Genomic DNA, 112378 nt, shown 5'->3' on the forward strand with positions numbered 1-112378 from the left:
GGATGTGAATGTCACTACATTTGCTTTTATATTAAAAGAGATTATAGCTTCATTGTGTGTGCACCTTTGCCTTACCTTGCCAATGCACTAAAAAAGAAGAAGAAATACTTTCCCTCTATCAAGAAGAAGAAAAAAGTGGGCATTGCAACAAATAGCATTTGAGTGAGAAGCTGAAGGAAAGGTGCAAATGAAAAAAAGTGAGAATGAAGATTTCCCAGCAGCTTCCAGAAAATGGTTGAATTCTACTGCATAAAATCTTTGTTTAAAAAGTCTATTTTTTAAAATGATTGGATTTCCTGCCTGAGCAAGAGGGTTGGACTAGAAGACCTTCAAGGTCCCTTCCAACTCAGTTATTCTGTTTTTCTGTCAAGCTAAAACAGAGGATTTCTGATTTAGAAATATCAGATCAGTTTATTGAACCAATCATTTTTTTTCTGGCATTCTGAATTCAGGCGGTGGTTATTTAAATTTCCCTATGACCTGAGAAGGCAGTCAAAATAGTGTTAACTCAAATAAAGAATGTTTTTATTACTTCCTAATATTGTATCAATATACTTTTTGCAAACTCATAAGCTGTTCTTCAACCAATGCCCACAGAGCCATTTATAAATCTAATAAATCACATCCCAGCAGCATCATTAATTGAAAAATAAATACCTAACACACAGTGGGAAGAAAGAAGATCAAATTATGAAACAACCTTAAATGCAATTTAAACTTGAGTTTCCCCTTTCCTCAAAATATAGCAAGGAAATCCTTAGGCAAAGGCATCTAGAGATAGTGGGGTGAAGTTACATGAATTTAAATCATGTGACTTAAAACAGCACACCGCAAAGTTGAAGTTCAGTTCAGTTCAGTTCACTTTATTTGTATGCCGCCCTTTTCCCTGGGGGGACTCAGGGCGGCTCACAGTTCAAAAGGGGTGGGGGAAGGACAAACAATTTACAACATAAAAACATTACATCATTTAAGAACTCAACAGTCATACAATTCGAGTAGGGGTTAGAATCTTTAACCCCAGGCCAGCCGGGATAGCCAGATTTTAAGTGCGGCGCGGAAGATCTGGAGGGTGGTGAGGGTCCGGATCTCCACGGGGAGTTCGTTCCAGAGGGTCGGAGCAGCCACCGAGAAGGCTCTCCTCCGAGTAGTTGCCAGTCTACACTGGCTGGCTGATGGAATTCAGAGGAGGCCTAATCTATGCGATCTTATCGGTCTAGTGGAGGTGATTGGCAGTAGGCGGTCTCTCAAGTTCCATCTGCTCTTACTTGGGGATAGGAAGTTAGCTGCTAGTAAAACCTGGTTTATTACAAAAGGGTTAATGAGGGTTAATGATCTCTCCCTCCCCTGGAAAAGATAGGAAAGATTTCAGCTGGAGAGCCATTGCTAGTCAGTGAGAAACAATACTAAACTAGCTAGATTTGATTTAAACCAATTTCCGATATTTTTAAGCCTTATTGCACATGGTGGAATTTATTTAAACATGCATATATTAATGTCATTTCCTATATTTGTCTTTTTCAGTGAACTGTCACTAGGGAAGCACAAATCTGTCAAGACTGACTTATTTCAGTTTTCCATGTTTTCAGTCAGTAAATTCTGTTCACCTGTTTCTGTGATGGTTTGAGAAACTGAAAAACTGTTGTAAAATTCTATGTGACCAATCCATATACACTTTCACTTACAGTTGCCTTTTGTATCAAATGCTACTTATACATTTTATTCAGAATGTTCTCTAATTGACTTTTCCCATCATTTCAATTAATTTACAAATTTGGTGATATAGGTATACGTTCTTCGAATAAATCTATTTTCAGATTTTTCTTTAATTAAGCAGTTACACTGCAAACTTCAAAATAATGTAATTTTATAAGTTCATTTTATTTCATCTCATATAATTTGTTTCAAAATATGAAATTAAGTGAGTTCATATTCAAGGGCAAATCAAACAAATTTCTCTTTAATGCGTTCTGCTATTGCAGAGTACTTTATCAGTCACTGGAGACTAAGATTACATGTCACTGTTTTCTGTTCCCTCCACTCCAAAACAGTTTTAGTTGGTATACAAATACTGCCTTAGCTGCATAAGCTGTGGCTGGATTTTTTCTGACAGCATTGTGATTTTGGTGGCAATGCACTACATAACCCATGCAAGAAAAAAGATTAATGAAAATAGTATAATAATTGGCTTGAGCCCTTCATTTTATTGTCAGCTCCATCTTTTGCATTCTCTAATTTGCATCCTAGCTTAATTCCCTAGGCAAACAATTGTGGCATGGAAGAAATGATTCAATAATAAAGCCCCTGTGAATCAGACACTTAAAATACATCATTGTCTCCAGTTAGAATTTACATTTAAATAAGTGCTTGGCTTTCTTAAAGTATATTCAAGTTGATAATAATAATAAAATCATACCGGCTTCTCTGTGTTTTTAATTAAAATCCTGTTTGTTCCAAAATAGATTGTTCTAACTATTAACAAAATGTGATATTATGACAGGCATGGGCTGATGAGTATTGAATAAAACATAATGTGAAAATCGCAATGAACATGCTTCATATTGCTGCTGTGTTTAGGTGGTAGGAATGATTTCTGGTTGTTGTTGTTTTTTTAAGTAGGGGAATGTCAATATACACGTTTCCAAGCCATCCTTCCAAAGCCAACAAAAGCCTTAAGTGCTGTCAGCTCTCAAAGAGATGCAATATGCTGCAGAGACCCATATAACCTTGTTTTTCAAAATGCCAAACTATCCAGATAACAAGGGTGAATCATACATCTTGAAATTCTCTAGGGATTGAAATAGGTAGCATGTGGTTATGTGGGATATTTTCTGAATATGCTGTTAGGTTGCAAAGCATCCTCCTTATTGCTTAATATGAATATCACCATTGGGCATCATGGCTATGCAATGAAAACACGTCAATCTTATGACACTTATAATGCTATAGGAAAAAATTGAAAACATTCAGAAATCTGAAAAGATTACCCGAAAGAGGAGGAGATGTGGGAAGAGGGGGAGATGTTTTTCAATTGCAGTCAAATAAATAAAGAGTAAGGGGATTATAGGGGGACGCGGTGGCTCAGGGGCTAAGACGCTGAGCTCGTCGATCAGAAAGATCAGCAGTTCGTCCGTTCGAATCCCTATCACCACGTAACAGAGTGAGCTCCCGTTATTTGTCCCAGCTTCTGCCAACCTAGCAGTTCAAACACATGTAAAAATGCAAATAGAAAAATAGGAACCACCTTTGGTGGGAAGGTAACAGCATTCCGTGCACCTTCAGTGTTTAGTCATGCTGGCCACATGACCACAAAGAACGTCTTCAGACAGCGCTGGCTCTTCGGCTTTGAAACGGAGATGAGCACCACTCCCTAGAGTTGGAAACGACTAGCACATATGTTGGAGGGGAACCTTTACCTTTAAGGGGATTATTTCTGTTCTATATATATATAGGACAATGCTTTAAGATGAACGGACTTCAGCTCCCAGCTTTCCCCAGCCAGCATGTCCCAGATGATGTTATTTATTTGGGTAATCAAATATCTGCAAGCAAAAACCAACCTCAGAGAACACCAAGGGCCCACAGACCAAACCATGTACAGGTGAAACTCGAGAACACCAAGGGCCCACAGACCAAACCATGTACAGGTGAAACTCGAAAAATTAGAATATTGTGCAAAAGTTCATTTATTTCAGTAATGCAACTTAAAAGGTGAAACTAATTGATGAGATAAGACTCATTACATGCAAAGCAAGATAGTTCAAGCCGTGATTTGTCATAATTGTGATGATTATGGCGTACAGCTCATGAAAACCCCAAATCCACCATCTCAGAAAATTAGAATATTACATGCAATCAATAAAAAAAGGATTGTATCTAGAACAATATTGGACCACTGAAAAGTATAAGCATGCATATGTACTCAGTACTTGGTTTGGGCCCCTTTTGCAGCAATTACTGCCTCAATGCGGCGTGGCATGGAAGCTATCAGCCTGTGGCACTGCTGAGGTGTTATGGAAGACCAGGATGCTTCAATAGCGGCCTTCAGCTCTTCTGCATTGTTCGGTCTCATGTCTCATCTTTTTCTTGGCAATGCCCCATAGATTCTCTATGGGGTTCAGGTCAGGCGAGTTTGCTGGCCAATCAAGCACAGTAATCCCACGGTCATTGAATCAGGTTTTGGTGCTTTTGGCAGGAAGGAAGCATGAAGTGCTCCAAAACCTCCTGGTAGATGGCTGCATTGACCCTGGTCTTAATGAAGCACAGTGGTCCAAAGTCCTGTTGCTCAGTGGTCCAAAGTCCTCTTTTCTGATGAAAGGGACTTTTGCATCTCATTTGGAAACCAAGGACCCAGAGTATGGAGGAAGAATGGAGAGGCCAATCAAGCACAGTAATCCCACAGTCATTGAACCAGTTTTTGATGCTTTTGGCAAAAGTTGCTCTCATCAGAAAAGAGGACTTTAGACCACTGTGCTCATTAAGACCAGGGTCAACGCAGCTGTCTACCAGGAGATTTTGGAGCACTTTATGCTTCCTTCCGCAGATGAGCTTTATGGAGATGCTGACTTCATTTTCCAGCTGCCCACACTGCCAAAAGCACTAAAACCTGGTTCAATGACTATGGGATTACTGTGCTTGATTGGCCAGCAAACTCGCCTGACCTGAACCCCATAGAGAATCTATGGGGCATTGCCAAGAAAAAGATGAGACATGAGACCGAACAATGCAGAAGAGCTGAAGGCCGCTATTGAAGCATCCTGGTGTTCCATAACACCTCAGCAGTGCCACAGACTGATAGCTTCCATGCCACGCCACATAGAGGCAGTAATTGCTGCAAAAGGGGCTCAAACCAAGTACTGAGTACATATACATGCTTATACTTTTCAGAGGTCCGATATTGTTCTATGTACAATCCTTTTTTATTGATTGCATGTAATATTATAATTTTCTGAGATGGTGGATTTGGGGTTTTCATGAGCTGTACGCTATAATCATCACAATTATGACAAATCATGGCTTGCTTTGCATGTACTGAATCTTATCTCATCTATTAGTTTCACCTTTTAAGTTGTATTACAGAAATAAATGAACTTTTGCATGATATTCTAATTTTTCGTGTTTCACCTGTAGTTATATTTAGTTGTTTGCAAGTTTGCAAAGATCAACAACATCCATCAGCAATATGGGTGGTTTCTAAATGTGATAAATAAACAACAAAATATCTGCAATGCTGGGTAGGGTGGAGAAACTGTATTCTTGTTTCCCTTTTTAGTAATCTTGCATAATAATTACAGAATAAAAGTCCTTTTAGGATTACTATGAATAGGAGAAGCAATGTCTGTCAATCTTTTCCCCCTCGGTTTGATTTTCCTTTTTTATTTTTACAACAAACCACGTTGAAGGAGATTTTACTCTTAATGTTTGCTTATAAATGCTTCAATAAATATTTTCTGGAACTGATCCCTATTATCAGAAAGAAGTGTTAAATCACATTCAACTCAGCAGCTGTTTAGTGGCCAATGTAACTCCCCTTTGACTTCAGAGATATGAAACTGGGTAGAGATATAGATTGTAGATTATAGAGTACCTTTGAGTTTGTGTCTGTAAGTTTCATGCATATATATAATTACCATCATCCTTTTGCGCTAGCAGATTAGTGCGGAATTTTTCAGCAAGCCAAAAATATAATTAATACTGGTGCCATTTTGGAGGCGGAATTTAACATAAAAGAAAATAAATAAAGCTCTGAGGAGAATGAAGTTTAATCACATATTTTCAAACAAACAAAAACCGTGGGCTGCATTTGAGGTAAATCCCTTCTTAATTTAGCAAGAAGTTTATTTTGTAATTCTGAGTCAGGGAGGGAAATTCTTCCAGTACTGTAGTTTCTGTGAACTTTGCTGTGGATGTTATACACAGAGTTGGGTGTTGTTTGTTCGTTTGTTTGTTTGAACATGGGTAGTATTATTCAGCTTCAAGAGACAGGCACACAAAACACAGACACACAGTTCTCAAATGGGCTTAAGAAAAGAATGGCAGGCAGTGAGATGCCCATAGAAAAGTCAAGGAAAGCATTTAAATAAGAAGAACATTTCATCCATTCATGAGGACTAAGGCCTCCATGCCAACTCTCCACTGCTCCAAACCCATCCCTGAGAATTGATGTGTAGGAAATTGATCACTTGCAACAATATTAGAAGAATTGCAAGAAAGAGAGAACCATTGGCATGACCAAGCATATTGATGTAAGTGAGCACTGAGCAGCCCTCTAAAAGAGCATTTCCCTCAGACGTTCATATGGTTCCCGCCCTAAAGATTGTAGGAAGTTATCACCCAGCCCTCTCCCATAAAAATGAAATATCCTAGGAAATATTGAAAAGGCAGAGTATTTCTCTGGCTGTGAAAAGAAACATGTTTTAAAAGACAGAATAGCTGCCTGTAGCTTCCTGCCCATCCCCACTCTGTCAATGGGCCATTAAGAAGGCCAAGCTAGTCCCTTTACATAATAAAGACTTCTCCACTTCAGCTCCAGGGGGATGGGATTAAGGCATGAGAATATTGGCCCTTTACCCAACTCACCACATGGCATCTGAGAACTCAACCAAATCTGGATTCAAAACGCAGCCTAGAGAGTTGCCCCTGCATGGCCCCATAGGAGTCTGACAACCAATCAGAATACAAGCTCAAGATCAAAGGCCAGAGAGGCATAAAACCAGGGACTCAGCATCTCAGTCCTCCCTTCTCTTTTTTCCACCAACATTGAAGCATGTTATCACCTTTTCTGTTCGGGGCTCAAGCCATGCGGTCCTGTCCACCAATAAACCATCTTTCCAAGCAACCTCCATGTCTCCAGTGTCTTTTTCCCCACTTGGAGCCAAACCCAGAAGGACATTTCTTTCATCAAGCTCTTGCAGACATTCTTAGGAATGTGGCTGAGCTTCCAGGCCTAGGATTAGGATGGGTGCAGAGCAGGAATGATATTGACTTACCTTCACTACTGGTTCGCAAATGTGAGCGCGTGTTCTGCGCATGTACTTTTGGCAAAAAAGGGCCTAAATGGGATGCCATAGAGCTGGGGTGAGTGGGTGATGCCACCCGCAATTTCCGCTACCAGTCTGGGCAAACCGGTCCAAACCAGTAGAATATCACCTCTGATGCAGAGGCTATGTTAGATTTTGGTTTCTCATAAATGTGGCTGTTTTCTGGATCCATGTGTTTTTATTGTTAGCTTTCTCGCTATGTATTTTAAGACACTAGAGTCTTTTGGGAGTGAGGCAGTATCCATATCTATTACTAACTAACCAATAAAACCAAAGGGTTGAAAATAGCCACCAGTCTCTTTTTTTGCACATTTTGTAACATTTGCTACCACAATTGCCAAAAGTTTTAGATATTACAGTTTTCTAATGTTCTGAGGCAGGAAATAATGCAGAGACTATATTGTAAATCAGAAATATCCAGGGAAGGATATAAAGAAAATCAAGATTGTGCAAACCACACCATCAAGGCCCTACTCCCTTTTAATGTGCATTTGGAATCATCTTCTCCAGATTTTTAAGTAGCCTTGCCTTCCTGTCCTTTACATGGGCCTTGAAAACATGTTTTCTCCCTCTCAGGCTGTGACTTACCTGGAGTTCGTGTTCTGCAAAGCAGTTGTGCAATTTATGTTGGTAGCTGTGCAGGTTATGTTGGTTCTCTGGTTACTGGCATCTTTCATCTTTTGTAGTAGGCTTTTTTTTTTTAAGTATCCTGCCTGGAGTTGTTGCACATTAGGCAGCTCTAAAAATATTATAAACAAATAAAGGCACCTCTCTATGTAATCATCTAATGAGAAAGAAGGACTCATTGGAGAAGAGCCTAATGCTGGGAAAAATTGAGGGCAAAAGAAGAATGGGACGACAGAGAATGAGGTCGCTGGATGGAGTCACTGAAGCAGTAGGTGTGAGCTTAAAGGGACTCCAGAGGATGGTAGAGGACAGGAAGGCCTGGAGAAACCTTGTCCATGGGGTCGCGATGGGTCAGACACGACTTTGCAACTAACAACAATGTAATCATCAAGAGTTGTGCTTGATTCAAATGGGACGCTTTTATTTTATGATAAATCTGTGTATTCAAACTCCTTTGGGTTGTATATCATCCAGTTTCTATATTACCCTTGCTTTTTTTCTTTAGAATTTTGATGATATAATATTGGCTTTAATTATTGTTAATTCCAGAAATGGTGCAAATTGGTCTTTGTAAAATAGTATTCAACAAAGTACTGATGCCTCCTGTTGCTCTTTTTTCTTGTGCTTTCTAACCAGCTTTTTGTAGAGGTATTGGATTCTCTGGTTTTCTTGGTTCTGAAAAAAGGAGGCTGAGATTTTTCGGCACAGACGGTGTGAGTATGCTTCCAAAAATACTGTAGCATAAATGGTGCAAAATAGAAGCACAACGCCCAGAACCAAAGCTGTGTTGGGAGGATTTGGCGTTTGCATGAAGCAGTTAGAAGAAACAAAGGTCAGGTTTTGATGGTAATTTCTCTCAAATGGAACCATTAGGGAAGGTTGGAAACCAACAAAACTTAGTTTGATCTGAAACAATAAAATGAATTATTCATTAGAAATGTAGAGGCTACCTCAAAGGGCAAAAAAATCAGACATCTTAAGATCTGCCCAGAACATCATGCTGTCTTTTGCATTTTCTTTTTTAAGCAAATGGCATTTACCACTTTTAAAAATGAATATTTATACTGTACACATTTAACATTTTCACCATTTATCTTTTTCTAATCAAATTTGATTTTGTTTATCTCTTATGAGATTGGTTTATCTTTGAAGGGGAAACTAGGAGGTTAAAAGTATTACTTGGTTTGTTGATTGGTTTGTTGAATATAATGTTGTTTTTGTTTTTACGTTACAATTGCCAGAAATACAGTACAGGTTGTGAAAACGTTGCCTGTATCATACACAGGGATTAGGAAAAGGAAGCCAAGTGAAATTCTCCCTGAAAATAGGCAGTGTTTGGTGTTTCAGATCTTAAGCCTTATTTATTAATTTATTATTATTTATTAATTAGACTTATATACCGCTTCATAGGGCTTTCACCCTCTCTAAGCGGTTTACAATTTTTTTAGCAAATTGAGTCAGCAACTTGCCCCCACAGTCCGGGTCCTCATTTCACCCACCTCGGAAGGATGGAAGGCTGAGTCGATCTTGAGCCGGTGAGATTTGAACCGCTGAACTGCAGATCACAGTCAGCTAAAGTGGCCTGCACTACTGCACCCTAACCACTGCGCCACCTTGGCTCCTAAGCCCATTATGGTGAACCTACGGCATGCATGCTACCACTGGCACGCAGAGCCCTCTCTGCTGTTGCCCAGCTCAGCTCCATTGTGTATGCATGCACCTGATTTTTGGGTCTCTGCGTGCGCATACACAGTGGTTGCGTGTGCATGCGTGGGGGCAGGGTGGGTCACATGCACATGCAGGTGGTGGGAGAGTGCAGGGGGGGTCATGCACGCATGCACAGGAGGCAAGGGGCATTGCATTGTGGGTGTGGGCATGCATTTGCACACTGTCATGAGTGCATGATTTCGGCACACAAGGACAAAAAGGTTAGCCATCATTGAGCTAAGCTGATTTGTTGTCTACAATATTAAAATTCCATAGTGAATCCAGATACATTCATTTGACATGCATTGGCAAATGCCATTTCATGCCTCTATTTGAAATCCTGGAGGTTGCAGCCCCAACACATCTGAAAAGTTCCAGGCTGAAAGAGACCAACTTAAGCCCAAACTAGAGACTTCAGTACTCACTTCATATTTTACCCAGAATGTAACTGGGACAACAGGGATCTGAGTGACTTCAATTACAGCTGTTTGTGCCAAATGAAAGGCAATGTAGTCAGTTGCTATGACAAGCAGCATCACCACTAGAACTAATGTGAGAAGAAAAACATGTCTGAGAGAAGCCTTGAGTTCTTTTTGGGACAATTTGAAGCTGCTTGGTTTGATTAACTTCCTGGATGTGCCAATCAGCAAATCAGCTGTTTTGTTTTCCCGAGCCAAATCTTCCAGCTTTGGGGTAATGTAAATATTATCAAAACAAACATCTGTAAGATAGTTCTTCAGGTACCATGTCGCTTGAAAAAGGAGAAAGAAGAGAAAGAAGCCAGCCGTCACCCGGTTGGTTAAAAGTATGACCTTCTGGACCAGCTTATCAGCATATAAAAAGTCTTCCTTGATACTTTGGCTAGCGTTAACCATTTTCTCATTTAGTTGGAAGATATTACTGTGATTTCTAAATTGAACATGGCTATCTCTTGATCTCAGCAAATTAACTGGCACGTGGTCATTTATGATTTTGAGAGAGTGGCTGAAGTCCCATGAAGCATTACCCAACAGGAGCATTGAGGCCACAAGGCTTTCCATGGAATTCTTGCAGGTGCATTTAATGATTTTCAAGATTGCTTGGATATTGTTCATAATATTTGGGATAATGTTGACAGCTACAATCATAAAGCAGGCAGACATTAGCAGCCTTCTTCCTTGTCTGGTCCCTAAGGTAGGCACAATTATAGTAAACAGGCACCGGACTGGATGCACCAAAAAGAGGATTAAGAACATGAGGAAACCAAGGACAGAGGATGCCAAGACAGAAAACTGGAAGGGATATTGCAGAGAGGAAAACATCCAGCAGTAGATGAGGCCCCCAACAGATGCTGCAATGCAGGAGCAGATCGCACATAAGGATAAGAGTTGGCTGTGGCTGGATGGTAATGGTATGGAATAAGCAAGCCAGATATCCAGCATGAATTCTTGTATCTTTAGGAACTTAACATCCCAAATGTACGTCCAGATTCCCAACCTGTGTCAGTAATGGATAAAGAAGTTTCAATTGCTATTTTACACACATATTACACATATTTCATTTACACACACACACATATCTCTCTATATGTAGAAACATACACACATTCAAGTTTGAAGAAAAATTCTATGTTTCCCACCTTTAATTCTGGAGCTCTAGGCAATGGGAGTGTTTCTGTTACAATAACTCGTAGGTCAGGCAAAAAAATAAATGAGGATCCCAAAGTCACCCAGTGAGCTTCCATAGCTGAATTGGATTAGAACTTGGGTCTCCTTGCTTCTAGCCCAATATTTTACCCAGTTAAAAATAATACTATTGCATGCATTGGCCACCATAAGCTCTTAGCAAACACCAAAACAAAATTGTTTGTAATCAGCTGGTGAAACAGAAATACAACTGCAAGGCAACCATTCAGTTACAATCATATACTATTAAATCTATGCTTATTTTTGGACTGGTTTGAAAAGAAATCTTTGTGCAGTTACTCTGCACTCCTCCATACAAAATATACAACTGCAAAGTAATTGTTTCAAACAATAAACTGAAACTCATTTGCATTGACTTCAGAATAATATAGGTTATGTTAATACAATCTTTCAATTCTCTGCTATATTACCCAAATCTTTTTAATGAAAGCATTCTCAAAATAAGGTATCAGATCTATATTTTCTTCAATGAAACAGTTCTTATTACAATGTAGTTGTTGGGTTTTTTTTTTTGTTTCCTTTGCTAATACAAGCGACAATATTTTACTATATCAATTAAAATATTTTTTTTAAAAAACTACACATACCCAGTTTTATGAAGAAGTTCCCAGATCCTTTGGAAACAGTCAGCAATCCTGAAAATACTCATCTTATTTTAAAATTAAAAAATAAAATAAATTAATTGAAACCCAACAACAAAATGGGATAGAACCACCCAGAAAATCTGGAATTAGATAATAAGAGATATTAAATTAAATTTCAACTCAAAAATGTTAATTTAAAAAAAAAAAGCTTAACTGTTCATTTAAATTGTTAATCCAATCTGCAGTGTACCCTAAAGAAGAATACATAACATTTCTTCCATTTGTGCCTGTCGCTGATTGAATATCGTACCAATAATATTAAACTTAAGATTAATAATTGTAGTTCTAAATGATCTCTGCCAGTCTGTTTCCTTGCACTAGTAGTATATTGTTAAAACTACACTTAATATTGCAAAAGTAGATTCAGAAAAAGCAGAAGCTGTGGAACATTTATTTTTATACTACACTGAGATTGGTCACTCAGAATTCCCACTGAATCATGGTGGCTAACTTAACCAGCTGATTGCTATCTACTTTAAAATATTTCTCTCATGTGTTATTTTACTATTGAAATTGTTTTCATTGTTGATTGGGAGCTGCTCAGAATTTGATATAATATAAATGCTTTCATAAATAAATAATTTAATATTAGTGAGCATATTTTGATGGCACTGTGCTCACTTAGAAATTGTGTTCCCAAACTTAAAATATCTATTCATGCAGTGCATTATAGCAATGCAAAAATTCAATCAGGATTTTTTGGACATTAGCAAGAGAGCAATAATAAACACGACAAGTACCACAATTATTATGTAATTCCCTGGCTGCTTTCCAGTTGCCCACATTTCAAGAGAGGTTTTATAGCAAAGGGAGATAAACAATAAGGTGAGCCTGATTTCTTGTGACTAGCCATGCCTACCAAGACAACCATTTTGTTAGAATGCCATGACATATTCTCACATTCCAAAACTGCTTATAGTCCCCAAATATTTCCCCCCAGTATCATCCGAAGAACCAGCCATTTCTTAACTTTGAGTCAAACTAGGCTTGATAGTGTTCTAATTGAAATCAGTGTGTTCTGTAAAATCAACGGCAGTTGAATTAAAACTGGAGAGTAAATATTCAACTCTTTCTGCTTGGTTTATAATAGACTTTCCTTCTTGAAAAGCAAGCAATATAAATACCAGCTTGAAGAGATGTCTTTAGACTGAACCCATGACATGAGATAAAGGCAATCTTCCATCTTTATGAATGGCAGTTCTTCTTAACCACCATTCATAGTATTAGTCCTACACAAAGAGAGTAAGAAAGGAAAAACACATATTTTACAAGACAATGATGCAGCTTGGCTGTTCTGTGCTCCTTCCAGCTCAGATTTAACTGCAATTTTCCCCTAAGTCTTTTCTCCACATTTAGGTGAAATGTTTATTCCATGATAAGCAAGCTAGGAGCACGCTTTTCAGATGAATGATTCAAAGAAACATGGGAAGACATAAATACACAGTGACGTGCAGGCAGGGGAGGCAGAGCCTCACCACTGTCATCATGAAAAGAAAAAAAAATGTAAAAGGAAAAAGGCTGAGATAGTTGCTGCCAGAGTCACAGTGGATGACTCTGCTTAGTGCTTAACTGTTTACAAAAGCCTCTAAAAAAGTGCCCTCTACGGGAGGAGGCAGGAGAACCACGTGCCTCATTTAGTCTGACTTTATGATCACACGAGCAGAGTTAACCAAGGGTTAAGAGCCGAAAAATTCCTTATGTAGATGAGGCACGTGATTCTCTTGCCTCCTCCTGTAGAGGGTGTTTTTAGAGGCTTTTTTAAACAGTTAAGCAGAGTCATCCATTGGGGACTCCGGCAGCAGCTAACTCAGCCTGACCTCATCAGCTCTTGCCTTTTTCCATTTACATTTTTACATTTTCATGATAGCAGGCAAGAGCAGAGTTGAAATCCTCTGTGAAACAACTGGAAAAGATACGTGGGTTGGAGGGAGGGGGAGGAATTCAAAATTAATCCTCCTGGTGCAACTTTGTGTGTGTGTGCATGCGTGCATGCGTGCATGCGTTTGTTTCTTCACTCAAACAAACTCAATTTGAGAGAGAGTTTGTTTGAGAGGGAAGAGAGGGAAGGGGATGGGAGAGGCAAGGAGGGCAGCAGCCTCTTTTGCCTGCCTCTGCTAGTGGGCTGGTGCTTTCTTTTGCCCAGAGACAGGAAGCTCAGGCAGGCTGGCGGGCTGCCATTTTCTTTTGCCCAGAGATAGGCAGCTCAGGTGGGCTGCCGCCTCTGGGCAAAAGAAAGAAAGCAGCAGCCTGCCAGCCTGTCTGAGCTGCCCGCCTCTGGGCAAAAGAAAGTGCCAGTCCGGCAGCCCGGCAGCCTGCCTGAGCTGCCCGCGTCTGGGCAAAAGAAAGCGCCAGCCTGCCAGCCTGCCTGAGCTGCCTGCCTCTGGGCAAAATAAAGCGCTAGTCCGCCAGCTCGCTTTCTTTTGCTGGCCTCCATGTCCGCGGCTGCCGCAAAAGAAAGAAAGCACCAGTCCGCCAGCCCGCATGAGCCTCTGGGCAAAAGAAAGCACCAGCCCGCCAGCCCACCAGCCCGCCAGCCCGCCTGAGCTGCCCACCTCTGGGCAAAAGAAAGTGGCAGTCCGCCAGCTCACTTTCTTTTGCCCGCCTCTGTGTCCACGGCAGCCGTGGACACAGAGGCGGGCAAAAGAAAGAGAGCTGGCGGGCCGCCGCTTTCTTTCGCCCACCTGTCAGAGCTCAGGCGGGCAAAAGAAAGAAAGCGCTTTGACAGTGGGGTGTTGAGGAAGAGGAGAGAATGCATCACCAGCCATAAACCTCACCGCATGTCACTGTAAATACATATATGGTGCTTGAGTGGGCAACATTTGTTATTAATATTATAATTGTGCAGCTTAATAGAATAATAGCATCCTGTGAAGCCTATTTCCTTATGAAACTGCTGAAATCATTTACCTCATAAACCAAATGATGAACAAATGTAATATTGCTCATTTCCCCTTCCTCTTTCACAGAAAAGAAATGTTTTCTTTATTGGGTATTAATGGAATTTTCTTCTGTGTTTGTTTTAAAATCTTATTACAGCGAGAATACACACAACTTTAGGACCAAAGCAGATATTTGCAGACACTCAGAGATAAAAAGACATAAAATGGATGCTTTAAGCTAAGGCAATTATTTTGCCCTCAAAAGTTGCTTTTAAAAAGCTAAATTGATTGGCCTCATTCACTCTTTGTAAATCACATTATCTGCATTCCTTCCTTCAATGGTTACGTTGAAAGGAAGTTATACCCACTTAGGTTTTGGTAGAAGAAAGTGGGAATGGGAATATTTTTCATTAGACAGACCATTCTTTTTAAAAGTCTCCAGTTTTCCCATTGATTCGGCTATGAGTCCCTTCATAGCTGATCTCATCAAAAAGCCATTTCCGTTTATGGAATAAATGTGTCTGTGATGTGATGAGTTCTAAAAGTCTGCAAAGAGCAAAAAAAAATTTTTTTGCTTTTTTACAGATGGATGGAATTATATTTCAGTTTATTTTGGTAATAGTTCAAAAATTCATCTTGCTGAATACAGGGCTTGGGTGATTTAAGGACTTCTTTCAGCAATCCAAGAGCTAGGGGGCTTAGCCAGGGGTGGGCTGCTACAGGTTCACCCGTGTTCAGAAGTACCCATAGCTAACGTTATAGCCGGTTCCAAGAGCCTCCAAATCCCATCCTTGACTGCCCCCCGTCCCCCCCACTCCACCCCACCCATCCCAGGAGTCTCTACATGGCCCATTTTGGATGTGAGGTAAGTACAGGGCCAGTGCAGAGATTTGGGGAGGGGGGAAAACGGGCTTCCTGGAAGTTCCGGAAGTTTTGGAAGGGGCCTGTTTCCGGCCTCTGGAGGGCCTCCGGAGCCCAGGGAAAAGTCTCCAGAGCCTGGGGAAGGTGAAAATGTCATGGTGCAGGAAGCTGACTAGGCCATGCCCACTGTGGCCACGCCCACCCAGCAACCGGGCAGAAATTTTGGGCCGAAAAATTTGCTGAAATTTTTGAAGCCCATCCCTCGGCTTAGCACTTAGAAGCACTCCCCTTTTACATGTTCCCACAAGCATCCCATTCATGTTGTATCCTCATGTATCGCTTCTGTCCACTGTTCTCCCTCTACACACCTAGAGAAGTCATTCCAACCTATTTACGGTCTTCTTCCAACAGGAAAGTATTTCTGCTCCTCTTTTTTTTGGTTCCACCACAAAACCGCGTTTGACTAAACCGCGCTCGACGAAACCGCGTAGCTGATGTCATCAACAGGGCGACAACAGCGCGGAGACCGAAGCACGCTGTAAACGCTAAACCTAAAATTAATCCCTAAACCTAAACCTAACCCCCCTAAACCTAATCCTAATCCTAAACCTAACCCTAAACCTAACCCTTAACCTAACCCTAAACCTAACCCTTAACCTAACCCTAAACCTAATCCTAACCCTTAACCTAACCCTAACCCTTAACCAAACCCTAACCCTAACCCTAACCCTAACCCTTACCCTAACCCTAAAACTAACCCTAAACCCAACCCTAAACCTAACCCTTACCTTAAGTTGAATCGGCTTGCTTTCAAAGCGCTATTTAAAGCACCCTTCTTTCTCCGCACTGGCTCTTGTCGCCCTGTTGATGACATCAGCAACGCGGTTTAATCGGCCGTGGCTTAGTTGAGCGCGGTTTTGATGGGTCACACTTTTTTTTCTTCCCCGAGGTATTTTTAATCTCATTTTCTTCTCTTCCAGAGCCCTTCATGATGCACAGGTTAATATGTTATCCTCATCCACAAGACATTGGTGAAAATAATAGGAACCCTTTGCAGATGAAACCAGAACTGTACTTATTAGCGTTTATGGAAGAAGAACTGAATAAAAACCACAGCATCTTACTGTTCTATATAATCGCTATAGCAAGATTGTACGTGCAGAAATGCAAAAGTAAAGTAGCTCCACATGTTGAAAATTGGATATTTAACCATTTTAAGAGAGATGACAAAAGTGACATGCATGCCTAGTCAGAGACATTTTCAAAGATTTTTAATAAAGATTGGAGTCTATGTATTATATTACAAAAATAGAGAAATTAGCTTGATCATAAAGGGCTTTATAAATTGAATAAGGAGAGATAATAACAAGTTTAAATAGTAACTACAATGGTTAATGGATCCCTGAAGAAAGTGGCTATAAGTATTTTTAATTTAGATGTTTAGTTTTGTATTTGCAGGTTTATGTTTCTTTTTATAATTATATAATATAAAAAACAGTTATTGTCCTAATCTTGAGTTTTCAGAAAACATATGCTGGCATCCATTTGTGCTGCCCCAGTGGCCAGACTCTCTCATTAATGAAACCAATCACTGTTACAGATCTTTCCATTTTAATGTGGGACAACTTAGAGACTGCACTTGAGAATTTTCTCTCCCACCAAGCATTACCCGCTGGTATGAGAGACAACCACTGGCTGGTGAAGCAAGACAAGTTGACTAGTCAGCTCAGTTATTTTTCAATATGGAATTAGAGACTAGATCTGTGCTCAGAAATATTCCGAGTAAAGATCACAAGTACAGAAGTGGGGCTGTAAGGAGCATGGACTGTTTCTTCCCTCTTCGCCCTTGGTCCTCCTCTGCACCTGTAACAAGGAAGGCCCATCCTTAACCTGTGCTGCAAGAGAACGGTAGTGATAACAATATTGTGAAATAGGCCATGGATGAGGCAAAATAGCACTTCCCCAAATAATGAAAAAGAGTTTTAAAAAGAGTCACAGGGAACCCCTGATCAGCAAACACAGTAAAAAAAACTGTACTCGTTAGTCAAAGAATCATCAACTTAGAACTGACAGAAACAAGAACTCTCTTCCCTAGTTTAAAAATGAGACCTAAATCTCTGCATATTAGAAGTATTTTGGGAAGCACTGGTAAGGCAGCATAGAGGCAAATTCCCTTGCAGGAAGTTAGCCATGATCTTAGAACAGTGGAGACAAACTCAAGGCCCAGGAGTCGGATCCGGCCCATGGGGTACTTAGATCTGACACAGTGCTGCTCTGGAAACCGCAAATGACTGGTCCGCAGTACAGTGGTGGGTTATTTTACTACCAGCTCACTTATACACGCATGCACACTCATGCGACGCTTCTGCGGATGCAGGCAGGTTGGCGGAGCCTCCCGCCGCTGCCATTACCAGTTCTCTCGATCCGGGGTGAACTGGCAGAAACCCCCTCTGCTGCGGTACCTCTAACAGTGAAAACAGAGCTGGTGGGGGGGCTACGTGCAACCCTTCTGAGCTCCATTTTCGCTAGAAGAGTATTGCAGGAGGCCATTGAAGCTGAAAACGGAGCTCGCAAGGACCATTCGCGAAAACTCTGTTTTCACTGACACAGGGTTGCAGGAGGCTGTCACAGCTGAAAACAGAGCTCAAGAGCCCATTTTTGCTGGCAAAGCGCTCGAGCCACCAGAGGTGCCCACCCTGTCTTAGAAGATCTGAGGCTCTGGATTGAGAAAGACCAAACTGGGAGTGGTTTGTGTTGTGGCCCAGCAGGATCTGGTTGAGCTACTGATGGACTCGGATAGCGAGGAACCATATGAGTCTGCCAGGGAAGATGTGGAGGACTCTGGGCAGGGTTCAGACTCAGAGCAGTGGGGAGGACTCAAGGCAGTTTGTTCCTGATGCCAGGCACAGAAGGGCAGAGAAACGGAAGCAGCAGTGTGGAGGCAGACTCAGAGACAATAATTAAGCCCAGGTAGTTGTGGCTTGGCCCCTCCCAAGAGAGTATATAAGTAAAGAAGTGGGGAGGAGTCATTTCCAAGACACAACCGTTTGAAACTGTATTGGAATACGCTGTCTGTCATGTATCTGTGCCTGTTGGATTTTCAACTAGTCTTGCATGTGAGTCGTTTCTGGGCCTTCAGCCAAAGGAATTGATAAAGCCGTGATTAAAGAGTGGCAAACAGCCAAGCCTGTGTCTGGGTGATTTGCAGGTCGGAGGGGAGTTCAGAACAGGTTTTGATGAGGGTGGATCCTTGGCTAACTTAAAGAATACCTGTTATTAGGATAGAACAATAGGATAGAAAACCAGTGGCTGGTAAACCAGCCTGCAACAGGAGCCATCCAGGCAGTCTTGTTCTCTATGCAGGGATGTGAACGGCAAGAAGCAGGAAATGAACAATCAGATATTGTAGTTGTTGAAGTCCAGATTAAGAACCAGTCCAGCTGTGTTGCCAACCCAGTGCAATCCAGACTGGAATTTCCAAGAGGTGGTTTAAGAAACTGCTAGGAGAAGTATGGGAGACAAGCAGTATGGAACTGATTCAAGATTAGTTTGAGGAAAAAGAACATTAAGAAGAGAGAAAGAGTGATGGGGGGAGTTTACTTTGCCCCCACAGCCACATTTCGAAGACTGAATAGGCACACCAGTCGTAGTCATCTTCTTAAATTGAGGTACATTTTAATCCTAATTCAATCATAACCAAGATCCATATTTATTCTACATTTTTAAGATGATGCATTTTTTTCTCTTTCTGTCTCTTAGTAATGCATTAGAGACAATTAATGCTGTTTACAGATAAGAGAAGGAAAGAGGGAAAGAGATATAAATTCTTCAGCTCTGTTTCCATCCTTGCCGGCACTATGACTCAAAACTGCTCTCTTCATAATGAAGATTATTTCATCAAAATTTCAGTAATGTTCCTTGACATTGGAACAGGATTCTATTTTATTTATTTTATTTTCACTTTGTTTCCTGCCTCAGAGCTAAAGCCATGGTTTTGTCACACATTTCACATAGATGTATAGCAAGACATGGTCTCTATGCAGCTGCCATTAAGTATCTAATGTGTGGCTTTGAATTCAAGCACAGCTGGTTTCATTAGAAGTTAATCAGAGATCACACACAACCTTATCAAGCTTTATTAGACCTTTTTTTGTTAATGCTTTGCTATCTCATCTGTCACACAATCTGCCCTGCTCTGACATGGAAATTCTTTTGCAGTACCTTGGGCCACAAATCTTTTTCTCCTTTTCCCCCTCTTCTTTTTATTTATTGCAGATAAATAAAATTATAGAGGATTGGCAGAGACAATCTGAATAGATATGACTGCCCTTCCAAGATTTAAAATTACAAAATGTTATATGTATCAAATAACTTAGCTTTTATAGACTAATACAAGTTATGATCAACTTGCTTCTTACATTTAATCCCAGAATGGTCCAGTTCTAGAAGAATGAGGCCTTGCCAGGCATTTGATATCATAGAAACATATACTAAGCTCTTCTTATTAAATTGTTCCAACATTAATCTATATTGATATTCTTATATTTTAAAAAATTAAAGCTAACATTTAAAGTATTTGCATATAGGGTAAAGCCTACTAAGAGCCGTATCTACTGCATGATTGTACCTCCTTGCAATAATTCTCCTATCCAACTTTTAGTGCTTTCACAACTTCACAACATTTTAGGCTAGACCTAAATCACAGTCATGACAACTTACAATGATTTCTTAGTGTAACCTTAATGCCATCTTAAGAATCAGCTCTTCATAAGTATTATTCCAGCTACTGATACACCAATTCCTCTCTTATCCAAAGGACAAGTAGCTGAGGAAAGGAAACATAATGGATTTGATAAATGATTTATCTGGAAATGAGCAGATTCATTCAGTTTGTGAAAACATAAGGAACTTGGAGCTAGTGATTTCCCCTGCTTGTTATTTCTCCAAACCTGCCTTTTCCCATCTTTTTTCCCTGGCTCCTCCAGGCTAAATAAATAATTGAAATAATTTTCTGGTATCAAGGAACACCTCCACAAAAATGGCCATAATACAAAAACTTCATAATAGAATTCACATCTAACAAATATAACCCATAAATGGCAGGCCAGCAGCTGAGTCATGGCGCATAAAAATTCCAACCACTGCAAGCACTAGCACTGCATAGTACAAAATGGTTTTTCCCCCCTTTTTAAAAAATCAGGAACTCTCACAGAACCTCTAGCGATATCTTGCGGTTCTGCAGAACCCCAGTTGAGAAAAGCTGCTCCAAAGGATCTCCCCTTGCAGAGAAGAGAGCTTGCATAGAGTTCTTCTCTCTGCACCCCTAATCCTGTGGTAAATGCAAACCCATTGTTGGAAGAAATATTAATCTGGTTCCATTCCAAGATGGGAGAAAGGCACTGGAGGCTGGAGGCTGATTGGAAAGATGATTTAATGATGAAGCAGAACCACATGGATGGTCCTGAACAGGTGACCACATGGAGTTGAGAGTGAGGGGTTTTTATACTTCTCTTGGGTTTTGCACTTGAGCTTCCTGATCCTGTGCAAGATCATGTATTTTATTGGCTGTTGTCAGACTCCCTTGGTGCCATGTAGGGGTTATGTAGGGGTCATAGCTGGCTCTAAAGGCAAAGTACAAATCCTAGGTGTTTGTCTGAGCTAAGTTTGTTTGAAGTTTGGAGGGTGGTGCAATAATTCCTATTATGGCTTAATGGCTTTGTCCTGTGTTGGCTCTTGTGTGAAGACTAATCTGCCTTTGTTCAGACTTTGCTGCAAGGTGTAATGAATTACCAAATCTGCATTTCCCAAAGCTACCCTAGCTCAGTATCTGTTTGGGGGCAGGGAGCTGGGGCTCTGAGTTTCTGTCTTCCTTAATATTTTTTATTGCTCTTTTAGGGGAAATATTTTATCTTGCCTTTTTAAATATTTCATTCTTCTAGGAGAAAGGTGGGTGCTAGCTTTCTACACCAACATTTGCAAGCTTGTAGATTTCTCCAAACTTGATTTCTCCAAATAGATTTCTCCAAAGTTGAATTCTACTAATACTTGCAAAATATTTTGTTTCTCACCATCCTTGATCTAGTATTAACATTCTCATATCCTTGCATCAGAGACACATTTTAATAATCTCTGCAGTAAATACTATTCAATGCACATATCTCCATGGTCATTTATTTTCTCTCTGATTGATGACGAGTGCAAATATTTGTACAGAAACCTTTTTAGAAAATGTTAATCAAAGCATCTCGTGGTGGTTCTTTTTCGGGGGAAAAAGAGACAAAAGGAGCACAAGCTTTTAAGCAACAGGTCTCCTTTCAGTAATTGGTCAGAGATTTTGGTGGTGTGGAGTGTTGGTTTAAAGCAGTGATGGCTAGCCTTTTTGTTGTTGGGTGCCAAAAATGCAAGCGCGCACGTGCGATAGCATGCGTGCATGCCGGCATCCATAATGCAACACGCGCCCCCACATGTGCATGCACGCAGAACCCCACCCCAAGCTCCCCCACAAGTGCTGCACTGCTCGCTTCCAAGCTGAGCTTGGTATTTCCTCTGGGGGGGGAGGCCGTTTTCACCCTCCCCGGGCTCCAGAGGCTTTCCTGGAGCCTGAGGAGGGTGAAAACGGCCTCCCCCAGCCTTCCGGAGGCCCTCTGGAAGCCAGAAATGGAGGCTTTCCTGAAGCCTGGGAAGGCAAAACCGGCCTCCCCTGGCCCTCCAAGTCAAAAATCAGTTGACCGGCACACATGTGTGCTACAGCTGACAGCTCGTGTGATGGCAGATATGGCTTCACATGCCACCTATGGCACCCATGCCATAGATTTGTCATCACGGGGCCAAAGCATGTGAAAAAATGTATACTATGGTAGTAGTATCAAAAGTGTATTTCCTCCTATGTAACACAATACTGGCCGCTTGTGGCCAAATGGTATAATTTTATTATAATGCTGCCTGAAAATGCATAATCCAAACAGCAGAGACATACTGTAAGTTCTGCATTGCAACCAGAGGTCATTGTATTGTGTGAATAAATGCAAAGCAATAGTGTGTATCACAAAACCAAATAGCAATTATTTCCATTGTTTAAATAGGAACATTTCAGATTATCAGCTAAAAGTCGCATCTCTAATGTGGGTGGTTGTGTCATAACAATAGGATGAACTAGTGCTAAGTCACATCAGTCAATTGTTTTAAAGCTAATGGTTGAATAGGTATGCTAAAAAGATAGTATTTTAGGAGATAAAAGACCCAATCACCTAGAAATGTATTTACCCAGTCATGTAAAACAACCAGGGATCTTGAGATTTACAGGCTTATTATATGATCTGATATGTGATAGTTTTAATTCTGTAGGGTTTTTTTTTAAAGGAATTATGGGGTCATAAAAAGAGAGTGAATATTTTTATAGTGTCTAATTGCTTTTAGCTGTAGAGGAATATATTTTGTAAGATGAGTGACAATATAAATCATTTCAGTAAAGAAATATTCACTAACATGACAGCAGCCAGGAATTCAAAGAAATTTAAGGAGGGTTCAACCAAGTTAGCACTGAGATAGAAGACCACCAGGAATCTTACAATGATATGCAAAACGGGGACACCAGAAAGACATCCCAAAAAAGCAGCCATGGCAAACCTTTGCCAAGATAATTTCACAGTACGTGTACAGGCAATCATCAACTTAAGACCACAATTGAGCCTAAAAATTTCTATTGCTAAGTGAAACATTTGTTAAGCGAGTTTTGCCCCATTTTATGATTTTTTTTCTTGCCACAGTTAAGTGAATCACTGCAGTTGGTAAATTAGTAACACGGTCGTTAAGTGAAACTGGTTTCCCCGTTTGCTTCTCAGGAGGTTGCAAAAGGTGATCACATGACCCCTGGACACAACCACCACCATAAAGATGAACCATTTGGCAAACATCTGGATTTTGATCATGGGACTATGGGGATGCTGCAATGGTAACTGTGGAAAACAATAGCAATAGCAATAGGAGTTAGACTTATATACCGCTTCATAGGGCTTTCAGCCCTCTCTAAGCGGTTTACAGAGTCAGCATATTGCCCCCAACAACAATCCGGGTCCTCATTTTACCCACCTTGGAAGGATGGAAGGCTGAGTCAACCCTGTGCTGGTGAGGTTTGAACAGCCGAACTGCAGAACTGCTGTGACGTAACTTTGAACGGTCACTAAGTGAACTGTCAAGGACTACTTGTTGATCTCAGAAGTTTAATCCAGCTTCAAAAAACAATCGTTATCCCAGAGGTTAAAATTGATGAAAGAAGATGTCCTCAATCAGGAGTTGAAGCTTATAACAGTAGAACAATTGGTTATCTTTCAATGTCTATGTGTTGCTTTGATAATATTTGTTTGGAATACAGCCCATTCCTGAACGCCTGCTACTATAGTACAGTATGTGTCTCCAAAAGTTACTATACCCTGCATTACAGAGCACTCAATAGTCATCATAAATCATGTGGTGGAGAAACTTCGGCAGCACTTAATGAATCTAGGCTGAAATAGAAAATGTAAGCAAAGTTGGACTTGATTAGGGGATCTTAATGGGACTGAATGGGAGACCACCAAGATAGCACAGGATTGTTGGCTAGGCAAGGAAATGTTATATTAAACGTTATAATATGAATGACCAATAGGAGGCACTACACAACCAGTTACAACCCTATTGACTTTTTGTGTAGGCTAATGACTACCAGGCCAAAATAGGCCTAAAGCTAAATGCACCATGTAGTTAAGTTTTGGGTTCAAGGGTTAAACATAGAACATCTAGCATGAAGAATATCTATGTCTAAGAGCCACATACTGACTCCTTCTGTGCAATAGGTAATATAACATTTAAAGCACGATGCTCCCACCCTCTGTTTTAAGGGGAAACAATCTTGATGCCTCTATATGAGACTCAAACCAATACTTATCTCAAAATTCTCCAGCAGCAAAACAAACTTAAAAAGAGAAAGGCGTGCCTGCATAGCTTCTTTAAGGCAAGGAAAATAAAACACATCTTAGAAAAAAGGAATGTCAAATATATTTTATTACCAAATAAATTAAACTTCCAAGAATCAAGCTTGATCACAGAAGCCTTTATTTTTTTAGGGTCTGGGAAAGCACACACACCAAACACAACATGCCATTTAATAGCTGCACCCATAACTAAAAATAGGTGGACCCACTCTCTTCAAAGTAAAAGCTATGCAATATTTCTGGGGGGAAAAACCAGATACCAAGTTTATAGAGACCAAATTAAAGGTTGTTTTTTTTCATGGCTGCATTTGTAATGATGCCCAATATTCAAACATTAAATAGCTAGTTTATTTTACATACATGCTTTTATAGAAGTAAAAATTGCAATGCTTAAATTTCCGAGTGAGGGGTGCATGGCAGCCATAATATAAGCTAACCAGTGTTGGATTTCAAAAATTTGTAGAACCTCTTCTGTAGGTGTGGCCTGCTTTGTGGGAGTGGCTTGCTGGCCATATGACCGGGTTGGAGGGGCTTGCCAGTCATGTGATTGGGTGGGCGTGGCCAACTTGCTTAGGAACCAAAATGTTGGCTCAGAAACTCTGGCATTTGAAGGACACAAGTCTTAAAGCTGTCAAGTTACAAGACCCTTGCACCCCTAACCCTTTAGAAAAAAAACCCAGGGGTGTTCAAACTTGACAGCTTTAAGACTTTTTATTCAAAATGCTGACATTACTGATGCCTTAGTATTTTTTAAAGCAGTTATTTTATTGTTTTTATTAGTAATTTATAAGCATGGTGATTTATAGTGATATTTCTCCTATGTAATTTTTTAGAAACTTCATAATACTTGTGTCAAAAAATCAATACAGTATTGCAGTTTTAGCAAAAATATTCCATTCCCCTAAGCCTGCAGGGGTATCAAACTGGTGGCCCACGGGCTGGATGCATCATGCGCAGGCGACACCCACCCCACCTCCGCGAATGGAACATGAAACATCATGTGATGCAGCGAATTTGACATCCATGCCTTAAGACTTGAGATCCAACCTGCAAAAATTCAGACAACCACTGCTATCTAGTGGTTTCCTGGATTTTTTTCTGCCCAGAACTTTTACAATTATATAACCAGCCTAGTCAACATAATTATCTTGTTTTATAGTGTGGAAATTAATAGAAACGTTCATTTGGACATCATGTTCTTGAAAAAAAAAGGCTAGACATCATCCCTTCCTTGTGAGTCGCAAACGTAGAACATAACAATGCCATAGACTAATTAATGCATTTTATTCTCAGTCATCACAATTATGCACCTTACGTATCTGGAGTTGTGTCATCTAATACTTGAGTGGTTCTGTGTCAACGATTTTAGTTTGACCTTTTCCTACTTTCACAACGGTGATGTTGATTTAATAGTAACATGAACCTTAACAAGAGAGAAAGAAAGGCAACCCAGGATTCCATTTGCCACATATGCTCCAGAAACAAATATTGAATTAAGTTAGGCAAGGAATAACAAAATTAATCATAGTAAAATTCATGGCTGAACTTCCATACATCCTCAGCACATTTCCTTATATTAAATCTTCCAAAGCATGCATTCAACAGTGATCTTATACTTGTGTGAAGTCCATTTCTTGCACACACACACACATAATAATATAACACAGAATCAGGTTTACAGTGTGGATTGGAATCAATGTTCATACACAAACACTTTCACTGAAAGTACACAGATCATCAATCAATAAAAAAAACTGATCAGATTTTAACATCCATCTCTCAAATCCAAGCAACAAATAATTCCCCACAAAAGACTAATGGACATGGGAAGAGCAACAATCAAAACTTTAGGCATTTTCATGATTTGGACACATAGAAGGAGAGATCTAGATAGTGAATATGACCTGTGATGAAGCATTCTCAGGTATGATGCTGCCAATAACTAATGCCACCACTACATGAGTTTTGTCATTTTACTTTATACCAGATAAATTTCTCCAGTGAACAGTGGCAAGTCTAAAAAGCCACACCCTATTCCAGTTTTTCCTCAATGTAAGTCATTTGAAGATGTGTAGACTTCAACTCCCAGATTTCCGTAGCTAACATGGGGAACTGAATTCTAGGAGTTGAAATCCAAATCTCTTCAAGTGGCCAAGGTTGACAAACACTGCTCTATCCTATGCCCAGCACACTAATTTATTTTATATGGAGTCAGATGGTGCATTTGGTGGAATCTAAAATACTCTTGAGGACAACAATATAAAACAATCCCTAATACCAATTCAGATCTCTTTCATATGCATTGCTATCTACTGTAAAAATAATCTAGAATGATGCTAAGGCTAACTGACTTAAGCTTAATGAGAGCAGACCAACATTCAGCTTCACTTTCAATTACTTTTGAATGAAAGCAGACCAGCATTCAACTGTTCTTTCCACTTTATTTTGGATTACCTCAAATCCCTGACATTTATGGGATCAAGATTGCACTGAAGTAATCTGGCAATCCTGCAATAAGACAATAGGATATGGTAGAGTCTAGAACTTGCTAGGTTCTCATTTCAAATTCTTACTGTTGACAATTTTTCATAGTAATTGCTTTTTGTTAAAGGATCATTTTAAAATTCATAAAATCTGCAATCTTCCTCTTTTTCTTCAATAAACTGTTTATCGTTTACTGGACTAATAAACTTGTGTAGGGCAGTTGTGGGCATGAAACATTTTATTTCTTGCAAGTTCAATAGAACTTGAACATTGAGTCCCAACATTAATGGACATTTTCATGGCAAAAACCATATATAATTTCATTTTACTTATATTTACATGTGATTAACATTAATTATATTTATAATGACTGTTTCCTAGCCATATATTTGGCAATTGTCCCTTTTTAACACATAAAAAACTACAATTTGAGAGCAACTTTGGCATATATCTGGGGTGCAATATCCCAATTCTTCCATACAGCTTAACTTCAGGTTTTACATCACTAGATAAATTGTTTAGAGATCACCGTGCACATATAGAGTTTATCAAGAATATAATTAAAATCCCTAAGTGTGTAATTCTGGTAGGAGAGAGTGTACATGTTCAAACATTTTTTTTAAAAAAAATAGACAAAATGAGTACTATACTTTGGCCTCAAGAAGCAGACACAAAAGGCACTAAGTCAAGTGTATTGATCTACTGATATGCTCTTTAATACATATCAGTGTTTTCAACAATTTCGAGAAAGGAAACTCTGGCCTAAGTTACTACAGATTCCTATCAATGTTCAACAGAATTGGCTGTCCTGCCAGTTCTGAGTATCCTTATTTGATCTTATTATGGGATGGTCAATAAATGTCCCAGAGAAAATAAGGAAGATCAACACTTTTCTTTGTGATTATATTCAGTACTTTCCCACCGATATTTGCACATATATGCAAACCTTTTCCATTTTACCTGTCATTTTCAGAACAACTCAGATCTATAATATTATAATATTATCTGTCCTCCTGATCTCTTCTAAACATCACAGATTCAACCAAGTTGTCGCTACCCTAGTAAAACAGGATAATGCGATTTTTAAAAACATATCTGATTTGATAATCTGCTGTGCCTGTGTCTGGCAGAGAATATATAGTTGGCAATAGGCTTTCTGATTCATTGCTTTAATTACTCACATACTTCTGTATTCAGATGCAATGTGCTACTACATTAAATAGCCAGATATATCTATATTTAGGCAATGATCATCTTTAGTAAAGCAAAATAATCCTCTTTATTTGAACAACAAAAGATGGGGAAAGATCTTCCAGGGCTCAAACAGCGAAAGGCTAGCTAGACCTATCTAGAGCTACTTGATAATTCTTTGAATGAAAAATGAAAAAGTCTTTTATGTCTTTCAAATAGTCAACGAATATTTATAAAGATTTGTAAAAACAAATGAAAATCCATGATGGTCCTAAGGTGGAGGCGCATCCACAGTGTGTCCTTCCATGCGTACCTGTGTTCAATATCAATTTAATTTAGTGCTCAGATTTGAGGACAGACGTTTTCTCACCCAATCTCATCAATAAGGTTGCTTTACTTATAGTTAAGTAATAGTTATATAAGTTTATTTATAGTTAAGTTCAAAGAAATGTTCTGAGCATCTCCTAGTAGGGTGGTTGCATTTTCCATATGGATGTTGGCCCAGGAAGGAAAGCTGCCTAGCTGAAAGATGCTCATAGCCCAAGTATTGATGGCCAAGCTCAGAAGACAGATTCCCATCAAATTCATCAGTAGGCCAGTTCTCGCCTGCAAGGAAAGAAAGCAAAGGGAGTAAATATTTTTGATTTAGAATGCACGCTGTGGCTCATTACAGACTTATAAAACTGAGCAGGCTTTAGAAGTCATCAATCCCAACCCACTGCCCAATTTAAGACATTTAGAGCTCCATGATTTACAATTCATGGCTGTTCAACCTTGATCTGGGGAGAGATTCAATGGCATACCAGGTATTTATTTCTATAGTTGGAATTTTTTGGCCATTAGGGTGTTTCTCCTAATGTTCAGTTGAAATACATCATTTTAAATTTAGAATTAATTCAAAATAGTCTGTGCTATTTGTTTTCATGAATAGATTCCCATATTTCCTACATCTCATCTTCCCAAAAGTCATCTGTGCAAGGATAGGTTTTCAGATAGTTTCCAGATCAAGGAAGCCAAGAATATTTCAGTGCAGGAACTTCATGGTGAGTTAAACTCCAGTGTATTCAATGAGTTAATGTGGAAAATGTGCACTTTAGGCAATGATGGGAGAGAGAAGGTATCTTTTACTGAACATTTGATAATGAGCTGCTAAAGGATTAAAGTTCAAATAATTACTATACTCCTATTTTCTATTTTAAAACAAGAGAGTGATAAATTAATACCCTCAGGTCCTGCAAACCTGATCATTAATAAAATGAGGCAATTTTGAGTAAGGAAACTGCAGTTACATGCTCAAAGATCAAACTAGATATTTGCCAATGCTAGGGATAACTTTCCCAGGACTAGCTGTTTAGATCTCACTTGCTAATATCTTTGCTCTTACTGGGATATAGCCATACTATAGCAATAGCACTTAGACTTATATGCCGCTTCACAGTGCTTTACAGCCCTCTCTAAGCGGTTTACAGAGTCAGTATATTACCCTAACAATCTGGGTCCTCGTTTTATCAATTTCAGAAGGATGGAAGGCTGAGTCAACCTTGAGCCTGGTGAGATTCGAACTGCCAAATTGCAGGCAGCCGGCAGCCAGCAGCCAGCAGAAGTAGCCTGCAGTACTGCACTCTACCCACTGTGCCACCACGGCTCATATCTTAGCATTTCCTAAAGGAGGGTTTTCCAGATAAAGGAAGCCTGATACTAATATTACCAAGAAAAGGCATTTCAATAAATTATTCCATCCTTTCCTTTTCAACCCCCCAAAAAAGCAGGGGGAATGTGGTGAATAAACAGAAGAGAACTAACAAATAAAACATAACATTGGATAAAAAATATGAAGTAGCCTGCAGTAGTGCATTTTACCCACTGCACCACCAGAGCTCATATTGCTGGCTATGTTCCTAATGCAGTACGTATAAAGCAAGGTTGTTATTGTTATGGTTGGTTGAAGAGTCATCCAGTTGTTCAAACTGGGTCGGGCATTTTTGTCTACCTATGGAGCCCTTTCCAAGGACCTGGGATAGGCAGATCTGGATGCTTGATGGTGTTACAGATTTTGTTGCAGGGTGGAAGCTGTTCTGAGTAAAGTTGCCTTTTGCAATTGACTGGTGGCGAGTTTGTATTATTACTATTACTATTAGCGTACGGTGTTGTTACTTTAACCAGCAGACCATAATGATATTGCAGAATAATAGTTTGGATACAAATTTACTAGCCGTGTTGTAGGACACACTCATGTGCTTCCCAAGGTGTGGCACAGGAGGGTGAGCTGGCTTTGCACCAGAAAGAAAGATGAGCAGCTCTTCCTTACAGTGTCATTCCCCCACTTCCCTGGGGCCACCTACTAAATTGGTACCCCAATCAGGAAGGTTCAGAGCCAACAGGAATCTGAGTGCTCCACATAGCACCAGATCATCTCCCCACCGAAGTGGTACCTATTTATCTACGCTCATAAAACATGCTTTCGAACTGTTAGGTGGATAGAAGACATTGAGGTGAGTGATGAGAGTTCACCTCGCCAGACAGTGCTAGGATTTGGACCAGTAGAGCAGAGACCATCTCCAGCATCATTAAGCCACTGAACCCCCACACCTCTATAAAGCAAGGTGCGTAGTGGCTACAAAAGATATGGAGATGACCCAAGTTCTTCCCTGAGAGTTCCAGCTGGTGCCTACTGTAATATACTTACATCATTTTGGTGAATATGGATAGCATTGGACAAAAAGGAAATCTCTGCAGAATCATAGAACACAGGAACATCTTGCAATTTGGGCAGAAGTAAGCAATAGGTTTTGGGCTTAGGTTTTATTTTCTTACTATTAATGGACTCCCATGGTCATGGAAATAATAATGACAGGATGTGCTGCCTAAATTGTGAGTTGCTTCATAGATCATGAGTTGGTTTTGGAGTGCGTTGGAATTCCTTTTTTTCACTTCCTTCCCAAAATTGTTGCCTCATTTTCAATCATGCCAATGAATTACTCTAAGCTCAGACCAACTATGGGGAAATTTGTAAGAATTGGTCCACATGTAGATATTTGGGTAAGAATATTCATTACTTTATATTCTTTAAACCAGTCCAAAAGAGACATAATATTTTTATCCAGATGTGCATATTTATTCAGAATCCTTTGGTGAACACATGGTCTTTGAAAGGTCCAAAGACTCCATGTCAACTTATGACAGGCTGGTAGCTAAATTGGGAAGCTGGCAGTGAGAAAGAAAGAGAATTGTTTAATTGTTTTTTCCCTATCTATATTCCACTGCGATGAAGTTATGAAGTCTCCCATTAGGTAAAATATGCAGCTACCAGGCAGAGTCACATGCCATGTCATATCATATCATACTGTATGTGCTTCCTTTGTGGTGTAAATCAAAGCTATGCATGTGAAGGAAAAGATTGGGGAAATGGCAGAAAAGTTCATTATTGCTTGCTCATTGCTAATTCGCTTCTTCCTTAAATGTGTATTATAATGTAAACAAAAGAAAACAAATGAATTCTAGTGCCAGGTAAATAGATTTATCAATTTGATGGGAAAATTGCTTTACAATTTTTTTGTTTTTTTGGCAAATTAGTGAACAATCAATCTGAAATTCTCATGGAAGAAGTGTGGCAATTGGTTTTAATACAAAACATCTGTGTTACAAAACAAGCTTTGCCAGTCATTATGGAAGTACTTAAAACTCAGAGAACAGTATTTCAGAATTCATTCTTATAATTCAAAAATGGTTAGAATTGGAAATATTTCCAACACCCTTATAGTGTATGATGAATGTCTTATCTTTCATTGGAAAATCATTTCTCCAGATGTCTGTAGCCTCCCTAGCATCCCATGTTTCAGGCAAATTTCAAATGAAAAATCTGGAAACGTATTTGTTTTTTCCCCATCCATTGTGGTATTATCTACCTTGAGAAAGTGGGGGAGGGTAGGATTTTTTTTCTTTTCAAGAACAACAAAACCATCCACCCAATTTTTCTGCTCACAAATTTGGTGGAAAACCAAACTCCTATCTCTATATAGCTCTAATTTAAACATATCCCCCATCACCTTTGGACTAGCTTGAAATCTCTATTTGGCACAACTACCTGTACCTGTTTTCAACTGGTTTTTTTTATTTCTTACTGTAAACTAATTCTGAGCTTCATATGATAAACCCTCTATAAGTGAAATGGTAACTATGGTGATATGTGGTACTGCAAATTAACTGAGTCTATGGGACCAAAATATCCACCTTCCGGTGTTGTTGGTAATTTTGCTATAGTAATAATTACCTTATAAAGCAACTTACCATGTCTTTGACCATCAAATGCCCAGAAGCAAAAGCAATGGAATTTGGGGGTGTAGAGACTGGAAGCATGAAGGCAAAAGAGCATCCTACAGTTCCCGGTATCATTAAGTAGAGTGGATTCACCTTCAAACGAATGGCCTTTGAAAAGCAGAAATTTTAAAAAATGAGACTTTAAATGATAATATATTAGTACATATCTCTGCAGGGGTGGGTTCCCGCTAGTTCTAACCTCTTCTATAGAAGCAATAGCAATAGCAGTAGACTTATATACCGCTTCATAGGCCTTTCAGGCCTCTCTAAGCGGTTTACAGAGAGTCAGCATATTGCCCCCAACAATCTGGGTCCTCATTTTACCCACCTCGGAAGGATGGAAGGCTGAGTCAACCCTGAGCCGGTGAGATTTGAACCGCTGACCTGCTGATCTAGCAGTAGCCTGCAGTGCTGCATTTAACCACTGCGCCACCTTGGCTCTTAAGAAGAAGTTCCACAAATCGACAGTGCCATTTAGAACCGGTTCCAGTCCCTCCCCCCGCCCGTCTGCACATCATCAAGATGAACAGAGAAAGGAGGAATTCTGGGAGTTGAAGTCCACAAGTCGTAAAGCTGTCAAGTTTGAACACCTCTGGGGGTTCTTTTTCTAAAGGATTAGGGGTGCAAGGGTCTTGTAACTTGAGAGCTTTAAGACTTGCACACTTCAATGCCAGAGTTCCTGAGCCAACATGACTGGAGGAAGAATTCTGGGAGTTGAAGTCCACAAGTCTTAAAGCTGTCAAGTTTGAACACCCCTGGCGTTTTTTTTCTAAAGGGTTAGGGATGCAAGGGTCTTGTAACTTGACAGCTTTAAGACTTGTGTGCTTCAAATGCCAGAGTTTCTGAGTCAACATTTTGGTTGCTAAGAAAGAGTGTTGTTAAGTGAGTTTCACCACATTTTACAAGTTGGCCAAGCCCACCCAGTCACATGGCTGGCAAGCCACTCCCACCCGGTCACATGGCTGGCAAGCCACTTCCACAAAGCAGGCCACACCTACAGAAGAGGTTCTAAAAATTTTTGAAACCCACCACTAGATTAAAGATATATCTCTCCACTTCTATTATGTGAGCTGCATTGGTTGCCAGTTTGCTTCCGGATCCAATACCAGATATTATTATCTATATGGCCCTTTGTGGCATGGATCCAGATTACCTGAGGAATCAACTCACCCCAATGGAATTGGCTCACCTCACTTGCAGCAGTAATAAGGACATGGTGTGGACCCCATTGGCCAAGAAATTTTGGCTGGGGACGGAGGTCCAGGAGAAGACCTTTCTCTGCCACAGCACCAACCCTTTGGAACATCATATTTACCCAACATGACATCTGCTCCTTTTGACCTTCCATAAAGGCCAGAAAATCTGGCTCTGTCAACTGGCCTGAGGTCATCCTGTAAGTGGGTTCTGAATTAGAAGATCCCATTTCCATTCTATTGTATATCCTCTATCACAGTGATGGCTAACCTTTTTGTTGTCACATGCCAAAAGTATGCAAGCACCCATAATGCAATGCACGTGCGCACCCCCCCGTGCACCCCGCATCCCATGCATGCATGCCTGCCCTGCCCTATGTGCACCCTGCTCCACGCTCCCCGCAGATGAACACGTAACACCCCCTGCACTCCATCCCCATGCATGTGCGCAACCCTCCCACATGCACTCCCCCCACAGACATGTGTACACAACCCCACCCATGTGCACATGACCCCTGTGCACGCCCCGCCCCACGTATGTGTGCGCATCTCCCACATGTGCCCCGCCCTCCATGCATGCACGGCAGGGATCCAAAAACCAGCTGGCTGTCAAGAGGCATGTGCACATCTCCAGGGGAGCTGAGCTAGAGCAACGGCTCACATGCCCGGAGAGATGGCTCTGCATGCCACCTGTGGCACATGTACCATAGGTTCACCATCACAGCCCTCATCTTGGCTTTTTTTTTTTTTTTTTGTTAATTTGAATGTATTTATTATCTTACTTTTTAATCTTTTATAATATTATTTTAAGCCACTCAGATTTTTAGGAGCAAGATAAACTTAACAAATAAATAATATATAGCATTTGTACATGCTTTCACTAGATGATCCCATAGGAACCCACTTGACGGAATAAGTCAAGGAAAGCATCATGTTCATGGGATCGCTAAATAAGACCCTGTTATTAATATTGCATCAAGAAAAAAAATGAACTCCATTCCTCTTCAAATTCAATGGAGTCCCAATGTGAGATCTACACAAATTCAAAGTTTTGTTCCAAGTCCTATGGAAAGGCTTCTACCAATGTGTGCTTATCAAAAAAGGGTTGCAAGGATATACCACAACCCGGAAGAAAAAATGAAAGTAAGGAAAGCCATGGTGGCGCAGTGGTTAGAATGCAGTACTGCAGGCTACGTTTGCTGTCGGCTGTCTGCAATTTGGCAGTTCAAATCTCACCAGGCTCAAGGTTGACTCAGCCTTCCATCCTGCCGAGGTGGGTAAAATGAGGACCCAGATTGTTGGGGGCAATATGCTGACTCTGTAAACTGCTTAGAGAGGCTATAAAGCTCTGTAAAGTAGTATATAAGTTTAAGTGCTATTGCTATTGCTGGCTACTGCCAGGGCCAAGCTCTCCTCATTGATAAGAGAAAAGAGAGCTTATGCTGCAAGCAGTTCAAAAGATACATAAGAGTATTTTACCAGTTCTGCCAAGACAGGCAAGAAGATGATGATTGTAGCTGTGTTACTGGCAAATTCTGTGAACATTGCTATGACTGCTGTGATGAGAATTACAGCCACAGGAGGAGGGAGATTCTCCAGAGGGTCAAGACGACCACCAATCCAGACAGACAAGCCTGATTCCTGTAGCAAGGAAAGAAATTTCCCAAAGTTATTTAAGAGAATCAATAATATCATAAAACATATAAAGAATGGTTGCAGGAACTGGGTGTGTCTAGTTTAATGAAAAGAAGGACTAGGGGAGACATGATAGCAGTGTTCTAATATCTCAGGGGTTGCCACAAAGAAGAGGGAGTCAAACTATTCTCCAAGGCACCTGAGCGTAGAACAAGAAGCAATGGGTAGAAACTGATCAAGGAGAGAAGCAACTTAGAACTGAGGAGAAATTTCCTGACAGTTAGAACCATTAATCAGTGGAACAGCTTGCCTCCAGAAGTTGTGAATGCCACAATACTGGAAGTCTTTAAGAAGATGTTGGATAGCCATTTGTCTGAAATGGTATAGGGTTTCCTGCCTAGGCAGGGGGTTGGACTAGAAGACCTCCAAGGTCCCTTCCAACTCTGCTATTGTATTGTATTGTATTGTATTGTATTGTATTGTATTGTATTGTATTGTATTGTATTGTATTGTATTGTATATTTAAACCCCTAAAAATCTGCTTCCTTTCTTATCATGCAATGACAATGTTTGGGGAAGAACATTTAGAATAGAATAGAGTAGAGTAGAGTCCAATAGAATAGAATAGAATGGAATGGAATAGAATAGAATAGAATAGAATAGAACAGATCAGAACAGAATTCTTTATTGGCCAAGTGTGATTGGATACACAAGGAAGTTGTCTTTGATGCATATGCTCTCAGTGTTCATAAAGAAAAAATAAAATATATTCATCAAGAATCATATGATATAACAAACACTTAGTCATAGGATACTAATAAGCAATAGTAATACAGTCTTAGTAAATGATTTGACAGTGTTGTGGGAATTAGTTGTTTAGCAGAATGATGGCATTCGGGGGAAAACTGACAATTTAACTGACAACAGACATGCATCCCTGGAGGACTCCATCCAGGGAGATGAATGAAGGTGGCCACTTTACCCTTCATATTTACTGCCTCACAAGGAGATATTGTGTGGCAAAATATCACTTTATACTATTAGAATAATAAAGACACCCAAGCTTGCTTGGGACCAGCTAATTAATTGCAAAAGATGTAGCACATTTGTGCTTTCAAACAATAAACCTGTTTTGAATTATTACCAATGTCTGTGATTATTTTCAATTGAGCAGTCACTACGGTACTTTCTCCCCTTCAGAAAAATTCACGTAATGAATTTTCTATCATCTATTTATATTGCATTTCAGCCAAATGTGACTCCTAGCAATTATATGAACAAGTCCCTGTCTAGTTGTTTGCCCCGGACGTCTTCATAGGGCTAAGAAAAAGTGAGTGGCCAAAGTCACCCAGCTGGTTTCTGGACCTAAGGAAGGACTAGAAGTCAAATTTTCCCACTTCTAGCCAAGCATCTTAACCACTAAACCAAATTGGTTTTTAGTTCAGTTATAACACCACACTATAGCAGGACTTTTTGAATTGTGGCTAGTTAAACAAACTATATTAAGCTGCCCAGATCACTTGGTTGAGTTGGGCAGCTATAGAAATTGAAGAAGCAAGCAAATAAAGTTGTCAGTTTCATACATACAACTAAATCCATAAATGAGAGCGATAAACAGATCACACTAAGCCAACATTGACCAAATTGAATTGAATTTAGTGTAATGTGTGAACCAGGCCACTGTATGTATACGTAGCATAATATAATGTAAAGTCATATATCACAACAGTGCCTATAGAAAATCAGACACACAGACAAATGTTTCATAGGCTGCACTTTAACAGACGTACCTCACATCCTTTTGCCATTGCAAACCCTCCTCCAAGCAACAAGATTATATTCCAAGGCACACTTTCTTGGGCTTTGCTCCAAGTTAGCAAGGGTTCATTCTCAACATTTGATGCTAGATAAAAAGATTTGTAATGAAGAAGGACAGAAATTAGCAATACAGTCTATGACTGCCTTCCCAATTTAGAACCTCCAGATGTCTTGGGATTATCCAGATGTGTTGAGAGTACAAGTCCTGGAATCTTTAACCAGTCAGCCCAGGGATAAAAGTGGTTAGGAGGGATGGAAGTTACAGTCCCAAGGTACCACATTTATTTATTTTTTTGCATCGAGGTACCTTAAATCTGCTAACTTAAACAATGGATACAAAATCCAGGACTGAAATTTCAAGGATCTTCATACCAGTTGTATCCACATCATTGTAGCCACAGTCAGTGATCGAGATTCCCACAAGCAAAGACAATGGTGAGGCCAGCAGAAAGTGAGAAGTTGCTCCCACTGCTACTGCTTTTTTGTCTACCCATGATCATTCTGTTTCTCTGTTTAGGTAAAGAAATATCTCTGAAAGGATGACCCAGCAGGTCATGGATACTTTAGTGTAGCCTTAAACTGGTATCCTTTCTGCATTTTTGCACAGTATGGTTATTATAAATTGGTTTTCTTTCGTATATGTCTAGAGGATCAGATATATCATATATAAGAAATAATCAAACAGAATCATCAATCTGTGTAGGAATTATGGAAACTCAATGTAGCAGAGAGAATTATGTTGGGAAAGGCTGCCCTAAATCAGCAGCCCCCAATCATTTGGGCACTAGGGATCGGTCCCATGGAGAGAGGTTTTTCCGTGGGCCATATCGGGTGTGGTTTTGCATGCTGCCTGCATCCTGCAGATGGGGCTTTGCTTGTTTGAGCAGTCCAGTTTCTGTCATGCTGTGGCCCAGTGCCGGTCCACAGACCTCGGATTGGGGACTCCTGCTGTAAATAATAGCTTAAATATGATGTGAATGAGCCTAGATAGAGCTGAGCTGACAGTCTGTTGCTCTTCTCTGAATCCAAGGCAACCATGATACATTCAGATGTTTTTGGGTCTTTTGCCAAGCCTCAAACTGGCTCTTTTCAAATAAACTAGTTAATATTAACTAAGATTTCCTAGTTCAGGCAACATGATAAACAGTGTCAAAGCAAATATAAGAGCAAATCCTCTGGAATGCTCATGGCTATGCCAGAGGGGGAGGGGAAGAGTCATAGGAGCTGAGTTTTCATGATGCTAACCTCTGAATTACTATCCTATTATACAGTAAGGGGCATCTCCTGTGTCATGAACTATCTTCCATTAAAGAAACCCAGTTATGATATTTTATGCATGAGATATAGGTATGCAAATCAAAATTTCACAGACAAATGAACCAGGAATTGGTTTGATACAGAGTTCTTCAGCATAATATAAATGCTAATGTTAACACCAGCATTTCAGATTCACAAAAACACTGAAAAGTAGTACATGGATTGGGTTTAAAAAGCCCCAGAGGTGAAAGAAAATAGAAGCATATCATTTAATTCATTTCATTGCTTAAACCATCATACTGTTGCTTTCCAAATATGATGGGCTATGATTTCCATAATCAGCATCCATTCAATCAACATATTCAATCATTGGCTGTTTTGCTAGAATCAAGGAACAATAATGCAAGGAGGATACCAGATAGTAAACATGACTTATATATCACTATGATATATATGAGCATTTTTTTACTGAAACAACTTCAGCTTAAACAAAACATGGATCAGAAAATCTACGCTATTCCAATTTCTGGTCAAACAAAGCATGAATACATGCATAAACAGATAAATACACTTCTTCCAGTAAATGTGATTTGTCACTTGCTGCAAAGAAAAAATGGAGAAATCCAACTAATTGAATCTGTAATCTTATCCTTTTAGTCAAATACTGTATATTTTAGGATGTAGTGTGCAGATATACTGTAATTTCAATATTTATCTGGTGACCTTTGTCTATACAAATATCAGAATAGAAATATTGAATATGTATGACCAACATTTTTACATTTGTCTTTGAAATCACCTTTTTGGCTTTACTTTTATCATTTGCTTATTACTTATCTGCTATTTGAGGTTTTGAATTTGATGTTTTCTTTGCTTCAAATAAAAAAGTATTTAAAAATCCAATGCACACTCAGCGGGCATTTTAAAAAATATTTTGCACTTTGGATCTAGAGGGTTAATTTTCTACTCACAGTTCAAACATAACACTTAGTGCAACAAATAATCCAAACCTTATCAGTAAAGGTTTATAAATGGATTTTTCCAAGGCAAGGCATCCTGTTAACTAAGAAAATTTGTATTACTAGACTAAGCACATTTATATATTTGTGTATTTATTTGTCCAATTTATATCCATCTCACAAAACAATTGAAATAGCTGTTTTGTGTCATTACTACAATTCTCCCTTATCCTGAGGACAAAGTTAGCCAAGTCACATGATTTTCTGCAACACTGTCTTTATATGAATTATCCAAATGTCTGTAAATTAATCAATGTCTATATACTTCACCAGAACAGGTGCTATTGGAAGGAAAGGCAAACAATTATATTTGGGGAACTAGAATGAGGATCTTCAAAAGTCTTTGCTTCCATTGTCCTCCACAGTTTGTGCTGAAAAGAGCAGAGAACTTGGTGTTTCGTGGTGTACAGGGAAATTGGCACCTGATAGAACACATTATCAATGAACCCACTGTCATTGATAGTTGTCCCCACCCACCCCCGTTTCTGGATCATCATTGTTCTTCCCTCTTCTAGATTCTTTAGGGCAAGCTTGAATATGCAATATATTGGCCTATCAATAAAGGAAAATATTTTCAGCTCAGGTTTGAAATGAGGGATCGCTGGTGCTCTCTGAGCTTGCTTCTTTTCTTGCAGAGGCTTCATTACCCTCACTAGGTAACAACCACAGTGCTAATAAGGAGTGCGGTTTGCTGTCAGTTGATATTCTGATGGCTTGCCTATCTGTGTGGTGAGGGGCAGTCTTAGGGATTCTTTGGTTTGGCTATTTACTAATGGCTCTTTGGCAATTTCTTGCGGTATTGCTATAATGCCAAAGAGCAAGCTCAGAGAGTACCAAGGGTCCTTCAATACATCTGCCTACATCTCTTTAAGTCAAATGAGGGGGGCCCTCTCCCCCCCCCCCGGATCACATTGTAGAAGGCAACCATGTGATCCTCGGGAAAAGTGCTGAAAGGTGTTAGCTGAAAGACTGTGTACTCCAAGGCACCCTTTTCCTTTTCAGTCCAAAGTAAGCCAAAGTCTTAATATCAATTAAGTATTTTCCCATGTCCCTCTTTACCTAATTGAATGTTTTTAATACTGTATAACAGTGATTGGGAACCTTTTCGGCACCGAGCGCCCAAACCAGAACGTGCATGCGTGTGTGCACCGCATGTTTGCACACCAGACTGCTGGAAACCCGAAGACCAGCTGGCCAGCACGCGAATGCACCCTGGCCAGCTGGACTTTGGGTTTCCAGTGCTCCGGCATGCACGAAGACCAGCTGGCCGGCGCACATGCATATACCGGAAACCCAAAGACCAGGTGCGTGTGCCCATAGAGAAGGCGCTGCGTGTCACCTCTGGCACGTGTGCCATAGGTTCACCATCACGGATGGTGGATAAAGAGGGAAACCTATCAGTCAACCTTTTCTATAGGGCTGTGGAAGCCAGTGTTACAATACACTGTAGAGCAGTGGTTCTCAACCTTTCCAATGCCGCAACCCTTTAATACAGTTCCTCATGTTGTGGTGACCCCCAACCATAAAATTGGTGTCTTGGTTCCTAAGACCATCAAAAATATGTGTTTTCCGATGGTCTTAGGCGACCCCTGTGAAAGGGTCGTTCTATCCCCCTCAAAGGGGTCCCGACCCACAGGTTGAGAACAACTGCTCTAGAGAGAATTTAAAAAATATGAGAACTGAGAACAAACTTCGGTAAACCAGCAATTTACCTTTTAGATCAAACCACCATTTAAGAGATGGCTTTTTCGCTGGGAAGAAGAACAGTATTGTCACTATTGTGATTCCAGTAACTGCGTCTGAGACAAACCTAACAGAAATGGAAAGAGGATTCTACATAAGCGAACCAGATTTTATCGAAGAATAAGTTTTTACGTCAGGTTTCATGAACATTTACAGTTTATAATTATTTTTTAAATACCCTGCAAATTACTGCCCTAAATTAGAAAATTAATTGGAAATTACAAAATTACAAATTCGAGAAAGCATGAGAAATAGCCTTTATTTTTTTAAATCAAGACTATTTTTTAATCATTGAGTGATTATTGATAACTGACAAATTATAGGGTACAATAATTGAAATAAACATATTCTAAAATGAAGAGATTCAAGGCAAATGGTGAAATACACCAGCTACAGGCCAAAGAATTTCAGAGTCAGATACTGTATATCCAATGCAACTGTTTCAACACAGGGATGAAGTTGGACCTCTGAGTTAGGCTTAGCACATCTTTTAAAACATTGAAAAAATAAAAACAAAAACAGCTTTTTCAAAAGTCAGGTGAACATCAAATCATGGTCCTGTCCAAGTGCATGATGAAAATTGAAAATTACCCTGCAAGTATGAATTGTGGTCATTTGTCAGCATTTACTCTGGGAGTCTGGGACCTTAAGTTCTTCAAACCTCTAGACAATTAAACACTCTAGGTGTTTAATTGGATATATTAGGTATTTAATTTTCATGTAAAGTATGTGTTCTACAATAGAACCATTATCTAAGAGGAAGTTAAAAAAAACTTATGACCTTTTCCCCTGATACATGAAATATGAGAGTTTTCACTAACATGGTGCCATATGGATATAATGAGATATAATTTCTATCTTTCTGCAACAGACACAGCTAAGAAGGTAGTTCTAGGAACTTCAACTAAAACATGATCAAAATTTGGCATCATATACCTGTATGAACATTTGGTCAATTTTTCCATTCAATATAGGACAGAATTCCTAAATCTTCTATTTACCTGAATAAAAACTAAAAGAAACAACTTACCCTGGTTTGAATAAGCTTGCCCAACCTGTGATGAATTTTGGATCTCTGGAGAATAGCAGGATGGCAAATAAACAGAAGAGAACAAATACTGCCTGCTCTGCAAACCTGTTTTGGAATAAAATTAAGTTAAGCACTTAGCTTAAATATTGGCCTGAAGTTTAAGTTCAGTTAGGATGGTAGAATGGTAGAAAACATGAAGAGGAACAAATGATTTAAGGTGTTTTTTATGTGATAGGCAAAAAAAATGCAAGAGAAACCTATAAAATGAATATAACTCCAAATGTTATTCATCTGTTTTGTAACACGTCATATAACGAGAGTCTGTTTGGTTTATTGGACTAGGCATGCAATCTGAGCTCTTATCTTGCTTTAAGCCAACTGGGTGTTTTTGGCCAGTCACTTTCTCTCAGTTATAAGGAGAAGGCAATGGAAAAATCACTTCTGAAAATGCTGCCAAGAAACCTGCAGCAATTTCCTCATTTAATTGCCAAGAGCCACTACATCTTCTTATTTGAATCTTGGTTGTACATAAGCATGGATATAAGCAATTGTTAGAAGAAATGTCTTTCTAGGTTCAGCTCCAAGTGGGGAAAAAGACACTGGAAGAATGGAGGCTCCTTGGAAAGATGGTTTAATGGTGGGCAGGACCACATGGTTTCAGCTCCTGAACAGAAAAGGGGGGGGTCACATGTTTCCAGATGTTGGGTAAAGAAGAAAAAGAGAGAGAAGAAATGCACTTGCTGGGTTTTTTAATACTCCTGTTTCCTGTTCCTGTGTCACAAATGTATTCTGATTGGTTGTCAGACTCCCATGGGGTCATGCAAGGGCAACTCTCTAGGCTGTGTTTTGAGTCCAAGTTTGGTTGAGTTCCCAGATGTCATGTGGTGAGTTTCTGTAGAAGGCTAATCCTACCTTTATTATGTAAAGTAAACTAGCTCAGGTTTAGTGGCTCATTGACAAAGCGGGGAGGCGGGGCAGGAAGCTGCAGAGAGCTACTTTGTCTTTAAAAACATGTTTCTCCCTTTTCACATCCAGGGAAATACAATATTCTGCCTTCTTAATATTTCCCAGGTATTTCAGTTTTCTAGCAGAGGGGTGGGTTTTAACTTCCTACACTATCTTCAGGTATTCAAATAAATAAATATCATTCTTTTTGAGGAACTAATGTCTGAAATGGCTAAATGTATATCTGGAAGGTCTTGAGTAGACAGCAGCAGCAACAGCTGATCAGGGCTGATTGTGAAAACATAAGCAGAGCCAGACTTGGGTAGTATTTAAATGAGTGATCATTGAGAAATACTGTATATAACTGTCTAGACCAGTGGTCCCCAACCCCCGGTCCGCGGACCGGTGCCGGGCCGTGGAGTACCTGGCACCGGGCCGCACAGCGGCCGGGGGCCATGATCGCTCTTTTAAATCCACTCCTCTTAAATGCATTTCTCTCCCCCCCCCTTTGGTCCCACCCTCGGCTCTCTCTCCCTTCCTCCCTCGCCGTCTCCTCCCTTCTCTCTCCCCCCCTCCCGCACCGATCCATCGCCAGGGAAAGAGAGTGAGAGGGAAGAGAGGGAGGGAGTCAAGAAAACTGTTCCGGCCGCCGCTGAAATGACTCAGTAACTTTTGCGCTTGGATCTGCTTTTTCAAACCTCCCCCAATCATCATCGCCTTCCTTCCCGCCCTGCCGCGCTTGGTCTGGCTCTTTTCTTTTTTTGCTCTCTCCTCGGCTTTTCCTGCTTTCTCCCTGCAATTTTGTCACCCAGATGCATGCTGTGGTTCGCGAGTGCGGCTCGGTTTTATGTGTCCGCTTCTCTCCCTTTCTCTCCACACACCCCCCACCTCCATTTAATTATTTTTTTTTAAAAGAAAGAAAACCGTAGTTCTGCCAATTGCAAAAAAAAAAGTGTGTGTGCGTGCATATCTGCCGGCGGGTGTGTGTTTGTGTGGTGTGTGTGTGTATGCGCGCGCGGAGAGAGACTGGTTGGAAAGGAAGGACAGGACTGGCGGTGTGTGTTTCTGCAGCCCCTCCGGTGGAGGCTGCACTAGTCGTCAGATCTGGTGTTTTTTTTTCCCCTCTCCTTTTTCCGGCAGGTCGTTTTAATCCTTGCTAATTACTTTCTGTTCTTCGCTTGCCAGCTTCCTTCCCACCCTCCTTCCTCCTCCTCCCCCCCCCCGCCGGGTGCGCCTCCCCGCTTTTACTCCCAAACAGTTATATATTTATATATATATTTATTTTCTCTCTCTCCACGGCATTCGCGCGCGCTCTGTTCTTTGCCCGCCGAATGTGGTGGGGAGGGGGAGGGCGGGCAGAAAGGTTGGTCCGGGTTGAGGGTTCAGGATGGTCTTTGAGGAACATAAGTCTGTCCGGGTGGGGGGGGCATATTAAAGCACTTTATATTTATGTAATTGTATTTTATTTTGTAAGGCATGTTTAAATACAATAAAATAAAAGTTGTTTAATCAAAACAATCTGATATATAAACAATCAATGTGTCGTCGCGAACAACGCCCCCCCACCCCTGCGCGGCTCAGCGGGCCACGGTAAAATTATCAAAGGCTGACTGGTCCGCGGCGATAAAAAGGTTGGGGACCACTGGTCTAGACAAGATTAGGGTTACTCAAAAACATTCCAGAAGAAGGCATCAGCAATCCACTTCCATACTATTGCCAAGACACATGAATGGATATGTCTAGGAAGCTCAACTGAGTCTTGCCTATATTTATACCTGAAATCAGTTTGCCATGATGTCTCATACCTTAGTTATATTCACATTAAATGATTGTCATATGTTATGCATGAGACTGCCCTGAAGATAGTTCAGAGATCACAGGAGATACGGAACACAGCACGGTTGGGTTCCGGCAGTCTGCCGGTTCGCTCGTGAGCGTGTGTGTGTGCTTTGCACATTCAGGCATACTTGATGCACGCTGCGCATGCAGGCACAGTGCAATAAAAATAGTTCTGCATGCGCAGAAGCAAAAAACAAGATGGCACCGCCTATGGCAGCGCCCAGAGAACCAGTTCAGGGGCACGGCAGGCCTGGGTTGTTGCCGGTTCCAGCAACCCAGGCCACTAAATCACTACCGGTTCAGCCAAACCAGTCTGAACCAGTAGGAACCCACCACTGGAACACAGTACAAATAGGCTTGTGGCAATGAAGATAATCTTTTATTGATTACATTGGCTACTTATTGCTTCCATTCACCATTCAAAGTGAAGTTTTTGAGCTTTAAAAACGTCAGTATATGAGTCTGTCGATATTTTAAGAATGGGTTGTAAAACTTATTCTCTGGCTAGACAGAGACAACTAATAAATTGGCAGGTAGAGTTAAGTTTGATGCATTAAATCATCGTTGCTTTTTTGTGTGTATATTTTTAACCTATATTTTCAAATGCTTTGTGATTTATACATCAGTGACTGACGATAGCACTCCAAAAAGGGTGAATTTTGTTTTGATTTTTAATATGTGGAGACTAAGTTTCAAAATTCCTACAGGAGTATAGCGTTTAATGTTGAGAGACCGCCTCCTGCCGATTACCTCTCTCAGACCAATTACATCGCACAGGTTGGGTCTCCTCCGGATTCCATCTGCCAGCCAATGTCGGCTGGCGACTCCCCGGGGGAGGGCCTTCTCTGTTGCAGCTCCGGCCCTCTGGAACGAGCTCCCTGTTGAGATCCGGACCCTTACTACCCTCCCGGCCTTCCGCAAAGCCACAAAGTCCTGGCTGTTCCAGCAGGCTGGGGGGAGCTGAGAAGCATCTACCTCCACAGAAATTGTGAATGTTGGTTTTGTTTTTAATATGTTGTCTTTGTCTCGTTCTCCCCTTTCCCTTGTCTTTTGTGAGCCGCCCGGAGTCCTCCGGGAGTGGGCGGCATACAAGACAAATAAATAAATAAATAAATAAATAAATAAATAAATAAATAAATAAATGGCCAGAATCAGACCATTAAAACAAAACAATCATTGTTTTGTTACATATGAGCATTGTTTTTCAGGAATGTGAAAACGATTTATATTTAATTTGATTACATTAAATACAACACTGTGTACTAAAAATCAAATTTAATAATCAGTTAAAATCTCAGCCTTTGGATGCTAAGAAGGGAGCAGAATGGAAAGCTACTTCATAATGAGTATTTAAAAGGAGATTAATTGCTAAACAACCATAGCATCAAAAAGTACTCTAAAGGCAACCAAAGCATCAAAAGCAAATAAATAAATAAAAAGTAGAAAAACCATCAATACATTTAAGGAAAGAAACAAGAAACAGAAGCCATTTCAAAGAAATCTGAAATTGCTAATTAAATTGCCAGGGGCTGGTTTAATGGAGTTTTTATATTCTTAAAAGCGTAAAAAGCCTTTGATTTTTACAGTGACACTTTGCAGGTTCCTGGTGTATAATCACTTGAATGGTGGAGTAGGAGACTAATTTCTTGCATAACCATCCCTTAATGGTGAAATCTTATAAGTATTTTTTCAAGCAATCTGTCCTACCTTATTTTGCAGTATCTATGTAATATCTATATGCAGATTTTTAAGTCAGGTTTAAAAAGGTAAAAGTATAACACAAAAACAAAACAAAAAAATCTGAAGAAAGTGAACAAATTAAAAAGGTCGTCTGGCTTTTTCTGAAGTTGTCCCTTTTATTGTTCTATCTAAGAATACATAATTATAGGTACAATACACAACAACTGAAGCTGCATGAGCTAACTACCTTATAAACAAGAAAAGTGAAAGCAATGGTCATAAATAATTTATAGAACAGCCCGCTAATTATGTGGACTGAAGTTTTTCAGCTTTTGTGATCATTATATAAAAATTCATAAAGGACATCATTTATTCCTCTCTAGGATCATTCTTGAGTGCCTGAGTACAAATTTTGAAAACTCAGAAAATTAACTAATTAAAGAATGAGCTCACTCTTTACTTAAATAATTTAGCAGAGATAATTAAGCACAACAACAGTGACAATATTTCAAACGGAGTCTGTTATTTGAAATCTGCTCTTGAAGCATGGCTCCAACTAGTAAGCATTCTTGATCAATGAAAAGAAGACATTAAAATAGAAGCAAAACAGCCATAGGAGAATGTGTATTTCATGAACATTCTTATCGCTACAGTGATTTTGCTTATAAAAGTGTTAAGCACAGCTGTTGACATACATTGAAATCTGAAATTTATGAAAAATCCCCATTATTAGATGACAGTACTGACATTAGAATTAAATTAATTCTAGAGTCCTTAGTTCTGACCTAGATGTACAATCATAAGCAAAGACCTTTAAACACATATTGCACGTAAAAAATAGACAGGGCTTCCACTGCATCATCTCACCCACCATTATAACTTTTTTGACAAAACCTGCAGATACCTTTGATGTTAAATGTGACCGAATAGAAATGTTACCATTATAATGCATCTATTTGATTACATGTGTCCTTTCCTAATAATTTCATCTTCTTGTTTGTGAGGTTTGTTATTCTCATTGTGACTTACTTTATTGGTCCCAGTTTCTCATAGTCTTCCGTTATAACTGCTCGAGCTCTGCCTTCTGCATCAGCTCTTATCTCAGATTTCTTCTTTTTGCAGTCTCTGATAATCAGAAAAGAGTGGACGGGGGGGGGGAGTTACTCAGTTTAAGTTGTGAAGCCATTTCTCCAGATCATCCACAATATTTATTGTAAGGTTAAGATCCTGGCTTGCAGAAAAGAATTTATAATGCTGTTGATTAATACGATTCTATTTTTGATTTTTGTAATTATAAAATTTTGGATGATTATTTGTAACATTTTGTTAAATTTGTTTTTTAACTTTAGAGAAATTAGGTTACCGTATTTTTCAGAGTATAAGATACACCAAGATTTTGAAGAGGCAAATTAAAAAAAAAAGTTTTTGCACTCTGCAGACCTCCCCAAAATGGCCCATTTTTCATGAAAATGGGCATGCATAGCCTTTAGGAGGCTTGTAGAGTGCTCCTGGGGGCTGGGGAGGCAATTTTTTTTTTAAAAAAAAAAGGGCCCATTTTTTGTCCTAAAAAGGGCATGCATAGCCTTTAGGAGGCTTATAGAATGTCCTTGGGGTCTGGGGGGAGGCGAAACGAGCAAAAAACAGCCCATTTTTCTCTCATTTTTACCCTCTGCAGTCCCAGGAGCACTCTGGAAGCCTCCTAAAGGCTATACACAGCGATTTTTGCAAAGTGGGCAGGGTTTGGGGAGGCTAAAAATGCTGTATTCAGTGTATAAGACACACCCAGTTTTTCACCCCCTTTTTTGAGGGGGAAAAGGTGCGTCTTATACTCTGAAAAATATGGTATATGTCTAAGAGATACTTTTGAATGACAATTCTGTCATGCCATGAGAGTACACTATTTACGTATATGGCTATATTCAGCATCACTGGGGCGTTTAAAGAATATATATTATCATTATTTTAGCAGCCATATGACTTTTTAAAAGGTTCTGTTCAATACCTATGAAATCCTGTTTCTAAGAAAGAATTCTAAAGAAAATGCCTCTATGAAGAAGATACAAGGTCTAGATTTGTCTGGCTGGACATTGGTACATGTGATCATTCATTGAGAACATTCATCTTGGCATTTTTGGCAAACGCCAATTATAAAATTGGAAAGAGTTAATAATATGGGTGGAAATGGTTGAGAATTTCCACAAAATGTGGCAAACAAAATATTCTTTAAAACAAAGTGAGAATGGAATTTAAGACGCTATCATGTTGAGAACTATTCCGGGTACATTCTAAGAAACTCAATATTTTTGTATTTTTAGTTAGTAAAATAACTGAACATCTTTCTTTTCTCCTATCAGCAGCAAAAATACTTGTACTGTATATGCAAAAAAATAAAGAAAGAAAGAATCAGCCTCCCCAGTTGTAAAAAGAATGTCACTGTCACTATAAAAACTATATTCACAAATATCCAATCTTCTGCACCTATGCATTATCTCTGTGCATTGAATGACTTCTTATTTCTCACTTTATCACAAAGTTAATCCATTTCAAAGGGATTTCTCACAGTTTACAGCTAGTCTAGTTACAGTGCATTCAGAAAGTATTCAGACCACCACTTCACTTTTGTCAATTTTGTTTTGCTGCAGCCTCATTCTACAGTTGTTGACATTCATTTTTTTCTCAGTAATCTACACTCAGAACCCCATAATGACAAAGTGAAAATAGAATTTTAGAAATATCTGTAAATTTCTTAAAAAGAAAAAAAACTTTTGGGAAAGAATACGTGAATGTCAAATTACATTATTTTATAATAGAGATTATTTTAAACGTAGCATTATTTAAAATACAGATGTTGCATTATCATAATCTTCATCACCTTATCTTGGCAGTGAAAGCAGCTAACATAAAAAATGTCAAGAAAACCAAATTAAAAACTAGCTATGAACTAGCTCAGACAACTTATCCTGTACTATAGGCAGTTTATTATTATGATGATTGTCTTTAAAGTTTAGAAATGTCCCTGAATTCCTTAGAAATGCCTTCAATTTGAAAATAAATGAAAAAGGCATCAGTGGAGATGAGAAGAGGATGTTGTAAGTACCCAGATTACAAAAGGCTTACAATAAAACAGTTACCAATTAACAAATTGCATAATAAAATCATTGAAGTTTAATCCTTGTCAAATGTAACATGACCTGGTCCAAATTTCCAGGGAGATAGTTTAACTCTAATTCTGGAAAACCACTGAAGCTTGAAAGAAGGAAAAACCCACAAGCTTTTTACTTTCATAGAATGTGAATGTCTACTGTCATCACAGTGCATGTAAAGAAAACCAATAATTACAAGAACAGAACATTTCTTCTACTTACTGAATATTCAACAGGTTTTTTTTTAAAAAAATAGTCTTTGAACCCAATACTCATTACAGCAAATTAGTGAAACTCCCTGCAGCTCTCAACAAAACTATGTCAACATCAGTTTCAGAATTTTTAATCATGATGGAAGAATAAGTGTAGAAAGAACTGAAAATTCTTCCAGGATTAAAAGCATCTCTACTATTTCCATTTCCCAGTTGAAATATCTTGCTATGTGTCTTTTGTGTGTAATGAAAAATTCCAGTTTTAAAAGTCAGCATGTTTAGGAAGAAAGGAAACAAGCACCATCGTTTAAACAAAAATGATTTTACAAAATGAAGGCCATCACAGAAAATTATATAAATGAAAAGAGGTTAAATATACATTCAATTTAAAGATGTCCCTCATTCCAGCTTTTGGATGAACACGCAGTTAAATTAATTATTTGAATTGCAAATGAAAACAAATTCAAATTATGTATATAACTTTGATGTAACAATACCTTAAGCTAATGCATCCATAAAGGAAGCATATCCAGAGCCATCCAAAAAAAAGGAAAAGTACCATTAAGGGAAAGGCAAACACAAACCAAGAGCCAAAGTTCACAACATCACATCCTGGAAAATAACTTAGAGAAAGAAAAAGACCAATTAATACAAAGTAGAGAAGATGTCTTTGAATACTTTTGAAATACTATGAAATATGTAGCCAATACAATATGTCTTACAGCCTTCCAAAACCAATGTATAAAATGCAGTTAATAAAAGATTAGCCATGATTATCTGAATTTTTCCCCACATCCTCTAGGAAAATCCTACTCAACAGTCCTAATCCTGTAATTTCTGACACACATACTGGCTGACTTCATAGATTTCATTAATCTATGCTGTACATAATAAACATTTTTAAACAGGGTCACAATAAGTTGGTCTAACCATTGTCGCTAGATTCACATAATATAATATTAGATTCACGTAATATATTAAGCCAATAAGAAAAAGTCACATTGTGCATTGTGTGAACTCTGGCTAGTATCTGAGGATTTCCTTTTAGCATTGCCAGTGTTGTTAGTTTTCTACAAATACCAGATGCCCAATTCTGGCAAAAACTGTACCTCTTTAATTGTCCTGAAAGAATGAGATTCGGGGCTGTCCCAGTTAGTGTTGCTGTTCCACCAATACTAGCAGCATAAGGGATGGAAATCAGAAATGCTTTCCATACATTTGCCTTATATTGTTCTTCCTTCATTACATCCAAGGAAATGTTAACTGTGACGTCCTTCTCTTCAGTCATATCTTTCCTTCAAAACATTCCAAATAAAAATATAGCATTTGAAATACATTTTTGCTTATAGGTCTACTGTTACCTTCCGAGATGAATATTTGGGGCATTTTGTATATTGTAATTAATAGGATTCTTCTGCAAAGGAGTAAAGCCTCTATGGGTTCAGGTTGGATTAAGTTTGAAGCAGCAATAGACTGCACCAGTGACATCCAATGTTTTGATTAATTTTAATCTTTTTTTGTTTAGGATTGTGACTATCTTTAAGTAGATGAAAAGTAAAAATAGTGTCAACTCTACATTTAATACAGAGATGGGAATGAAAACAGAGGGCATGCTCAATATTTTTTTGAAGGAGGACATTATAGTGTAAAGGGGTTGAAGCTATTTTATATGAACAGGAAGACCTAGACTAGGGTCCCTCCCCCCCATTTTGCCTATCACTGCTTTTAATGTATGTAGAACATGAAAATTCAGCAGACACAACTTTTCTTTCTTCCGCATTTTTGTTTTTGTTATCTTTTATGCAAGTATGAAAAATGCTTAAATTCTGGAGGTTTGTTTCCTTTAAAGACAATAGGAGAAAAGTTAATTTGATGGGCCATAAACTTGGTGTCAGAGCATGCACTTAACTTGCAGAGGGCTCAAGGTTCAATCTTTAACATTTACTGAAAAAGAAATAAAAGAGCAAGGAATGTTTGCCAGAAGGAACAGAAGACTCTGCCTCATACCCAATAGCTTAGCCATAGCTGAATCATAGGTAAACTATGGGCTAGGTCCATTTGTCTAACACAATCAACACTGATTTGCAGAACCTTCTCAAATAACTCATTCTGGAGATGCCCAATGTGTGTGTTGTGTTTTTTAATGATGTATTGTTTTTTATGTTATGACTTGTTTGTCCTCCCTCCCCTTGAGTTGTGAGCCGCCCTGAGTCCCCCCAGGGAAAAGGGCGGCATACAAATAAAGCATCTCAATCTCAATCTCTCTCAATCTCAATATCACTATTACACGTAGCCTTATTGAACAATGCCTTTATTGGATTTTGTGTAAAACTACTATTTAACAGATTTAATAATACATGTGTGAACCTGCTTTCCTTTCCATTTTCTTATACCAGCATAGCAAAAAATTAAGTTTTGCTTCCATTTCCAATTAATTACAGCATTGTTCTTATTGATTATATCAAGTGTAGTTGATCTGAACCAAAATTTAATCAAGGTAACACAATCTTTTCAGCTCTGGAGGCCACTATAGTAGCCACAGTTACCAATGTTGCATTTCAGTGTGTTTTTGCCTTCCCAACAAAAGGCTTTCTCCCCAATGCAGAAGCCTTTTATTCCAATCAGACAAACAAATGATGGAAGGACTGTGGTGTGATGCTATCCTACCATTATAATTATACTTGGTACCCTGATATAGACAATACCCTTCCGGCAAATAATTGACCGGAAAAAACATAGTACCATTACAGCAATCTCCCTTTCTACTGACTGAATTCCATATGGACAGAAGAGAAATCTCTTTAGCAGCATTCAAACTGGTGGGACTTGGAGTCACTATTTTTTTTTTTTTTTTTTAGAAAACTAAAAAGATTCCCCAGGCACCGTTTAAGCAAGCCAGGGTTACAACCATATTTTAATCTTGACTTGTAAGGCTAAACCAGTACCAAAACTAACCATGATTAATCTTGGTCATGAGGACATCCTGATAAACAGCAGCTCCTTGAAAATGGAAGCAGGTGGTTTTCCCCTTGCAACCATATCAAAGGAAAATGGAAGAATGCATACACAAACCCCAAATTCTCTTTCCAGATTTCTCAAAAAGGGACATCCAGTTATATGGAACCATGCCCAGAATTCTGGTGCTGTTGAGAATTGTGGGAACTGCGATCTGCAAGCAGTATCTAGAAATGCTACTAAAGAGGATGGGGGTGCTGTTGATCAGTAGATTTATTGCACAGAATTACAAAAACATGTATAGAAAGATCTTCTCCACATAGCAGCTTGGAATCCTACCTTCTCTATAAATTCATCCCCAGATCCAAACCCTAGTTGTCTTCTTAACATCTTTTTTGCATCAAAATCTGTGCTTATTTCTCAACTGTGAAGGTTCCTGTCCTTATTTACAAAATGTCATTCCCTACTAAGAAAATTAGAAAATCCCATCTCACTAGTTCCCCAAATCTTACAAAATATAGCAAGATATGGAAGATTACTTTCCATAAAAACAGCAATATATGCCTTGGAGATTACTGCCAAGTAAGCAATTTGATATTTCATAATGATAGTGTCTTCCTTTTCAATAGCAACTTACTCATTAGCATTTGTCAGCAGCTGCATCTCAGTTGGCACCATGTGAAGTTTATTCTGATGTACTGAACCTAAAAAAATAAACATTTCAAATGAGTATTTAAACAGAACAGAAAAATGATTCTTAAAGTATATTTATATTATTATCATATTTATTAAACTTTATTATACAGTGTATGTGACTTGCATTGATTCCTACCATTATCAAAAGTGGTCTTCTTTGATATCTGCTTTTCAAAAAAGGCATATTCTGGTCATTCATAAAATTATGTTTTATACTTTAGAGCTCCATTAATGTATCTAATCACCTCTTAAATTCCATATACATTGATCTCTGCCATTTGTAGAAGCAGAGTTGCTAGTCTCACTATGCTGCATGGAATATTACTTTTTGATTTTTTTGAGGCTCTAAGGTAATTTTAAAAGTTTGCTTGGTACCCACAGGGCAATCATGGCATCATAAGAGAGTTCACAAATTATACTGGCTCAGAATATGATTTGGTTGCTTTTTGGTTTATGGCACCAAGCTCAAAGAGCACCAAGGATATCATAAATATTACATTAATGTTTTTGGCTTTTTTTTTTTTTTTTAAAAAGAAACAATAAATCTTCTTGCAGTTGCATATCTACTACAGCAGATATAGCAGATATGCAACTGCATATCTACTATATCTATTTCCAAACTCCCTGGAAACTTTTACATCTGATGGTGCCATATTTATTTTATTCATCTTATTGGGATTTTTCAAGATTCATAATTAACAAAAATCATCTTTAACTTTGTTGCCTTTTTTTTAGAAAAAATATACTTATTGGTATTCAGTGAAATGCTTGTTTTTTGTATTTATTAGAATCTTATTTTTTTGCAGAGGGACATAATTAGGATCACTAGGGTTTAAAATACCCCGTAGAGTTTTAATTGTAACAGAACCTGTGCTCTTTTGACCCTAAATCTTCTTGTATAAACTTTTCCACTTGGAACTGTCATCTTCTTTTACTTCTTTCTTCATACTAGGACAGACAGGATATTACAAAAAAGCACAAGGTGGACAAAGTCTATGAACCTGCTCACTCGGCTTGTTGAAAGTATGTGTCTTACTGCTCAGTGAACCTGTGACTTTTGCACTGTCATGTTTTATACTTCACCATTTCACCAATCCTGGCATTCTTTCTTATTTAGGCAATAAAATGGTGTTTCAGCTCATTACTAGAACAACAGGGAAGGAATTAAAACAATAATATACCGCGGATGCATTTTCCATTCAACTGTACAAAAGTGTATGTCTCAAACTGGGCAAATGTTGACACAATCTAATTTTTGAGTTTGTTCAAATCATTAGGGAAAGGATTATGTTCTCTGGAACAGCAGGTCTATAATCAAGAACTTCTTGTCCTTGGCTATTTTAGATCTACTGAGGGTCATGATGACAGGAAGGATTGTCTTAGATACGAGTGAACCTGAGGTGGTTGGATCTGGCCACAGTTATCCATGTCTTGGTTGCACAGAACTCTGAGACTATCCTTGAAGAATAACAAAAAGCTTTAGTTAGCAAACTGTGTGTCAAGCCAAAACCTGACACAGTGAGCTAGCTAATTTGCTACCATATAGAACAAGAGTATCAAACTGAAGGCCCACGGGCCAGATCCAGCCCACAGGGTGCTTAGATTTTGTCTACGGGGCCACCCCGGAAATAGTGAAGGATTGACACACAGTGCCTCTGCCAGTGAAAACATAGTTCAGGGCAGGGGTGGGTTTCAACCGGTTTGCGGCGGTCCCTGCGAACCAGTTGGTTGCCGAACCCGGAAGTAAGTAACTTCCGGGAACGGTGAAGCCCCCCCCCCACGCCCGCGCGCGCCCGCGTGCCCGCGCCCGCTCCTTACCCAGTTTTGATGAATTCTGCGCTTCCACGCATGTGCAGGATGCATACAGCGCCTGCGCGATCCTCCAGGAGCAGCTGGAGCATCGCACAGATGCTAGTACGCATGCGTGCGCCGCACGCGTGCGCGAGGACGCCGCATGCATGCGCCGCACGCGTGCGCGAGGACACCGCCGGCCTTGTTCCAACCGAACCGGTTGGAACGGGGCGAGAAACCCACCCCTGGTTCAGGGGGACCATGATCTGGCCCTCCCAAGCTCCGTTTTTTACTGGCAGAGGGATGCAGAAGACCGTAGCTGCCGAAAACAGAGCTTGGGAGTCCGTTTTCTCTGGCAGAGTGCTGTGGCCACCACAAGCATCCCCAACACAAGTGACATCATGCTGGCCACGCCCACCCTGGTCACTCCCACCCCGGTCCACAAAGGTCAAACATAGCCCTGATGTGGCCCTCAATGAAATTGAGTTTGACATCCCTCATGTAGAAAATACCATAAACCCACCATTCCTATATTGAAAATAGGGCTGTGATGATGGTGGCTTTGGGAGACACTGGCCAGAGGGGGGGGGCTAGGCTGGTGAGAATGCTGCTTGCCTGTGTGTAGGCAGGCGCTTTGAATACTGTGTACATCTGAAAACCTAATGTCCTTCTTATTCCTTGTTGCAGTACCATGGGAACTAATATGCATATACATATAAAGCAGGTTTCAAAAAAAATTCTACCAGTTCAGTGGACATGGCTAGGTGGGGGGGACAAGTGACTGAGTGGGCACGGCCAACTTGACACTCAGTCACATGACCCCCACATTAAGCCACGTCCACCAAAATAGTGGTGAACATTTTTGACAAGCAGGAGGGTGCCAGATCGGGGCTCTTCACTGTCTCCCAGACAGCTCTGGGGTTGAGTTGAACAGTCTGCTCTTGAAGTGGCAGCTGTGGCCAATGGGCTTGGCCCTAGCATCCCTGGCCCAGGACCTCTTTGAAGACAATGGACCCAATGGAGGGAAGCGCTCCTCTCGGTGGGGCAGCTGTGCTCGTCTGCTCCTGGCCCAAAGCCTCGTGACACACACCCCCGGCCAAGCGTAGCTCACCTGCGCCAGGAGGCACCGGCAGCACTGGTGGGTCTCCATGGCAATGGGTGGGCAGTTGCGTGGCACTTCTAGCCCGGGTGTGTGCCTTCAAGCTGAGGCCTTGAGGCTCCAGATCGGCCCATGTGCAGAGAGTGCTCAGTTGGCTCTGGCTCTATCTGGGCTGGAGGATGCAGCACCACAACCAAACACCCATCATGAGGGTGCCACCAGGTGCCATCAGGTGCTTCCCAGTACAGGTGAGCCATGCTTGGCTGAACAGGGAATCGTGAGGCTTTGGGCCAGGAGCAGACAAGCATGGCTGCCCCACTGAGAGGAGTGCTTGCCTCTGTTGGGTCCATTGTCTCTGAAAGGGTCCTGGGCCAGGGACGCTGGGCAGGACCGTCTGAATGGCCATTTCCTTCCTCCAGTCTGACAGTCTCGTGGAGTGCAAGTGGCACCCTGCCTGGTTCACTTCTCAGCCACCGCAGACCCCGTAGGTAAATGGGTAACCCCCGGGAGCATGGCGGTGCCGGGTGAGGACAGAAAGCTGTCACCATCTTTGTGCATGCACATACCTTGAACCTGCATGTCCAAAGGATGCGTATGCATGAAGATGGCAGCGACTGCGGCTCTTTCTTCTTGCCAGCCAATCAGAGCTGAAAAGTGCTCTGTTCTCACGTTGTTGCCAGGCTCCTGGAGATGCTGGCAATCAGGAGGGCACGGGGAAATGGCGGCTGCCCCCTAATTTGGAAGCCAGATGGGGGCAAGCTGGCAGGGTCGATGACAACAGCGAAGTCCGGCGCTCAGGAAGGTCAAGGTTAGTGAGTTCCCAGCTGCGCCCTGCAGTGCCTCCGTCGGCTTAGGGCAGCGGACTCAGCTGCAGCCCAGATGAGCTGAGGCTGCAGGGAGCCCCTTGCATGTTGCATCCCCCTCCCAGCCTTCACCCACACCCCTGTGCCATTTTCCAGGCTGCCCCTGTGCCCGTTGCAGCTACAACAGTGGGAGCTTCAGGAGACGCGGAGGCACAGAAAAAGGCTGACCTCACTCTGCAACACACAGGAGGCTCTCCACACTTCCTCAGCTCGTCCAGGCTGCAGCTGAGTCACTGCCCTGAGCCAGTGAATGGAGGCACCACAGGGCGTGGCTGGGAGCACGCTAATCTTGCTCTCCCTGCCGCCACTGTCCTCTCCTCCCACTGTCCTCTCCTCCTGCTGCTGCCCTCTCCAGCATGCGAAGTTTGCCAGGCTGCAACAGCGGTGGTTTGGAAAATGCTGGCTAGTGGGGAAGGAGGGCTAGGCTAGCGCGAATGTTGCTTACCTGTGTGTAGGCAGGATGAGGCAGTTGTGTGGATGCACGTGGCGAAGGCAAGGTAGGGCGAGCATCTAAGCGGGCCGATTCGGGGGCATGGCTAGCCAGTCATCACTACCAGTTTGGCAATCCATGCCCAATTACCACTATCGGTTCTCCAAACTGGTCATAACCGGGAGCAACCCCACTCTGATATAAAGATTCTAGGGCACAGTGCTTATCGCTGTTTCTTGGCTGAGGGAGCCAGAGTTGTCTGAAGACAATTTCTGTGATCATGTGGCCAAATGCACAGAATGCTATTCTTTCCCATTGAAATGGTACCTATTAATCTACCCACTTTTGAACTGCTAGGTGGGCAGGAACTGGGGTAGGTAACAGGAGCTCACCTTATTGCATAGGTCTTGGGTTAAACCCGGGCTGTCAGCTCTCCAGCTGACAAGTTCAGCATCTTTAACCCCTGAGCCACTGAACCCCTTTGCATATACATATACGTATACGTATACTGTACATATACATATACCATATACACACCATACCATACTATACAATACCATATATACATGCACGCCAAAAATGGATGTATACTTTTAAGAACACATCAGACTTACCTTTATTTTCTTCTTTTACCCTATTGCAATCATTAGATGTTTCCTTATCTCCGAAAAGGCTCTTTAAAACAGCCAATGCAATTGGTAGCATCATAGCAGTAGAGGCTGTATTACTCAGCCACATAGACAAGAAGGAAGTTGTTAGCATCATGCCTAAAATGAGCCTGAAAGAAGAGACGAGAATAGATTAAAATTCAGGATCTTATAGAATCTTTTTTTTTCCATTTCAGTTGAGAAAATGCCATGGTGACATCATTCTAGATTAATCAATACAGTGCAATATCACCTACCAGCATATACTAAATATACTAATTTGGTGCCTTACTGTCAGTCTTACCAGATAGCCAGACTCAGAAACAGATGTCAGATATGTCTAAAACTACTTTTGTTAAGAATGGCTATGATAACAGAGTCTTGCAAGTCTGAATGTGCTTCTCGTCCTGTCTTTTTATGTCAATGTGAATTCACTTGAAGGGTTGTTGTTTGAGACATTTTCAGATCTCCTCTGCCACATTTGGGCTTCCACAATATTTATCTGCTTGCTGCCTTTATTCGCTCCATCAAGATCCCCTTCTTTACTCTCTGCACTTCTATATATATTGGACTATAACTGATACCATCTCTGTTCTGACTGTGAATAAGCAAAACTGAGCCAGAGCACAACACAAATTATAAGGGATTAACAGGAAAAGGATTTAAAACCAGACACAAATATTAAAAACCCACCAAATGTCAACATTAGCCAATCCTGGCTGATCTCAAAAAATCTGAGCTGGGACAGACCCAATTTGTATTAGGATAAAAGATACCAAAAACCACAGGATGGTTGAATAAGTTAAACAATTGGGGGAGGGGGATCCTAAAAGAAGGCAATGACAAAGCTCTTTTGTATTGGCAGCAATACAAGTGTGTTCATGTACTCACCGGGAGCTAAGATTGACTCAAAAATGCCTTTATTTTACTTTCTGACTCTTGGCAATTGCCTTGACTAGTCTCTGTAGGTTTTTTGGCAAGAGTTTTTTTGGAGTGGTTTGCCATTGCTTTGTTCCCACAGCTGAGAGTGACTGGTCCAAGGTCACCCAACTGACTTTGTGCTGGATAGGACTAGAACTCACAATCTCCTGGTTTCTAGTCTGATGTTTTAACCACCAGGACAGACTGGGTCTCTGACTTTATTTACAGGGATTAAAGCACAAAATGAAACCTGTGAGAATAGAAACACCTTTTCCTGTTGTCCAGGTGAGAGTCACATCCATAGAATATGTTAAACAGGTTTGATGTTTTGCAATTATTTTCAGTGAGAATTATTTTTCTAAGCAAGTCTGTCCTAGGAAATCTTGCAGCAGTATGAGTAATTGTGGGTACCTTGTGTTGCTCTGTGTCAAACTAATAAGAGATTATAACCAAACATACACCACAAAGGAAACTATGAAACTATCATTATCCAGCATCTTCAGTTGCATCTGGAAGCCTATTGGGAGTCTGTGCAGCTTGTGCAGAAGTAAAGTTACCCGAAAATAGCTTAGTGAACTCCTAACTATTCTCACTGCCATATTCTGGACCTGTTACAGCTTTTGATAAGTCTTCTAGTACAACTCCATATAGATTGTGTTGCAGTAATCTGAACAGGAAGTGACCAGGGCATGATAAGTAGGGTCTCCCAATTAGGAACAGCTGTAATGGATTTATGCCACCTGTTTGTCAAGTTGGAGCTGAGGTTCTGAGAAAATGTACACTCTTTGTGATACTTTTTGTGAGAATACCATCCCAGCCACAACAAATGCTGTAAAATCCCCTGGTTAGTGAACCCTAAGACTTGTAGCCATTCAATCTCGCTAGGGCTAAATTAGAGCCTCTTCTTCCCCCTCCTGTCCCTCACACTCTTTGGAATTGTAGACAAAACCTTTATGTCATCACTTGCTTGGCCTGGTGTAGATGTAGTATATGTAATTGAGTATCATCAGCATACTGATGATGATTAAACCCATTCCAACTGATGCCATCACCCCATATAGGTGTGAGATGGGAAGAGAGTAGGGTCCTGAGAAAACCTGCAAAATGAGGGCTTAACACTCATGGAACCCCCACCAACACTGACAGTGTTGATTGAACAGAAGGCAATGAAGAGAAAAAAAGGGAGGAAGCATGATAAATGATTTCTAAATCACTTGGAAAATTGAAAAAACATTTCTAATTCTTATTTTATTCTCATTGATTACAACAGCAATGCTACAAATTAGGTTTCTGTTAGCCTTGCAAAGTAGTGCAGACCAACACAGCTGGGGATATGAAGTCTAACTTTTTTTGCATGATTTGTTTTGAATTTATTATTTAAATTTATTATTTGTATTTATTTATTTATCAAATGTCAGCTGCAGTAGGGACGTGATGGCTCAGTGGCCAAGATGCTGAGCTTGTCGATCAGAAGGTGGGCAGCTCAGCGGTTTGAATCCCTAGTGCTTCGTAATGGAGTGAGCTCCCGTTACTTGTCCCAGCGTTTGTCAACCCAGCAGTTCAAAAGCATGTAAAAATGCAAGTAGAAAAATGGGGACCACTTTGGTGGGAAGGTAACAGCATTCCGTGCGCCTTCGGCTTTTAGTCATGCTCGCCACATGACTATGGAAACGTCTTCAGATAGTGCTGGCTCTTCGGCTTTGAAATGGAGATGAGCAGAGTCAGGAACGACTAGCAAACATATGCAGGGGAATCTTTACCTTTAACTTTATAGAGCTGCTCATTTCATCGAAGTGACTCTGAGTGGCACAGAACTAATAGGTAAAACTACATTTAAAAAACCTCAGGTATGAAATATATAAAAATCCCATCAGCAGTATATATTATTAATGGTTATTTTAACAGAATTATGCAAGTCTGATGGTACCCTCCCTCTCTTTAAAACCTATGGCGGGTGCTTTCTGTCATATTTTCATCAAGCCTCCTCTTTCAGGCTCAATTTTCATTTATTAGACCATTGTCTAGGCTGTAGGTCTTCCTTCTTATCATCAACATTTGTCAGCATTGAGACATAACTGACTTCAAGAAAGCATATCTGTGGTGAAGCATCTCAGCTTCCCTTGGGGAAAAGGGCAGGGGCTGAAAGTTTGCACCCAGATGAACCCTTAGATAGAAACAAATATTAAATATTTCTTTAACGCCATGGGTGGGTTTAAATCAGTGGCTGCTGATTAGTTATCCTAAGACATGTTTTGAATTGTGAAACTTTTTTCTCTAGAATCATTTCTCATTCACGCTTTATGCTAAAAATGGTCACAGAGATAATTTCGCTCTTGATTGTGACTCTTGGCTACACTGTGACTTAATCATTGACATTTGTGTTAAGCAATATGTGATTTTCATCACTTCCCTTTTCCCACATCGGAAATACATTAAAAATGAAAAGATATATCTTCATTGTAATTCAGTTTTCATGTTTCTAAATCACGTAGGTTCCATCATTTCAAAGGGAGGTTTATATATTTACTCAAGTCTACCCATTGGGTTGAATGAGGCTTATCCCACAATCAGTTGAAAAATTAGTTTAGACATTTTATTTTATTTGTTTTATTTATTATTTTATTATTTCTATAGTTGCCCATCTCAACAAGTGACTTTGAGCAGTGTACATCATAAGACATAATAACAATTAAAACCAGCTAAACTGTACAAAATGAATGCATATGGCACTAAATAAAGCAGTTACTATGGGTATTATTACAACCATTAACAGATTCGAGGGTCCAGGTCTGGGCACACAATCAAGACTTGGCAATCTTGTGAAAGGCAACATGGCCAGGGTCATCCTGAAATCTGAAGGGAGACTATTCCAGAGGCAGGGGACAGTTGAATGGTATAATTTTAGGGATGATTACTTAGAAGTTCTTTCCACCAGAAAACTCCAACGTAAGTGTAAGTGGGGTACTTCTAAATGAAATCGCAAAGAAGTAAATCTGAGTCTCAAAATGTAAGGGAATATGCGGGTGATCTTGGGGAAGAGATGCTGCCTAGGAAATAATCAGTTAAGAGAGGCAGGAGTTCCCAAAGACTTAGCGATCAGAGAAAGAAACTTAGGAACGACCCACCCTTGGGATCAAACAGTTAAAAGTGGTGGTGGGAATTCTGTACTTTCAGATTTGCAAGACTAATGGCAGCTCTCCCAGGTAAACCAGACAGGGAACACAATCAGATGAACTAATTCTACTTTATTGTAAGTCTACATTATCATAGTCTTTCAAGTGATTGTGTTTATTTTTATTGTATTTTCCTATGTGGGTAGCCACCCAGAGCTGTCAGGGCATTCCATACCATACACTGTACACCGTACACCGTACACCATACACCATACCATATCAGGGGTGGGTTCCGGTTGCCGCTACTGCCGGTCCGCTCAGGAAGGAGCTGTGTGCGTGCTTCCTATGCTCTGTGCACACATGCGCAGTGCAACAAAATTCCTCTGCACATGTGCAGAAAGTAAAAAACAAGATGGTGCCACCGAAAGAAGTGGTTCGGGAGTGTGGCAGACCTGGGTCGCTGCCAGTTCCAGCAACCCAGACTGCCAAGTTACTACTGGTTCAGCCAAACCGGTCCGAACCGGTAGGAACTCACCTCTGTACCATATCATACACCATACCACACCACACCATACACCATACATCATACCATATCATACATCATACCACACCACACCTCACACCATGGGGTGGGGAGGGAGAGATCGTCCCCGAGGCCCCTAACCTATGGGGTGCCGCAGGGCTCGGTTCTGTCCCCCCTGCTATTTAACATATACATGAAACCGCTGGGCGAGATCATTCGGAGGCACGGGATTAAGTACCACCAATATGCGGATGATACGCAGTTGTATCTGTCCGCCCCGTGCCAACTCAATGAAGCGGTGGACGTGATGAACCGGGGCCTTGAGGCTGTTAAAGACTGGATGAGAGCTAACAAACTGGTGCTCAACCCGGAAAAGACCGAGTGGCTGTTGTGTTTTCCTCCCAAAAATTCGGCTAGCGTTCCATCAATCAGGCTGGGGGGACAAAATTTATACCCCTCAGACAGGGTCCGCAACTTGGGAGTCCTCCTGGACCCACAGCTGAGTTTCGACCATCACTTGTCAGCTGTGACCAGGGGGGCATTTGCCCAGGTTCGCCTGGTGCGCCAGTTGCGGCCCTACCTGAACCGGGAGGCTCTCACAACAGTCACTCGAGCCCTTGTGATCTCTAGGCTGGAATACTGCAATGTGCTCTACATGGGGCTGCCCTTGAAGAGCATCCGACGACTTCAGCTAGTTCAGAACGCGGCCGCGCGAGTGATCATGGGCGCACCACGGTTCGCCCATATAACACCGATCCTCCGTGAGCTGCGCTGGCTACCTGTCGATCGTCGGGTGCACTTCAAGGTTTTACTTACCACCTATAAAGCGCTCCATGGTAGTGGATCTGGCTATCTGAGAGACCGCCTCCTGCCAATTACCTCCCTGCGTCCCATCAGATCGCACAGAGTAGGCCTCCTCCGAATTCCATCCGCCAGTCAGTGCCGACTGGCGACTACGCGGAGGAGAGCCTTCTCAGTTGCAGCTCCGACACTATGGAACAACCTCCCCGTGGAGATCCGTACCCTCACCACCGTCCAGGCCTTCCGCACAGCCCTCAAGAACTGGCTATCCCGTCAGGCCTGGGGATAGGATTACTCTCACCCCGCCCGAATGTTGAGTGAATGGTGTGTTTTTATGGTTAATTTCTTTTATTCACGTTTCTTTTTCTTTTTAAGTCTTGTCTTGCACTCCCTTCCCTCCATTGTTGTAAGCCGCACTGAGTCCCCTCAGGGAAAAGGGCGGCATATAAATGTTTAATAAAATCCAAATCTAAAAATCCAAACCATACCATACCAGCTTATTTGCAAATGCTATAGAAGTCTTTTTATACAAATTTACAGGAGCCACGGTGGCACTGTGGTTAGAATGCAGTATTGCAAGCTCACTCTGCCCACAGCCTGGAGTTTGATCCTGATCGGCTCAAGGTTGATTCAGCTTTTCATCCTTCCAAGGTTGGTAAAATGAAAACCCAGGTTGTTGGGAGCAACATGCTGACTTTGTAAACTACTCAGAGAGTGCTGTAAAGCACTATGAATCAGTATATAAGACTAAATGCTATTGCTATTGCTATTCATCATCCAAACTCAACAAATATAAAAGAACCTGACTAAATCCAAACTTGACATTTTTACAAAAGGTGGCATAATGGCGTTAGGCTCAATCTAAGAAAACTTGGGTTAAAGGGCAGGCAAAGTTACGGCATGATTGTGCGCAATCTATTCAGCATTGTTGTTTTGGGGAGGAAGGCAGTGGAAACAGAGACAAACTTATGCCATCTTTTGTTCCTGGAGAAAAGATAGGAAATAAATATAACAAATAATATGTATTTGGGATCCACACATTTCTGCTATATGATAGATCACTATGTCAAGCGCAATGCGAGTCAACCCTTGTTTTCTTATTTTGCACACAACTAAACTCTAGTTTTAGTTGTTTCTGTAGTTACTTACCTGGCTGGTTGGACTCCCACTAACATAAGGATTCTTAATGCAATTCTACGATGCAGATTCCACTCTTCAATGGCAGCTGCCATGGTCAAGCCACTCAAAAAGAGGAAGTTAGTGTCTAAAAAGTATTGAGGACAAACTTTGCTGGCTGGGAGAATTCCAAGGAAAGGAAACAGAATTATAGGGAGAAGAGCAGTCACTGATAAAGGCAGCGCTTCGGTGCACCAATATATAGCCATCACCAAAATGACATAGAGGCATTTTCCTTCCTGCAATGAAGAGGGGGAAAAGGGGGGAGGGGGAAGCATTATAAAAGATTTCTAAATCACTTGGAAAATTGCAAAAAACATTTGTAATTCTTATTTTATTTTCATTGATTACAACAGCAATGCTACAAATTAGATTTCTGTTAGCCTTGCAAAGTAGTGCAGATTAACACAGCTGTGAGCACTATAACTTTTTTGCAAGATTTTTTTAAAAAATTATTTATTTATCAAATGTATAGAGCTGCGGTAGGGACATGGTGGCTCAGTGGCCAAGATGCTGAGCTTGTCGATCAGAAGGTCGGCAGTTCAGCGGTTCGAATCCCTAGCGCCGCGTAACAGAGGGAGCTCCTGTTACTTGTCCCAGCTTCTGCCAACCTAGCAGTTCAAAAGCATGTAAAAATGCAAGTAGAAAAATAGGGACCACCTTGGTGGGAAAGGTAACAGCGCTCTGTGCGCCTTCGGCATTTAGTCATGCCAGCCACATGATCACGGAGATGTCTTTGGACAGGGCTGACTCTTCGGCTTTGAAATAGAGATGAGGAGAGTCGGGAACAACTAGCACACAAGTGCAGGGGAACCTTTACCTTTAACTTTATAGAGCTGCTCATTTCATCAAAATGACTCTGAGTGGCACAGAACTAATAGGTAAAACTACATTTAAAAAACCTCAGGTATGAAAAATATTTAAATCCCATTGCAGTATATATTATTATTGGTTATTTTAACAGAAATTTGCAAGTCTGATGGTACACCCCCCCCCCTCTCCTTAAAACCTATGGCGGGTGCTTTCTGTCATGTTTTCATCAACCCTCCTCGTTCAGACTCAATTTTCATTTATTAGACCTTTGTCTAGACTTCTTGTCATCAACATTTGTCAGCATTGAGAGTAGCTGCCTTCAAGAAAGCATATCTGTGGTGAAGCATCTCAGGTTCCCTTGGGGAAAAGGGGGGGGGGCTGAAAGTTTGCACTCAGATGAACCCTAGATAGAAACAAATATTAAATATTTCTTTAACACCATGGGTGGGTTTAAATCAGTGGCTGCTGATTAGTTATCCTAACACAGGTTTTGAATTGTGAAACTTTTTATCTAGAATCATTTCTCATTCACTCCTTGTGCTAAATCAGGGGTAGTCAACCTTTTTATACCTACCGCCCACTTTTGTATCTCTGTTAGTAGTAAAATTTTCTAACCGGTTCCACAGTAATGTTGATTTATAAAGTACGGAAGTAACTTTACTTTATAAAATTTATAAAGCCGAGTTACAGCAAACTCTTACCGCCCACCATGAAAGCTGGAACACCCGCTAGTGGGCTGTAGGGACCAGGTTGACTACCACTGTGCTAAATGGTCACAGAGATAATTTCGCTCTTGATTGTGACTCTTGGCTACAGAGTTATCACTGTGACTTAATCTTTGACATTTGTGTTAAGCAATATGTGATTTTCATCACTTCCCTTCCCCCAAGTGGGAAATACATTAAAAATGAAAAGATATATCTTCATTGTAATTCAATTTCCATGTTTCTAAATCATGAAGGTTCCATCGTTTCAAAGGGAGATTTATATATTTACTCAAGTCTACCCATTGGGTTGAATGAGGCTTATCCCAAAATCACTTGAAAAATTAGTTAAGACATTTTGTTTTATTTGTTTTATTTATTATTTTATTATTTCTATAGTTGCCCATCTCAACAAGTGCCTTTGAGCAGTGTACATCAAGAGGCTGATTGGTGCCTGCGCATGCACGCAGAAACCGAAAGTTGATTCAGCTCCTCTTACCTTGTGTGAGAAGCTGAACATTTGGCTGCTCTATGAATCTCCATTTGTTGCTCCTGCTCCTCGCCGGCTTGATTGTAAGTTGTCTTGGGCTAGTGTGAGGGTGGGGGAGCCTTGCTAGGTGCTTCCTAAGCTCTCCACCTCCGAAGCCATTTAACACCATGCTGGGCTAGTGCGGGGTGAGGGAGGGGGGGGCTGGAAGCCTTGCTAGCAGCTTCCCAAAGCCCTCTCCCTCCCACCCCCCGCACATTTTTCACCAAAAAGGGGGCATTTTTCCCTTTCCCCAGCAGCTCCCCTGCTGAAGCCTGCAGAGTGCTTCTGGGGGTGGGGGAAGGCAAAAACACCCCTATTTTGGTGAAAAAAGGCCTGTTTTTCATCCATTTTTAACAAAAAATGGGATGTGGGGGCAGGGCTTCAGGAGGCAAAAATGGCTGTATTCGGTGTATAAGACACACCAACATTTCCACGCTCTTTTAGGGGGGAAAGGTGCTTCTTATACTCTGTAAGCGCTGTTATTGGGGGAGGGTTCAGAGAAAAGACGCGTTTGAGTTGTTTTTTCTAAACTAAAACTAAACTATTCAGATTAAATTGCTGTATTGGCAATCCGAGATAAATACATGGGTTTTGGGTTGCGGTTTGGGCACTCGGTCTCAAAAAGGTTTGCCATCACTGGTCTAGTCTGTAGGTCTTCCTTCTTGTCATCAACATTTGTCAGCATTGAGAGTAGCTGCCTTTGAGAAAGCATATCTGTGGTGAGGCATCTCTGGTTCCCTTGGGGAAAAGGGCGGGGGCTGAACGTTTGCACCCAGATGAACCCTTAGATAGAAACAAAGATTAAATATTTCTTTAACGCCATGGGTGGGTTTAAATCAGTGGGTGCTTATTAGTTATCCTAAGCAGCACCCGCTTGAGGTTCTCTATCGCTTACAGCCTGCTTTTCTTGCCCCTACCCATTGTGCCAGCCTAGGCAAATGCTGACATTCTCTATGGGTACATGCCAGTTCTGCAGCTCAGCAGAACTAGGTACAATTTCCTTTTGAAGACTGAAGCCACTGCATACCTTCATACTTATTATAATAGTGATCTATTATCATAAAGTTTGACTATAAACATAAATTATGCAAAAGGTGCTTCAGAAATGTGGTTTATTATACATGTACCGGTATGATAAGTTATTTATTGCCTACATGAGTACTCAATTGGTTTCTTTTTTTTTTTTTTTTGATTTATGACTGCAAGAAAATTTCAGGTTTAACAATATACGTCAGAAGAATTAATTTCATTAATGTAGAGAAATCAGGTAGAATGAATCAGATAAGAAAATAAAACAAAACAGCCATTCAGGCAAAAAAAACCAAAGCATGAAAAGGGCCAAAGAAAGAAAAACATTATCATTAGCTCATCATTCAATATTTCAGAAGTGCTGGGCATATACTGGAATGGAAACTACACAAGCTGAACCAAGAAATCTACTTAATCACCCACTTACTGTAAGTGCAGCATGCAGAGACAGAAACTTGGAATAATACTTATTGACTAGCACTTTTATTGGTCAATGACTGAAATAAAGTGCTAGTAAATAAGTATTATTCCAAGTCACATCGCCTACATTTCCACAAACCATATGAGGTGATTAATCTTTATTCAAATACAGAAGTCACAATCACAGGAGCCGAGGTGGCGCAGTGGTTATGGTGCAGTAATGCAGGCCACTTTAGCTGACTGTGATCTGCAGCTCAGCGGTTCAAATCTCACTGGCTCAAGGTCGACTCAGCCTTCCATCCTTCCGAGGTGGGTGAAATGAGGACCCGGACTGTGGGGGCAAGTTGCTGACTCAATTTGCTAAAAATTTGTAAACCGCTTAGAGAGGGCTAAAAGCCCTATGAAGCGGTATATAAGTCTAATAAATAAATAAATAACTTTAGGCAATGTAATTCTAAAGTTTTGAAAACTGCCTGCAAAGAGATATCATATGTAATTTGGGGGGGGGGGTGGAAATTTCCAGTCCTGACAAATGGTTTGTTTGTGCTGTCCACCTGTTCCTTAGTTTCCAAACAGATTTTCAAACATATCTATCAAAGCAACCAAATTTCCCATCTCTCAGTTTTAACATAAATTGGGAACCAAAGTCACTGCACAAAACAGCCGTGTGGTGAATTTGGCCAAAGGGCATCAGTTCCCATGGAAAGAGAAAAAAAAGATGTAAACAGCATCTTTCTTGATTCTACCAGCTTTGACATCTGCCTTACTGTGCTCTATGGCAACGACCAATTAGTTTTGACCCAGCCTCTGAATTAGTTCAAATGTCCTTTTAAAAAAATAATTATTGTTCAGAATGACTTTTTTTTGTTACAAACGCAAACTTTCCTACGAGTCTTGTGACCGAGTTAATTTTCCAACCATATAATAATTGCCAGCTGAGTTGTGTTTTCCTCAGTTACGCAAGACATGTTTTACACAATCTGTTACCACAGAGGAAAAAGAAGAATATTTTGCAGTTCGAGTCTCACCAGCTCAAGGTTGACTCAGCCTTCCATCCTTCCAAGGTTGGTAAAATGAGGACCCAGATAGTTGGGGACCATATTCTGACTCCATAAACCGCTTAGAGTACAGCACTATGAAGCAGTATATAAATCTAAGTTCTATTGCTATTGTTCTCCCTTAATTAGTTATTTTGGACTTCTATTCCCATCAGTGCAGACAGAATGCCAATATTAAGAGAATCATTGCTCAAAATATGTCTTAATGTCTACCTTTGCTGTAACTTTAACAACGGCAAAGAGTTTTCAATTACGAAGATGATTGGGTTCCAGCTGAACAACTCAGAGCTGAGTAACATCTTACTATAGAAGAGGACAATGATCTATAGAATGCTCTAAAAGACTATGTTATTTCTGTGCCTTCCTCCTTCTGTGCTCTTTCTCTTTTTCTATCTCCCTCCCCATCCCACCCACCCAGTCACTGAATGGCATCATTTTTTCCAGAATTATAGTATATAGATGGCAGAAAAGTTGTGACAAGAACTTTTTCAATATCAGAACAAATTGTGGGTCTCCTTGGAGAGTCTTGTGCAAGCTCAAGTGAAGCTCTCAATACCAATAATCACAGTGGTCTGTTTGGTAAACTCCCTACCTCTTCTCAGAGGATATTTAGTAGCAGTGTACGTAGTCCTCGACTTATGACCACAATTGATCCCATAGTTTCTGTTGCTAAGAGAAACATTTGTTAAGTGAATTTTCTGACTTTTCTTGCCACAGTTGTTAAGCGAATCACTGCTGTTGTTAAGTTAGTAACACGTTTGTGAAATGAACCTTGCTTACTCATTGACTTTGCTTGTAAGGTCGCAAAAGGGGATCACTGCAACCATCATAAATATGAGTGAGTCAATTGTTAATCATCTGAATTTTGATCACGTGACCATGGGGATGCTGCAACAGTCATAAATGTGAAAAACACTTTTTTCAGTGCCATTGTAACTTTGAATGTGTCACTAAATGAACTGTTGTTAAGTCAAGGCCTATCTGTAGTCAATTTCAAATCTCTCTCTCCCCCCCCCAAAAAAGTATATAGTATATATTAACATACATAAACTATATCAACAATATATATGAACACATATATTAAGTGTGGGAAAGTTTCTGGAGTTCACTTGTCTCTGACTTTCTTTTGGAAAAGATGAGAGGTGAGGTTTAACATTAAGGAATGTGGTCGGGAATAATACTCAAATAATGCATGTGTTGAATTTATTGAAATGGGAGCTGCTGCTTCTGAAGATATTGCTGCTCCTTTTCGGAAGCACTATATAGAATTAGTAGAGCCTAGATGCATATCAAATTCCCTGAAATGATAGATAAGTACCAGTAGATTGTAATGTTCTTGCTACTAACACTTAGAATATGTAGCAAAAGGTTTACTCTGAATTACTCTGACTCTTCATTTAATGGCATTGAAGCCTACATTAAAAATATCTTTTGATGCCCCCTTTTGACCTTGTTCCCCATTGATTGCTCAAGTGTGATTTTATGGGGACACTGCCAAAATCTGAGTGTGATGCCCTTTTATTGTGGCATATTCGGTCTCCGTCTCTAATTCATTGATGGAAAGGTATAACTCCACCTTGGATTGGGATGAGATGAGTGACTGAGAAACTCAGCTTCCCAGTAGGCTAGACTCCATAATGATTTCACCCTTTCAATGTTCTCTCATTTTTACATATTTATTAGAGGTTGTAATCTCATTTTTATAAATGAAAATAAAGATCAGAAAGAAGGGGAAATGGGGTACAAGGGAAAAGGGAAAAGAAAAAAAACCAGTGACTTCCAACTATTTACAATGCAATAGAACATTGTTTCCTCAGCCTTGGCAACTTGAAGATGTCTGGACTTCAACTCCCAGAATATGGTAACTTGAAATGGTTGGTGACAAGAAGGCAAATAAATTGAAAGTACCAAAACCCAGTTCTGAAGTACTTATTACATGTTGTATAGTGGTGGGAGATAAGTAATGTGATTAGCCATTTTATATGACTAATGACTATTTATAAGAGCCGAGGTGGCGCAGTGGTTAAATGCAGCACTGCAGGCTACTTCAGCTGACTGCAGTTCTGCAGTTCGGCTGTTCAAATCTCACCGGTTCAGGGTTGACTCAGCCTTCCATCCTTCCGAGGTGGGTAAAATGAGGACCCAGATTGTTGGGGGCAATATGCTGACTCTCTGTAAACCGCTTAGAGAGGGCTGAAAGCCCTATGAAGCGGTATATAAGTCTACTGCTATTGCTAACTGCTATTGCTATTGCTATATTCGATCTTGTTAATTATTTGTAGGATATATACATAAAATTCTTGCATCAAGAATAGCTAAAACATAGCTTACTGTAAACAATGAATGTGATAGAGTAAGATAAAAGTAAACACAATTAAAATAGAAAAATAAATAAATTGTTTAATAATGATGCAAATGAATTATTTTCTTATTAGGTATTAGCCAGTACAATTTCAAATCTTAGAATTTCCAAAATCTTCCTTTTTTTCAGATTGTTTCAGAGTAAAGAAACAGATGAACATGGTGGCTGAACAATTCTTGGAGTTGAAGTCCCCACATCTTAAAGGTACCAAGCTTGAAAAACACTGCCTACAATTAATAAACTGACTAACAAAACTGGGGTATATTCCCTTCCATCTCCAAATAAACCTTGGGCTATGCTATTGTAGACTGCCATCCTCTTTAACTTTACAGGACAGTGGGCAAGATGATAATACGGGTATTAGAATTCCATCTCTATTTTAAGTCCTTTTTGTGGATTCCGTTGCAATATTTGTGCATTTGCCAACTCAAAATAGCTGGAAACCTGCAACTGATGTTCAGCAAAAGTGATCAGTGAAACTTCTACAATACACTGTGGGTGTGTATATGTGCATGTCTGTGCCTTTGTCTGTGTTTGTGTCTGTGTCTGTGCATACAATTCTAGGGTATAGATTACTCATCTCTGTGTTATACTCACAGCAAAGCAAACACTAAAAGTAGGGGGTTGCCAATAAAGCTATTTGGCAAGAGTCAGGATAAAGAGGAAAAAGGCATTTTTCGGCAGAATTAATATTGTGAAATCACTATAATAATAATAGAAGACATGCTGATGGCCACTAGGTGCAAAGGACTTCAAAACAGAATCAACAGATTAATGGAGAATTACTGGCTACTGCTTATTAGGTAGTGGTGAGATTCAGGCAGTTTGCACCACTTTGGGAGAACCAGTTGTTAACTTTCTGAGCAGTTCAGTGAATTGGTTGTTGGAAGAAATCATTAGGGCAGAGAACCGATTGTTAAATTATTTGAATCCCACCACTGTTATTAGGTATGTGGTGCTTCCACTTTCAGGAACTGAAATTCAGGAACTGCCTCTGAATTATCTGTTACTGGAATAACAGGAAGAAGCTGGCACTTTAAGGTTTGCTTCTATATCACTTGAGATAAATGAACAACACTGTATGTAATTGGGTGCTAGACTAGGCAAGACTTTGATCTAATCCAGCAAAGCTTTATTTGTTTGTTTTTCAATCAGGGTATAATCCAAGTCCCAGCAGTAATATAATGGAAAGTTTCATCTGGAATAAGCATACTTAATAGGCTCATGAATATTAGGGTTCCCAACAGGTTCCTTCATATACTATGCCAAATTCAACAATCCACCTGACATTTTATACTGAAATAAATATAAATGTTTTTGTTTTATGAAACTTACATGCCACTGCAACTCTGAGCAACCAAACTAAGGTTAAATATGTATGTAACAATCAGAAAGTAACTTTGCAGCCCTGTGTCTGGGCAGATATATGAATTCAATCATAACAAAAGTATCATATTCCAAGAGGAAAGAATTCACAAAATATCTAGGAAGAAAGGTGATAATCAGGACCCAGCACTCCAAATCCCCAGTGTCTATCAGATCAAAAAACTTGGAAATCTCTGCAGTTTGTTGGAAGGGGAGGGGAAGGAGAGAGAGAGATTGCATTTACAATTCATTCATTGCAGAACGGTTATTTCATCTTCCCTAGCAAGTGAAAATTCTAGAGTTCAAATCCTACCAGGCTTCATTTGTTTAGAAAAATATGCCTAACAGACCTTTTTTCTTTCCCGCTGCATACCGTAGATCCAACCACCATATGAATTTCCTTGGCCCAGTGTGCCGTCACCTCTCCTAACACCTTTGGCATTTCAAGACACCATTTTAAAATATACAGCCTGTATATTTCTCCTTTTTCAACAGCAGCCTTTTCGGTGTGGCCATACAAAACTATTCTGATTCTCAAAATCACAGTAAGCACAACAAAGAATATTTGGCTGCTAAAAAAAAACAAGGCATTTCCCCAAACTAAAGAAATCTATTTATTTAAAGAATACAGAAAATATTTCCTTTAGATAGCATAAATCTCTGTATGAGACCTTTGTATGCAGACATGGAGAGATTTCAGGCCTGCAGGATGTTTCATCCCATCAATCGCAGCCAGGCACAAAATAGGAACAATGCAGAGGAAGCTTAGAGCTCCATAGAAATTGTATTTCAAGAAAATGGTGCCGATTTCTTGCATTCTTCTATGAATTATATGTTGGAAAAAGAGTGGATATGTACATTCAACATTTAAACTAGACTTTCCCTTAAAACAGTGTTTTACAACCTTCGCACTGTAATATATGTGGACTTCAACTCCCAGAATTCTCCAGTCACTCCTGGGAAATGCATAGTTGCCAAGGTTGAAAAATACTGCCTTAAAATGTACTACTTACCTTACTTCTTTTTCTTTTCTCCTACTCAGGAAAGAATGGTTTCAGAGGAGGAAGTTATCTGCCTCCTTGATATTAAATTTTAAATTCTTATCATGTTTATTTGTAATTATATATAAACAGTAGTTAGTGTTTAATATTTTTCTTAATTATTTTTGTTATTACACATCATTAATTCAGTAGGAAATGTCTCAGATAAAGAATATATTTCCTGGGAGTCAAGGACTTGTTTTCTTAGGATTTTTGATTGGCAAGGTGTTTCTGGTTCCATTCAAGAAAAATAAAGCAGAAACCCCTTTAGATTTTATTGGTGAGATCTGTAAACTTATGGGAGGTATATCTGGCCACTGGTATTGCAGAAAACACAAGAATTCTAGTTTCTGCCTTACATAATTTTCATATCTTATTTGTACATTTCATAATCCCTTTTCCACAGATGTTGCATATGTGATGTAAACAAAACACTCATCACACATGAACAATAAAGGCAATTCCAAGATAAAAATCAGCTTGCCCCTTTTTCATCGGCACAAATTCTTTATAAAGGACTGAATTATAAATGAAAAGCAAAATGGGACTTTTTATATTCACCAGGAATTTAGGGCACCATATTTATGAAGTCAAATGTGAGGTCATGAAAAAAAAACTATGAAAGTTTAAGTTCATCATACTCTAAGGCTGAAACTATTGAATTGGGAAGACTTAATTCTTAGCCCAGACAGATATTTTTGTTGCTGTTAAAGAAAACGTGGCCAATGTTCTCAATACTCAAGGCTGGGAAATAAATAGCCAGGAGTCTTTGGCCTCAAAAAGATAGAAGAAAAGCCAAAGATTTAAACCTCGGGAGGCATCCTATAGACACCTTTAGAGAACACCTTTTGGAGGAAAACTGTAATTAAACTGTCTGGTATATCTCATTCAAAAGTACAGACATTAAGATTATTCATACTAAAGATTTTCATCGTCATCCAGCTACTGCTGAGATGTTATATTAAATATGGATGGTGCTATTGACCTATAGAATAGATAGCCTTATTGCTGGGACAGATAACATATGAACTTTGTCATCCAACCAATTGCGGAGCATGCTTGCAATTAGATTATAAGCTTCATGGGACAGGGATTTTGGCTAATATTGCTTGGTACATTGATGATATTACCATATTGTCGCCTGCATTGCAAGATAAGGGGCATAAGAATTTGATAAATAACATTGTGCATAATGTCGCTTGGAAGAACTCTACCAGTCCCTACAGTTTTATTTTAGCAAAATGTATGTGTGGCAAAACTCTGAGTGGGAAACTGAGGCAGTGTGATGATTAAAGTATTATCAGGCTAGAAACTAGATGGAAACTAGATTGTGGATCACAGCTGGGGGATTTTGGACTAGTCTTCTCGGTCCAACTCACCACATAGGGATGTTGTTGTTGAGAAAATAGGAGTAAGAAATAGTATTGGGTATATTTATCACTTGGAGTTATTTATTTAAAAAAATTTATAAAGGCCAGATTTTTTTAAAAAAAATTAAAATGTTGTTGTTTTTCCTAGCATGACTCAACTGAGTGCTTGGTTTGCACTACAATTGCTTCAGTTCACATAGCAAAGGTTTCAGTATCTGATGTGACAAGGGGTTCTACTATTCCACAGGTTGTTGTAGAACTTGATGTTGATTTGGGCTGAGATTAGCCAGCTGGCTTCCATGCCTCTGAAAGGGCTAGATTCTGGGTTTCTCTTGTTTTGGTATAGCATCTTTAACCACTATACCAGGCTGTCAAACTCGCAGCCCGCAGGCCAGATGCATCACATGCTGGCCATGCTCACGTCCGGTTTAGCGAAGGGGGGAAAAGTCACAATACCTCGCGTGACGATGCCGAGACGACATAAGTTTGACATCCCTGCACTATACAGTACTAGCATTCTTGAGTAGGAAATAAACCCAAATTTCTAACGTGCATCAGAAAAGGACCCATTATTTTTATTACACTAAAATGTTAATAATCCATAACAGAAGAAGTTGAACAAAATTCAGCACTCAAAGTTTAAATATCCCACCTCACATTTCTCCACAATCAGATTCTCCTTCAAACATGCAGGCTTTAAAAGCACTGGACAAATTGAAAGAAAGAACACGGTAGGGCAGGAAATGGTCAACCTTTTTCTTCTCTAGTTGCAAATGCAGAAACTTGACTTATTGCAGTAGAAACCTCATTCACTTATGCCAATGGTCTTATTCTTCTAAAACACAAGTATCAGCTTCAGAGTAGGGATTCTTTTCAGCATTATTGCAGGAAAGAATTATACCTGTCTCCTTGGCCACTATGATCTCATTTATTATCAGTCCTTTAAACTGTCCTGATAATATTGGCATTATTTTAAACACAAGAATGGATGGAAAGTAATCAAGGAGAGAAGCAAGTTAGAACCAAGGAACTAAGGATAAATTGCCTGAGAATTAGAACAATTAATCAGTGGAACAACTTGCCTCCAGAAGTTGTGAATGCTCCAACACTGGAGGTTTTTAAGAAGAGGTTAGATAACCATTTGTCTGAAGGATTGTTTCCTGCCTAAGCAGGGGGTTGAACTAGACCTCCAAGATCCCTTCCAACTCTGTTATTCTACATGCAGGTTTAAACTCATTTTAGATTATATCTACTTCAGTCCTAACATAAGAATACAATATAATGCTTCACTGTAGGGCTAAGGTATAAGAAACTTTCTAACCAGGTTAGAAACCAGGATATCGGGAATTCCAGCTCTGCTTTTGGCAAAGTTGACTTAGTTACTTAGGGTCAGTCACTTTCTTTTAGCCCTAGGAAGGCAGCAATGGCAAACAACTTCTGAAAATGTCCTAAGAAAGTGGCATGGACTTCTTCAGGCAATTGCCAGGAGTGCAGACTGACTTAAGGAGCCGAGGTGGCACAGTGGTTAGGGTGCAGTACTGCAGGCCACTTCAGCTGACTGTTATCTGCAGTTCAGCGGTTCTAATCTCACTGGATCAAGGTTGACTCAGCCTTCCATCCTTCCGAGGTGGGTGAAATGAGGACCCAGACTGTGGGGGCGATATGCTGACTCTGTAAACTGCTTAGAGAGGGCTGAAAGCCCTATGAAGTGGTATATAAGTCTAACTGCTATTGCTATTGCTATTAAAGGCACTAAAAAAAGAAAAACATTCATTCCCTGTGAGTTTTATAGCTCTGCCAAGCAAACAGATCAATGGATGAGGAAATTAACCTGGGAGTCCAATGATATTAAGAGTTATATTAATATAGGTATTCCTCACTTAGTAGCTCTCTCAGACAGTGACTGCTTACAATTACAACAATTGCTGGAAAAACTTTTGTGCCTCAGGTCCACATTTACCATCTTCACAGCATCTCTCTCTTTCTCAGTCATGCATTCACATTATGGTCAGTTAATATACCTCATCCTGTATAAAATCATAAGCACATTTGCAGTCACATGATTTTTCACTTAACAACCACTTTGCTTAATGATTGAGCTGTTAGACCTAAATGCAGACACTAAATGAGAACTACCTGTAGAAAAAAATGATTTTCATGGTCTAAGGAAAAATACTACCAGCTTTCTATCTGATTGATGGGAATGCAGTTTAGCTGAAGAACATTAAATTATGTAAGCAGCGCCACAACATTGTCCTCAACATATTCAGAAATGGGTCAAAATACAATATACAGTGAGAGACACAGTCCTTGAAAGCACTAGTGCTGGATTTTATTGCACTCTGATTGCAGATCTTTTAACCTGAAAAACATTTAAAGACTAAAGCTGCAGATGAAACAGGAACTTTCTCAGAGAATTGGAACTGTGTGTCTTAGTTGTTGGTCTCCCTTGTGCCAACAAAACTCTGAATATCTCAATTAGAACTTGGCAAGAGGAAAAAGAAGAGGATGATAATCCTAGCATTTGTAAGAAAATTCTGTACCATATTTCTCTGTTTGATTCTATTTTTTAAAAAAATCCTATTCCACCTCTAGTATTATTGTACATGAATATGTATCGTCTATAGATGTAATGAAATAGCCAAAAATAATGTACAATTACACAGCAGATGATGCATGGAATGACAATTTTAGAAAGTGAGCCAAATAATTGCTTAGAAAACTCTTGATCACATTGTTTTGTACAGTTTTCTTAAAAATAAATTGCACTGGATTACAATCTTAAACTACTTGCTTATATATTAAAATGTACAGGACTTACTTATTCTAGTCTGAGCATTCTCTTTGGAACATCTTTTGTGATCAAAATATAAAATGTAACAAGATATCTTGGAAGCAATAACCAAGAAAGAAAAGACAAAAATTGGAATAAAACTATGTTATTTTATTAATCAGGTTCGCTTGAAGCACAGGAAACAAAAAAGTCACAGCACTGATGATATTATCAAGTACAGGTAATGAAACGGTCTGCAAGAAAACAACCAAGCTCAGAGAGCACCAAGGAGGCCTTATGTCAACTACAAATATTCTTTTTTATTGATACAAAAATGTTTGTCCGGACTTGGCACCTGAAAAAACAATAATGACCAAACTCTAGGTATGAGAAGCAGTTCTTGAACCAAAGTAACTACATTAGTTTTGTAATGAAAAAGCACTCCAGAACTGTGATTTTCCATTAATTTACAGAATGGAATGAAGGTTTCTCCAATAACTTGAGATAGTCTTCTTCAATTAAAATATTCAGATTTAAGATACAATCTTGTACCAGGGAATCATACCAGAACAGGCCAGAAAACAGTGACTACAATGTTTAGCTGGAGAGAATTAATTTTGGAGAGAACAATACATGGCCCACAGTATTCTTGACTGGCTGGTAGAGAAGTTATTCTCCTACAGCTGCAAGTCTTCTAACATAGCAGAGGGGAACTGGAACTTTAAAGACACAGAAATATTATTTTTTCTACAGAGAGAGTAATGATTTGAAAAAATACTCCTTTGAGGCAAAATATTTCTTAGTAATAAAAATGCTGAGGGAAAGGGGAGGAAACCTGGAAAAGAAGAGAGGAAATACATTTGGTGTATATGATACACAACAACTATAAGTGAAAGTCAGCTTGTATTTTGAAAGATTGATTCTTAGCTAGCAACGTCAATTGTCTCAAAGTTGCTGCCCTTCAAACAGACTGGATTAGAACTGTTTTGAGTCATTATGATTTTCGGTCATTAAAACTCATACTGGCTGGAGTGTACAATCAATAAATTGTAGGAGACCAAAATGAAGCACCAACAACTTTAAGCGCCTCTGAATTGTTAAGGGAAAATAAAAATATTTGAAATTTAAAAAAAAAAAGTTTGCAGGAATCAGAAAACCAGTAATTATTACCACAGAAGTATGATAGTAATATTTTAGAATCCGGAGAGAGCACAGATTAAGTGGCAAGCAGGACAGTTGATAAAGAGGAAAAGGAAGGGAAAAAATCAAGTTACCAGAAGAGATGGGGAAGAGGAACAGGGACCAATGTCAAAGAGTTGCGTCTCAGAATCTCTGGGCTGTTCCAGAGAACAAGTCCTTTACGAAAGGGAGGCCCTTAATTAAAGCTAATATTGCTTTACTTTTGCTTAACAAAAGTTGAAGAAACAATTAAGGCAGAGATATTAGTTCAGCAAAGTAGAGGACATACTACTCTTCTCCCTGCTGCTTTAACTAAGACCTGCCAATGGTGACAGTCTGGAGTTCGGGATCAGGGCACAGAAAGCACAAAGGAAAAGAAGCTTCTTATGGGGTGGGGGATCAGAAGTGAGAGTCATACCCTAGAAAGAGTGGCGGGCAAGGTGTTACCTTGGGGGGCAGGCTGAAGAGGATGGGCAGCAGCACCAGCGGAGCGCACAGAAGCACCAAATAACGGCGGATACACCACACTTTCTTCACTATGGCTCCCAGCGCTGCCATACCCTGACAAACACCCCCACGGGACTGGCTTAAGAGAGACCAGCTACATTGCCGGGACCGAGGTTTTATCTCAGGGGAAGGAGGAGGAGGAGGAGGCAGGATTTTTACCGGGCGAGGGGGGAGTAGCGGGCTGGGCAGGAGCAGGGGTGTGTTGCCCCAGCAGTATATAGCTAGTGTAGGAGTTAAGAGCTGTCTCCTTTAAGAAACTACCTCCTGGGAAATGTAGACAGAGACTGCCTTATGGGAAATGTAGTTCCATGACATAGAATCACATCTGTGTTTCTGATTGGCCACTGGGGCTTTCTGCCTGTCTGCAGAGATTATAGCCGGTCATTTTAAACGCTTTTGTGAACCAGAGAAGTAATGTTTGTGTCTCTGCTCAGCATGGGAGCGAAATCATCATCTTTTTACACCACGTGATAGGACAGATTATGGAAAGTCAGAAGTATCTTAACACTGAACTGTAAGTTTTGCTATTAAGAATGCCTGATAATAAACTTGATCTGAATGAGATTCCTAAACGTGGAGTTAACTACATGCCCCAGCAATCCTACAATGCTTGAGGCAGAATAGTAAAAAGATGATGCTTCTTTGAGCTCCCCCAAGTAAAAAGGACATTGAAGTTGAATCCCAAACACTGTTTGCATTTTAACTGAGAATAGCTGCCGGGATTTCCCCCAGCTCCCTCTTGGAGCAAAGACAAACATCCTGTTTCAGTGAGAAAGGCTGATTAACTCTCCTGAGATGAAGGACTTTGTTGTGATTAAGAAAATGTGCTAAAAGGGGGGCAAGAGTTGCATGAGAAAAGTAGCCTCTACAACCTAGTTGGCTCAATCTGCTCTGAGAAACTTGTTTTTGTTTGTGGGAGAATGCTTACAGGCTAGACTCTTTGTTTCTCCTCTGATATACTGAAAAAGCAGATCCTGCAGAGTTAGAAAAGCGTGTTTCCTCTCTCTCCCTGTTTGAAAGCAAGATTGACTTTGTTTCGATTTAATTGAGCTCCAGGGGAGGGGACCCAGGATTCGCATGATAAAGCAGCCCCCCACTTCCCAACCTATCCAGTCCAATCTGCTGTTGTTAAGGCCAAATGGCTTGGAAGACATTTGTTCTATTGTAATATGTATATGTGTTGTGCTGCTGTAAAGGTGTTTTCCTTTTGAGCATTTGGTTGTTGGGCATTTGTGGCACATGTGCCTCTGTGAAAGCATGTGCCTGCGGTCAGTTGTGTTCTTCCTGCATTGGGATCCGGACCCTTTGTGGGTCCTTTTCCTTCTTCTATAAATGCCATCCCCGTTTTCTCCAGGATTTGGCACTAACTCAAATTGCCAGAGCAATCCTCACACCTTTTGTGCTGTTGATAGGCCAATCAGGAATAACAAAAGATAAACACTGCCAGAAAGGAATCTGTCTGATGTAAATCTAAATTAGGGTATATGACATGAGTTTTACAATGTAGTTAGATTATGATGTGATTTGTTTTTGGAAATTTTTGGATGCTGTGAATTGTGACAAATATCTGAAATTTACTCATTTTACTGAAAAAGTTTTTCAGTCATAGAGGCAGTGGGAATGTCATGTTCTGTGGAATGCCAAACCGTCTTTTTTTTAAAAAAATAGTTTTTTATTATTATTTTTTACACAAGCACAAATAAAACATAAAACATAAAACCATCTTCCAGTTACATACAGTGTGTCAGTTGGTTACAAACCTTTGTGCATCCTCTCCATAATCCTCACTTGCAATTTATATAAAATCTCATATATGTATACATTATTATCATTATTAATCATCTATTTGACTATATCTATGATTACTTCATTTTATACGAGATATTCTGAATTTTGAAAACCGTCTGCCTTCTGAAATAATGTTTGGATTTCCACACTTGGACATAATGGGGGAAATTCCACAATATGAGACTAAAAATATGTCTGTAAAGAACTGTATAATTGGCCTCTCCTCTTCTTTACCTCAGAAACAGCTAGCTCAAACCATAACTCTCGAATTTGCTGCTGGTGATTGAGTCCTGATAAAACCTGACATGAGGAAAAAAACGTAGCCAAGCCTGGGACATACCCTACCAAGCCCTGCTAACCACTGAAGTAGGAGCCCAAACTGGAGACAAAGGGCAAATCACTACACCTGTGGAAAGTGGTTCCTGGAGAAGACTACTGAGAATTAACATTTCTAAAAACTGATGTAGTCATGGTGGTATGCAAAGATTTTGTTTGTGATTTTTTTTCTCATTGCAGTAATAGCAACTTTTGGTCTTTCTGGCCTGAGTGGTGGCCTCTTCTATTCCACCTGAAGATCCTAAAAGCAGCTGTACAACTTTGCACTCTACAGATTGTGTTGATTTTGTGATTGGAACTGTATCACTGAATATTACTGTTATTCTTGTTGTACTTGTAAACTGATACACACCTGTGGGGAGTAATGGGACACTGTAATTGTGGTTGCTCCCATATAAACTTCATATATATTGGGACATTGAATCAGATCAACCTGACTTGAACACAGTAGTCCCAAGAGATAGTGATATAATCCCTGAAGATATAAGATGTATTGATGTAATGCAATGATAAGTGTGAAAAATCATACATTCCAAGCAAGTGTGTTTTCTTCACTTACTGTCACCTTGCAGTCTGGAATTAATCTGACACAACCTAGTAACTCACTTGTAAATATAACTAGACTGAGTGGGTTATGGATGGATGTGGTAACTCTTTATTAGCATGCTCCAGATGGCTTGTAAGAACACGGAGTCCGGGATCAGGGCACAGAAAGCACAAAGGAAAAGAAGCTTCTTATGGGCCGGGGGGGGGGAGGGTAATCAGAAGTGCAAGTCATACCCTAGAAAGGGTGGCAGGCAAGGCGTTACCCCTGGGGGGCAGGCTGAAGTGGATGGGCAGCACCACCAGTGGAGCACACAGAAGCACCAAATAATGGCGGATATACCACACTTTCTTCACTACGGCTCCCAGCGCTGCCGTATCCTGACAAACACCCCCACGGGACTGGCTTAAGGGAGACCGGCTACAGTGCCAGGACCGAGGTTTTATCTCAGGGGAGGAAAGACACGGTACATCAGAGGACAAGATGTTCCACAGGGCAGGTATCCAAATGCAACAAGGACACTTTAATCTGCAGCTCTTTTCATGCCTTCGCCTCCACCAAAGCCATAATGTTCAGTCCGGAAACGGTCACTTTCTTTTGCTTGATCCTGGGGAATAAAGAAACCCCCAGAGTCCCAGAAAGTTTATGAATGAATTAGGACAGAAAATACCAGAAGGCCAAGAAGATGGGAAATGAAAGATGTAATATGGATAGTCCTCAGGCTCTGATCACAATTGGGATCAGAATTTTCATCACGAAGTGAGTCATGCCCAATTTACAACGGTTTTTGTCTTGGTCATTAAGCAAATCACACAGTGATTAAGGGAATCCTGCTTTCTCCCATAGAACTTTTTTGGAAGCTGCCTGCGAAGGTCCCAAATGGTGATCATGTGGCCCTGGGATGCTGCAGGTGTTGTAAATAGATGTTGGTTCCCAAAGACCTGCATTTTAATTAAAAAATGATCATAGGGATGATGCCATGGTTCAGTGGTGGGTTTCAAAAATTGTTCGAACCTACTTGTGGGTGTGGCCTCCTTTGTAAGAGTGGTTTGCCGCCCATGTGACCGGATGGAAGTGGCTTGCCGCCCATGTGACCGGATATGAAGATGCCGATGACACTTGTTGGAACCACCTTAAATTACCTCACACACATCACTGGCATGCATAAGAATATGATGTAAACTTGTTTTTTAAAAGGCATCTTTGGTTTGCGTTAAAACAACTTCAACACACGCAATGTTCTGATTGCACCACAAACCCAGTAGTCATCCTTACCTTTTACAGAGGCACTGAGTTTTATAAATATGAGCATGATAGTGTAGAATAATCATATCCAAGGACTAGTGGTGGGTTTCAAAAAATTTTGGAACCTCTTCTGTAGGTGTGGCCTGCTTTCCGGGTCCACTGGTGGAACCTCTTCTAACCGGTTCGGTAGATTTAACGAACCGGTTCTACCGAATAGGTGCGAACTGGTAGGAACCCACCTCTGCCATAGTTGTAGTGAAGTCTTACGTCACTTTTTTCAGTGCTGTCATTAAACAAATGGTTGTAAGTCAAGAACTACTTGTAGTAAATGTGTTCCCCACTTAAAAAAAAACTATTTCTGTTCAGCATGAATCCTGTGTGTGTGTGTGTCTGTCTGTCTGTCTGTCTGTCTGCACAGGTAAGTCTTCATTCTTGACAGTGGCCATCCCTCACCATTCAATTTTTGGAGAAAGCACTGGTGAGGGCTTAGAAAAGAAAAGAAATGAAGCCAAATTGCCAATATATTCCACTCTAAAACCAGGACAGAATGAACTCATCCAACTAGCCCAATAGAAGAAAAAAAAAATTTTTGGCATTCCAACAGCATTAGAGCCATCTGCATCACAGAAGATTTGCTATTCCAAGAAGCTGGCCACTTCAGCAGAAGATGTTTCCTTGACACTCTCACAGAGGAGACTTGAAGCATGTCCACCCTGCCAGATCTCATGGGACAGGCAAAGAATCAGAAAATGGCAGCCTGGCAAATAATTGAGCCCTATCCCATGGATAGTGTTAAAAGCAGTAACTAAATCCTTGAATTACACTTGAAATCTTATAGGAAGCTAACACAATTTGCGTAGCAGCAGTGTTATATGGATATGCCATTGTGAACCCATATTTTCTGCGCTACCATATTATGGATCAGTTGCAAGCTCTACATGTTCTTGTAAGGCAATCCCATGGACAGTGCTTTTCAATAGTCCAAACAGGAGACAAATGAATATCAGTGAGCAGGGCTTCCTAACCTAGGAACAAGAATAATTATTACACCAGATAGATTTGCATCTTGGCATGGTACTGTTTGCTCTTCCAGCAAGAGCCAGGAGTCTCACAGGGGCCCCCAAATGACACAACAGTTCTGAATTCAAAACTAAAGATGAAATGTCCTCAGAATCAGGACACTCCAAACCAATGCCAGTCAATGTAGAAATTATGGGACCTGATGTCCAACATAACTGGAAGAGCGATGGGAGCCCATGCAGAATCATCAAATTCCAAATTGAAGATATAGATTGGTATCTTTTGTCTGTGCTTGATAAAAATAAACACCTAATCATTTACGTATTGATTTTTGACAATTTTCTAGAACAAAGCAACTCTGGACAGCTTCATGAGGTTAAAAGAAACAGTAATATTATCTAAAAGGATGAAAAACAAAACATTTTTCAGAGTTTCTGTCATTGTTTTTTCCTACCTTTTAAAATATGCTATATATCATCTAGAGAAGGGCTGTCAAATTCGTGACGTCACAGTGTTGTCATGTGAAGTATCAGGACTTTTTCCCCCTTTGCTAAACTGGGCGTGGCCAGCGCGGGCCACAAGTTTGACAGCAATGATTTAGAGCAGGGGTGCCAAATTCGATTACATTGAGGGCATTGTGTTTGACCTCGGGAGGCAGGGTGGGGGTGGCCAGCTACACGTCACTTGTGTTAGGTGTGCCTGTGGTGGCCCTAAAGCTCTGCCAGTGAAAATGGGCTGTTTCCAGGGTGGTCCTGTGGGTCAGATCTAAGCATCCTGCGGGGCCGGATCCAGTCCCCGGGCCATGAGTTTGACACCCCTGATCTGGAGTCATTGCAGTGATTGAGGCAGCTCATAAATTGAACAAATCAATAAGTAAATGCTTACTGTGTGTGTGTGTATATACACACACACACACACATATATACACACATACATATACATACACACACACATATACATACATACACACACATGTATGTATGTATGTATGTATGTATGTATTGTGTCACAATCCCTGGTATGCCCAAATATGGGAGGGAGCATACTGCTTCCCTTTTCTGTCTATCAGCTCACTCTGGGAGCCATCCAGGCATAAAGCCATTTTTTAAAATGTTGCCTTTGTATTGCAATTGTGCTGATAAATAAGGGAGACTAGTATAGATCTATTTCAAGCTATTTAGCTCTTATCAGTTCGATTCCCAGTAAGGGTATGGCTAGCTGATGAGAGCTAAATAGCTTGAAATAGATATATACTAGTCTCCCCCCATATATTTATTTATCAGCACAATTGCAACACACACACACACACACACACACACACACAAATGTCTGACTGAGATTTCAATGGGAAAACTTGCATTTGTAATCATATAACACAATTTAAATTGCAGCATTATAATTTAAATCAAGCATCACTATCATCAATGCAAATGGAAAGGAAAATACAACATCGTACATGTGATGGAATAGTTAGAATACACATTCTCTTGTGTCTCAACAATAGCAATAGCACTTAAGATTTATATACTGCTTCATAGTGCTTTATAGCCCGCTCTAAGCAGTTTACAGAATCAGCATCTTGCCCCAAACAATCTGGGTCCTCATTTGACTGATGTCAGAAGGAAGAAAAGCTGAGTCAACCTTGAGCTGGTAAGGATCAAACTCCTGACAGTGAGCAGTGAGTTACCCTATAATACTGCATTCTAACCACTGTGCCACCTGGACACATCTTAAGGGATAGAATGAGAGATTTATTTAGATGTTTTATACTGTATTGGTATTAATTAAAAGCTTTCATTTTGCACCACAACTGGCAAAAAGCAAATCAAGATGAGTTTAAGATGAACCACCAGTACTCAAAGGCCACTGAGAACAATATGAGACTATTGAATGAAAAGAAGGGTTAAAGGGCAGTGGAACACATATATGTCAAAGGTTATATATAAACAGTTGATAAGGCATCCTGTAAACAAAGAGTTCCATTGCAAAAGACTGAATGTGTATACTTAAGTTGCTTTGTTAAATGAATATTTGGGTTACAGTACTTCTATTGATTAATCCATTTAGAATATGATCCTAATGCTCTCCGGCCATTCACTTATTCTGCTGGTGGCAGCCAGGCAGTGGTTCAACCTCTTCATTCAGAATGAGGAAGCACTGATTCTACACTGAGACAATTTGGCAACAATTGGCAGTGCTGCTCTTGTGTAACAAAGATCCTTCTATTTGAAAAGATCTTAGCCAGAACCTGTGCAAATATCAAAGCTGTATTACTAAGCTATGACAGCAGATATATTTTCCATGTCAAAGCTAACTTACATATTAAAAAAAACATTGAGTTTTATGGGGGGCGGGGAATGAAGGGAAAATGTGTAAATTTATTGCAACTCCTAAACCAGGATGTAATCATAGCTTATGGTGGGAAAATTTCAGAACTCATAGGGGCATTTGAAACTATATGGGCATCCCTTGAAAGACTTCCTTCTGTAGGGTCATCCAAGGCTTCTTCAGACAATGATCATATATTAATCATTTTTTTCCATGCACAACATGGGTGGGTTCCTGCCAGTTCTAACCTCTTCTATAGAAGAGGTTCCACAAATCTACCGTGCTGTTTACAACTGGCTGCAGCTCCCTGCCCCTGCCCATCCGCACCACACTTGCCCCGCCCGCCGCTCACTGATTGGATGGGTCAGCAATTTCCCCGCCCGCCTCTTAAAGAGTCCTATCTAAACCTTAAAGTCTTAAAGCTGTTAAGTTTGAACATCCATGGTTTTTTTTTTCTAAAGTGTGCAAGGGTGCAAGGGTCTTGTAACTTGGCAGCTTTAAGACTTGCACACTTCAATGCCAGAGTTCCTGAGCCAACATGACTGGAGGAGGAATTCTGGGAGTTGAAGTCCACAAGTCTTAAAGCTGTCAAGTTTGAACACCCCTAGTTTTTTTTCTAAAGGGTTAGGGGTGCAAGGGTCTTGTAACCTGACAGCTTTAAGACTTGCGTGCTTCAAATGCTAGAGTTTCTGAGCCAACATTTTGGTTGCTAAGCAAGAGCTTTGTGAAGTCAGTTTCACCACATTTTACAAGTTGGCCACGCCCACCCAATCACATGACTGCCAAGCCACTCCCACCCAGTCACATGACTGCCAAGCCACTCCCACAAAGCAGGCCACACCTACAGAAGAGGTTCTAAACAAATTTGAAACCCACCACTGGGACAACATGAACTGTCTGAATTAAAGTAAATCACACAGAACAATGGAGTTATTTCTGCTTAATAGGAGCAGAATCCTAACCCAGAAATGAATAGGTCTCTAGACTCATACAATATTTTAAAATAACCCAGTTGGGGATTATGAATGCTTCTAAATGTCCAGATGCAAGGATTTATTTACACGTGTTCACTTATTTTATGCATGTAAGGTGAGGTGTTTTACTATGGTGCTGGAGAAGACTCCTGCGAGTCCCTTGGACTGCAAGGTCAGTCCTAGAGGAGAAAAACCCTGACTGCTCTTTAGAAGGCCAAATCCTGAAGATGAAATTCAAATATTTTGTCCACCTAATGAGAAGGAAGGATTGGAGAAGAGCCTAATTCTGGGAAAGAAGAAAGGGACGACAGAGAATAAGGTAGCTGGATGGAGTCACTTGAGCAGCAGGCATGAGCTTAAATGGACTCCAGAGGATGATAGAGTACAGGAAGGCCTGGAGGAACGTTGTCCATGGGGTCACGATGGGTTAGACCTGACTTCGTGGCTAATAAGAAGGTGAGGTGTGCAGCAAACAGTTGTAATTTAAGAGAATTGTTTGGTTCCCCAAACTTTTCTAATAAAATAACAATTTATACATAAGCAAACCTTACCATAACTGGAACATTACAAAAAATCAAACATCACAGCTTTTCCGTTCCATAAACAGAGAGAAAATTGACAACAGGGAGGCAATGCAAAACCAGTCACTTCAACAAGGGAGCTAGTAAGAGAATCTCAGCTACAGGCAAAAGGGAAAAAAATACCACTTTCATGCCATGTTTTATCATGAAATAGAAGAAGAGATCAAAGCATAGAAAGATCAGAGGGCGAGGGACAATTATCAGCTGGATTTGCCTTCTGTCTCACTGATGTGTTTACAGTTAGAAAAAACCCTTCCACAGTAAGAAAACAACTCTCTTTCCCCATTTTTATGTTATACATAATATTTTATTTATTTATTTATTTATTAAATTTTGTATGCCGCCCACTCTCAAAAGAGACTCAAGGCGACTTACAGTAAAAGGGGGGTGGGGATATAAAAAATAAAACAACAGTTTAAAATTGCACAACAGTCACAAACCTGAAGTGGGGCTGGACAACTCAACAGCCCCAGGCCTGCCAGAACAGCCAGGTCTTAGTCGCTTTGCGGAAGGCCGGAAGGGTAGTAAGGGTCTGGATCTCAATGGGGAGCTCGTTCCAGAGGGCCGGAGCTGCAACAGAGAAGGACCTCCCCCGGGGTGTCGCCAGCCGACATTGGCTGGCAGATGGGATCCGGAGAAGGCCTAGTCTGTGTGATCTAATCGGTCTTAGGGAGGTAATTTGCAGGAGGCAGTCTCTCAGGTAGCCAGATCCGATGCCATGTAGGGCTTTAAAAATAACGACTAGCACTTTGAAGCGTGTTCGGAGACCAATGGGAAGCCAGTGCAGCTCACGGAGGATAGGTGTAACGTGGGTGTACCTAGGTGCACCCACAATCGCTCGCGCGCCTGCATTCTGGACTAACTGAAGTCTTCAAACACTCTTCAAGGGCAGCCCCATGTAGAGCGTGTTACAGTAATCCAGTCTTGAGGTGACGAGGGCGTGAGTTACTATCCAAAGGGCCTCCCGGTCCAAATAGGGTCGCAATTGGTGCACCAGGCGAACCTGGGCAAAGCCCCCCCTGGTCACAGCCGACAAATGATGTTCTAAGGTCAGCTGTGGGTCCAGGAGGACTCCCAAATTGCGGGCCCTCTCTGAGGGGCGAATAATTTCACCCCCCAGGCTGAGAGATGGAATGGCTGGACCATCCTTGGGAGGGAGCATCAATAGCCATTCAGTCGTGTCGGGATTGAGTGCAAGCTTGTTCGTTCCCATCCAGACCCTGACAGCCTCTAGGCACTGGCACATCACTTCTACCGCTTCACTGAGTTGGCACAGGGCGGACAGATACAATTGTGTATCGTCCGCATATTGATGGTATTTAATCCCGTGCTGACGTATGATCTCACCCAGTGGCTTCATGTAGATGTTAAATAGGAGGGGGGACAGGACCGAGCCCTGCGGCACCCCATGTTAGCACACGTTCTAGAGATTAATAAACAAACCTTGTAACTGTGACAGACAAAAGTAAGATTAGACAAAAATCACGCTTTGTTCTTCCTACATAACTAAACAGTAAGAGAGGTGGGAATACTAGCGGGAAGGGATAGAATTGTATAGTAGCTGTAAAACAATTCTATCACAGTGTGTTGAAGCGGCAACTTATACTGGAGGTGTGCACAGGGAAGGCTTGATTGAATAATTATTGGATTAATTTGGAAAGAAGGAAATCCTCAACTCACAATACAGTCACAAATGAAACTGCTTGTGGACAGCATCTCAGAATGCTCTGTTGACTTTGGAAAGTGCTATGCTCAACTTTTTGGAACAGGATCTTTTCCAACTGCTGATGTATAACATTACCTACATAAAACTGTACTATTAGTCCTACTATGCTACTGCCTCCATTGTTGATCTCTATTCAGCTTCTATGGCATTTGTTCGCAGTCATGCCAGTATTATGCTTTCCCTATTTTTCATATGCAGCACATGATAAGCAAAGTGGTTGGTTGACTCTTCTAGCTTTGCACTTCACTGTTTCTCCCGTATCACCAATCAGCAGGACATACCCCTGCCAATCCCCAGAAAAGAAGAGAGCCCAGTTGTAGGATTCTACCATCTATAGGAGCAGTTTAGATTGTACATCTTGATCAGTCAAAACATTGAGTCTGAACCGCCCAATATAAAATGTTTAATAATTTATTTTAAAATGAAATGGCCACAATACAGCACTTAATGATGAAACAAACAATATTCTAATATTTTCTTCTTAGTTTCCAATGGAACATCTGGGTCTGTGCATCCCACTGATGTATAAATTCTTTCCTGTGTTGTGGGATACTTTTTGAAGACTTTAGATTGGCTAGAATATTACTTTGGCAAAGTTATAAAATAATACACATCAAAATCATGATACTTATTCTCTGTGATGCTCACTGTCTTCCCATTGATTTTCACATTTACTTAAGGTGACCAGACGTCCCGTTTTTGGCGGGACAGTCCCGATTTTTAACAATTTGTCCCGCGTCCCGCGGAGTTTTAAAAATGTCCTGATTTTTTTTAATTTTTAATCAAGAAACACCCCCCACCACCGGTCAATGGTGTCCCACTTTACCAATGTTAAAATCTGGTCACCTCACTACTTCAAGATGTTGGTGCTGTTATATAAGTCATTTAACAACTAGGATACCTCTGGCAGTATATACAAAAGGGACTTCATGATATTTACATTGCCCAGATGTTGCACAAATGAAGAATTTTTCAATTGCATTGCCTTTACTTCTTTAAGTTTTGTATTTGATGTTTTATCATTAAAAGCCATCATTTTAATTTATTTATTTATTAAATGTATATACTATCATGTTTATGTCAACTCTTAGTGATCACATATAGATATACCTTCTAAAGAATCAGAGCTATAAATTAATTTGTGATTTTTAATAGGAGAGTAGAAAAATATAAGGGTTATTTGATCTTCTTAAGAAATGCATCCTCTAATTTGTACAGACCACTGTAGCCAAGTCAATTGTAGTTTATTTCAGTAGGAACCCCATATATATATGTCCAAGTGACTGTATCTGTATATGCAGATACATACAGGAAAATATATTGCGAGGTATTTTCTTTGTCATTGAAGATACCTTTTTAAAGATGAAATACAAATCAGGGCTTATAATATATAATTTTACTGTAATAGTTCTGTTCTACTCTTTTCCTTCCTTTGTCCTCTTTTCATTAAATAAAGAAGATATATATTAAATTCTGTAGCTGGAGAAGGAACAATGATCAGAGCTTAGTTGGAAAGGAGAGTGACATATGTTGGCTGTAGACAATATTTTACTTTTTACCAAAAGTAAAATGCTCAATCAACTTTGATTTGCTTTTACAGTATACTGTATTCATTTCCATTTCAAAATACTGTTCAATTTTCGTTCAATATAGAAAAGATTTTTAAAATATACTCAGGTTTTCAGGTTTCTGACTTTTCACTGCAGTCATTGTAACTGTATTTTTAATAGCAACTTGTTTTGTAGTTACCTATTAACTAGCAATTTTACACATGTGTGAAAATAATCACTTGCTGAGTTTAGTTGTCCAATCTTTTATTAAAGGCACAAATACAAATGAGGGCAATTTGACTAAACAAGCCTATGCTTCACAGCAGGTGCCTATATGTTATGGTCAAAGGTCAACAGAACTTTGGTAATGCAGTTAAACCTACACTCAGTTTTAATGTGCTGACATCCCTGGTTCGAAAAGTAAATTACTGCTTAAAGCAGCTTCCTTAAATAAAAAGCTTCTTTTTAGGCAAGGAAGCTGAGCTGGGGCACAATCATCCTACACAGGGCATAGGGATCCCTGCATTAATCTGAGAGTAATGGGAAATAAGCAGACTTAGGCAAGGAAATCAGAATACAGCAATAGTGTCGGGAACATCATCCCTTCCTGCCAACTGTTTTTTAAAACAACATCCCCAGAAATCATTTTATTAGATAAAAAAATCTGAACCACTCATCTTAAATGCATAGCACAGTTTTTACCCATTTACAATTTTGCATTTGCAAAAATAAATTCAATTATTATTCCATCCTGGATGATTAAGCCAATCATTAGCTCTTAGTTGTGGCATTTTTTTTTACTGCTAAGAAAATCCACAGGTTCCACCAATCCACCAATAAATTATGCTCCCTCATTTCTCAAAATAGTATTTTTTTTCCACCTGGGAAGTCATACTGATTCCAGTAGGCCATTATAGTTTCCAATTTGGTTGCCAGCTGCAAATTACTCCCAGGTGTATTAGTATTTCTCCCAGGAAATAATCAAGAGTTCCTATTGTGGTGGAGGGAATCCCATTAGCTTGTTTAATTGGGGATCTGTCATTTTGAAGTATGCAGTTCAGAAACTGCAAAAGAAGGTGAATACCATAGTATTTGTATTATTTTGGTTACCAGGGTAAAGAAGATTTTCTCCGGTTGTATTCAAGGTTAGCACCATCAGAGGCTGTATCAGATGGGCCTTATCCCACCAACATCTTCAGTTCCATTTCATCCATCCCCAGTGTAGACCAAGGAAATAAAGGATGAACAGGCAATGGAAGACTTTTGTCTGGTGAATTCCCATTTTCCTGGGCCATTCTAGAGCTTCAGTTTTGCCTCAGAAGTGGGAAAGGACAATTATTTCCCCAGTTAGCAGTTTGCCTGACACTACTGACCAGGGCAAGTGAGTCAGTGTAGTCCTGGGGTAGCTTAGCATTGAAGCTAACCCCCTATGAGTTAGTTGTTGAGGTTAATTAACTGGGTTAAGAGTGTTTGCATGGGGCAGTATTTTTGCTCCCACAACAAGTTAACAGTGCTATGCAAACAGGGTCAGTCAGAAGTACTTTGCCCCTCAAAAGGTCCCACCGGCTGTAAAATCCAGGGGCTGATCTGTCCATATTCACATTACTTGCAGTCATAGGGAGCAGTCATGGCCTTGACTGTAATAGCTACACCACAACATTAATAATTAGAAATGACTGTCTTCAAAGCTCTCTGTAGGCAAAAATTTAATCTCCTTGCCACAGTATGTGGTATTTTCACAGATGACCATTTCAGATCGAAAGCCAAAATGTGCTGCTGTGCGTCCTGCAGTGAAAGAGTGTCAGAATGCAGGTCAGGTCACATTTAAGCTTGCTGCCTCACTGCTTTTCTATTCATGTGGCTTTATCAAGAGTGCATTTTGCCCCCCCCCTTTCAGCCCACATGTTGTTTGGTCAAGGATTTTATCAATTCAGCTGTCTAAACGGACAGGACTCAGCAATGCTTATATATATTTATATATATATTTCTATACCATATTTTAATGCTGTGTTGTACTCTGCAATAAGCCTCATATTTCTCCATTTCCCTCATCAATGTGACTCTCAGAAGGCTTTTCCTGGAATACAAAACACTGGTGCCAACTACAAAGTCTGTGTGAGAGACCCCAACATTTAATGGTTCCTTGTCTTGGAATCAGTTCACATGGATCACACAAGGAAAAAATGTGTGGTTCCGCAGTTTTTAACTCAACCTGCAGTGGGAATTCAGAATATTCTGGAGTGAGCCCTGTTGGATGAAAACAGGCAACTGTCTTCAAGAGTGAAGACATACGCAAGGCATGTTATGATATAAAGGTCATTTGAGGAAATGTAGCAGAATGCCTGTGGGGTTCTCTCTTCTGCCTCATCATTCTGGGACTTGCATGTTACAATGATAGCAATTTCATGAATGGATCAATCAACTTACGGTGGCCTAACATGCTTTCAAAATTCCAAATGTGTCCACTAGCCAAAATATTTTGTGTGATATTCTCTCTCCCCCACCCCTCTCTCTCACACACACATACACCAGTGGTTCCTCTAAGTCAGTATTTTTCAAACTTGGCAACTTCCTTCAAGTGTTTTAAGTTTTTATATAAGGAAGTGTTGGAAGAAATGTCCTTCTGGGTTCAGCTCCAAGTGGGGAAAAAGACACTGGAGATATGAAGGCTGCTTGAAAAGATGGCTTTAATGGTGGACAGGACCACATGGCTTGAGTCCTGAACAGAAAAGGTGATCACATGCTTCAATGTTGGTGGAGAAGAGAAGGGGAAAAAAGGGGAAGGAGGAGAAGCTCCCTGGTTTTATGCCCTCTCTGGCCTTTGATCTTGATCTTGTATTCTGATTGGTTGTCAGACTCCCATGGGCCCATGCAGGGGCAACTCTCTAGGCTGCGTTTTGAATCCAGGTTTGGTTGAGTTCTCAGATGCCATGTGGTGAGTTGGGTAAAGGGCCAATATTATCATGCCTTAATCCCATCATTCTGGAGCTGAAGGGGAGAACTCTTTATTATGTAAAGTGGACTAGCTCAGGCTTTAATGACTCATTGACAAAGGGGGATGGGCAGGAAGCTGCAGGCAGCTATTCTGTCTTTTAAAACATGTTTCTTCCTTTTCACATCCAGAGAAATATTCTGCCTTTTCAATATTTCCTAGGATATTTTATTTTTTCTGGGAGAGGGCTGGGTGATAACTTCCTACAGAAGAATTACTGGATCCAGCTGAAGAAAATCAGCATAGTATAATCAGGTTTCCATCTCTTTATTAGATGATCCTCACATTACAAACTGAAACCATTTGGAAATAGTTTATTCAAGATTAGACATTATATTGTAAATGCTATCTATGATTACTAGAGGTTAATTAATCTTGAAAACAAGATTGGGGAAATTTGTTTCCTGATGCTAAGAAACATAATTAGGAAAGGGAACATACGGTCAAGGGAGGGGAGCCAGGATATTTTGGCATCTTGTAAAAATATAAAGCACCTGATTAAGCAGCAGTGAAAATTAAAAACGAAGTTAGTTTGCTGAAATTATAAATACTTGTGGAAAACAGAAGTAAATCTGTGAACTCCAGCAGGAAGTCCATAAAGGAGTTTAAATAACCAAAATCAAGATGGTGGCTGTGATTGGGTTACAGCCACCATGCATGTAACACAGGGTGGAGCTTGAGATGCAGAAGTTAAGAGCCACCATTTTGATACCCCCCCTCTACACCTACACACACACACACCAGGGGTGGGTTTCAAGCGGTTCGCGGCGGTCCCCGCGAACCGGTTGGTCGGCGAACCCAGAAGTAAGTAACTTCCGGGAACTGCGAAGGGCCCGCCCGCCCGCGCTCCTTACCCGGTTTTGACGAGTTCTGCGCTTCCATGCATGCGCAGGACGCATACAGCGCCTGCGCAATCCTCCAGGAGCAGCTAGAGCATCGCACAGACGCTAGTATGCATGCATGCACTGCGCGCATGCACGAGGATGCCGCCGGCCCCGTTCCAACCGGTTCGGTTGGAATGGGGCGAGAAACCCACCCCTGACACACACACACAAAAAAAAACATGGCTTTCAACTCCCAGAATTCCCCAGCCATGCTCGAAAACCTCTTCTAAGTTCCAGTGTTGATAGTGAAAATGAACTTGTGGGGCTTGTTCTCCAAAGCAGCTGAAATAGATAGAAGTAGCTCTTCAGCCCCCATGCCCTAGAACAGTGGTCTCCAACCTTGGCAACTTTAAGACTTGTGGACTTCAACTCCTGGAGTTCCTCAGCTTACTAACTGATGAACTCTGGGAGTTGAAGTCCACAAGTCTTAAAGTTGTCAAGGTTGGAGACCACTGCCCTAGAACACTGTGTCTCAACCTTAGCAAGCTTAAGATATGTGGACTTCACCTAGTGTTCTCCTGGGAAACTCTGAAAATTGAGGTCCAAACCTCTTAAACTTGCTGAAAATTGAGATAATGAAGGGGGGCAAAGGGAGAGAACTAGACCCCAAAAGACCAATTTCACGCCCTTTTCTGCCCCTCCTCCTGGTCCTATAATTGGAGAGTATCGGATATTTCAGCCCCATGAAAGATTTTAGTTATTTTTCCCTCCTCTTTCTTTCCCCCTCCATCAGCTTCCCTTGTGGACAGAAACTCCTTACGATAGGGGCCACGAATGCAAACAGATTTTTTAAAGCTATGACTGGCACAAAGAGCCATGGAAGAAACACACTCAGCATTACAAGACAAGATAGAAAGACCTGCATAAGGATTAGAGAATGAACGAAAGTATATCATCAAGAGAGTAAAATAAATGAAATGGAAATGGGCTGATCACATAGCAAGAAGAAGCAGGTATTGCGGGCCCCACTGGCAAAAGAAAACTCAATATTGGCTGGAAACATGTAGAAGAGGCTTCCATCCTGAAGTGGATAGACAATGGCTAAAAAGATGATGATAATGGTGATGGTGATTTATATATGGTTCCGGGACTGCAGAAAAGTGCTGTAGACCAGTCTTGCCAGCTTTCAGGTGGATGGACTTCAACTTCCCGAAAGAATTCATGGTTGGCTGGGGAATTCTGGGAAAAGTTTGAAAAACACTGGTTTAGACATGCCCATGACCAAAAAAAAAATGCTGGAAGAGACCCACGGCTATTCAGAAAGAAAGACGCGGGGCTGGCATTGGGGTAGAGAAAGTTCTGCCTTTTGTTTGAGTCCTGGGATGTCTTACAGCGCCCCCTCCCCTCACGCAAGGAACCCGAAACAATCGGGAACCGGAGAAGAAATGATCATCGCGGACCAAAATTATGCCCTGGCCGGTGGAACCCTGAATCCACGGGGAAATGGGCACTTGGCCTGGAGCAACTTTTCTAGCAAGTAAGTGAATACGCCTCTGACACGAGCAGTCTCAGGCGCTAGGACGCTTGCAGGGAGAAGACGGCGTATCACAGCGCGGTCTCGAACTCGGGACCTGCCGAGCTTTCATAAGAAACCACAGTTGCTCGTTGCCGCTGCGCTATAGTAGTTTTGAAGGCGCCGGTAGTGTTTTTAGGCGAACAAGTTGGAAGCGGATTCTGCCAAGCCCTTTTATGGGCACGTTGTTTATTTTCTGGTGTCGTAACCGTCGTTTTCGTGTCTCTTGATTTTTCCTCCCCCCGGCATTTTTCTGGGGTGACGATCAGCTTCAACCCCGGAGTGTTGTGGCCGTTTATGAAGTTTATACGATCTTTCGACATTTGCAACCCACCGGGAGAGTAAATCCGATTCAGTCCATCGCCCCCACCAGGTCTCTTGGAGGAGTTGTCAAATATTTTAAATGCAGGGCGCCTAAGAGGGCAAATGTAAACCGGGACAGCTGCTGCACGCGCTTACTCCGGTGTAGCGCTTCTAAGTAACTCAGCAGACAACCTGCTGCCTGTAACGCCACGCCTTGAATAGGAGAGCGGAGGGAACACGGAATCCGCGTACTGTACTACATATGCAAGGAGAAAAGCCAATCCGTTCCCACTCGCTAGTTTTCCTAACTAAAACTCCTCACCTGTATCTGCCTTATTAGTATGCTATTTTTTCCTAACTAAAAACACCTCACCTGTATCTGCCTTATGTTTTTTTCCTAACTAAAACACCTCACTTGTATCTGCCTTATTGTTATTTTTTCCTAACTAAAACACCTCACCTGTATCTGCCTTATTTATATATATTGTTTTTTCCTATCTAAAACACCTCACTTGTGCCTGATTAATATATATTATTTTTCTCCCGGTTCTTTGGCCAATTTTTGTAAGAAACTTTGCATCCATGCATCTGTCTAAGGCTGAAATTTACCAGGCCCTAAATCTACGCAGAACTAAGCTATTTTTTTTAAAGCAGCTACTGTATGATAACCTTAGCGTTCTGTTCTTTGTATTGTTTGCCAAATGGGAAAAAAAGACGTTTAAAAAAAAAAAAACTTTTATGGAAGACGGTATTGGCATTGCCCCTTTTTTCCTTTGCTATAAGTATTGTATTCTCTTAACAACTTCGTAACAGGCAGGCAATGCACACGTAAAGATTTTTTTGTGCACATTTGCACTTCCAATTCTGGGAAATACTGCATGTTGGGAAACGAATATTTACAACCAATTTCATTGTATTTAAGTACAATAACAATAAAGATTATAGTTATACCTGCCAGATAATTATTACAAGAAATTTGCAGAAAAAAATCTGTCAAGTTCCATTAATTTAATTAATAAATGTTAATCAATTTAATTACTTAATTACCATAATTAAGTCTAAGGAAAGCCACATGGGTGACTTTGAGCCAGTCACTCTCTCAGCCCAACACACCTCAGTTGTTCTAGGGAAAATAGGAGGAAGGTGTATTAAGTATGTTCGCTGTATTGAATTATTTATAGGAATAATAAAAGCTGTATTTTTATTATCTATTTAGCAAAGGTTGCTACAGGATAAAAGGGAAACATGTAGCTTAAATGTTCTGTAAATGAATTTCCAGAATTTATTTCATTTCACCAACCTAGTAAGAAGCAACTGCTAAATGTTATTAGTAATTTGTAACAATTTATACAAATATATATTATATTAGGTTGCACTTCTGTGGTTTCTGAGAAGGTAACATAGCCTGTGCAATTTTTTAAATTTTTCCATTCTGAAAGCTCAAATAAGCTCCAACTTTGAAGGAAATCCAACGTTAGTCCCTTTTTATATTTTTGGGAAAAATTCTTGATATTCTGTTATCATTTGAAGAGGGAGAATGTATTAGAGTGAATCTAGACTAGCATCTGATCTATTGTAATCCTTCAGGTGATATATGATCTCCTTCCTAATAGCTTCAACAGGATATTCATTTAAATTAAAATCCAAAAGACAAAAATTACCAAGAAGCGCAAAACATTACTTCATTGCTTCCGTACTCAGAACTGCAGTCAGATAGTCCATCTTCCACAGATATATTTAGAAGCAAACTCTTATTGGATTCAAAGTGGGCTTATGTGAAAAATGAACATATGACCCTCAACCTCTCTGGAATAATACATGCATTTGAAATGTCAAGAACCTCAGGGGCACTTTCACAATAGAGGTACTATTAATGACATTCCCACTTACTGATGTATCGGATGATGCCTGCCACATTTCCCACTAAGTACACTTAGTTATCTTTTAATTCTAGGAAGATGAATATGCATCAAGACAAAGTACTGGACTGCAGAAACCAAGGATTATGAAAATCAGATGCTTTCTTGGAAATAAACATGAGGATGGGGGTCACCTTTTGTTTTGCATGATTCAACTTACTATTAAATATTAATGAAAGAAGTAAGTGGTCAACGGGACAAGAAGTCTGGCAGGAAACAAGAGGAATAGTCACCAGCATATTCCTATCCAATTGCCATGTGGCCCCAAGGTGAGATGGGCAGCAAACAAATCTAATAAATGAATGTTGAGAATACATAGGATACAATAAAACTGCAGCAGATTGCAGCAGATTTAGGGATATCCAACCCTGTAGGTATTAACAATATTTACTGAGGCCATAAATGTACTCTTGGCATAAAAGAGAGTGATGCAAATTAATAGGAACTCTCAAGCCTTGAAATGGCCCAAATTATTTGAATCATGACTGGGTTGCATAAGGTATTACATCAAGGATTTACACCTTCACAATAGGACTGTGGGTCAAATTCCGACCGATTCGGGAAACAAACAGATTACAAAGAAGCAAATACCAACTTCTGTTCTTGAATTTTTCACTATTATTATATAAATCTAGTAATAACATTCCAGTACATAAATATGAAGTAAAAAAACCAAATTCAATTTTATTATTAGACATAACTGAAAATATTTAAAGCACACATAAAATTTAAGTTCCTCTGCTTTTTTTTCCTTTTGTTGTCTGCATTCTTCATCCAACCATAGATCTTTTTCTTCCTCTTAATCGTACTTCATCCAGCTTTTTTATCACTGGAATTGATTTTTTAGATGCAGCTGAGTATTTCTTCAACAGTGCTTCAAACAGAGCTTCTGTGTTTGGATGGGTACTCAAAAAGGCTTTCTCTAAGACATATAAATCAACACCTTTATCCTCAGGAAGGCCAGAAATAAAGCTTAGTCCAAAATCAATTAATGTCAACTCCAGCTTCTCCGCTGGTGGTCGCAAAAGCATGTTAGAAGTTGTGAGATCCCCATGTATGAGGTCTTCATCATGCATTCGTGCCAATATTTCCCCTATCTTTTCAGCTAATTGAATAAGATTGCTGATACCTTCACCAGATTGCTGCTGGAAGAGTATATAGTCCCGAACAGTAGTTGATCCTACAATGTCTTCAAGATATATACAGTTGACAACATAGTCCACAAAGTACACAACAGGTGCAGAAATACCTAAAAAGAAGGTAATAAAAATCATTAGTTTGTGGTGGAATATATTATACCATCACAGGAGATAGACTAAGGTTATGAAGAAAGCATTTTTCGGTGCTAATCTTGCTCCAGACAAACCTGTTACCATTCTATCCTTTCCCTTATGCCTGGCATGTGCTATTGCATGCCATAATCTTTCTTGCTTTTGAGCTATAAAAAACCAACACATTGCCATGCTATTTGTAGTGGCTGTTATGAAAAGTTACAGAATCTAGACTAGAAGGGGAAAGCTGGGATGCTCATATATTGACAATATCTGACTAAGAAATGTTTTTAAAAGTCTGAGCAAAAAAATATTGATTTTAAAACTGGCATGTTTTATTCAATAAATCTTGCATCCTGGCTTTCCTCCTTCAAGACACTCTGCCCTCCGTTTTTCTCTAACACCCTTAAAGAGGGATATCTACTGAGATGAAAAGCTGGCTCCGAATCACCTAATGAGATTCCATGGCTGAGTATGAAGCTCACTAGGGTCATAGCCAATGCCCAAAGCACAATTCCATCTTCTAGCAGTCTGATATCCGATTTAGTTTACTAAGCTTAATTGCAAAAATGTAAAACACAAGCTGTACTTAATCAGGAACATACTTAATATATCACTGGCTTCTACCATTAATACTTCCCATATCATGACAATGTCGATGAGAAATTAAATTGATGGCAGCAAATGGAATTAATAAATGAAAAACGAAAATTATTATAGAAAAATGTTTTTGTAATATTGAAAGAAGAGGTGGTGTGTATCTTTTCCAAATACGACACATTGAAACATGCTTAACCTATCCATTTTTTTAAAAAAAATAGATCTGATTCCTTAGCCATTTCAGACAGTCCCTCCAATTAAGGGAAGTAAAAAACTTTTTATCAAGTTCTAATAAAAACTGATCAATATTCGAAGGACAATGAAACATATATGTATATTTTGTCATTGCTGATTGATTTTCCACCTTTAGCTTATTTAGAATATAGTAGAATCGCTGCTCTTTTACATACTTATTGGGGAGGGGGGCAGCGGAACTAACTCTTCTTTGATTGGCGGCCCTGTGGAGCCCACCCACTTCCCGCCTCATCCAATCTCTGGCGAAGCCCCGCCCCACCTGCCCGTCGACAGCGTAGCAACGAACGGGCCTCCTGCGCCGTTCGCTTGTGGCTGAGCCTTTCATCCATCGTTGGGTGCCGGTAACGTTTCGGGAACCGGAGTTTCATCACGGTCGGCCTGCCTAAGAATTGGCCCCGATAGAGGCGGGCTTCGGCTCCCTGCTGGATCAACTGCAGGCCCTCCATGGGAGGAGGGAATCCTGGTGGATCGGCTTCGATCGACCCACCTTCCGAGTTTGATCCTGCCATGATGGCAAAATGGCCAGACCAACTTCCTCTTTTGCTACGCATGCGCAATCTTCCTAACCTAAGTGATGTGCGTGCGGTGCGCAAATTCCGCAGCTGAATGAGCGACGTTATGGGAGTTGTAAGCATTAAATATCAGCCAGGAAACTGCGGAAAATCTGCGACCCTGTGGTCGGCTGTATGTTTGCAATCCATATTTTGTAAACCGTAATAAAAGTAAATTTTCCTACATTCTTTCTAGAATGATAGGGCTAGAATATCATGAAGAAAATCAAGTAAGAATCTGAATTTGGAGCTGCGCTGTATGTTGTTCCATATCGCTCCTTTCTTACAGTCATTCAGATTTCCTTATTAGGAAATTCAGTGGGAGTTCCTTTCCAAGTAATCTGCGCTTTCCTGAACCAAGGATTGTCACATTACAGTTTCTCTAATCCTCTAATTTGCTTTTATTTGATTTCTAACTTAAACAAAATATATTTGGAGATTAACCTATTTTTCTTAAAAAGGCACTTTGCTGCAGTGGCTAAAAGATACCAGATTAAAAACTAAGAGATTCTAAATTTTAGTTCTGCCTTACTTATGAAGCCAACAAATATTTGGGGCAATCCCACACTGTCAGCCTTAAGAAGGCAAAGGGAAACGGCTTTTGAAAATGTTACCAAGAAAACTGCTGGGTCTTGTCCAGGCAATCACCTGGACTCAAAATTGAAGATACCCACACATGCACATAAAACGGTGTTTATTTGTTGCTTTCAATCAACTCTTATGCTAAAAGGTTGGACATGCCTGCTGTTAATTAATGAAAATGCCTACTCTGAAAACATTTACTAGATCACGAGTGTCAAGCCGTCATTTTTCCATCACATGGCGTTTCCCCCCTTCGTGGAGCTGAGGTGGCCATGGCCTGCGCATGACGCATCCAGTCCACGGGCTGCCAGTTTGACACCCCTGATCATCCACATTTGGAATGTCTTCCAAAGGATTTAACAGAATGCCAGAATGCAAGCTGCAATGGGAAAGGGAAAGGTCAGCGAAAATAGCCTTTTTAAAGCAACAGCTCAAAGTTCTAGGCATGAAAACTGGCTGGATGACTTTGGACTAGTCACTCTCTCAGACCAACCACCTCAGTTGTTGTTATGGAGAAAATGGGAGGTGGATTAGGTGCATTTGTTGCCTTGAATTATACAGTATATAAACAGAATACAAAATAAGAAAAAGAACAAGAGTTAGGACACCATGTAAAATCATCACACCTAAGATTGGCTTGTAAGATATTTATTGTGTATTAGTATGAGTATGGAGTCAATTAGTGCAAGTTTCAAAATTTATATTCAGTGCTTTTCCTAAGTTCTAAAAGAGAAGGTTCGTGTCATTTGCAGGTTGGATCTGCGCTTAAATCTTCCGAAAGCATTAGCCCTATAATAGTAAGAAGTGTTGTAGTAACATACAAAAATAATAGGATAATGACTGACATGTCTATCTGGAAGCATGATTTACTTGGCTCAGTGACCTATACTCAACTTATTAAGTAAAGATTTAGATTTTGTACCCATTTGCTTCAGAGTGAACCCCTTGAATTTATTTGGCCTTAGTCCTGGGTAGACACAGGCTTGGATTATTATTTACTAAATTTGATATAAAAAGAATTTCATGACTGCAATCTTTCCTTGGCTGTACAAGCCCCCCAAATCTCAGTCTACTACCAAGAATTACACAAGAATTGGCAGTGGATTTTAATGTTTAATGTAATAGGTAAATAATCTTTTCCTTCTTGGTCATATGGGCAGAAGATGGTTTCTATAAACTCTTCAGAAAATGACTAAGACGCCATCACAGAATACATGAAAACAAAGATGCTTGTATAATTCAAACATAGAGAACTCTCATAACCACTTGATTTTTAATACTACATTTGCTTTACTACCATAGCTTATATTAATCCTATTTTTCCAGTTATACTGGTTAGGAAAATTGGGAATTGTAGCCCTCCATATTCATAAAGCCAGAGTAGGTAAGTGAGGTTTGCATTCTTCAAGAAAATGTTTCATTTTGAGCAAAGTGTTCGCTGTAAAGGTTTCACGAGAAATTGATTCAGTGTCTGCTTCCTCTCATGATTTTTATTTATTTGGACAGATACAAGTGTGGATAACTGTGATGTTATTATAAAAAAAAGAATATCTGCATCTTTCATATGTAAGGAAGGGAAATTTTGGTATGTGTAACTTGTATGTTGAGCTGCATGTTGGATCTTTTAGGAAGTGTTTGTGCATGTTGCTAAATCATGCTTACTTTATTATGGTTTGAATAAATTAATTGGCTAATATATTGATCAGTGATGGGTTCTGGATCCCTTCGCAACTGGTACACTGTGACGGGGCCAGGTGTGTGTGCACTACCAACCTGCAACACTCCAGCTGCTCGGCGGAGCATCGCGCAGGCGCCTTATGCTGCATGCGCGTGTGCAAATGGCCCGGTTGCGTCAAATACAGGTAAGGAGGGTGGGTGGGCCCTCTGAAGCACCGACCGGAACGCTACATGGTGCTCCCAGCAGGCACCGGTATGCCCGTACCGGGGCATACCAGCCGTAACCCACCACTGATATTGATCCATAAAACACAAGTTAGCATTCCTACTGAGCAAATTCACACAACATGCTAAGCAAAATCCAAACAAACTACAATATAACTTTATGGATTTTTTGTATGGATCTAGTTATAAAGCTATAAAACCTTGTCCCCTAATCCTCTTGCCATCTCTGGTAGTGGAACAAAGCAAATAGGATAGCTAATTGTTTAGGTGGTTTTAAGAATAATCTGTATGTATGGAGTCTCCAAATCTGGTCTGAAAAAATCTAGATGCCTTCACCCCTAAGAATTAGTTTTCTGTATGCCTTTGGTACCATCTAGTGGTTGGTCATTCAATTGTGCCCCAGATATGGTAAATCTAAAACATATCCATGGAGTTTTAAGGTACCAGTACTGTATGTCTTGATTATTAGCTGCCAGAGAATAACAGTGTAGAAGAGCTACCATCCTCCTGTCCTAGTTTGTAAGCTTCCTCCCCAAAAATTGGTCAAGCATTATAACTATGACAAAAAGTGCTGGATTAAATGGGCTGTTGAGCTACTGCAGTAGGGCTCCTCTCAAATTTTATTTCAAAATAAATTACTGTTTGATAGAAGGAAATGGACATGAAAAGCAGTGCCATACTTGATTTTTTAGAAATGCCTTTCTCCTCACTTTGCTACCAGTATGGAACCTCCTGGTGTGATGCATCTGAAAAGCATCTAGTCACACTCATCTTTGTACAGTAAATTCTGTAAGTGGCTTAATACAATTTGCATATGATTAAAATGGCAAATTTATATTTTTCCTATTCACCCATTATATTGAAATTGTTGTCTCCCTTATCCTGTCTTCCCTACATATTAAATCTAATCTGTCAAAAGTATAGGCATGGATTATTGTAGTTATTTATCCTGCTCTCTAAAGTTACAAATATTTATTTATTCTTCCAATGTCCCATTTTTTATCTATAGACAAATTCACAAAACATCTTTTCAGTCCTGGTATCAGCAGAAAGTTCAGAAAAAATAACTAGAAGTACCATCGTACCTTGCTTTAATCTTGAACTAATAAACCAACTTTGTATTCCTTCCTTTTACTTCTAACAGACTTAATCTTTAGTTTATTCAGATATTGTTGTAGGATTTGATTTTTCTTCATTTCTTTTTTTGCACCATAGCACAGAGTTCTTCAAAGTTTTAACAAGCTTCTTTTGTAAATCCAATAGGGGGAAAAATCTAAATCACTTTCTTGCTTTGTCATTTGTATTTCACTTTTACATTTCAATACCTCAGCCAGTTTCTTTCGTAGGTTCAGTGAAACATCCATTTCTAAATCATTCTTTCCGCCTATCAGTTGTAAATCCACTTTCAATATGAACTCTATTTTGTCAAATAAGATTTGTTCTGCATCTGAAAATTCTTTAGTAATATCTTTGGGACATAAGCAGAAGCAGACATTATTACTGACATAGTTGATATTTAGGCTATTGGTTTCTGATTCCATTCTTCAAAAGTTTCCTTCAGTATTTTTATAATCATAATGTTTTCCATCATTGTATATGTCTTTCTTCTAACTAAAAAGCATAGTCCCATCTAGTGTCCAGTTTTTTAAATCATGAAATATATTGCCTTGTAAAAACCAAAATCGATATATTTCCTGTATTTGTAAAAGTTTCAGTATTCCAATTTTATCTGGATTTTTACTGTTTATATCATTCTGAAATTGAAATCTTATTTTGCTCTTTGGTGTTTATTTCAGATTCTTTAAATTCTTAAAACTTATGATCAAAATTTTCTTTCATTCAAGCTTAAAGATAGACCTACCCAGCATTTTCAAACCTATAATTCCAAAGTTCTGTCATAGCTTAGAAGCACTCCTTTAAAAGTCTCTGCCACAGTTGCAAATGAGATGGTAATCTGTAATGTCTGAATGCTGAAACTTGCAGAAACTTGCTGTCTTGCAGTCTCCTCACAAGGAGCAACTGTGTGAAGCAAATAAGTGATTTTCCATTCTCTCATTAAAAGAGATTCAGAGGAACTGGTTTACTCAATGTTTTCTCACAGCCGTCTTTAGTTCCCCATATTTCCCGTCTTAGGAAGTTATTGCATGCAGGATGTGGAACAAATCCTAATAAACTAAAATACCAGTCTAGGAAGAAATGCAGGATTGTCATTGTCAAATTAAGTGCAAGACCAACAAGCATGGTGATTAGCAATTGCTCTAGTTAGCAAAACCTTCCAACATCATTTCTGAATCCATTTTTCTAAATGCCACTTCCTTCAATATTACTGATTTTGTGGGTTTTTCGTCAGGATCTTATCTGAAGATTCAGGATACACTTTTTTAATGTTTCCTCTCAAAGTTAAATTTGAAAAACGGAACAGTAAGCCAATCTATAAAACGTCTAAAGAACTGGCTCATTTAAATATGAATTAGAAATATGGGGGGGAAGGGGTTGGGTTGGATAGACACCCCTCTGACTAGAACATATTATCTTCGGTTGAATTCCCAAACACAGAGAAAATATGAACCGACTTCATGTGTTTAAAAAACAAGAGTGAAATTCCAAAGAGAGACATTGTACCAGCAGTTTGTAATAAGACAAGATTTTTGAAAACAAAGTGCCTTCATTTAAGGCACAAAGCAACAATTTCAAGGACAACAAATGGATGGATGTTAGTTACTCGTAGGAATCCTTTTCTCATAAACCACACTTGAAAAGCTGTTACAGAAAACACTGACTTCATTTTGTTTTGCAGTTGAATCTATACAGTTCTGCTTTTTTAACAAGTCTGCTAAATGGCTAAGAAGAAAAATGATAATAAAACAAAAGGCAATCCCAGCCTACATTAGAGAAGCTGGGTCTGTAATGTAAAAGAAACCTGATATTAGCAAAAAGTGAACAGTTTTATTATGAAACAGATAGAAAATGAGCAAAGAAATAAACAAGTTATTCCTAACCCATAGCATATATTCTAGGTGAGCTATTTTTTATGGTTTTCAATAATCTTTAAAAATCAATGAGGATTTGATCTTGATTTTACTTTTCATTTTTTTGTTTTTAATTCTCATTTTCTAAAAGTATCCTCTCTGGAGTCACATGTCAGTTGTGTGCAGCTTGTTTTCCCCTTTACACGAACAGTAAATTAAAACTCAGAGCAATGTGATCACTGTTTTCAATCAAGTGTTTTAAAATATTTGGCACTTCTCCAACCTTTTGCAAGAGCAAACTGCCCTAGGTAGAGGCAGGGCTGTCTTAACACATGGGCCTGATGGGCACTTGCCAGTGGGCCCCACGAGCATAGGGGCCCCATTCTAAGCTGTGTATGTTAATCCTTCATCACACCTTGTATCATATAAATACAGCAACATATGTATTGCATTTTATTGCATTTTTTAATTAATACTAGCTAGCATGCAAATATATGTTTAATTTTATTGACTATTTACATTCCTGTGAGTAGTTGTCGTAGGGGCCCCAGTACACTGCTTTGCCCAGGGTCCATAATGCTGTTAAGACGGCCCTGGTAGAGGGTGCCATGGAGGGGAGAGGTTATTATCAAGTATAGATCAGGCCAAGAATCATCTCAAGAATCTGGTTTCTCCCATAGCCAATCATAGCCTTCTGCTATAGTTATTCCCCTCTGCTAGTGGTATTTGGAGCAATGGTGGATTTCTACAGGTTTCGACCAAACTGGAAGTGGTTTGGTGGCCTGGGTCGCTGGAACCAGCAGCGACCCAAGCTTGCCACGTCCCTGAACCGGTTCTCATTTTGCTTTTTGCTTCTGCGCATGCACAGAGCAATTTTTATTGCACTGCGCATGCGTGCACAGCACACATTAAGTGTGCACGTGCAGCGTGCCCACAAGCAAACCGGCAGTAGCTAGTGCCAGAACCCACCCCTGATTTGCAGGCAAGATAATCTCAACCTGGAGTTACCCTGGAGTCTTTAAAGACAGATTTGTTCTTGATGAATATATCTAGTTTCTTTTTATCTCAGATTTGAAGGGGAAAAAGTGCTTCAGTGTGCAAAAGATCCATATTTGGCCCTTGTCTACAACCCCTAAATGTAAGCAGAACTTTTTCTAGGGATCATCTTACAGTTGCCAAGGGCAGCCATGTGATCCTAGTAGATCCAGAGGCTTAAAGCAATTGCCAACAGATCTTCATCAGCACTCCTGTGGACACTGAAGCACCTTTTTCTGTGTCCATCCAGAGTGCCTTTATCTATCTATTTTAAATATGTTTTAAAGATTCACTGGGTATTTTAAGAGAGAGAATAAATTCTCTATCCACTTCATATTACTCCATGCATAATTGTATCTTATATCTTAATGCTTGTCCCCTTTTAATAGCTGTTCTTAGAAACTAAAGAGTGTATATTTTATTTCTTTGTAATAACTGTCTCATGTACTTACTAAGTTTAGGCACGGAAGGCTGAAATTACTCATTGCTATAAATCTTACTTTTAAATGCCTCTCCAATTCTTTCTTGTCTTAATGGCTGATTCACAAAGGGGTTGCTGGCTTTAACGTGATTCCTTGGGGGGAAATACACCTTCAGTATATCTTCTTAGTCCCCAATCTCTAGCTAAGATCACTCCCACAGTGTAGCTGTGGCTTATATAGCAAACCACAATGAAACAAATCATGACTTGGCACTTTGAATCAAGACTTCAACTACAATTCAAATCAAGGGAGCATAGTTTCTCTCCAGTAGTATAAATAATGGGGATCTACTATCTAATTGCCACGCAGAGGCAAGACATAGGCATCCATCCTGATTAAAACACACACAAACACACATACACACACGTTTCCCAAAAAAATTGCTTGTTCTATTTTTTGAAGCTGTTCTTCCCTCCCTCTTATCACCTGAGTGCATTTGAGTGCATTTTTAAATGCTTATGAGTCAAGGTGCCCAATCCTATAGTATTTTGTTTGTCTGTTTGTTAGCAACACAAGTTGTTGTCCTTTTTGGAATTATTACAGAGATGAGTTAGAAATTACAATATGTAAAAAGTCGTCTGGCATGGCAGTCAGTGCATCCTCTGTGCCTGCCACCCCTTATAAGCCTACAAATATCATGGTTTTCCAAACTATCCCTGCTAAATATGCACCCCTCATTCATCATGATAGAAAGAATTATATCATTTGAGAAAAGGGGAGAAAAATGAAGGGAACAGTAATAAAAAAAGTAATGAGTATTATTGCATTAAGTAGAAACTTGATACAGTGTTTAATAGACATTTGTTCTATTGTAATTTGTATGCTGCTGTAAAGGTGTTTTCCTTTAGAGCATTTGGTTGTTGGGCATTTGTGGCACATGTGCCTCTGTGAAAGCATGTGCCTGCAGTCAGTTGTGTCCTTCCTGCATTGGGATCTGGATCCTTCATGGATCCTTTTCCTTCTTCTATAAATGCCATCCCCCTTTCCTCCAGGATTTGGCACTAACTCAAATTGCCAGAGCAATCCTCATACCTTTTGTGCTGTTAATAGGCCAATCAGGAATAACAAAAGATAAACACTGCCAGAAAGGAATCTGTCTGATGTAAATCTAAATTAGGGTATATGACTTGAGTTTTACAATGTATTAGATTATATGACTGAAGTAATTATAATACTAAGGACTTTGGGGTAAAAATAAGAGGAGTTTCCGAAAAAAGTAGAAAATGGGGAGATAAATGTACCTGATAAATGGCAAATGTTGATTTTGAACATCAGGGGAGTCATGGGATGGCTAAGGTATGATATGATTTGTTTTTTAAAATTTCTGGATGCGTTGAATTGTGACAAATATGTGAAATTTACTCATTTTATTGCAAAAGTGCTTCAGTTGGCAGTGGGAATGTCACGTTCCATGAAATTTAAATCATCTGCCTTCTGAAATAATGTTTGGATTTCCACACTTGGACAGAATGGGGGAATTTCCACAATATGAGACTAAAGATATGTCTGTAAAGAACTGTATACTTGGCTCTTCTTCTTTACCTCAGAAACCAAGCACTGCTAGGTCAAACCATACCTCTTGAATTTGCTGCAGGTGATTGGGTCCTGATAAAACCTGATGTGAAGAATAAAACTTAGCCAAGCCTGGGACAGATCCTACCAAGCCCTGCTAACCACTGAAGCAGGAGCCCAAACTGGAGACAAAGGGCAAATCACTACACCTGTGGAAAGTGGTTCCTGGAGAAGACTATTGAGAATGAACATTTCCAAAAACTGATGTAGTCATGGTGGTACGCAAAGATTTTGTTTGTGATTTTTTTTTCTCGTTGCAGTAGCAGCAACCTTTGGTCTTTCTGGCCTGAGTGGTGGCCTCTTCTATTCCCCCTAAACATCCTAAAAGCAGCTGTATATCTTTGCACTCAGATTGTGTTGATTTTGTGATTGTAACTGTATCACTGAATATTACTGTTATTATTTGTAAATTACTTGTAAACTGATACACACCTGTGGTGAGTAGTGGAACACTGTAATTGTGATTGCTCCCATATAAACTTCATATATATTGGGACATTGAATCAGATCAACCTGACTTGAACACAGTAATCCCAAGAGATAGTGATATCATAATCCGAAAAGATATAAGGTGTATTGATGTAATGCAATGGTTCAATATTTGGGAATAATTCTATTATGCATGGGACAAATAGGAGGAGAATGTAATGCAATGACGTGTGAAAAATCATACATTCCAAGCAAGAGTGCTTTCTTCGTTTACTGTCACCTTGCAGTCTGGAATTAACCTGATACAACCTAGTAACTCACTTGTAAATATAACTATTTACAAGTGGTAAATAGACGGATGTGGTAACTCTCGATTAGCATGCTCCAGATGGCTTATAAAGTTTGCCTAAGTGCCTAGCCAATGGTATGAAACATGTGTATGCTGAATAGAATTATAAGGTCACAACCAATGCTTGCAATAATAACAAATGCAACTGCTAGTATTCTAACTTTTAAAACAACAATATCCCGGAATACATTTGCTTTACATGATTTGTTAGCAAAAGGATGTATCTGTGGATCTCACAAATTTTGTTCACAAAATTGATGACCAGGGAAAAAGCTATACAGGGGAAAAAAAAACTGCCAAAGTGGGGAAGCTTGCACATGTCCTGAACTGGAGTAGTTGACTTCACCTGATTTGGCAATATCTTCACTACAATGGAAAGCATTCCATTCTTTTTTTAATAAAAGGGTGGAATGAAGGGGAATAGCAATAAGGATACAAACTTGTTGGTTTTAGTAGAAACATTTGTATATTACGCCTTGTGTTTGTAACATATATGTTTGCATGCTGTAAGTGCCTTTTGTTCCCTGCAAATGACTTCCTGTGTCGCTGTTATTAGGTTCCGTAGAATATCCGGCAAATGTCAAAATGCGTGGTCCTTG

The 112378-nt window shown here is 39.9% G+C and overlaps 3 protein-coding genes and 1 long non-coding RNA gene across 4 annotated transcripts; 1 reads left to right on the top strand and 3 right to left on the bottom strand.

The window, feature by feature from the left end:
- Positions 1 to 8246: 8246 nt before the first annotated feature.
- On the bottom strand, positions 8247 to 12883 carry OCSTAMP (osteoclast stimulatory transmembrane protein). Its single transcript, XM_032218604.1, has 3 exons — positions 12825 to 12883; positions 9797 to 10847; positions 8247 to 8570 (listed from the first exon to the last, which is right to left on the bottom strand). Exons 1-3 carry the CDS (start codon positions 12881 to 12883, stop codon positions 8247 to 8249), a joined length of 1434 nt encoding a protein of 477 aa, XP_032074495.1.
- A 13105-nt stretch (positions 12884 to 25988) lies between these two features.
- On the bottom strand, positions 25989 to 80208 carry SLC13A3 (solute carrier family 13 member 3). The gene is made up of 13 exons (XM_032217430.1): positions 80020 to 80208; positions 64904 to 65169; positions 58364 to 58527; positions 53508 to 53574; positions 51025 to 51210; positions 50413 to 50538; positions 47590 to 47685; positions 42097 to 42201; positions 41036 to 41133; positions 37020 to 37132; positions 35074 to 35235; positions 32372 to 32509; positions 25989 to 28690 (listed from the first exon to the last, which is right to left on the bottom strand). The coding sequence occupies exons 1-13, from the start codon at positions 80128 to 80130 to the stop codon at positions 28499 to 28501; spliced, it is 1824 nt and encodes a 607-aa protein (XP_032073321.1). The 5' UTR covers positions 80131 to 80208; the 3' UTR covers positions 25989 to 28498.
- A 267-nt stretch (positions 80209 to 80475) lies between these two features.
- On the top strand, positions 80476 to 82302 carry LOC116509622. Its single transcript, XR_004255519.1, has 2 exons — positions 80476 to 80593; positions 82107 to 82302. It is a non-coding gene; the product is annotated as an uncharacterized LOC116509622 (long non-coding RNA).
- An 18139-nt stretch (positions 82303 to 100441) lies between these two features.
- Positions 100442 to 102599, bottom strand: TP53RK (TP53 regulating kinase). The gene is made up of 2 exons (XM_032217319.1): positions 102168 to 102599; positions 100442 to 101031 (listed from the first exon to the last, which is right to left on the bottom strand). The coding sequence occupies exons 1-2, from the start codon at positions 102541 to 102543 to the stop codon at positions 100553 to 100555; spliced, it is 855 nt and encodes a 284-aa protein (XP_032073210.1). The 5' UTR covers positions 102544 to 102599; the 3' UTR covers positions 100442 to 100552.
- Positions 102600 to 112378: the final 9779 nt, after the last annotated feature.

Source organism: Thamnophis elegans, chromosome 5 (assembly GCF_009769535.1).
Source record: "Thamnophis elegans isolate rThaEle1 chromosome 5, rThaEle1.pri, whole genome shotgun sequence".
NCBI classification, from domain to species: Eukaryota; Metazoa; Chordata; class Lepidosauria; order Squamata; family Colubridae; genus Thamnophis; species Thamnophis elegans.

What these genes read in the sequence shown, in the direction of transcription:
- TP53RK (XM_032217319.1), bottom strand. Translation starts at nt 102,543, where the DNA reads ATGCTTACAACTCCCATAACGTCGCTCATTCAGCTGCGGAATTTGCGC. An exon ending in GCTACGCTGTCGACGGGCAG is followed by an intron (nt 101,032 to 102,167) that starts GTGGGGCGGGGC and finishes CCTTCTTTTTAG; the next exon opens with GTATTTCTGCACCTGTTGTG.
- SLC13A3 (XM_032217430.1), bottom strand. Translation starts at nt 80,130, where the DNA reads ATGGCAGCGCTGGGAGCCATAGTGAAGAAAGTGTGGTGTATCCGCCGT. An exon ending in GTGGGAGTCCAACCAGCCAG is followed by an intron (nt 58,528 to 64,903) that starts GTAAGTAACTAC and finishes CTCTTCTTTCAG; the next exon opens with GCTCATTTTAGGCATGATGC. An exon ending in ATGGTGGTTTGATCTAAAAG is followed by an intron (nt 37,133 to 41,035) that starts GTAAATTGCTGG and finishes CTTTTTATCTAG; the next exon opens with CATCAAATGTTGAGAATGAA.
- OCSTAMP (XM_032218604.1), bottom strand. Translation starts at nt 12,883, where the DNA reads ATGGAAGATTGCCTTTATCTCATGTCATGGGTTCAGTCTAAAGACATC. An exon ending in AAAGACATCTCTTCAAGCTG is followed by an intron (nt 10,848 to 12,824) that starts GTATTTATATTG and finishes TTACTGACACAG; the next exon opens with GTTGGGAATCTGGACGTACA. An exon ending in CATTCTGGGTAAAATATGAA is followed by an intron (nt 8,571 to 9,796) that starts GTGAGTACTGAA and finishes TTATTGTTTCAG; the next exon opens with ATCAAACTAAGTTTTGTTGG.